Source organism: Mesocricetus auratus, unplaced genomic scaffold (genome assembly GCF_017639785.1).
Source record: "Mesocricetus auratus isolate SY011 unplaced genomic scaffold, BCM_Maur_2.0 Super-Scaffold_100009, whole genome shotgun sequence".
In the NCBI taxonomy this organism is placed as follows: Eukaryota; Metazoa; Chordata; class Mammalia; order Rodentia; family Cricetidae; genus Mesocricetus; species Mesocricetus auratus.
The window spans coordinates 36,123,133-36,224,781 of record NW_024429193.1 but is presented as its reverse complement, the minus strand read 5'-3'; the positions used below and the strand labels follow the sequence as shown (position 1 = coordinate 36,224,781).

Sequence of the window (101,649 nt, the reverse complement as noted above, 5' to 3'; positions counted from 1 at the left end):
AGCCAAAGTCTTCGCTGTACAGAAAGAAGATTCGAACAGGACGAAGATGAAGTTCTGAGTTGGCTGAACCACAGACCTGCTTTGGCCTCGCTCTGCGGGAGGCTGGGGAGTTGCCAGCGGCCCACTTAACTTGATAGGTTTTGTTTACTCAGCAACAAGCATACCCAGTCTGCCCCCACTGCAGGGGCTGAGGCTGCTCGCACCCGTGCAGCTTTTGTTAGGGCAGCAAAGGGCATGCGTGTCAGTGCAGGACGAGAAGAGCCGTGCGTGGGTTCACGTCCTCCGAGAAGGGTGCCTTTGCCCTTATCTCGAGTTCCTGCTCACATGTCTTGCCCAGGACAAAGAGCTCCATGTAGCACATGAAGGGAAAGCAGGAGCTCGTGCCTAGCCCTGAGTTTCTCTGCCAGGAATAATTATAGTGTTATGTAATTCCCTTCCTTCATAATCTAAGGAATTTGAATTATCTGCATTCTGAAAGCAGGTCTGGATATAAATAAGGTGTCTAGTTGTTCGCAGAGGGAGCTAGGCATCACAGAACTGGCAAAGCAGCAATGTAAGGATCAGACCGGTCCACTCCAAATGTTACCCACGGCACACAGTCACACTTCTCCTTATTGGGGACACTTAACAGCTGCCCCTAAATCAACACAGCCATGGGCGCTATAGCTGAAACCAGACACCAGGATTTGCTGCCCTCTAGTGGCCCGAACTGAAAACCTTCCCTGTGAGGGACCTTAGTGCTTGTTGATAAAGCCTACTACTAATTACTAAACAGAACTTGAGTGCTTTCTACAGATATCTTTTCCATCATAAACTACTGTTCTGCATATATGTAAAAAACTAGAGCCGGGCGTTGGTGGCACACGCCTTTAATCCCAGCACTCGGGAGGCAGAGGCAGGCAGATCTCTGTGAGTTCGAGGCCAGGCTGGACCGACAGCCTCCAAAGCAATACAGAGAAACCCTGTCTCGTAAAACCAAAAAAAAAAAAAAAAAAAAAAAAAAGAAGCTAGAATTTGTGAACTCTGAAGACAGTGACAGCCATCAGCTCTTAGAAGTTTGAGCACCTACCTCTTAAATAAACAATGATCTTGCTGCATCAGGAAAAGCTCGTTTCCTACATGTTCTAAGACATCTGCTTTATATTCCTCCAACTGCTGGCTTCCTTTCACTTTTCATTATTTAATCTTGGATTTAATACCATCAGATAAATCCCATTTAAGGAGAAAAGCTCTCAAATGACTATCGTGTAAATTTGTTTAACACATCCAGAACCCTTGCTAATTGTACAAACGGATTATCTAACTGGGTGGTGCACACAGATGATCTGGGTAGCAAAATGAGCAGACAGTTTTGGAACGTGACACAGACTTCTGGAATCTGGTTTACCCTACCATGGACTTTTCACTGGAACTAATGCAACTCATTATTTCCTGTTGTCTGTGATCAGGTTTTCTGTTTCTTGTAGTCAAAAAACCACCCAAATTAACACTGTATAACCACTCCTATGGAGGTTGAGCATAAAGGAAGAAGCCACCCGAGGTGCCTTAAATGAGAATGGCCCCATAACCTCATGTGTTCAAATGCCTGGGTCCCAGCTGCGGGAACCGTTTGGGAAAGATTGGGAGGTGTGGTCTTCCTGGAGTAGGGTGTCACTTGGGGTGGGCTCTGAGGCTTAAAAAGCCCTCCGAGGGTTAGTTCTCTCTGCCCCACGTTTGTGAATGAAGACATAAGCTCTCAGCTACTGTTCCAGCTCCATGCCTGCCTGCCTGCCTGCCTGCCTGCCCGCCTGCTGCCATGCTCCCCACCATGGTGTTCATACTCTCTATTCTCTGGAACTGAGCCACAGATTAAACGATGCTTAGTCACAGCAAATGAAAAGTAACTAAGACAGCGTCTATAATGAAAACTTAAGATGTAGAGAACTCCTAATGTAAATGAATTCCATTTCCATGAGTTCACGACTCTCTAAAGGCCCTGAAATCGCCCTTTTCCAACATGACATCCCTCCCTTGTTTGGTTATTCTAATCAGAATACAAACATACTATTTTCTGTCTCAAAAAACGCTCAACATTATAAAAGCCTTATTCTTGGGACACCATCCTCTACCCTCCAGCTTGTAAATGCTGAGCTGTCCTAGTGCTTGAACCTATCTCCATGAGCGGTTAGGTACAAGCCTGTGGTCTTGCATCGAGCACACGTGCTGTATACCCACAGCGTCTAACCGTGATGCCTTCCGAACCCGTTCTGCAGGTCCGCTTCCTTGAGAGCTGATGCAGTGCTCACACAACATACTTGATATCTAACAGGAAGCTTATTCAAACCATCCAAAGAGAAGCTAATCCCTACCCCCTGCAAACGTATTTCTCTCCCATCTTTCCCATTTCAGGAAATGATAGCACCAGTGGCTCTGCCCCAAACCCTGGTGTAACCATGAACTTTCCTTTACCCACGCACCCTTCAATCTAAGGGAGGTTGGCCAGCATGTTGGTTAAGCTAGATCCCAGTGACACCGTCACCTCCCCTGGCCCCACTTCAAGTCACCCTGTCTTCCTGACTCATCTCCTCACTCCCTGTCCCAGCCATGATCTTCACAATGACCACACATGGTCTCAACAGCACAGCAGGGTTACAAGGCCCAAGGACACAATGACCATAACATGCTGATTTTTTTTAAGACTTCATTTTAAATTTAAGCTCCCCCTCATTTTCTCCCCCTACTAGATGGCAGCAAGCATTCCAGGAGCCTGGAGATGCCCCACTGCTGTGTGCGTTTTCCTGGAGACTGTTGAGCAAACCTCTGTTCACTGCAGACAGGACTTCAGAGACAGACCAACGGGACAATTCCACTTTGTGAAGGCTAGTTTTGTCAACCTAACAGAGGCTGGAGAAGGCCCCCAGTTGAGAAAACACCCCCTTAAGATCAGGCTGAAGACAGACATGCCTGTATGGCATTTTCTTAACAAGTGCTTGATGGGGGAGGGCCTGGGCCTCCCCGGGATGGTGGTCCTGAGTTCTATAAGAAAGCAGGCTGCGTGAACCATAGGGAACAGCACCCTCCATGGCTTCTGCATCAGCTCCTGCCTCAGGTTCACCTGGTTTGAACTCCTGCCTTGCCTTCCTTCAGTGGACTGTAATTCAGGATTTGTGAGCCAATAAATCCTTTCCTCCCTAGCTACTTTTGGTCATGGTGTTTCCACAGCAATATTAACCCCAAGACACACCTAAATATAGTTTGCTGAACCAAAGAATTTGAGTGGGGTGACAGTGTGGGGGAGGGGTTACTCACAGAAACATGGCCAACTTGGCGGCAGTTTCACCACTGATAGAGAAAGCCCATCTAACAATGTGCCATTAGGGAGGCGGAGCCCTGTGTCCTGAGGACTGCCACTCCTCTCTGACCCCCTCTCCTCAGTCACTTCTTGGACGGCTCAGGTGATCCTTCCCTAGTCCAAGGGTGAGTGGATGGAGATAGGGCAATGTTTCTTATTTGATGCCACCCCCTTTCCAGTTCCTGTCTGTGCCCTAGTCCTGATTACCCTGACATAGGAATCTCCACTTCCAGGTGCCACATCCCTTTCTAGAACAAGGATCACAGCTGAGCTGACTGGGTGAGACGTCAGATGAGTTTCAGATCTCAAATGGTAGCTATCATTCTATTTACCAAGGGAAAGATTTAAAAATCATTCACACCAAAGCGCTCATGACTCATAAGCACTCATCTGTGTTCTTAAAATAATCTGAGTTTTAAAAGAGTAATGGCGGTACTTCGTCCCCAGCCCAAAGCCTTACAGGGAAAGGCTGGAGACTCCTTTTTCCTGCACATGACTACATGTTGCAGGCCACCTTTCTGAGAGTCCCTTTTGTCCTGTTGTCCTTTGCTCTGAGCCCAGATAGCCACTTGTCCACATTTTACCTCATTGCCCTGTATCAGATAAGCCATGCCATCTCTTTTTAAAGGAAAACGGCGTGCTGGCCACAATGAAATCTTGTGTGCATATTTGACTGTCTGGATCAATCCTGTTCAGTTTCCAGCACACGTCCAAGCCATCAGTCACCTCCTTCTAATGTCAGCCAACCCAGCTGTGCTCCAAGGTTAGTCCCCACATGATCAGCACTGGTGTCACCTGAGAAATAATTAGTGGTCTGTTTTGACGAGAAGCTCTGAAAGTGATTCTAATAGCTCAGGTTTGAGGCCACTATTAACCCACTATTCCTGATGTCATTCACAAAGGTTGGATGAGGGACATGGGATGGAAAAAGACAGAGCGACAGACTTAATGAGAGGCCATTTATTAAACCCCAAGCAAGCGGCTCGTGCATGCTCCCAGCCGAGCTGTGACCGTATCACCAACTACTTTCCCAGAGACACACTGAAGACCTCTGCCCTAACCCACAGCTGTGTGAATGGCAGGCTGCCCTGCTCCAGTCCCAGTGGTGGGTACCCTGCTTCTGCCTGTTAAATCTGGGTGCTTCCCTCTGCTGTGTCCCCATTCCCCACTCCCTACAGCCTCACTGTGCACACACTCTCACTGTTGTGAAGGTAGCTGGCCAGCTGTTGCAACCTTTTTATAGATCCTAATCCCCTGGGCAAGAGCCATGTTTGTGCATTCAGATTCACTCACTTGTTCATTGTTCTCTGACTAGCCTCTATGTACCAGAAATTATGGATTGTATTGAACTATGACAGGCATCATCTCGGTTCTTGTAGAGCTTGCATAAGTGTAGGGTAAAATGTCAAACAAGCCATCGTAATAGCTGTAAATGCCATGCTAGAGTGAAGGAGCTTGCGAGGGCCATTTAGCTCCAACTTGTAAGGGTTGAAGACAGAGTTCCCCCGGAGAAAGGGAAGAGGGCACAAGTGTTCCAGGAAGAGGGAACGCCTGACCCGAAGCATCCAAATGGCACCCTGGGCACAGATCACACACATGTAAACACGTCTCATCAAACCTGGGCTTCTGTGTTACTTTGCACATTCCCAGTCAGAATTCCAAATCCTAAGCAGCTCTATCTCAAAAACAAAACAAAACAAAACCAATGGGCCCAACTAGTATGTCAAAAATGGCAAACAGCAAAACTGGGAAAAATCTAAGTATTGATAATGCTTAAAATTTAGGATGAGTGCTGATTTTTTAGAAAGAGGTTTGTAACGAACACAGGAGACCACAGAGCAGGCTGTTCTAGTCTAAGAAGCTACACAAGCTCCCCAAGTCTGTGATGCTCTGAAGGACAGTCCAGAACCATGGCCCAATATTTGGAGTTTTCTTAAATATATGAAGCTCTAATGCTATAAAAAAGCACCAATTTATGCAAAATATGAATATAGGGACTGCCAAGTACTTCTGGCTAAAAATGGTATTTGTGCTTTCCTTTCTTTCCAAGATCCTACGAAAAGGACCCTGAGCAATACTAAAAAGCCTTGAGTCTGGTCTGGAGCTCAGAGGTTTAGAGCACTGCCTGCTCTTCCAGAGGTTCTGAGTTCAATTCCCAGTAACCACATGGTGACTCACAACCATCTATAATGAGATCTGGTGCCCTCTTCTGGTATTTAGGGATACATGGAGGCAGAATGCTGTACACATAATTAATAAATAAATCTTTAAAAAAAAAAAGTGAGGTCCATTAAAAAAAAAAAGCCCTGAGTCTACAGGGCAAACAGAGGGAGAAAGGATGTTTATCCATAGCATACATAGAAGGGAGAAAAATTTGTCACCACAGAGCTAACAAGAGGCTGAGACACCAAGACTTACCAGATGGGACAGAGAACAACCCTGGGGTGGGGTGGGGACACAGAAGATGAGAAAAAGCAGCAGTCACTGCTACATGGAAAGAAATCAGAATGTCGGCTCTTCTCCACAGCAAACTCAAGACAACAATGGCCACAGAGATTTAAAGGACGGGCTTGAGAGGGCTCAGCAGTTAGGAGTACTTGCTATCCATCAGGTGGCTCACAACCACCTGTTAACTTCAGTTCCAAGGCACCCAGAGCCCCTTTGACTGACCTCCAACGGCCCCTGCGCGAACGCACACCTGCGTGAAGGCGGTGCATACCCACACCCACATAAAAATGTATCAAGGAAAGGGCACTGGGGAGAAGGCCGTGGGTCAAGTGCTTACTGTGTAAGCATGAGGCCTGAGTTTCATATTCAACATAAAAGTAAGCAGGTGAGTGTGGTGGCATGCACATGTTAATCCCAGCATGAGAGCTGGGGTCTGAGATAGGGTACCTGGGGAGTCACGGCCAGCCAGTCTAGCCTAATTGATGAGTTCCAAGTCCCAGTGAGAGACCTGATCTCAAAAACATCAAAAAACTAAAAAACCCACAAAAACTAGGTGAGGGGATGGGTGTATTGCTCAGTCAGTGAAGTGCTTGCCTTGCAAGAACAAGGACTTGAGTCCCTAACACACATGACAATACCTGGCAGGACAGTGAGTATGTGTAACCCCACACTGGGGAGGGTGACAGAGACAGGATTTCTGTAGCTTGCCAGCCAGCAATCCAGCTTAATTAATGGTCTGCAAGCCAACGAGAGCCCGTCTCAAAGGACTTGACTGTGGATGACACCACAGGAGTCCTCTGGCTTTCAATGCACATGCATCTACCCTAAGAGCACACATATAAACGCATTGTTTAAAGGCTGGTAAGGGGTTTAACCACTCAAATAAAACTTCTACTGCAGTCTACATAGAAGTGAATGAGTGGGCCAGGGATGACCCCCCCCCAGTCTATTCCTCCACAGTGAGCTAGCACTGGTATCAAATCGAAATTCTCATATATGGAATAGACAGTCTCTATCTATACACCATCCAGATAAAACCTGTATGTCAAGCCCCTCCGGACCTAGGTCAAGGTTTTAAGAACTAAGATTAAAGGCTTAAAATCACACTAAGAAAATGGCTCCACAGTGCTGACCCCATAGTTATAAGGCAACTGCCACTCACCCAGAGACACACACTTCACACCAGTCATGCTTAGCAACATGTTCCCATCATATAAAAAGACCTTCCAGACACAAACAACATACTTGATTTGCAGAACAAAATCCATAAAGTTCCTCCATTCACTTTCTGATTTACTGTTCAGGTTAAACTAGCATTTTTCAGTGTAGTGTGTGATAATTATGAAGAAAATGACTGCCTAATCACTCATGTTTTGGAAACACTGCTATACCAGCCCTAAGAAAACCATCATAATGTTAGAATACACTGGGATTCTCCTGGAAGACTTTCCTCTCTGCCTCAAATGGTGAGGCACTCTGTTATTAGACTAAACAAGGAAGGAATCTGGAGGCAGACAAGAGGATGAATACTTCTGTTGGCAGCCTTGGGGTATCCTAGAAATCTGAAGACTTGTAATTTCCCTATGCCTTAAAGCCTTTCCCAGGACATAACATCTTTTAAGGTCTCCTGGCTAGCTGGTAGCATTTGTGAGTATAAACATTTGGTAAAGATTTTCTTTTCTAAGAAATACACATGAAAAAGTGTAATTAGCTGGGCAGGCTAATCCCAGCACTCAGGAAGCAAAGGCAAATGGATCTCTATGAGTTCAAGGCCAGCCTGCTTTACATAGTGAGCTCCAGGCCAGCCAGAGCTACATAGCGAGATCCTGTCTAAAACTAGAAAACAAAAAATTTTAAAGCTCATTTAATAAGTTTTTGTAAAAAGACCATCTGGGTGCTAAAAGCACTTTCTGAATGTCAGCATGTAGGCACAAGAGTCAAAAAGAACGCACAAAGGTTGTGTAGGTTATCCATTTTTTTTAATCTGAACAGAAAAAAGTATAAAGTTTGCTAAGAAGACATGGTAAAACTGAATAGGATGTGTTTATGGAATCAATACATCAAGGTTATTTGGGTAGTCAGTGATTCTGAGTTATGCAGAAACAAGACTATCAAATGCCCCTTTCTGAGCCCATTTGGTAAAACTAATTTCACAACCACGTACTGATCATGTCCAGACTTGGCTCTCCTTTGTGCAAACACCACATGTAGCCACTAATGGTGTTCGGCTGCCAAAGATGATTTCTCAACACAGTAATGCAGACACAAAAGCAGGTGTACAGGAGTCAGAGACAGTTCCTAGGAAATGTCATTCACCCAAGTGCATGATAATGGTTAGCATTTTAAAAACATAAAACTACAGTCAAGGACAGCATAACATTTTGTGCTCAGTGTGTTACTTCATGTAGTGCCTCTACAGTCATAAGGCATTCACCATTACACAACCACTTTTCTGATGAACCTGTCCAATTCTCATCACAAAAATCTCAATTTCTTGTAAGACCTTGAACTCGACACAAGAGGATCATGCCTAGACATCCCAAACATTGCTAAGACTGAGTGTAGTGTGTAACAACCACAATCTGTAAGTACAACTGCACACACTGTTGTACACCACCACAAAGAACCTTCAAAACAATTCAGTCTAAGAGACCGAGAGGGATACATTTATTATTCAGCTAAAGAAAATCCAAATGGCTCTCTTGGAGTCAAATGTACCTCAAGGCATGTATGAAGAATGAGTATAAATGTAGCAGCTAGAGAAATCTGCCACTGTGTAATAAATGCTATCCTGTATCGATGGTATACATTTTAATAATACATTATGATTGGTTGGTTCCCATTACCATGGGGCACACAGAAATGAAACTCAAGACTACTTTGTTAGAATAGAACAGCTAATGACCCCAGTTTTAAATAGGGTTCTTCATTAAAAGAAAAGATAGAGCCATAAAAGTCAAATTAGCTGACTTCAAATGGTTTACATCCCAGGATGAATCAGATTACACTGATTTAAGCCCAATTCAATTCAGGCAGGTTTTTTAACCACAAGAATAAGGACATTCTTAGTACATAATTAATAATTAAACCAACATATACACAATTAGCAATATCCTATACAATATTAAGTGTTTTAACATGTTTCAATTATCCTGTATCTAGTCAATTTGTTGCTTTGTTTTTTTAAAAAAACAAGCTTAACTTTATTTTACAATGCACTTTGCATTAACGAATGCATTCTTGTTTCATCAAAGCAGGTGAAGTTCTCTAGATCGTCTCTATGATCCGAACTCAACTGTATCTTCTGTGATCTTTTTGAATTCATAATTGCCTCTGCCATCCATATGCAGGTAGTACTATGGGAGAGAAGGGAAAGTCATAATTAAGAACAGGTACATTTGCACTCTTCTTACACAATGCACAGGCAACCCATAAATGATGACGCATCCACAGCTCTGGGTTGCAGCTCCGAGCTACCAGGGTGTCCTGTGCCGGAGCCTGGATGCCTCGCCAGGGCAGCACTGATTGCTTCACTGGTCAGCTACCAATCTCTAAAGTCTTTTTAGATTCAGCAGGGAGGAAAAGGAGCTATTTGTGTGCCTCTGAAGACACAGAACAAAGCCTCCTGTTTTTATTAGTGAAATTTTATATATAAAGATGTTTTTCCGTTTTCTGTATTTCTATTTCTTAGCTGTTCTTTGAGTTCCCCTCCTTCACAAACACAAGGCCTAGGGCTAGATCCCAGCTCAGAGAGGAAGAGAGACAGAAGGGGGAAAGTTAGAGGAGAAGTGGAGGGAAGGGAAAAACTCTGTTCTCAACATTACCCCACCAACCTAAGGATACTATCCAGAGTATATAGCATTTCTTTACCAATGCAAACCTTAGCACAGTATCTTTGTAAATTACTGTGACTATATAACAGATCCTATTTTACTACATTTCAAGCACAGCTGGCATTATAATCCTGACCTCTGCTGAAAATGCTCCTAAAATTTTGTCATGCAACTTAAGACTTTCTCTTCTGTCAAACCTGAGTGATAAGGACACAACTCATTAACCCATAGCTATTACACAGCTGTCACTTATAACTCTAGAGAACTAACTGCTCTCTAATCTCAGTAGAGCTGGAGTTTATATACATTATAGCTTTCAAAACTGATGACAATAATACCGAACAAAGTCCTACTGTATACTATAAAACTCAAAATCACCATGAAATCCAAAATCAGTCCAAAACTCACATTTTTATGTAAGATAAACATTCATCACCCCACACAAGGAAAGAAATACAAACCTCGTGGTGCTTCCAAAGGGATTTTCTGTGTGAAACAGTAAAGAGGGTGATGCCAACCTAATGCAAAGAAAAGGTTTATATTTATATCAGCGACAGCAAGCTACAAATTACACATACACTTAAGTTGTTAGATGATATCATGTTCAGTGGCTACAGTTAAGAATTAATGTCAAAATACACACATCCCTATATCTGATTTATTATGAAAACCAGTAAAATAAAAATAGCAAAAGGCTAAAATCAGGACAAAATGGCATAAATGGTCTGCAGCCAATTTGCTTTCAAATGCACGGTAATAATTCCCTACTGTAGACTCTTATTTTGGAACATGTCCTAGAATTCAGACACATTCTGAAGTGTGATTGTTCCATCTCTTCTAGAAGGTTCTGCATGTGTCTGCAGTAACATATACAATACTGACATTGAGACAAAGTTTAAATATCCTTTGTAAGTTTGGATCAGGTATTGCTACCCAATAAGCTTGCTATAAAATTATAAAATGTTTGTCTTGATCCAGATTTTAGGATCTCTATTGCACTTCAGATTCTCAGAGAAGCATTGACAGACAGAACTGCAGTTGTTCTCGATCAGTGAGATCAATGGTTCTCCACCAAGAGGTGGGTTCTCTCTGGTGGACATCTTGGTTATGTCCAATTTTTTTTTTGTATACTGAGAACAATACTGCCATCTAATGAGCAGACACCGGAATTGTTGCTAAACATAGTGCAATGCCCAGAACCGCTCCTGTACAACTGTCTGTGAGTTATCCAGTCAACACATATGAGGGTGAGAAACACTACTTCAAGTCAGATCCTCAACACAGACCTCTCATTGTTTTGGATATTCCACAAATTTCCACCATGATTTTTCAAACTCATTTTAATTTTAAAAAGGACTTACTCATTTTTATGTGTATTAGTGTTTAACCTGTATGTATGTAAATCTACCACCTGCACACAGTGGTCAGAACAGGATGCCATATTCTTTGAAACTAGAGTTAATGGTGGTTGTGAGCCACCAAGTGAATCCTGGGAACTGAACACAGGTCCTCTTGTAGGGCAGCAAGTGCTCTAACCACTGAATCATCGCTCCAGAGCCTGATTTTATTTTTATTTTGTATTAATTCTAAAAGGTTAACCTAAGTAAATTCTGGATAATTTCTACCATGGAATTTCATGACTAAATTCTTCTGCTGGCACCAAGTGGTGTCACTTAAAGTGTGTCATGAGCTTGGTTGCCATGTGTATTTAGTGAGGCCCTGCATTGTCAGCTCTGTCAGACACACATTCTAACTACATCAAAAGCCCACTTAGACACACTTCTCTGCTCCTGATTTTGTGATTGGATTACACCTTAGCTAGAGTAGGCATATAGTAGATTACAATCACTTAAGCCAAAACACAAAAGGCAAAGTTTAAATTCTGAGATCTGAACAACAGATGTTACTTTTCCATAATTAAATTTCATGCTCTTGGTTTTGTTTTGGCCAAGAAGCATCACTGTTCTCTTTAATGTTAAACATTCTGAAATGTTGCTTTATTTCATTTGTAAATTTACACTGTTTTGCAGTCAGAAAAAAGTTCTCTGGCTGGCAAGACCCCTTAGTGGGTAAAGACACTTGCCACCAGGGCTGAGTTTAATTCCTGGACTGTCGTGGTGGAAGAGAACTGACTCCCAGAACTGTCCTCTGACCTACACCAGGAGCATCATGGCACGCACATACACTAAATCTACAAAGCAAGGGTTTTACAAGGTTCTAAACTTCAGGACTCTCTCCCTCACTTTCTGCTTAGTTGTATTCAGTGCTACTGTGGCAATGTTGTTAACATTGAAACTGAAAACTCAAGCAACCTTTCTTCCCCTAAATGGAATGTGTTTTATAGATTTACACAATCTTAAAAACAAAATAGGCAACTACATAGAACTGACAGGGGAAAGGCTTTAAGTAAAAAACAGCCTTATGCACAAAAACATTACAAGCATCTCTAATACCTATACAACTGGAAACAACATATAAATTACTAAAGGGGCTTCAAAAAGTGAAAAACAAACAACAAAAAACCAGAAATACAATGTTAAACATTCCTATGGAAAAGACTACTGAAGACCCTTTTATTATCATAACATCCTTTTTAACATTTAATATGCATCTGGGTCACCTGGGAATTCTGTGACTATGCCGCTCTCCTGGCAAACTCAGAGACTCTGTATTTCTTATAAACTCCCAGGGACTGTTAATGCTGCTATCCTTCAAATGGTAGGAATACGGTGGGGGGGGGGGCATGTGGGCATGTGTGTATGTACAATATGACTATTTTTATTTATTGTAAACTCCCCAAATATACTAGTGTTAAAGTACTCCCATAACTCATTTACTTACAGAGGACCTCTAAAACAGAATATATATCTAACAATTATACAGAATGTTGCAACAATCCCTTTTAAACACAAAAAAAAAAACTCACAAGGACTAGTGAACAAGTACTTAAATAATGGCAGTATAGAAATTTGCTAAAATATTGTCCAGATAAAATAAACTAGATAAACTGAGAGCTCCAAAAGAACAACTGGGGAGAGGACTGAGTGCATACAGCGATTGCTGTGCATGCATAAAGACTAGAGTTGGCTCTTCAGCACCCACGGAAAAGCTGGGCAGGTGTGGTGGCCCACCTGGAATCCCAGTGTTCAGGGTGCAGACAGGGCTAACTAACTGAATCAACAAACCCAGGTGCAACAAGAACCCTTGCTTCAGTAAATGAATTGAAGTACTATTAAGGATACAAAAAAAAATCAACCTGTATTGTTCACAGGCACCCTATGCATGCACACCACACATGCAAACACACGTAACACAGGTACATATGTCACCAACACATATACACACAAATTGAAAAAATTTTAGATTGCCAAATGGTTACTATTGGTTATTCTTGATTTAAAAAGTGATATAGAGGTAAAGTTAATGGGATAAAGGGGTGACAAATTTTTTTTAAGTCTGAGTGTAAGTAATGAGACAAAAGGTGAATATATTTAAACAGTGTACTATGTCTAAGAAATTGCTAAAGAGAGTTATATTTAGAATGCATGGATAATTCCTTGTATTCTGTTCATATTATAATGTATTTAGAATACACTGACAATTTGTTGTACTCTGTTCATACCTATTAGTTACCAATTTAAAGATAGCACAGGGCATTATCTTTTGGCAGCAATGCCATTGCTTGTAATTTCCTTTTGGTATGGGTCTGTGCTTGGACATGACACACAGACGCTCCAATAAAGCACCTGTGGTGCAGCACTCACCTTCCGACAGTGGCTGTAAATGTAGTCTTCCACATCAACACTGACTGCGCTTGTGCATTCATCCAAAATGGCAAACTGGGGTTTATGATAAAACAATCTAGCCATCTACAGCACAAAAGGAAATAGTCAGTGTAAATGGAGGCAGGCCTAAAAATAAAACTAATAAGGAAAGATTATTTTACTTCAGTTAAATATGCTTTTTGGAGTCTTATAAAGCTTAAATATGAAAATCATTCTAACTAAAAGGATCATTCCAAGAGATAAAAATAATATAAATAAAAAATGTTTTACTTTCATCTTAAAGGGAGAAATATAGTATGTGGGAAATATTTGTTGCTAAGAGAAAAACAAAAACTGGTGCAAGATGTGATTGAGTTTTAAATAATCAAAGTTCACCAAGCAAACAAATTTTGTGTTTTAACTAAACCTTAAAATTCAGATTACAGATGCTTCAGATGTCGCTTAAATAACGGCACCTGTTAGAGTTCCCACCAAGCATCTCTCCATGCACCTGCCAAGTCTCCGCTGCTGGTCCTGGGTGTGCACAGCTTTTGAAAGCTTCTGCTCATCTTGTAAAAGGACTCAGGAGCACTAACCCTTACCTTTCTTTCATTAGCAGGAATGCGGAACATTCTCCCTTACTTACATTCCAAGTGTATTCCATTTTCTAGAAATGGTCTGTCCTTGTCTTGAACAGTTATTCTAGTTTGTCACTTGCCCCCAACAGAGATGGTCATGTTGCAAAAGCAACAAACATGTTCCTAAGCCCAATCAACTTTCCCTCTGTGAAGCATTCTACTGGAAGCACTCCCTTCTTCAAAGTAACAGGAAGACACGGGGAGTCCTTCCCCTCTCTGCTCTCACTCCTTTTAGTGCTTTCCCACACGTCCACTAAGTGTGTATGAGGCCTTCTCGGAACTAACTCCCAGATCCTCTTCCTTCTCCCTTAGAGCTAGAAGCTGAATGTCCCTGGCCTCTCAGCCACTCCTAACTCAGAGTGTAAAGTCCACTCACGTCTGCTGTGCCCTATCCCAGAGAACACTCACGCTCTGCCTGGGCTACACAACCTCCAGCTCCCACTCTGCTTTTCTCCACTTTTTGTGTGCCCAGGGAGAATCCATCACGTAGTAAATCCAAGAATCCACTTGACCTACACCTCCACAGCTTCCCCTGTTTCATCTCCAAGGTCCTGTAAAGTCTTCCTCTCACCTGCTCTGACTCCCACATCCCAGCCAGCACTGTCTCTTCCCAATCACTCAACTACTAGGATAAACATCTGTGTGTCACTCTTTCTTCTGAAGTAAGGCATCCTGGCCTTAGACTCCATGTCACTCTTCTGAAGTAAGGCATCCTGGCCTTAGACTCCATGTCACTCTTCTGAAGTAAGGCGCCCTAGGCCTTAGACTTGTGTGTCACTCTTTTCTTTCTTTCCTTCTGCTTTTGCTGTTCTGTTTTTGTTTCTGTTCGACAGAGGCGCTCATTCTGTGCCTCTGGTGGGCCAGAACTCACTATGTAGCCAAGGCTGGCCTAAACTCATGGCAGTTCTCCTGCCTCTGCCTCTGGAAAGCTGGAACCATCCCTGTGCTATCACATGAAGCTTTTTTTCTTAAGTCCCAATGCCTGACTCTGGTCCAGACATCTTTCAAGTGTCTGCTAACTCTCTCAGTCAAAGTGGATCCTTTATGGAATTGCAACTGTCTGTATACAGCACACTTGAGTTTCATCTTCCTTTGTGTGCTTGCCTAAGCTGTAAGATTCACTAAAATAGAAACCACGATTAAACCACTATAATATACCCAAAGAGGTCACTGCTGTGCCGTTCCAATACGTGCCAAGTGGATAAGTAAAACAAGCTGCTTTCTTGGGTTTACACCGAGGTACACGAGGTGGGGAAGAGGGAGCAGCAAACAGGTACTGTCTCATAGACAGACTGACGGCTTTTCACAGGTGTCTCTCCTTTTCCTGTGTGTGTGAGTGTGCATGTTTATGTGTGTGTGTGTGTGTGTGTAGGTGTGCTCTCATCTCCCTCCATGCTGTCAGCTACTTGTCTCCACAAAACAAGAAAGTTGTAAAGCAAACATTTAAACCAATGTACTGCCTGAGCTAAGCTTGATAAGCTACATTTCACCACTTTTTTTTTTTTGGTTTTACGAGACAGGGTTTCTCTGTATTGTTTTGGAGGCTGTCGGTCCAGCCTGGCCTTGAACTCACAGAGATCCGCCTGCCTCTGCCTCCCGAGTGCTGGGATTAAAGGCATGCGCCACCACTGCCTGGCCATTTCACCACTTCTAACATTAAGTGTCTGCTTGGCAAACCCTAACCCACTGAACTGCAGTTTCCTTGGGGAGCGGGATGGTCACAGTGATTACTTCCTAAGACCATTTTAAAGATATAATGTGTGAGCCTTTGTAATCTGATTGACATAATGACTAACATCCAAGCACTCAAAACTTAGCTGTCATTGCTCTGAATAATGCTTTTATTTTTCAAGTATAAAATGAGTTTTTCTGCTGAGAGGTAAAGTAGTATGGTAGAAAACTGAAGACTGGGGTTGGGAAGATGGCTCTGTGGGTTAAAATGCTAGTTGGGTTAGCATGAGGAGCTGAGCAAGTCCCTAGCACCTGTGTAAAAAGAAAAGAGGAAGAAAAAAAAAGCTGGGCATGGTGGCATCCACCTGTAATCCAGTGCCGGAAGGCAGAAAACTGATGCTGTGGTCTTACTGGCCAGCCAGCCTAGCCAACTGATGAACTCCAGAATCAATGACAGACCCTATCTAAAAAAGGAAATAAACAGGACATATGATGTAGACCTCTGGAGTCACTGCTAGTTGTGAGCTGCCATGTGGGTAGTAGGCATCAAATCCGTGGCCTCTACAAGTGCAAACAGTGCTCTTAACTACTAAGGCATTTCTCTGGCCCATTTTTTTTTTATTACTAATCGATGTAGGAAGGCCCAGCTCAGTGGGGCAGTACCATCCTTGGGCAAGCAGACCTGTGCTCCTACCTTGAGCTCCTGCCCTGATCCTGATGATCTGTAACATGTAAACTAAAATAAACCAATTCTCCAAACTGGTTTTGGTCCTGTTTATCACAAGAACCAAAAGCAAACTGGGATAGAAATTGGTACCAGAAAGTGGAGTTTTGATACAATGGACCTGACCATGTTGCTTTTTGGAAGGATAGTGGAAACATTTGGAACTTGGAAAATAATAAATAAGGAGGGGGTAGCATACTGGAAGAGTCAGTGCTGGAAGTAGGGGGGAAATCTGCTTTTTCAAGATAACTTTGCTATTATAAAAAAAAAATCAAACTGTCTTTGCAAGTCTTTCATACTAGGAAGATTTTACAGTTCTAAATAACTTCAGGAGGTTAGTGAGGGGAAACAAAGTTACTGTAACAATGAAGGGAAGAAGAACACGGACAAGGGGCAGAATGAAGAACTAACGCTCCTAGTGCTTCCAGCTGCTCAAGGGAAGCACTCTGGAAGAGATAAAAGCGCCATCTACAGGGAACAGCTACAGAAATATGTAATGCACAATCGTCATCCTTACAGTGGCTAGAGTATCCTCCCTAACTTCTAGAAAAAAGAACTGGAAGGATATAATAGATCTACAGCTTTCCCTTTCACAGAACAACCACATTACTAGTACCTTTTCCAGAATTCCAAATTTACATGAAGTTAAATATTTCCTAGCACTTTTATTACAATTTAAACTAATACTATAATAGCTGCTGAGCAAAAGTCAAAGTCCTGTGCTAGGATTAGCCAAACTCTGGATTCTAGCAGTGACTCTAAGCAAGCATTTGGTACCAGTCTTCTGAGGATACTGACCGCCATCCTTTGTTTCTCTCCTCCGCTGAGTACATCCATCCAGTCCTGAACACTGTCCCAGCCTCCTTCCCGTTCAAGGATATGACCCAACTGCACATTATCCAAGTACTCTTTCAGCACCTTTATGCAAAGATAAAAGACCGAAAAAGTGGTTTAGAAGCTTAGCGTTCTGTCTTACCTTATTTTTTAGACTAGTTTAGCAACTTCATGGCCAACCACTAGGATAGCTAGGTGGTCTTCAGAAAAGAAATGGCACAACGCTGACCTGACCGCCAGTCTCTAGCCATACCCTTGACAAAATGTCTGGTAGCTTAAAGACGGTAACAAAATAACCAAAGGATGAGGGCAATGATACAGCACTGTCACCATTAAAGCCAGCCATGAGTAATACTTAAGCAAGGCAGCTATCTTCTTACCACTGCCTGGAAAGTTGTTTACAGTGGCTTGGAAAGCTTACACCAGGCCACACTATCTGATGTTTAAAAAGACAGAGTCTGAAGTGGGCATGCTTGGTGAATGTAGGGTGTAATCACTCCTTACTTGGTCAGATATCCCCTTCTTCTTCTGATCCTCTTTTCCATCTGGATATATTACTTGGTCTCTCAGTGTTCCCAAGGTCATATAGGGTCGCTAGTAGTCATAATGATAGAGCAAAAGTCACTAAAAGTACATTTTAAAATATTAAACCAAAGATCTTAAATGCTACAAAATAGCTCAAACAAAGTCTTACCTGGGGAACATAAAATAACTTTCCTCTCTCAGGTTTAGTAAGTCGTCCTCCAAAAAGAGGCCATAACTATAAACATAAGGAGAGGACAGATGTGACTGAAATTCATACCCTAACAGATTACAAAATAAGATGGAAAGCTCTGGAGACCAGTATGCACATACTTCACCAAGAACTCGGAAGAGGGAACTCTTTCCACAGCCATTTGGACCACAAATGAGAACATTGGCCCCAGATCGAACCTGAAAGACAATAGTAAGTCTTTGCGTTAACCAACTAACTAAATTAGCCATGCATATTTCTTTAGAGTCAAAGGGGTCTTGGTTAATTATTATCATCTAATTTTATCTGTAAATGTGGTATCAGGTACAACTATGGAGTGATATAGGGAAAAATGTTTTACTTCTCCTTACGTTCAATTTTTATTGTTTCCTTTTTTCATTTATTAATTTAGACTGTTCAATGTAGTCTTAGTCAGAATGCAAAATTTTAAAACTTTATGTTTATGTTTATTAATATATTTTTAATTGAACTGTAGAATATGTCACAAATATCTTTCCAGGTCACTGTATTTATGTCCCTTTTGCCCATTCTTTTAATGCCTGTAGCACCTACTAAGAATGTACCATAACTTACCTAAAAATTTCCCAATGATTAGACATGTAGGTCATCTTTTCTTTTGCTCTTTTAGATAACACTGTGCATAACTTCTGTATCAGCAAGAAAGCGTATAATAAATAAGTAAATTAAATTGTATACTATAGACTAACTATGTGGAAAAAAGCCACAGAGGTCAATATACACCTCACTGCAAGTGACAACTGGGAAAACTTCCATAGATGTCTTTAGGAGCTTATCATGAGAAACCATTCCTGCTCACCCACAACAAGCAGGTATGAGGACAGGAATGAGCCTCACCTCATGGGACAGACAGACTGGTTCTGCTGGAGAAGACAGCAAAGAGAACAGTAGACTTGGCTCAGAAAGGTAAGCAGTAGAAATTGTAGGTAGCATTTGGCAAATCCTTAAACATAACGCAAGCCAACTGAAGGCTCCTACTTGGATAAAATAGACACCAGCATTATAGAAAATAGCCGAAAGGGTGGAAACAGCTGAAAAAGGAATAAACTATGCCTACACTGAGAGCTCACAAAGGATGAGGGTTACAATCTCAGCCTGAAGAAAGCTGTTTGTTTAGCTATAATATAACCCAACATGCAAGCAACCAGGAAATGTGTGCTTTATGATGGCCAAGTCTGCCTTATGACGACTTTCCAAAACAAAGGAACCCTGATTTTCAAAAGTAATCCAGGTGGGCACAACTAACAGAAAATGATAAAGAATTGAAGGATGTCTGTTCCAGAAAGAAACTTCATGTTAAGGAAAATCCTGGGAAGAAACAAGAAAAGGCCAGATCTAACCTAGAGGTAAGTCAGAAAGAGGCAGAAAAGGGTCTTAACAGCAGACCAACAAGACAGGAAGTCATACAGTTTCCAATGAAAGAGCAACAGGGACCAAAGGTAGACACCGGGGAACACAGCTATGAGGGGGAAAAAGGGAAGCCATGGCAAATATGGGAAACTAAGAACTCAGAAAGACTTGGCCAATGAAACTAAAACAAAAGAAGCAGCAATGAGCACAGACTGTCTGAGTGGAGCTCAGGGCTGGCCAGAGTTAAGGAAGAGCAGCTGCCTTACAAAGGCAGTACCCCTGTGGCTGAGGAGTGCTTCTAACCCTAGGCATGCCAATATTTGCCAATCTCGGTACAACTGCTACTTCCTGTTATAGTTACTGGCTTTAAAGGAAGTATGATGATACAATACGCACTTTGCATAATATTTTCTAGTTCTCTTAGTTACTTAAGACAGTAGATATATTGAGTAAATATAAATTAATAAGAGCAGAAAACTAAAGAATAACCTAAGACTATAAGAGTTTAAAAACAAATTATAAGCCACTGGGAAAGGTTTCAGGGAAAGCAGTTAAAAAGCAATCTTTACATTAAACACATACAAAAGCACGATGGGTACACAGACAGCAAGACTGTCCAATACATGCATGGCTATTTAAATCAGCTAAGTAAAATCAATGCACTATAGCTGAGTCATCCCTACACCTGCTAAACTTTCTGTGTTCAACACCACCTGGCACAGAACAGCAGAGCTCTCCTGGGTAGGGCTGTTACAGGACGGTATCCGGAACTTAAGAGATCATTTGTAGAATAAGAATGTGTTAAGAATTTTTAAGACTTCTAGCTCGGAAAATCTTAACAAGTAGCCTAAACAGTAGTCCTTAAAATTCAAGACACAAATCCCACAAAAGCAGTTATGGACTGACTGCCTTTCCATTCACCCATCCTATCACCAAACATGCTGAGTCAGTATTCTGTTTATTTGACTGACATCCTACTAGCCACATGAGGTACAAGTGTGCTGTCAGGCTTTCAGGGGCCAGTAAGACGGGTCAGTTGATAAAAACACTTCCTGCCAAGCCTGAGGACACGAATTTAACCCCTGGAGCTCATACAGTAGATGAAGGAAACCCACTCCCTCAAATTGTGTTCTGACCTCAACAGATTCACTATGATGTGCTCCATCCCCAACACACAAAATATGTAAATAAAATGTAAAGAGAAAGAAAGAGAATGACTCTGTATTGTTTGTATGGATATAAATCTTCCTGAACAAAAGAGAGGAGGGGGGGAGGTATTTTGATTTAGAGTTTTTATTTAAGGAGATTAAAGTTTTATTTGCATGTTTAAGCTTTCATTATACATGGAAATTCTAATTAGATGTACCTTCTTGTCATGGACTTTATTTGTAAAAACAATTTACAGATTATCTTTTCATTTGTGTACGTGCATGCCTGCATAAGTTTATGTGCGTACAGGAGCCCGCAGAGACAAGAGGAGGATGCCAGATCCCCAGACCTGGACCATGTGCACCATGTGTGTACAGGAGTCCACAGAGACAAGAGGAGGATGCCAGATCCCCAGACCTGGACCATGTGCACCATGTGTGTACAGGAGCCCACAGAGACAAGAGGAGGATGCCAGATCCCCAGACCTGGACCATGTGCACCATGTGTGTACAGGAGCCCACAGAGACAAGAGGAGGATGCCAGATCCCCAGACCTGGACCATGTGCACCATGTGTGTACAGGAGCCCACAGAGACAAGAGGAGGATGCCAGATCCCCAGAACTGGAGACACAGACAGTCATCAACTGCCATGTGGGTGCTGGGAACATAAGTTCTAACTGCTGAGCCATCTCCCCAACAGAACAAATTTGATGCAGTAGTAATCCCTGAGATTTTAAAGCCCAGCCAATTTTAAGAAAAATGACATTTCTATATGGTCAAAGAGTTAGTTTCAAATGTAATATTATGGGTTTAAATAGAGACAATTCAAACCTTAAAGCTAATTTAAATATTCATTTTTTCAGTTCATATTTTGAAGGTAATTTAAACTCTTATATTAACATTTCAAAACTTACTTCAAAACTAAGATCTCGGATCAAGATATCTCCATTTGGTGTTGCTAAAGGTACATGATCAAACCTAAAGGGCATTAATAAAAAAGAGGGAAATTAAAAAAAAGGAACTCAAATAACTCAATACCCCAAATAGAAATAAGCCAAACTAAGTGAAAGACCATCCATATAATTCATAAAAGAATACACTAAGAAAACAAAATACAACTAGGAAGGTTCTCAAGATCTCTAACAACCAGGGAAACGCAAATGAAAACTGCAATGCACATCACCAGTTAAGGACAACAATTGTTACAAAAGACAAGGTAAGTGCTGACGAGAAGCAGAGGAAAGGGAATCCTTAACCACTTGGTAAGAACATAATTAAACGGCAATGAGAGGAAACAGTATGGAGGTCCCTCAAAAACTAAAGATTTTACTGCTATAAGTTCTCTGCTTCAGAGAGACAACCCTATTCCAGGGGGATAGTCAAAGGAAACAAAATGCTTCACAGAGTGGTATCTGCACTTGAATGCTCACTGCAGTAGTTATTCAATAAACCAATGGGGAAGCTCCCTTAATGTCTTTCAAGTGATAAAAGGATAAAGAATATATCATATGTATAAGCACATACAAAGGAGCATTATTCCGCCTTAAAAAAAACAACAACAAACAAACAACAACAAAACCTGGGGCTGAAGAGATGGCTCAGTGGTTAAGAGCACTGACTGCTCCTCCAGAGGACCTGGGTTCAATTCCCAGCACCCACATGGCAGCTCACAACTGTTTGTTATTCCAGTTCCAGGGTACCAGACACACATGGCAAAACACCAATGCACATAAACTATAAAGGAAGAGATGGCTCCATGGGTAAGAACACTTGCTGCTCTTTCAAAGGGCCAAGTCTGGTTCCCAGCAATCATATCAGGCGGCTCACAACCTTTTGCAACTCTAGTTCCAGGAGATTCAATGCCTATTTCTGCACAAACATGGAACACAGACACATGGGCATGTAGGAACACATACAAGCACAACAGTAAAAATCCTTTTTAAACCTCTGAAAACCACAAACATTTTCAAAAGGACTGAATCAGTCATTTTTGATGGTAGGGAACATTATAGTAAGCAAAGTGAGACAGAAAAAGAAACATAGTTCTTATATAACTTATACACAAAATCTAAATATTTTAATTCATAGAAGAGAGAACGGTAGCAGTTGTAGGGGGCTGGGGAAAAGGGAAAATGGAAGTGGTGTCATTCTGAACATATAAAAGCTTTGATCATGAAGGAAGACGAGTAAGTTCTAGAGGTCTAACCAGCAGCACAGGGAAAACAGTTAAAAATATGTTCTACACACATACATACACACGTTTAGATGAAGAGGCAGATAAAATAATTTGTTGGAATAAGGACATTATTTTCAGTGTGTATATAATATTAAAACATCAAATTATATATGGTAAATATATGTAACTTTTATTCAGAATTTTTAAAAAGTCAATTTTGAGATGCATACATAACTACAAGCTGAAGACAAAGGCTGCCATACTATAACAAATGTAGTGCAGCACAGCCTTTTCTGTACATACTTTATAATGTTGTCTACATTGACGATTTCTCCAGCACCAGGTATCAAGGGACCAACTTGTTCTCCTTCAGTACCTTAAATGGAAAACAATTATTAAAACATCACATATTGGGAAAAACTTAACACTGTGACTGCAAACTATGACATTTATATTTACCCTTTTCTTGCTGTGACACCATCGTGCGTTCGTATTTGCCATGATTTAAATCCTTTAGTACTTGCATTAATTCTGTAATCCGTGCCGTAAAACTAAAATTTAATAGAAACCACAATCAAAAGTCCAGGCTATTGCTACATCTTTTGTACAACCTTAACTGAAGTGTCTAAAACTATAACTTAGCTTGAGGGACATAAAAGAAGTCTCATGAGCATAAAATATTAATGATATCACACATATCTTATTTTGCTACAGTAAAAGAGAAAGAACAGGAAAGTAAGGGAAGAAGTTTCACAGGATCCTCATGATGAGAGTGTTTCCCTTTGTCAAGTATTCTTGTTAGTACACTCTGCAAACACAGGGAGCTTTGGTCCTGAGCTGCTGGAGTGACCCTGTGGTCACATATAATACTTTCTATCAGAGGGAAGGATACACTAGACACATACTACTTCTCTACAAATGGGGAAACTGAGGATATTTCTGCTCTCATGTTCTGAAGAAGGGAAAAGATGAAGAATTCTTAATATATAATGGAAATAATGTGGTAATAGAAATCAATCCAGTGACAAGAAGTTGGGGAGTTGTCCCTATATCCATGAATTTCATGTGCATTAAATATACGTTCTTAATATAGCATCACTCATTAATAAAATGCTTTTATGTGGGGAAAGAAAGCCGGCATGCATGAACTTATAGAAGTCTGAGGAGGTTACTACCAAGTACAGCACACAGCAACTTCTCGAGAACAAGTCCTCACAGTGTTGATGCTGTCTTGTTATGAAGACCCTAGCAGCTATGACAGTAGAGAGAACACAGGAACAGACACGGGCCTATGAAAGATCTGAGGGTGGCAAATTCCCTTAGGCAATCAAAAGTCTGTGGCATTTTTCACACCCTGGTGTTGAGATTTCTGCCTTCTATGTCAGCTTCTGAGATGTTTAATCCCATCCTGTGACCTAAAACAACTTTGCTTCTGGGTAATACATCTACAACTACCTACAGATGCCACAAGGTAATTGGTTTATTCCATTAGCATCAACCTCTACTCATTTATTTACCTAACTTGTCAGCACAAACCCTTAGAAGGTAAATATCTATGGCTGAGAAAAAAATTGCTCAAATGTAAACCTACTCACTAACTTGAATTTCTGTAAGAATGGGCAACGTATCCAAGGCCAGTATCTGTGAAACAGAGCAAACATCATACTACTCAAGATTCAAAATAGTTGTCTTTGGGAAGCATGAAAAGTTCACTGAAAGAGAGGTCTTCCTTAATTTTCTACCAAAACCAACTTCCTAGAGTAGGAAGGGTCAGTGGCTCCCTCATCTTAATTGGGTGCCAGCATTATAAGAACAATATATGCTTAAAAACTGTTCTATGCAATTACTTATTATTACAAATCTTACCCAGCCAATCTAGTCATTTCACGCCCAGCCAAAACTATACGACCCAGAGCTTGAGACATCCTCAAAAGCATTCTTCCACTTTGGTAGTAGTCCTTAAAGAGAAACAAGTATTAGATTTTGCTTGCAGTTCTAAAATAAAAACAAAGCCTTAATTTTGAATTTTTGCTTCATTAGTATTACTGTTTTACCTCTAGGAGCTCTGAATGTGTACTATGAAGATGTCGAGGATGCGACAAATCTAGGAAAGGCCGACTGACAACCAGGTACCCGACTACAGTGGCAACATCTGTAACAAAACAATTACAATTTTAGGTGTCATTCTTTCACTTTTTCCACAAGCCATGTCACACCATCTCTTTAAAACATACTTACATTTGGCAATGATGCTATCAATGAAACCCATAGAAAACCGAAAGAAAATGAAATTATGTAGGTGTTCCACCTGACAGAAAACAAAAGAAAAATGTATTTTTTTTTACTAATTTTCGCTAAGGATAAAGCACAGTTAATTTACAAACAGGTATTGAGAAGCTATGTACATCATACAATGAGCACAACACTAAGAAGAAAGCAGGTTCCCAACACAAACACCATCAAACCATTACTTAACAATGCTGATTACTTAAAAACAATATATTACATATAATAGTATAATGCTGTTTCAAAACTGCTAGAAACATACATACCCAAACTTATCAGTCACCAAAGCTAAAAAGAAAAGATGAGAAGCCATTTCAAATAGGCTTGTCAGAGAAGGAAAAGCTGTAATTAGTTGTTAGCATCTGGGCTGAAAACTCCCAGGCTGAGAGAAGCAGTGTGAAAAGCTGGTGAGTGGGCAGCAGTCTTCTGGAAAGAGCGTAAGAACCTCTTATCAGCAAGCACTCTAAAAACTTAGGTATGGTAAATGACAAAAATCCAAGTTTTGATACAGCCTACGACAACTTTTTAGTATTTGTAAAACATGTACTTAATATCATAATTTTCCACTAAAATACTAGCTAACCGAAGGCAAGATTTCACCTATCATGCTCACCACCTAATCACATTAGCATCTAATGATGACACCCTCCAAGCACCCCATCTGGAACTTAACATCTTCTGAGTGAGTAAAGCTATTTGAATTAAAAATTTCCAAGTAGCAAATAAAGAAAAACTGTTTTTAAAAAATCTTTATATTCCAAATCAAAGATCACTTTTGCTGTAAACCAAGTTTTATTAGCACAGCCACAGCCACCTAAGCATGCATTACAATTCCAACACAGACTACATGGGCAGGAAACCTAAAGTATGTATATACTATCTTGTCTATAAGATCGTCTCCACTAGTCTGTGGGAGCCATGAACTTACTCACCCAATGAGACTACTTTAACAACTAGTGCAAAAATGCACAAGATTATTTAAGTGAATCAACCCATTTTGTAAATGGAGGATTTATTGTGGCTATATTAGTTTTTAAACTCATTTTTAGTTTAAAACACAGTATACAGACTTGCTAAAATACATATTTAACTATGTATTTATACATATATAAATGCACAGAAAAAAAAAACATGTGATCCTCAAGTGTTTTGTTTGGTTTTCGAGACAGGGTTTCTGAGTGTAATAGTCCTGGCTGTCCTGGAACTCAGAGAGTCCCCTGCCTCTGCCTCCCAAGTGCTGGATTAAAGCGGTGAGCCACCACCACCTAATGATCCTCAGGTGTTTATCTTACCAGTTTTCGGAAGACTGAGTGGATTGTCTGCTTTTCTCGTTTATTCCCATTGTAAAAGGCAATTTCTTCACTATTAAAGAAAATAATTCAGCAATTAATGTCAATATTATCTCACCCTAAAATGTAACTGAAATGCAGTGTTCAACGTATGAACATTTATATTTTCATGGACATCTTGGTCCAGTGTGATGGCTCAGGGGGTAAAATGCTTATTGTGCAAGCCTGTCAATATGAGTTCTATCCCCTAAACCTACAGGAAGGTACAAGGAGAGAACAGACTCCACAAAACTGTCCTCTCACCTCCAAGAGTACTCAGCAGCAGGCCCCCCTCAATAATAATAATATAAATAAACAAATAAATAAATAAAGATAAATGGCCATCTTGTCACTACGAGGATATTTGGCATAAGTCAAGTGAGGGACTGTGCTTGAGATCCGGTTCCTAGTAAAGTTTCAGGAGCACAAGAGCACACACCTGACTGGATCACAGACTGGACTGTAAGCTACCTGCATGTAGCCCGGCTGTTAAAGATGCAGTGAGCAAATGCTCACAAACTGTAAATGAGGCAGAAGAGGAAGACACTTTGATATAAAGAAAGATTAGGCTGGGATGCATGGTATAGACCACAAGTGAAATTGCAGACCTAAATGGGACAGAGGACAAAGAAGCAGAAAATAAAAGCAGTGAAGCTTGGCTACAGCCTTCGCAGAGCAGGAAAGAGCGAAGCCCTGACTGGCGGTGCTGCCGCACCCTCAGGGCTAGACACACCAAAGCTGTTCTTATTCTTTCACATTATTCCTCAGAGCAATTTCCTAGAGTGTGAAGGGGCTCACAAAGACCACAAGATCTTCAGCAGGAAAACCCAGTTCCATACAGATGAGAAAGGTTCGGTGTAATTAGATAAAATCTTTAGAAGCTAGCACCTTACAGATGAAGAAAGGTTCAATGTAATTAGGCACATTCTTTACAGTCATGTAAACAGCAGAGTTCAGCAGCTAAAATTGTCACTCTTGTCCAAACTAATGCTTATAGTCTTTCTATCCTGAAAGTATGATGTAAACCATCCAGGCAAAGTACTTCTGAAGTTACAGACAGTTATGAGCCACCACATGGGTGCTGGGAATCAAACCCAGGTCCTCTGCAAAAGTAACAAGTGCTCTTAAGTACAAAGTCATCTCTCCAGTCCCCACAAAGTACTTCGTAAAGCACCAAAAAGTAGGTATCTACATGGAAGCCCAAATGCCACGGCTTAGGCACACTGACAATGCCTGTGGGGGCTGGCGAGACGGCTAGGCAGCACTTGCACGAGGCTGACAACTTAAATGCCATCTCTGAACTCAAGGTGGCAGGAGAGAGCTGAGGCCTCCACATGGGTACTGCTATGAGCCTGCACACGCAATTTAATCACAGCGCACACCCCAAACCTCAACACTCAGAACACTAAGGCTGGAGAATTGGGAGTTCAAAGCCAGCCTGGATTACATAGTAAGACAAAGAAAAAAAAATAAGACCAAAGACAGTAAGATGAGGGAAAAGAGAAGAAGGAAGAGGAAGGGAATGGAGAAAGAAGAATCTCCTAAAGAAATAAGAAGCAGTTTCTCCTTTTCATTTCTGGCAGTGAAGCCTGGACCTGCTTTTGCCATTCTGTGACCACAAGAGTTAACCAGTGGAAAGGGTGTGTGGTGGTTTGAATGAAAATGGCCACCTTAGGTCCATAGAGTGGCACTATGAGGAGGTGTGGCCTTATTGGAGTAGGTGTGGCTTTGGTGGGGAAAGTGCTACACTAGGGGGTGGGCTTTGAGGTCAGAGGCTCAAACCGGCCTATGACTCGGTTCCAAAGGCAGACTTCTCAGCTATCACTCCAGCACCATGTCCGCCTGCATGCTGCCTTGTTTTCTGCCATGAGGAAATGCACTAAACTTGTGAATTATAAGCCAGCCCCAATTAAATGTTTTCCTTTAAAAGAGCTGCCCTGCTAATGGTGTCTCTTCACAGCAACAGAAACCCTACCTAAGACGGGGTGGCATACATGGCAGGACAGAGCCAAGAGAAGAGCCAGCAAGAGCCTCAACTCCAATCCTGCTGTGCCCTCAACTGCTCTGTCCTAAGGATTCTTATGTGACACAGACAGTGTCTCTACTATGGAGCACGTTTGCTTTCTAGTAAAAGCATTCCATAAACAGCTTTTCACTAATTAAACCCACTATTCCCCCGCCTCCCTAGAGCATGAAACGCCACATATAAAATTCATATGATTTTAGCAAGGAAGCAAGGGAAGAAGAAACTTCTTTCTTTCTTTCTTTCTTTCTTTCTGTTTGTTTGTTTGTTTTCAAGAAAGGATTTCTCTGTGTAATAGCTCTGGCTGTCCTGGAACTTGCTCTGTAGACCACGCTGGTCTTGAACTCATAGAGGTTTACTTGCCTCTGCCTGGGATTAAAGGCTGGCTGGAAGACAAAACTATTAAGAGCACAATCTCCTAAGTAATTCTGTAACTTTCTATAGATTACTCTATACATAGTATTACATAAATACTACAACCTTCAAAATTGACTTCAAGTTGGCAGATAGACACAAGAAAATTTACAGAGCATCCTAGCTCCTGAACAAAATGTGGGCCAGATGCATTTATGTAGAGATAATCCTCATAGTAGCTCCATTATCTATCTACAAGAAAATGAAGCTATGACTAACTTGCTAAAATCACATAATAATGAAATTGATATGATGAAAGGGTAGATTTTGAATCTATTATGGATGGCTTCAATGCCTACATCTTTCTTCCAGTTTTAGATCTCCAAACTGTCCAGAAGTCTAAGACATTACACCAGTGGAAGAGTACCTGCCTACATTCAAAAGGCCCTGAGGCTCAATTCCCAGCACCCCTACTCCCCACAAAAAATATCTGGAAAACAAAATCAATGAGCACTGCAAAACAGTTGCAACTTTAAAACTCTATGGATAAGTTAAGGCAAAAGTTTCTTTGAATAGATACAAATTTGAAGTACATCATGTCAGTATTCTGTCTTCTGTCCACTCTCACATAAATAAGACTTTCAGCCTGAAGTACATCATGACAAATTTTAAAATGAAAATTATAGAAAAATCAGTCAACAGAAGACATGAAAAGGTAAATCAAGGAAACTACAGGCTAAGAGAAAAAGTGCTTGAAACATACAGTATTTCTATTTTATAAAACTAATATTCTTCATAATGCTTATTTTCAAAACAATACTACACTATTTCAATAACTATACTGTGAGGCTTTCAAAATATAAATGACATCAATATTCACAAAAAAATTTTCATTATAGTTCTAGAATGTTTCTCCATACCTATTTGTGATAAGTCGAGAATTAACGTATCTATATTCTCCTTCATACTTCTGCTCCGTTATTGTCATCTTGCCGATGGGTCTTCTGAGTCGAGTTAGGAACAGCCCAGAAACAAGCAAGTAGGCCATCATGCTTGCTGGACCCTGTGGTTAATGAAAGAGAATGAAGCTCAAAGCTCAAGAACATGGTACTAAAACGCACATGTGGAAGGCCTATAAGTAAAAGACTCTGAGAGAAGCTGAACCTTTGCTTGCCTTTCTTTCCTTCTTTCTTTCTGTCTTCCTTTCTTTCTTTGTTGGGGGGAAGCCCTGTGCATTTGTCAATAAAGCACTGCTGGCCTATAGGGAACCAAGAGAGGTGGGACTAGGAGTCCAGGAGGACTCTGGGTAGGAGAAACACAGGAGTTCGACATGTAACCGCCATGGGGTAGGAAGCCCGGAACTATTCTCCGGTAAGAGAAATACTTAGATTAACAATTATGGGGTAAATACTTAAGTCAGAGCTAGCCAGTAAGAAATGAGTAAGGCCAACAGCTTCATAATTAATACAGCGTCTTGTGTGTTTATTTGGGGACTACAACGCGGCAGAGCCCAGGCAGCTGGCGGGGGATAAACCAAAGCGGCTAGCAAAGAAAAAGCTTCACTTAACATTTCTTTCTTTCTTCCTTTCTTTCTTTCTTTCTTTCTTTCTCTCTCTCTCTCTCTCTCTCTCTCTCTCTCTCTCTCTCTCTCTCTCTCTCTCTCTTTCTTTCTTTCTTTCTTTCTTTTCTCTGTTCACCTAAAACCTCTCACAGGACTTCTCTGCCATTTAACAGCCTTCTACTGGAACCCTCTTAATGCTCTCCAGAGTCAACAGAATTCTCAGAGCTCTCTTCTACATCCTATATGAATGAATGTTAATACTCCCCTAGGTTCCTTCCTTAGCTCTAGTCTCATCCTAAACTCATACTTCTAGTCCCATCACTTTGAGGACACAAGATGTTACTACCAAGTATGTGCCATATATCCTCACCCCACCAGTGTATAGGTACCTCAAGAAAACTCCTTAAACAAGCCATCTGCCTTTCCCTGCTCATACAGTAATCTTTTGTCTCCTATACTTTACAACTCTGTAAATGGCCTCACAGCCCACTGACGATCTTAGGAAGGTTCAAACAGTCCCCAAATCACTCTATATATCTCTCATATTCAAATCAAAACTATTTTCCTAAACATGTCATTCAGTGAGACTGTTTTTCCATCTGCTACATTTAACATATGGACATCCAAGTATCTCTTCAAAACAGTTAAACATCAGCTCCAACTCTGCCAGGAACTAAATACTTCCCTGAAACTTCCATTAGTGGGCGTTTCTCACTTCATTATAATTGCCTGAATTACTACTTCTTTAAACATTGTAATTTTCCTTCTGCAAAAACTGACTCACCTTTTATGGGTAGTACAATGTATATGGATGCATGTACCAAGATTTTTCAAAATTGTACCTGACTGATTCAACACACTTCAATAAAAACAGCAAATGAGTGGAGGTGTTGTGCTTTTAAAATTCTGATGCAGAATTGTACATATCAATATGAAAAAGTACAAGAAAATATAAATTACAGTATAGAGACTAGACACATTAGGTCTGATCACTCTTATGGGGCAGTCAGCTATAGATGATTAAAATCTGAATCACAAGACAGTAAAGAGAAAAGCAGGTAATTCAAATAACAGGAAAGCAATAAAAATCACCAGGAAAATTATTAATCAACCACAAAAATGAATTAAAAGACACATATTCATTAATCCATAAAACTAACTCAGTTACATGGTTTGCTGCAAATTCATAACAAACACTAAAATAATTATTCAAGTTAGACATCAATGAGACTAAGAAAAAAAGACTTTTGTCACCACAAATATCATAGACAAGAAGATAAGGCTCAAGGACTAGTCAATCATTTGTCATTAAAAACACTTCTGAAATGAGTATTTCATTCTGAGTATATTACTGATCTTATTCTAACTTTTTATTAAAATGATTTGCTGTCAAATCTCTCTTCAGACATTACTCTGGAACAATAAGTACGTGTGAGATCAATGTATGTAATGTGTGTTTAAATATTTCTAGCTGTTACTGCCAGAAAAAAATTAACTAATTTTAAAAATATTAAAAAGCCTAATTATGATACTTTGAAGTCTCCAGTGTAGTGTTATTTTACATAACTAGGTCATGTTAGTTATAATGTGAATATGTTCCCAAGTTTAAATTTTTTTTTCTTAGACCTTCACGATGATCACAATATAGTACTGTAGATTTTACAACATAGAACAGGGTAGCAAGATGGCTCAGTGGGCAGACACTTTCTGTCAAGGCTGAGTTCAATCCCTGGGACCCTACATGGAGAAGAAGAATAAAACTCCTACAAGTTGTCCTGTGACCTCCTCGTGTGTGTGTGTGTGTGTGTGTGTGTGTGTGTGTGTGTGTCCACATGAATACAAATGAAAGAATAAAAGTGGACTCACCTGAGCTCCAATTGCACTTGTTAACTTGAAAATATACAAAACTATATCTAAAAATGGCTGTAAAATAAACATTAGAACATACAGAATTAGATCTCTTGAAATGGAGATATCTCAGAATAATAGCTACTGACCATCAAATGGGAGAGTTATCTTCATCACTAAGATAAGCTCTATTAGGATAATTACCTATTAGTAACAGTAATATAAAGACATTAAACAAAATTGTTTGTGTTATAATTCCAAATCTGTTATGCATTTTTCTGGTTTTGGTACAATTTCATCTGTAAAATGCAAGTGTCTTTCTTCTGTCATGCTGTTTGAGACTATTACTTTATTACAACAATCATATAAATGAAATAATCAAGTGAGTCTATGGAGCTTATCTGATAACACAGTGCTCCAATTTCTATACATTAAGGTACTACTACTCCCTGAGAACTAATTCAACCAGTATTCTGACAGTAGCGTGCACTTTAATCTTTTCCAAGGAACCCAAATTGTCTTAATTAATTGAAGTCTAATACATGAGTACTAATACAAATGGCCTGTTTTATGAATTGGCTCATACAAAGATGAATCTTTCCATTTCTCTCTGTCTTGCATATTATTAAGAAACTTAAAAATTCAACTCAAATATATGTAAAGGTTACTGGCCAAAAATAATATCAAATTTAAGTCAGGAATTAAATTGATGTTTAAAACAGAGAATACACTATAACGCATAGAAACGGTATAATTAATTTCAGATACTATAAACTACAAATTTTCTCAAGTGCCAAGAAGAAAGAGTATGTAATACTCATGTATGGTCTCTACAAAATCAGTTTCACAGATCTATTTATAATACTGAAGAGAGGTGTTAGGGAAATGACTCTGGATAAATTGCTGACCATGAAAACCTGACATCTAAGTCCTGCTCCAGAACACCATAGCACAAACATCTTTAATCCCAGGATGCCCCTCTCTGGAGATGAGAAACAGACAGAAGACTCACCAGAAGCTTGTGGGCTAGCTAGCTCAAACACAACAATGAACAGCAAGAGAGACACTGTTGCAACACAGTGAAGGCAAGAACACCCAAAGTTGTCCTCTGACCCTGCACATGCACGCGTGACACCTGCACACACATGAACACACACACACACTTTCTTCACATAGGATGATATTGAAAAGGAGAAGCAGGAAGTCTTGTCTCATTTTATGCATGTATAATTTGAATATAAACTGAAAACTTAATCTGTAACAAGTGCTAGAAGTAAGCAAGGAGACCCCTTGGCTGAAATCAGCCCACGAAATTTTTATAAAACTTTTGTAAGACACTAATTTCAACTCTAAGTCAAATATGTCACAAAAATAAGATTCTTAAATTTATATAATTAAAAACAATTACAGTTATTCTAATTTTCTTTTAAAGGAATTATTTATATGCTAATCCCATCCACACAATCAATTCCATATAAATCTGCTTAGATTCAAAATCAACATACCTAACAAAAATTTTTTTAAGTAGGTAAACTTACCTTACTAAGATTTGAATACAGATCAACTACACTGTTACAAAACTTCTCTACATCTTGTGTAAGCAGCTGGTCTGGATTTGCTATTCTGTTATCCAGGTTGCCCATTTTATAATAGGTGAAAGCTCTGGAACAGCAATTAAAAAGTGATTTCAAAACAAGTGATCCCGGAAACCATGCATTTATATCATAACACCCACTGCATTCTAGACACCCTAAGAACTGTCCTAACTTATGTCAGCCATGGGGAAGCAAGCACCGAGAAGGGTGATTTGGGGAATAACAGGAGAACTGGGACTAGAACCCCATCACTGACCGGTCACTCTTCCCAGTGTGCCCCTAGTCTAAGAGACATTTTCTTGAAAAACAATCCAGTAAACAAGAGAAACGTCTGCTATCATAAATATCACTGTCCAATCTAAATATTTTAAAATATTTTCTGTTTCACTTACTGAAGATACTCCTCATAGAGGTATCTAGTGAGCCTTACTCGGAAGCACAGTTTGAGCTCATTCAATCCATACTTCAAGAAGTTATTAACCAGTGAGATCTAAAATAAGCAGGCAAGCATTAGTGGTTTTGCTTCAACTTCTACTTACTAAATTGCAATTTATTTCACTATCAGTTTCTGTATCTACAAGTTCTGATTTTCATACCTCACAGGTCATACTGTAATTCAGTTCTGTTTTGTTTAGGTTTTATAAAATGCAAAATTAAGCTAAGGTAAGCCATGTGCATTTATTTAATTACCATATGTAGATTCTTACTGGGAGCTTAATTTAAAAATACCATTATGAGATCTTCTCTGGATAATAAAGCATGCAAATCTTCCCAATTTCTACCTGATAGAAACTTTACAAGTTCAAACTTACATTTCTACTTTCTGGCCCACTAGCAACAGTACAACTTAGACAGTAGGTTTTAGTCACACTCCATGTCTTTGTTTTTAAAGTGGGAGGGTTTTGTTTTGTTTTGTTTTGTTTTTCATGATTTTCAAGACAGGGTTTCTCTGTGTAACAGTCCCGGCTGTCCTGGAACTCACTTAGTAGACCAGGCTGGCCTTGAACTCACTGAGATCCACCTGCTTCTGTCTCCCAAGTGCTGGAATTAAAGGTGTGCACTGCCGTCGCCACCACTACCACCCAGACAAAGTGTGAGTTTTATATACTACGTTCCAGATTATTCTAGAACCACTACACTAATCTATCCCACCATTAAATCAATCCTTCCACAGTTCTGTTTAAATGCACCTTATTAAAAATGGTCCCATATAGTGCTTCCAACCTTTGATAGCTGTTACCTATCTTAATTTTTTAATTGAAAAGATTTAAAAATTATGCATGCTATCCTCAAGTATTAAACTAGAATTGAATTAGATTTCACAAGCAAGCTTCTCTTTTCTCCTCCCAAATCTGGACATTAAAAGTCTTACAGGGACAAGAAAATAAAACTAAAAATCAAGGTAAGAAAATCATTTGGGCTTTAAGCTAAACAAATTTCTAAGTAAATTCAGATAATAAAATCCAGTTTAACAGTTGCAACTGTTTATAGTTTCAATCAATAGCTCCTGGATGACTGCTAATCTTACTCCCAATTTCACAAGCTAGAAATGTTTTCAGTTGTCCCAAGTGGGAGAGTGGTGCTATTGCCATTTAACAGAGTGTGGTTAAACACTGAAGAAACCCTGATCAGGAGAGAGTTGAAAAGGAAAGAGGGACAGAGAAAGGAAAGGAGGGAAAGGGGAGGGGAAGGGAACAGAGGGGAGGGGAGGGGAGAAGAGAGGAGGAGAGGGGAGAAGAGAGGAGGAGAGGGAGGGACAGGGAGGGAGAGGGAGAGAACAACCAGAAAACAGAGAAAGAAAAACAGCACACATGTATATATGTGTGTGTGTTATACACACACTAATATAAATAAAATAAAATCAAATAAAAATTTAAAAATTTCAATTAAAGTTTAAAGGCTTACACTGAAACACTAGATCATAAATTACAAAAATTTAACGCAAAATTAGAATGTAGTATCACAAATCTGTAAGTGAGAAAGTACAAATTCAAGATGTAATGAGGTGTAAAGTCCTCTCAGATAAGAGTCCTAAGGAAGTGCACTTACAAGAGGCATGGCAGCGATGAAGTTGAATAAGTATCTCTTGAAATCTTTACTGCTACGACCAATGATGCCACTGCAAACCACCACATGCAATGTATTAGTTGCAAAAGAAGCCAAATGTAACACTAGAAAACGGAGATCTCTAAAGTCATTCTTGAGAATTTCTACTGAATCATTAAGTTATAAGAAGAAAAAAAAAGAAGTCTTAGAAACATGTTTGCAAATTCTGTAACATTTTAACAGCTTGTTTGAACTTGACTCTGCAGATGATAAAATGAAGTAAAAAAACGGTAACTATGGCTACAGAAGTACTCAAGGTAAGAACCGTAGAACCTGTGCTTAGTATGTACAAGATTCTAGGTTACATCATCCTGGAATTCTGGGATATTACAGATAAACCAAAGTAGTATTTGCTTGTTTTAAATATTTTAGCATTCTTGATTCTAAATGGAATGAACTAATGACAACAGAAAGACTAAGAGGGTCTATCTCAGTCAGCTTGAAAGGGATGAGGAAAGTAGTGTAGGCTTTGTGGGTCAAAGTTCTTGTTGCTTAATGCTTCCACTAATGGGATGTAAGTAACCTAAGACTGAGGCTGAGTGTGGCAGCTCACACCTTTAATCCCAGCACTCAGAAGCAGGCAGATCTCTGAGTTTTAGGCCAGCCTGGTCTACATAAAGGAATCCAGGCCAGCAAGGGCTACATACTGAGACCCTGTCTCTTTTTTTAAAATCCCGGTACTGGCTGACACATGAGAGAAGCATTAGAATCGGTCTGTAAAAGCTTCAGGTCCCTTGACACAGTTAACAAAATCAGCTCCTCTTATGGTCTCATTTATGTATTTATCTGCTTTTAAAATACATATTAAGAACCTGAAAAAAGGGTTCTACTACATTATTTAAGAGACTGAAAGCCAGGGCTGGAGAGATGCCTCAGCCATAAAGAATATTCGTTCTTCTCGCTGAGAACCTGGGCTTCATTCCCAGCACACACACAGCAGCTCACAACTGTCTGTAACTCTTCTAGTCTCTGTGGGCACTAGGCATGCATATGGTGCACACACATTCATGCAGGAATCCCATATACATAAAATAAAAATAAATCCTAATGGAGTTTGAAAGCCATTATGATAGGGGTATACTATGCACATGTATTTACTAAAGAGATATAATGTGTGTTCACAGAACTTTCTCTTCAGAGAATTCTTATTAATATTCCCAAATGTGATTGTATAATTTTTTGAGAAACACAGCAGTAAATAATTTGCTTAGCTCTCCCAAATACATGACTGGTATATGACAAGAAAATAATTTATTTTTTATGAGGGAGTAGGTAAATAAATTTGTGAAAATCTGGATTAAACAAAGCTATCAAACATCTTTACAAAAGATCTCAAAGATTTTAATATATAAAAATCTAAAAGGGATTTGGAGCATGCTCTATTTCTTGACAAAACTTTTAGGAAATGTTACTTTATACTAATGGAAAAAATTTTTTCTATAATTCTTGAAGAGAAAGAAATATTGGTCTTTTTAAAAGATGAAGTAGAAGAAAATATGGAACAGTACCAATGCATGGTTTATAGCAATAGTTTTACTTGAAATATGAAGCAATTAGGACAGTGCAGAAAGCTTCTAAGTTTCAGTTAAATTTGATTCAAACTACAGAAAACCACAGTGCTTTAGTGCTGCCCAAGCTGTGAAGCACTTGAAACCATATCTAACATTTTGGTACAGGGCATGCCATCGTTGTTGAGCACTGTTTACCAATGGAGTAGCTGCTATAAATTTAAAAAATGGTTCCTTGAATAAAGCCACACTTCTGCTTATTATTCCACTGCAAAAGAAAAATAATTAACAACAAGTAATCTAGTCACTTTTACTTCCAAAGATGTAAGGACATTTATGAAAGACTATTTGGTACCTTTAAAATAATGCTTACAACGAAATAGATGAAAATAAATACATCTTTATGGTGGGATAAAGCAGTCACAGTGAAGAAGGATCTTCCTCCACTTTCCACCTTAAAAATGTCTGGTCTGTTACAATTTGCCCATTCTACACACTTTTTGAGCATTATTAACAAATAAGTCTTAAATATAAAAGAGAATAAAATGCAGCACATTAATAACACTAACAAAGCTCCTGGAAACTCTAAACCTACTTAGAAGAGCCAAAATGGAAAAGACAAATAAATTAGTTCACAGTGTAACTTTAATACCAAGACAAAAAAGTGCTAATTTTCAAATAAAACTGTCCTGCAATGTTTAAACTAAACAACTAATGTTTTATGTAACCACTGTCAAAGCCCCATATGTCACTGAAGCTCAGGAAGTGTGCGCAGAGGCTACTGAAACCTCAAAGCCCACTCTCAGTGAAAAGTTATTAACCTTTTCATTTTATGTTAGATAGGGTCTTGTAATAGAGTGCAAGCTGGCCCCAAATTTGCAGTCCTCCTGCCTCAGTTGCCTTAGAACTGGGATTACAGGTGTATGTCACTACACCCAACTCATAAAGAATTGTTTTCAACAAAACAAAGCTTCAAGAAAACTTGTAGAAAAGAATTTTTAGTTTTACAATTAAAATGTAAAACTTGCTACACAATAGGCTGACTAACAGACTTATAAAGTGTCTCATGTCCATCATCAGCAATTAAATTATATACTACCTACTCTCAGCAATGCATTTTCCATGTTAGTATGTTTATTTGTGAAAAATGTAATAATTGGAGAGACACTTAAAATTATCAGAGAAAAATATAAAATTTTACAAATCATATGGAAGGTTAGAAATGTCTTCTGTGTATTTATCATACTAAGGCCTCAAACTACTTGGACGTTCAGCTTATATAAACAGCATGACCAAAAATATTATTGCATGTGCAACACATGCACACCCTACAGACAACGTTCAACAGGAACCACATGACCGATAAGCCTTAATTGTTTTTTAAAGCCTTCACTCTTAACTGTGAATTCATAGCCATGAGTCAACAACTGCTTGAAAAAATTCTCTAACATAAACAAGGACCATTAAGGACAGAGAAATAATACTTGGAACTAAGTGGCAAAACAAGCAAGACAACTAAGAAAAAAAAGGTGATAGCTTCAGAATTGAAAAAATATCCTTAATTGAAAATATGACTACATAAAAATGAGGATTCCCTACAAAAGATGCTCTTGGAAATAAAATTATATCAAAGATTCTTTGGGAAATAAGTGTGGAGACATTTTCTAGCTAATATAATTAAAGTGTCAGACACGATAGGTAGTTTTCAACTCTTGCTGTAAATTAGAATCACCTGGATATCTCAAACAGTGACAGCTAGTTAAACTGGAACTCCTGAGTGAGGCCTAGCAACTCAAGATGGTACTAATGATTCTACATCTGCAGCCAAGTTGACACCTAGAAGCCACAGAGTGACACTTTCAAAGTCTGATGACAAATGATTTTCAATTTGAGTGCATAAACACAACTCAATCATCGACTGAGTGTGAGCATAGAAGACATTTTCAGAAACACAAGGTCTCAAAATTTTACTTTCCTTGGCCCTTTCTCAGAAAAATACTGTGTCTACCAAAATGAGAAAGCAAAGAGGGAAAATAACAATAAAAGATTCAGGCACACAGAAAAATACAGAGGCATGGGGTGGGGTGAAAACGGATGTAGAACTACATTGGCTAGTGTGCTGGGCAATAAATATTGTATTACATTAAGTGTACGGTGGAGATTTTACAGTACTGTGCAAACCCTTGTACTGAGTCACACAAAAACCTGTACTTAATAAATGGCAGGACAAACAAGATACTTTACAGAAAGAGCAATACCAAAGCACAGCCTGCAGCTTAGTTCCCAGCAATACACAGTATCATGTAACCAATAAATCCAGACAACCAAACACCGGAGATAAGCGAAAGTGGCTTCTCCCCTTTCAAAGAAGGGGACAAACACTCTAAATCCACACTATCTACAAAAAGAAATACGTATACGTTCAGGGAAATCCCTGTTGAATTTGAAAGTCTACATAATTTATGCATACATGTTTACAAAGGGCAAGCACACTCTTCACTTTCCTTCATAAATGAGTAGTAAAACATGGGCATAAAGCATGCTTCTTACAGATCAAGGATATAAATGAAAAACACTATTTTAAAAGATTTCAAAACTTTGGATATATTATCTAAAAAGTTACCTTAGATTATGTATTTTAATGCATATCTAATACACACTGCATACTACTAAAAAGAATTCCAATGAAAGTTTTCACATTGTCATTCATATAATAATAGAGTGCTGCAATTTGAGAGATCTCAACCGCCATTTTCAATATTAAATCCAAAATTTTCAATTGCAGTAATTAAGATATGTCTGAAATATAATAAAAACCATGGAAAAAAAGTTTAAAATCAGAAAAGTCTAAGATTTTTTTCCTATTAAAAAGAAAAGGTACACTCCATGATTCAGCAATTTGACACTTCCCTCCACATTATCTTATTAATTTTAGACACTAAATGCTTGCTTGCTCTTTTAAGCTTCAATAGCAGCACCTGCTACACTGCATTTTAAGTTTTGGCTTATTTGTCTGTCCTCCTTCACACGTTGTCAGGCTTGACACAGAATTCCCCTCTTCACTGGTACACACCCTACCATCGTGTACCACAGTGCCTGACGCACAGGAGGAACCCCAAAACTGTTTACAGTAAATGAGCAAACACACAACTAGATAGACTTAGTATATCTAGTTTTTAAATTTTGCTTATAAAGGCAATGCTTAAATACAAGGCAAACTACTATTTCACACACACAAGAAAAAACGTGAATGAACAAGTACCTTTCAATGAGTGTCCCATTTTGAATCATCCAAACATCACAGTATGTTCGAGATACCAGCATAACAGCAATAAGTATCAAGTAGCCTGTCTAAAATAAACCATGTAGAGTAAACTAAATGCATTTCAAAATGTGAAAAAATAATAACTTGGCCAAGTTTTGGTTTCAAATTTCAGAGTTTTATTCTAACATTTATATTATGTGTATTTTATCTATAATAAATTTTAAATAAAGCTTAAAAGGAACTTAAAATTATATACCACCAAAAGTCAATGGTAGAAACTAGACATGTATCACAATTATCTGACTTGGCAATTTGTGACTCTCTTATTTGCTTTTAATATACTACTTTAATAAAGAACACTGCTAATGGTTACTGTGTTAGCTAACAATTAACAGTACTGAAACTTAAAATTGTGTACAAGTTGACTAACAGGTTCAACAAAAAGTCTCTAACACTGTCAAGTTTTCTTAGGACTTTCAACTTGAGTGTTTAAGGCAAGTGTTATACACAAAAAGCAACAAATTCAGTCTGAGTTGTGTAACTAGGAGTGAGAGGGTGGGAAAGTCTAGACTATCAAAAGCAGTGGAGGCATGAGAAACACATTAAACAGGCCACAGGAAACAGGAGAGAATGAAGGCTAAGGTCAGGAAAAAAGATTAAAGCCACATGGAGCACGAAGGTGTGCTGACCCAGTAGACCATAATAATATAAAATTATCATATGCTTCTACTAGTTAAAACAGGTGTTAAAAATGATGAGCAGGGAATGGTTGCTAATTTAGAGACAAATTTAATAGTCGTCTTTACCTATACAGAAAATATCTTACCTGAATTGCTCTATGACTTACTGTTCTAAATACTTGTGAATATGAAAAGTTGAACATATAGTATTATAATTTCAGAAGACTTACCTCTTTACAAAATGTTCTAGGGACCATGATTTTCAGGATCTGTGAGAGCCTTGATAAAAACACTTTGTCCACCACAGCTCGCTCTTTCTTTCCTTCTTTCTACATTTAGAGAATAAAAAGACCATTTTAGGATGATAGCTGCCAACATAATGTACAATGAAGGCAGAACCACATTAAGATAGCTGCACCAAATGCAGTGATTACAGAACCACACTTGAGACAGCTGCAACAAATGCAAAATAATTACAGAACCACATTAAGATAGCTGCAACAAGTGCAAAATAATTACAGAACCACATTAAGATAGCTGCAACAAATGCAAAATAATTACAGAGGCACATTAAGATAGCTGCGACAAATGTGCAGCGATTACAGAAGCACATTTAAGAAAGCTGCGACAAATGTGATTACAGAGCCACACATAAGACAGTTGCATAGATGAGTATTAAGATGGACAGATGAATTCAGGGCTCACACTTGAGCAGCTCTCCATATTCAAACAGATTATAAGAAAACAGAATTACCTAAAAGGTGAAAAGAGAAATGAGGTGCGCTCTCTGAGAGAAGAGCATAACTGAATAAAATCAGTGGAAAAAAGCATGTCAAAGTCCTCCAGGGATAACGAAGTGATCGGTGTGGATGAAGCTCTGAGAGGTGCAGAGTAAGTAGTCAAGTATTTACTGACTTATTTCTTGTAGCAGTAGGTACTGAAACCAGAACCTCATGGTATGCATGTACCCTCCCACCACCATTGTCCTACAACCTAGCCTCCACTTCTTGATAAGTGAAACCTTTTTTTTAAAATCCTGTACATGATTTTCCATAATTTAAAGAAACTTCTGCTGGGCAGTGATGGTGCACAGCTTTAATCCCAGCACTTCAGGAATAGAGCTTGAGGCCAGCCTGATCTACAGACCAAGTTCCAGGACAACCATGACTATACAGAGAAACCCTGTCTAGAAAAACAAAAACAAACAACCCAACCAAACAAACAAACAAGAAAGAAAAAAGGAGGGATGGAGGGCAGAAGGGAGTTTGGGTTACCAGATTTATCACTTAATATTTCCAAAATGCAATATGCCAATTCCTAAGCTCTTTACCACATAAGAGGGATCATAAGACAAAAGTAAATTAAGAAGTAAGTAATTACAGACCAACTAGCCAGAGTCAAGAGAAAAAGAATAGTTTGGGCAGGGAGACACAGACAGATACCAGCATTTAAATTGGTAATGAGGACAAAGAAGGGTTAAAGAACAAGGGACAGTAAGCTTGAGTGTATGGACACATGGTGCTGGGAAAGATGAAGGTGGGCACTCTTAGCAGCAAGCCGCTGGAATAAAGGGAACACAAGAGAGAAGACAGGAGTGCCTACAAACAGAGCCTAAAGGACATAGAAGGATAAGAATTTGCTGTTGGGATGGAGATTTAAGATAAGATAATGGCTTTTCCCTTAGAGACTTGTTTTCAACAGTGCAAGAAAACATAAAGATAAACCATTTGTAAAGCTAAGGAGAAAATGGCATCTCCAGCTTTTGGTAGGGAGTATTTACTTTACTACCCTTAGACTGGGAGAACTGGAAAGAGAGACCCTGAAAACTACAAGCTACTCTAGAACACATCTCACTCAGCCCTTTCCAGATTTCCACAGTCACAACTCACTTGTTTAACTACTATGCTCTCAACAAACAAATGCCCATGATAGAGCAACTACTACTATTACACAAGCATCCATATAAATGTTTAAATTAAACTAATACCTAAATTACTACAAAATGAATAGCTTTAGTACTGAATTAAAACGATAAACTGTGGGCTGGAGATACTCTTCAGTAAAAAGTACTCATTGCTCTTGCAGAGGACCTAGGTTTGGTTTCTAGGATCCACACAATAGCTCACAATTATCCGTAATTCCAGTACCAGAAGATCCAATGCTCTATATTGACGTGTGTGGGCATCAAACACGCATGTGATACAAACACATGCATGAAGGCAAAACACATAAAATAAGTAAATAGACAGTAAATTAAAATTAGTTTTAAAAAAAATACACCCCTATCAGGCAGGAAGTACAGTTCAGAATTGTAGAACAGGAAAGGAAATCTCAGGCCAGCAGAGGGTAAAGGTACTTGCTATGCAAGTTAGCAACCTGAATTTGAGCCCCCAAATCCACATGAAGGTGGAAAATCAATCAACTCTAAAGCTGTCTTGGCATATACATACACAGACACACAGACACACACACCAGTTGTTATTCTAAAAGGGAAATCGGGAGACAATGTGTTTACAGGGTTAGACAGGACTAGGACTTCAGATTCAGATTTTATCTTTCAGAGGAAGCTATGGTGATCCTTAATGCTGTCAACATGATAAGGTAGGTCTAGAATCCGCTAGGAGACAAGCCTCTGGGTACATCTGCAATCAGGTTATGGGGGGGCAACGGGGGTGGACCCATCCTAACTGTGGGTGGCACCATTACATGGACTGAGTTCCTCAACTGAAGAAAAAGGAGAAAGTGAGCTGAGGCCTAGCACCTACCTGTGTGTTTCTGACTCCAGGTGCAGTGTGACTGACCAGTGCCTCAAAGTCATGCCACATGACTCTCTTTCTCTTTCTAGATAGACTGACTCACCCTCAAGACTGAGAGCCAAACCAAACTTGTACTTAAGTTGCATGTGTCTGGTATTTTGCCATAGTTCAATCTCAAACCACCTCTCGTGAATAACAGGCACAGTCTACTTCATTCGCACACAGCTGCATTCATTCATTCAACATTTTCTCCAGGCACTAATCCAAGCAATTGTGACCTATTAGTAAAAGGACAGACAAAACCCTACTCAGTCTATTAGTTGAGCTAGACCATTCTCTTGCAGCCAAACTTTGTAACTTCAACCTAAACCTTTTTTTATTTACTAAAACTAAGAAAATACAAAAAGTGAACAGAGCAGGCATTCCGTAACCACCATAAGTGAAATGACTACTTCCAAGTCATGCTTCTGTCCTCCACTTAAAGTCAATATGTACTTACAGAGCTACCTCAATATCCTCTTCCATTTCTAACTTGAACTTCAAGCAGAATTTTGAGTTAAAATGATCATCTACCTAGAGAAACTTAGAATACCTATTTCTAGCTGATCCCAAGAAATGATCTGTACAATGAAGGAGCTAAAAAAAATATGATGAGGGTAATATTGAAGCACTTGAAGAATAGTAGCTAAACTAACTAGTTTGCACAACTGAGAGAGGGAAAGACAAAGACAGGCAGACACAAGTTTAAGCCAGGTGTGGTGGTGCCTACTCCCAGCACTCAGGAAGTTTGCCGGCAATATAAATGAATAAAAAACTAAAAGCAGTGCCTAATTGGTTCTCACTGTGTAAAGTTATATAACACTGAGGCTTCACTATACACACACACACACACACACACACACACACACACACACACACACCCTTAGCCTATTTTTCAGTATTTAAAAAAATTATAACACTTTGGTGATATATTTAACATAGGAATCATAAAAAGAAAACAAAGCATTAGATAAAGATCATTTAAGAAGTAGGAGTAATACACTGCACAAAACTAGGAAAATAAAAGTAACATTCAGGAGGCAACAAAGTTAAGGAGCAATGAGAAGCTCCTAACTCATAGCCACCCAACTTAGAAGAGTGAATTATAAAACTGCAAATGATGTTTGAAACACTGAACTAAGAGGCATTTTGGTAAGGACTAAAGTATTCCTGCACATTGTTGTGAACATGTAAATGTAACAATTATACACCATTCACCAAAATATAAAATAATCCAGAAAATTTATTTTTAGGAATTTATGTTGTGGAATAATCATTTTGTACACTGTGAAGAGTTGTCACTCAGATTGGTTTAATAAAAAGCTGAATGGCCAATAGCTAGACAGGATTTTGGGAGGAGAGAGGACACTGGTGGTAAGAAGGGCAGAGACAAGGAGAAACCATCCAGGAATGAATTGGGACACACATGTAGAATGTAGATTAATAAAAATATGGGTTAATTTAATTTTAAGAGCTAATTAGAAACAAGCCTAAGCTACTGGCCATAGGAAGTCTCTATGTGATTATTTGGGAGCTGGCTGGTGGGACAGAGAAAGACTCCTACAAATTTAATTTCCAGATACCACTATGCATATATTCAGCAACATTTATGAGGAAAACAGCATAGTTTATATTGTAAAACTAAAAATAATATAAATGTACATCATTACTACTACACAAATTATAGTGACTTTACTATAAGAAGGGGAAGCAGCTCATAGTTACAACAGAACAAAAAGTTACAGAGCAGTTGCTCATAGAACAGAGAACTATCTGACAGTTGATCAAGTAGATCTTACATTGAGCATGATGATGCACACTTGTGATCCTGATACTCTGAGAGCCAAGGAGGAGGATCCCAAATTTAGGGCCAGCCTCAGCAACATAGTCAGTTTCAGATCAGCCTGGTCTACAGAGTAAGACTTTACTCAAAAACTGAACAAAAAAATTAAGTAGGTTCTATTGTTTTCAGCATGGATATATCTAAAAAGCATTACACAAGAAAAAAATGTTTTTTTCACTTCAAAAGTAAATTCATAAAACTCCTTAATATGTAAAATAATTCTTGTATATTGTTTGAAGGTATATATATATATATATATATATATACCCACACACTAATAAACATCCAGAAGAATGTTAAACACCAATCACAGCATAGTGTTAACTTCATACTGTGCATGACAGACATCAAGTTAAATGAATATTTTAAAATAAAATATACTGTACTATTTTCTAACTCCCTAATTAACAGCTTTACACATTAAATTTCATCTTATCAAAACTGTCTTAGTTATCCTCATCCTAAAGAGCTATATATAAAATTTCACTAAAAAATATTCTTAATTGTTTTCTCTCCTAAGTAACAGTCACTGTAGGAAAAATTTTAAATTCTGATCAGCAAAGTAAGAAATCTGTACCTGCCATCTGCAGTTCTCAACTGTTAATATTTGGGATGTTTCCTATCACACTTCATTCAGCACATCTGTGCACTTCCAAACAATTTGGCAATGCAGTGCTGTGGTGGTTTGAATGAAACTCGTCTAAACTAAGGGATTTGAACAGTTGGTAACTAGTTGGTGGTACTGTTTGGGGAAAGCTATTAAGTCTGCAGAGGGTGGAGCCTTGCTGGAGGAAGTAGTCATTGGAAGCAGGCTTTGAGAGTTTATAAACTCAACTCAATTCCAATTTGCTCTCTTTTGACTTCCTATTTGACAAAAACATTATCAGTTAGCTTCCTGTGCTGGCTACCTGCTGCTATGCCTTCTGGCCATTATGGACTCCCCTCTGGAACTATAAGCCTAAATAAACTTTTCCTACTATAATCATCTTGGTCATGGCTTTTTAGCACTGCAAAAAAAAAAAAAAGAAAGAAAGAAAAAGTAACTGATACAAGTATAAGTATTTCCACTACTACCAGTCACTTACCTAATTTAGATCTGCCTTGATTATACTATACAACCTACAAATAATTTACTTTATTTAATTTATGTTAACACAAAATTGTAAAACAAAAAAAAGGAGGGTGAAGGGGATGGGTGGATACAAAATAAGTGGAATCAAATTAGCTGTCCTAGAACTTAATATAATTTCAGACAGATAATTTAGATGTGAGAGATTATGAGGACAGAGTATCAGAAGACCAGACTTAGGTATATCCTGAGACCATATGAGACCATATCTCAAACAAAACCAAACAACAAAGAATTAAAAGAGGCAAGCAAGACAGTTCAGTGAGTAAAAACACTGGGTTCAGCCCACAGGTCCCATATGGTGGAAAAAGAGAACCATCTCCCTCAAGTTGTCCTCCTAACTCCATCCTTCTCTTAGAACACTTAAAAGAGAATTCTGAAATTCTGAAATTCTGACTTCATCCTAATTCAAAATTACCCAATAAAATTAACTAAATCATGCTAAGCATTGCCAAAAGTAGATTTAAAATTTTTACCTCATTGTTCTGTAATGGTGGTTTTCCACTTTTCTTACTGCAAAGAAAAAATAAAAGAACTTTACTTTATTTGCTATATGATTCCATAATTAAAATTATTCTAAGATATCAAAAATATATCAAATTCTCAAAATGGTTGTTTTATTTGTAAACTAGAGAGGCAAAATTCATTCATTAGTAATAGTTCAGCCGCCTCTTTACAAGTATCTGCTGCATGAAATGCTTGGGCCCAGAAGTATTCCAGATTTCATAGTTTTTCAAAATTTGGAATATCTGTTTCATACATTTCACTAGATACAAACACCTTGGGTGCTCTAAGTTTCATTATTTCAGATAATTTCAGGGCGGACATGTTTAGACATTGTTTAGAGAAATTAATCAAATATTAGCTTACTATTAAATACTGTGTGTGTGTGTGTGTGAACTCCCACACACTATGTATACTTCTTCCTATAAATCTTCCCACAGAAGGATGGCATTTCCCTCTCCATTGTTGAATAAAAAGCTTGGCCACATTAACTGTTTTAGCCAATGGGACTGTAACAAGTAGACACAAAGCGGCATGTGCTGAGACTTAAAACGCTGGGGGTTGGGAGGAGGCCGGAGGGAGGATGCACTCTGTTTCAGAGTCCCAGGCTTCAGTCCACCAGGGCAGAGAGGATGTATACGGCTAGTAGAGACCTGTGACAGTGAGCACCCATCTATCTACTCCTTTACCCATCTGACCTCCCAGCCTGCCTCTTACTTCAGGGCAGGGCCGCCACTTAGTGAACCTCCTCTAGAAATGCCTCATCAGAGAGAGTTCTGGATCCTGGATTCTACGAGTCTTTCTGTCCCAGTCACACTGACAACTGAGATTAGCTACAAAACCTTTCTACTTTGGTCCTCCTGCACACTGCTCAGAATCTGCATCCCTCAATCACATGAGTAACCAAATCTAAACTAGATGTGTCAAGAAAAAGAATCTGTCATGTTCGTATTACAAGTGAGGAGAGTGGCCTGGAAACAGTAGCTCAGGTTCATGATCTGATTACTAGTCCATGTTTACAAAGCATCATTAGCCTGGCTTACGACCTGTTATATCACACTATCCTTGTGCTTCGTCAATGAAACATGAACCACGTTTTAAAACCTGTTTCTTGTGTGCTTCCTTCAGGCAAGTAGTCTGAAGAGATGAGAAGCTAATACAGATTAGTTTCTCTCAAGTTAAGGGTATAGCATATTTGGCATATGAAATCTGTACCAGTGAATAAAAAGGGGAAAGCAAGTTTAGGCCAAACTCAAACAGACCCAGCGAAATTTCAGCAGGTCAGATAGATGTTCTGTGGTGCTTTGAAGGAGAAACGTCCTCTATAGTTTTGGGCATTTGAACACTTGGTCCCCAAATGTGTCACTATTGGAAAAGGCAACCTTGCTGGAGGAAGTATGGGGGGGGCAGGCTTTGAGAACTTAAGGCTTCAACCTGCTAGCAATTCACTCTCTGTAAGCTCCCAGCCCCCTGCTCCTGTGCCATCACACCTGCCACTTGCTGCCACACTCCCCTCTAGAGTCATAGGCCTAAGTAAGCTCTTCTATGTGTTGTCTTAGTCATAACATTTTATCACAGCAGTAGAGAACAAAATAAGACATGTTCTCAGTGAGTGCTGTCAAGAATGCTCTGTCATAAACTGAAACGCCTCATACCTCTGCTTTGCTCAGGCGTATCCAAATGCATGCTGCTCTTGTTAAGTCATGACCTGAGAGTCTGTGGGCTTCAAGTAGACTAGCTCTAAAGCATGGGGAGAGGGGGCTGCCTGGCTTACACACTCCTCAGAGGTAGGCTGTAAGTCATTCTCTAAAGGGGAATCTTTGTTGCACATCTCCAAGTCTTTTGCAAGGGCCATGTATACTCAACCTTCTACTGTCAATACCTCATGAGCTCAACCAATCTACAGACTTCATTTTCAGCATTAAGATACACAAGACCAAGCAAAGCTAGAAAGACAAGTCTAACGACAAGTCAAAGGATGTTTCCAGCTTGAGCTGGGGCTGGAGAGAGATCAGCAGTTAAGAGCACTGGCTACTCTTGCAGAAAACCCGGGTTTAGTTCCCACCTCCCACATGGTGGCTCAAAACTGTAACTCCAATTCCAGCGGATCTGGTGCCCTCTTCAGACCTCCATGGGCACAAGGCACACATGCAGTGCACTTATTATATACGCAAGCAAACACTTATACACATAAAACAAAGATACATAATTTTTTAAAAAGCACCTAAGGTTATTATTGTTCTTAATTTAGTATATTATAGGATTGTTTAAAACACACTACAATCTATAGAGTTGTTGCCTCAAAGTGCCTTTTAGCACAGGAAAGGTAATAACAGAAATAAATGGCAGCATAAGAATGATAAAAACATGTCTGCAAACATTAATTTAGTAAGGAGTTAGCATTCAAAACATAAAGAACTTTTCTAAAAAGCAAGAAAATGCAGGGCAGTGGTGGCGCACGCCTTTAATCCAAGCACCTGGGAGAAAAGGCATACGGATCTCTATGAGTTTGAAGTCAGCCTGGTCTACAGAGAGTTCCAGGACAGCCAGAGCGGTTACACAGAGAAACCCTGTCTCAAAAAACTTAAACAAAATTATCAACAGATATAACCCATTAGTCATACAAATGGCTAATGAGCAAACATTTCAAAAATATGTTCAAGTTTCTTTATCAACAAAAATGCAAATAAAAACCAAAATGAGGGTTGGAGAAATGGCTCAGCAGTTAAGAGCATTTACTTCTCTTTCAAGGGGCCAGGTTCATTTCTGAGAGCCCACATAAGATGGCTCACAACAACCTGTAATTTCACTTCAGGAAATCTGATGCCCTTTACTCTCCCCATTTACCTACACAGACATGGTACACATCAACTCACACAGATGCACATACATAAATAAAAACGAATCAATAAATAAACACTTTTGGGGGTTACAATGAGATCTACCTAATACCTAGTAGGATATTTCCAGAAAATCAAAAGATACTAATGATGGTAAAGATGTGCGAAAAAAGAGAACTCTTGTACATCTAGCAAGAATGTAAATAAGGTCATTAAAAAGAAAACACAGATTCCTCAAAAAATCATAAAAAGAATTATCACCATATGATCCAGCAATTCTACTTGTGGGTATTTAACCCAAGAATATGGAATCGGTATTAGTGCCTGTACTCTGGTTCCACTGCCCAATCAGCTCTCCTCATGCTTGTGCTCAAGTCCACAGCCAATCAGCTCTCCTCGGGCCTGTACGCACGTCCTCCACCAAATGACTCTCCCTACTACTTTCCTCCTCTAAGTTTCCGCAGCATTCTCTGCTTGAAGCACAATACCTTCAGGTGGCCTAAATACAATAAAAATCCATGAGCTAGTTCTTTAGAAAATAAAGCACCAGATAATCCAATACTAAAAGGAAGAACACAGGCCATGTAAGGCTGTGCCTGCCTTTTAATTGTAAAACCATGGAGACTGCAGCAGGACCAGAAGGTCAGCTGGGGGTACACAGAAACTCTCTCAAAGAAAATAAGAGGATGACTTCTTCTAGTTCCACCCATTTGCCTGCAAATTTCAAGATGTCATTGATTTTAACTGCTAATACCCCATTGTGTAAATATACCACATTTTATTTATCCATTCTTCGGTTGATGGGCATCTAGGATGCTTCCAGGTTCTGGGTCTTAGGAATAATGCTACTATGAACATAGTTGAGCAAATGTCCTTGTGGTGTGAATGTGCTTCCTTTGGGTATATGCCCAAAAGTGGTATTGCTGGATCTTGAGGTAAATTGATTTCCAATTTTCTGAGGAGCTACTATACTGATTTCCAAAGTGGCTGTACAAGTTTGCACTCCCACCAGCAATGGAGGAGTGTTCGCCTTACTCCACATCCTCTTCAGCATAAGCTGTCATCAGTGTTTTTGATCATAGCCATTCTGACAGGTATAAGATGGTATCTCAGAGTCATTCTGAGTTGCATTTCCCTGATGACGAAGGACGTTAAATGTTTTTTGGTCCAAAGAACAGATAAATTCGAAGCTACTGAGCATAAAGCATCATGAAATGTTGCTTTCTTCATGTAAGGCATCACTACTAAAACCTAACAAAATCTAGATTGTTCTTATTCCTACCAGTAGTTCTGTTTTTGTTTTTATTATTTCACACCATGAAAATGTATAATTTGAAACTAAAACTTTAAAATAAAGAGTTTTCAGAAGAAAGTTCAAAACTTATGCCATGGTACTGAAGTAGCTCAGGGATTGTCTGTCGCCCAGTCAGACTCATTTGCCACTAAGCACAGGCTCTACATACTGAAGATACTCTAACATTAGTCAGGTTAAACTGTGAAATTACAAGGATTTGACCATCTCCAACTTAAATAGTGTTAATTTCACATGTTCTCACACTGCACTGTGTCTTTACATGCTATTGCTGCTGTGTAAAAGGAGTCCTCTTAGGCCAGAGTTGTAGCACACACATATAATCCCAGGATGAAGCAGGCTACATAATGAGAACCTGTTTCAAAAAACAATCAGGGTCAGAAAGAAGGCTTGGCTGTTAAAGAGACCTTAGTGCTCTCGGGGAGGTCCTAGCACCCACATGGCCACTCACAACCATCTGTAATTTGACCTTTTGAAATAAAAAAAGGTCAGACTGGTTCTTCCTCACACCTACTATGCTGACAAAGTGATTACCCTTCAGTCTTAAACTATGCCAACCAGGACAGCAGACTATCTACTGACCAGATACGCAAATGGCATGCTCTGGAAACCCCAGGAAACATGCCAAGGCAGCAAGGCAGCAGGAACAAGTGAATGAGTGAGACGCTCCCTTCAACAAGGCATCTGCATGGACAAGGACACTGGGTCTTTAATGGCACACACAGGACATGACTGGTTTAATAAGCACCATTTCAAAATGAAGCTCAACAAACTACAGTAATTGCCACACTCACATACTCCCACTACCTAGCATTTTCCCTAGTAATTAAGCTGTTTTTTTATCTCATTGTGAAGAAGCATTCTTATAGAATGCTCAATAATGCTTACTGACTGTTATTCTTTCTTGTGGTTAAGGAATCGCTGCTCTCCACTCTTCTCAGGGACACATTGTCTCTGGAAAGGAAAAATGTTTTATTTTGCTGGACAGCAGTTAGGAGCTAATGGTTTCTATTAACTCCCCTGCCTTTACATATTTCTCTGAGTTTGTGCCCCTTCCTCCCTCTCATTTCCATATTGAATTAATTCTCAACTTTAATCAGCTCCTGCTGTCATTTCTAATAATTTTCCTGGCTTTTTTCCTATTTATATAGCAACTGCCTTTCTTACTTATTGTCTGACTTGGGATAATCACTTTATATACTCTAGCATGGTCTCCCTGAGGGCAGAGAGTTCCACAAGTAATGCCCCCACTCCTAAACACAACTACCAGTTCTTCCTCACATGGCTACTAACCTCTGCATCTTCACAAAGTGTTTGGGTCCATTATAAGCACTACATGTGTTTGAGCTCATGGTAACGGTGGTGGTATGACTTACATTTTGTAGGCAGGAAAACAGGATAGAGAGCAATTATATAAATTGCCCAAAGTCACACGGCTAACACAAGGTGTCACTGGGATTCTGATCCAGGAATTCCCTCTAGAGCTGTAACTGTGTTTATAGCTAGAATCTGGACACATTCGTCTCTAAAAATGAATGTATGTTTGTTATCGCACTAGAAAGGGCTGCTTTCTTTTCCTCAGTGTACTCGAGCCTCTTATGAAACAAACTGTTTTGCTCATGGTGTTCATCGGATTATTCACCTCCAACCCCCCTTTAAATCACCTTTACACTAAATCCTGTTCAATTTTAAGTCTCTTAGATTTTGCATGTTTCTGGAATAAAAGCATCTTTAGTTCCTCTTTGTATTTCAAAGCACTTTCATTAGATCTAACAGACATCTGACTTTATAGCTCTATCAATATTTTACTCTCCCTAGATTATAATCTCTTTTGAAGGCAAGTACTATTCCTATTAACCTATGAGCCTGTACTATGGTGTAAAGTCTTTCTCAAAGCTTATAAAATGTTCATTTTCAATTTTAAATATTGAATTAAAAATATTCAATTTTTAAATATTTTAAGTACATATTTCCTTAATTTTAAATTAGCATTTCTTCTTAAAAATAATGTTGGTTTATTTATGTCTATTGTAGCTACACTCATGCCATGTGTAGCGGTCAGAGGTCAATTTTTGGGAGTGAGTTCTGAGGATTGAACTCAAATACACTGTCCCTAAGTTAGTAATTCTTTAATTAAAATTTTTGCTCTCCCGGAGAGGGAGAGGGAGCTGGGATTGACATGTGAAACAAGCTTGTTTCTAATTTAAGTTTTAAAAATGTTAAAAATTAAAAAAAATTATTCTCCCTTTTGAAAGTGCGAAGACCTCTTTTGGCACGTATCTGCCCATTGCTGACCTTTCCTTTGTGGCCATTCTACTCTCAGTGATCTGCTGGCTTCTCTTCTTCTCCCTCTTTCACCCTGACACAATATTTAAGAACATGATTTTGATTCCAGTGGATCAAAGATCCCAAGAATCCAAATAAATGTCCATTGGGTGCAGCAAAGACAGGAGTTCCTTGGAGCAAACTGGCTAGCAAGACTAGAGAGAGAGAGACAAGCCACATCGGTGAGCTCTGGGTTTGATTGAGAGACTGTAACTCAAATAGTAAGGTCAAAGAGTGATGGAGGAAGATATAACACACACACATACACACACACAAACACACACAAACATACACACACACACCTCTCTCTCTCTCTCTCTCTCTCTCTCTCTCTCTCTCTCTCTCTCTCTCTCTCTGTCTACACATTGAAAAACAGCAAACATTCAATAGAATGTACTGGATAAATTTTCTATTTTTCCCCATACTGAACCCACTTTCTCCAAGAGGGAGCTAGCTATTATTGAACCCATGTTAATCACAAAACCAAATGCTATCATTTCTCCTAATTGGTTTCCTCAACCTCTATCTCTCTGCTAAACAGCTTATCTTTGGCAGTACTAAAAGAAAAAGTCAAAGGAACCCTACAGTTGAAAACACCTTAAATCTATTTCTTAATGCAATATAATTGTATTCAGAGGTAAACAGAGAATGGTATTCTAAATACAATTTTACTGGAGGATTATTTTAGTAGGGATGCTTGAGACTGAACTAAAAAAGCAGTACTGAAATGTTATATTGCAGAGTTCTCTTTCAATAGTCTATTTTTTTCTGCATGTGTACTTATATGTTGATATACATATGCATGTTTTAGTGTGTGAGTACAGTGAGTATGCTAGTGTATGTGGGGGCCAGAGATCAATGCCAGTGTCTTCCTTGATCACTATATTTTTATATATTAAAGTTCAAAGTTAGCCCATACTCCTTATTTCTCAAGAAGACGCCCCCATGATCATCTACAAACAGGCTAAAACCTCAGCATCCTTTGAGAAGTTGGTTTTGTATCTTCCTACTGATGATCTCAGGTAAGCTTGCTTCCTCCAAATCTTGGTCTGGCATGAGGAAAATACATGATTCTATTATAATTTCTTGTTTTCCTAAGCTTATTATATACTGAAGAACACTAATAACTGAATTTAGAGTCCTCCACATAAGCTGATATACAGTATTTTTACAAATAAGATAAAAACAGGCATAATAAAGAGGAAATGCAACAACCTAAATACTGTTCTAGTCAAAACTAAGATACATCAGTTATCTTTTGCAACTCAATTTCAGAAGTTAAAATGTGAAAAAAGTAGATTTTAGAATCAATGAAATATAATGTTGTTATTCAAAAATGTTTAGTATTTGAAATAATGAAGCATTAAAAGAATAATTTTAAAACTATTTCTTGGATATAGTGCTATTCACTACATTAAAATAAAGAATCACTTCCTTCTTCAGAGATACCATGTTGCTTACTTCACAGGTTTAAGTTTCATAAATATTTTTAAAATGAGAACATACAGTGGGTGGTATATAAACACATATACTATCTAAACTACTATATACCTAAGAGACTGCTCTGTTCCACATAGTACATCCATTTGTTAATGCCAACAGGTGTGAAATATTAAGATTGGTAGCACATGCCTACAGTCTCAGCACCTGAGAAATAAGGAGGCAGGAAACTCAATTAAGGTCATCCTTGGTTACATAGCTGAGTTAAAAGCCAGCCTGGATTCCATAAGGTCTTGTCAAAAGTGTGTGAATACATAATAAGTATATTAAATTGAGGTCTGAAAAAAAATCAACCCACCATTCTGCATTGCTTAAAAATAAAAAGAAGCTGGGCAGTGGTGGTGCACTCCTTTAATACCAGCACTCCAGAGGCAGAGGCAGGAGGATCTCTATGAGTTTGAGGCCAACCTGGTCTACATAGTGAGTTCCAGAGCTACAGAGAAACCTGTCTCAAAAAGCTATAGATAGATAGGTAAGTAGGTAGGTAGATAGGTAGGTAGATGATAGGTAGATCGGGAGGTAGGTAGATAGGTAGTTAGGTAATAAAAAGGAGTCATCGAGATGATTTACACATGGAATAAATCATACAGTCCACTTCAATGTCTGCCTTATGCTACCAGTACAATGCTGAGGTTTTAGGCATCATGATAGCTGATGTTGTTCTGGTAAGCTTCATTTCCAATTTATATTTTATGCATCTGCATTCACCCAGGTCTGCCACACTAACACAACAGTTAAGAAATGTTTTTTTAAATACAAATCCATAGTAGCACTTGCCAGTAACCCCAAAATTTAGGAAATAAACAAAAGGCTCAGGAATTCAAGGTCATCCTCAGCTACCCAGCATTAAAGGCTAGCCTAGACTACACAAGACTCTGTCTCAAAAAAATTATAGCATTAACAAAAAAAATTCATGGTTCTTCCTAACAAGACCTGTAAAAATATCCTAATATGTGTTATAGCTTCCACTAACAAACATATATATTGTGTCCTTATGCTTAACGTGACTCTAACAAGATGTCTTGCTTTTTTTTAACAAAGAGCATAATGTCCTTGTATACAGCACAAATTCCATTTTAAACAACCTCTAACAATTCTTAAAACTTTCCAAAAGAAGTAACACTTTGAATAAATTTGAATCTAATCCTTTTCTTCCCCAGTGTGTATTCTACTCCAAAGGATAGATCAGAGGTGGAGGACAATCATCAGGTCCTAGATGAGTAAACCCTGAGAAAGCAGGACAACGTACTTCTCTAAAGGTGAAGTATGGCCTGAGAACTTAGAAGTGTGCAGTAAATTCTAGAATTTAGTCGCACCAAGGCCAGTCTGGTCTCTGAAGGGATGGTGCAACTCTATGATGTTCACTATGCTACACAGCACTTAATGTCAGATTAGATCAGGGGCTTTCTCCCTCTGGCTCTATGGCATCATCCTGACAGCTCCGTGTTCAAAACAGGAAGACCCTTCCTTCTAGCTCCAATAGAAAAAAAAAAAACATGACAAGAGGATGAGACAATGGCTAGTCTGTTACCAGAGGCGCTGGTAAGTTACAAATAAAAAACCAAAACAACTCTCAAATGGTGCTTATTATCAAAAAGATTATACCTTGCACATACTTACTCTAATCTGATTCTTTTAATTTACTAGGGAAACAGGAAGAATACTAATTAAGAATAGGAGAAAAAAAAAGGCTTGGCGTTGGTGGCACACGCCTTTAATCCCAGCACTCGGGAGGCAGAGGCAGGCGGATCTCTGTGAGTTCGAGGCCAGGCTGGACCGACAGCCTCCAAAACAATACAGAGAAACCCTGTCTCGTAAAACCAAAAAAAAAAAAAAAAAAGAATAGAAAAAAAAATCAACAGTTTTAGAGACACACAAGGACCAGCAACAAGCAATACCCAAGGTTCAAAAAAAACAATAACAACAAAGGAACAATTTGAAGAGAGAAAGTCATTTAAGAATATGCGGTTGTCACTAAAAATGAATGCAATGTCATGCTATTTCAACAAAAGCTTATAGTCTACAAAGTAGGTCATAGTTCTATTCTGCACTTATGAGACCACGCTTTGAAAACTATAAGTTTAGACCACCTCTTTATCAAATGGAGAAATACAGAGTATCTATTTAGGAGATGCCAACTGAAAACATGTAATACCTGAAACTATGTCTCTGAAACCAATACTCTAATAGTAAATGGATTTTACCAACTTAAAAGTTATTTAAGAACATTTTCATTGACACATTTGACAGCATTTTCAGGAAGCCTCAATTTCTGAGAAGCTAGAAAAAGGTATTTGTTGTCTTTTTAGTTTTCTTTTGGGAGGCATAATGATGTCTTCTGAGTTGAGCACTGTATTAAGATGTTTTCCCATTCAATTTTCACATAACTGATGACTTAAATAAATTCTATTATCCTTATTCTTCTGAGGCTCACAAAGAGTGGGGAAACTGACGAGAAGCCATAGATCTAAGGCATGGCTAGCTGAATCTCTGAATCCTTACCTGACCTCAAAGACCATGTCCTTTAACTATACCAAACTACCTCAGGATCAACATGCTGCTGCTACTGAATGAAAACAAACAATCCTCAATCTTGCCAGTCTACAAAACACATACAAACTAACTTTTCAATTGTTTTGAACCTCTAGAAGAGAAAAAAAATCCCCCAATAATAGTAAATTATACTAGCACTCATTCATAGCCATTACAAATTTACATGACTCATTTTAAAAAGGGCATCTCAGTCTGCACAGTTCAGAATATTCAGTCCTTCCATGATGATAAAGACATCCATTTATTAATACTATTTCTACAATTTAGACCAAAGAAATTATCCAGCAGAGATGCATTTACTAACAAAAATATACTATCCATAAAAATTCACAGGCATGGATCTGTAGTAGAACCCCTGTTAGTACAAGCAAGGCTCTAGATTCCATTTCCAGCACTACAAGAAAAAACAAAATCTTTCACAGGCAATCAAAATACAAAACATGTAGGGTAAAATAAAATAGGATAAAGTCATGCAAACTACAAGAAAAAACAAAATCTTTCACAGGCAATCAAAATACAAAACATGTAGAGTAAAATAAAATAGGATAAAGTCATGCAAACTACAGTCATAAAGACCATAAAGAAAAACAGGATTTATGCCTCAAATGAAAACTGTAAAACCCGAAGTTACAACTGTAAAAGGCATATACATACAGAGTATGCAAAAATGAAACAATGTTTTTTATATTTATGGTCATATTAGTAATTTTTAGTTCAACTATCTTTAATATTTCTACTCCTTCAATGTCAAAAATTGGTTTTAAAAAACTGTAAATTAATGCTATCATCTATATTAAGTTTCTGAACCTACAAATAGAAGGCATAAGAAGTCTAGTTCCTAAAGAGATAACATGCTTAAAATAAAATACATTTATAACAAGAAAACTCTTATTTAAATTAGCAGTAGTCGTGACCTAATCACAGGTAAAATCACTAAACAGCATTTTCTGAGTACACTATGCCAGGTATAGTTCTACCCACTAGGGCTATGCCAAGGAACAAGACAGACAAAAGTTCTTCCTTTGTGGAGCTTAACTACATCCCAGCAGCACAAACATATACAGGGTGCAATAAACAGCACATATAAGAACAGTAAATGCTAAGGAGAAAAGCACAGCTAGGGAGGGACACAGAACATGTACCCACAACGGATGTTATTTAGATAGTACAGCAACAGGTCTAACTGCAATCTAACCTATCAATGACTGAAAGGGGAAGAAATAAACCATGTGACATCCATGAAACAACATTCCAGGCAGGGGAAGAGCACCGAAACAGAGAGGCTGCCAAGATGGCTAATGAGCCAACATGAGAACTGTAACGAACCGGACAGCCCTGATCCAGGGCTCCAGCCGACCACAGACCCACTTCTCACAACTCTGTTCCAGCCTTAACTGCCCCAGCTGGGTTCAGTACACATTTTGATGACATACATACCCTTCTGTTTAACGTGTGTTTCCTTATTTCCTTTTAGTCTAGAAACCCAAACAGGGCCAGCCATACAGTTCTACTCATCAGTTAATTCTAAGGATGTCATTCAGACCCAGTCCCTCACATGGCTCGTGCTTATACAAAACCCTCAGTGAACTTGTAAAACTGAGTAGCGTGAAACCATTCCCCAGCTTGATCTGAAATGGACAGACAGGTATAAAGAAAGGACGCATTAAGTTTGCAGAAAAGTCACCAGGGGTTAGAAAAAGGAGTGCAAGAAGTAGACAGGAGGACATCCAATGCTAAAGCAGACACAAGACTCTTAAGTTTCCAGTAGTGGGAATACACAAATATCTAAAGTAAAAGAATCTTAAGATGTTAACTAAGCTGGGATACAACCTTTGCTACTAATTCCAATTTTCTAACAGAACTCTTCATACACAGCTGCTTTGGGGACCATGCTTAGAGTGTAGAGAAGGCATGCAGAGTGTAGAGCAGAAGCAGAGATGTGAGTAAGAGGAATGAATACACAACACTTGTAACTGCAGAAATATGGGGGGGGGGTTGTGTCCCATCACTTACAGACTGACTTTAAAGAGACAAAAGATAAAGGTGTCCTTGACACACCAGCTAGATTACACCCAGTGAAGTGTAAGTACAGCAGGCAAGGTACTTGAATGACAGGTTAAAAGCAGGGTGATCATCACTGAGATCATCAAGAATAGCTCAGAGTGGCCTGTCTGTGACCCTTTACGTACGCTAAAGAACTGGAGAACAACTGAGACAGAGAAATTACAGTAAGACTGATCATGTGGATAAAGGTTCAAAGCCAGAAATGAGGGTAGCCTGCTCAGAGAATAGTGTGGAAACTGGCCTATTTGGAACACAGAGTACCAACCGGCAGGCGAGACCACAATAGATTAGCCAGGAAAGATGAGACTAGATGGAGGAAAGCTCTGAAACCTAGGATGAGAAATCTCAACTTTATGTCACAAGCACTGATGGGAAGGGAAACTGTGTTCTTCTGTTTTGACGGTCTATTTATCTGGCACAGTAAAATAGCAATGTAGACTACTCCCTTTCCCTGCGTTAGAACTAGTCTACTGATTTCTCACTATTCAGATCATATTACAGACTCTCGGGTACACTCATGACTTCTATGAAGATAAGATACTCTATTTGCTTCTCCAATGCCTGCCAACTGTTCTTAAAAGTTCTTCTACGGCTCTGCATCGCTTATTCCCTCTGTAATACTTATTGAGTGTCTATCCTGGGACATATCCAAATGAGGGATTTAAATATGACTCAAAGTCTCCCTAGCTCAGTGGTCAATCACTAACCAAGCATGCACAAGGCCTCTAGGTATGATCCCCAGCACAGCAGAAAATAAAAGTTAAGTAAATTGGAAAAATAACCATGACTCAGTCCAAAGCCAAGAAAAGAGACCAGTACAAAACCAAGTACTAGAGAAGAGGAATGTTATAGTGTCAGAAAAACAAAGGACAGATATATCACTCAGGAGTAGGAAAAACAGAAAATACCTAGCAGAAAGCTTTTTACTGAGCTACATTTTGAAGAAAAATAACTAACACAGTGGAGAGAAATGGTTGAGACTGCACAGATCACAATCAGACCCCCAAAGAAAGCCTATCCCACTAAACAGACTACAAGTTAATGGCACATGGTGGGGTAAATACAAAAAGAATGCAAGGGCCAAATCTAACTCAGGTAAGCCAGGACAGTAAAGTGGCTGAACACACCACTGTACCTACCATCTTATACTTTAACATTTCGTGGTCAAGCCTCCTTTCTGTAACAAGACTATAAACTCCTTAAGACAGCTTACTTTTATTAAATGTTACACATGCCTGTCTCCCACAACATATAGCACAGAAGCACAACATACTAAACAATCCCTTTTTGGTGATCAAGTGACTCTTGCCCATGAGTAAAAAAAAAGTCAATTGTTTAAGGAAGAATAAAGTGGGAAATGTTAGCAAAACAGTGGTAGGAAATGATTAGAAAGAAATACAAAGCAAATTTCTGGGGAGATGAAGATGTTCTAATTTGTAAGATGTAATACAAATGTGTCTATTTGTTTGTAAAAAGTGTAACTAAGAATTGCACATTTCAATGGATATAATTTTACCTAAAAATCTATAAAAAGGAACTGGAAACAAATAAATATAGATGAAACAATATGGGTAAAGTTATGGGAAATTAATTTTGCTATATGTATATGTTATAAGTATATATGTAAAACTTTCCAGGGAGAGAGAGATTTAATATAATAGGGTGATAAAAATTACATGAACAGAACTTTAAATTAACAGAATCTTATCCACTCTAATATTTAGATTAATGTTGCAACATAACTCCTGAAGTGGTTTTACTAGCTCTGTTACCTATCCAATTCCAAAAGAATATATATTCTAAGAAAAGCCTACTACTCACAAGATGAACAAAATAAGGACTAGCAACCACTTATCCCTTAGCTAAGCACCAGAGCTTAAAATAATTAGTTCTGTTACCAAACACATCTATAGGCCAGTAAAGTAAGTCAGAATTTACTAACTTCCAAACTGTGAAACCAAAGATAGGGACTGAAAGATAAACATAAGATCATGGAAGTACACAATATCTAATATATGCATTAGATACACATATATCACTAAGAATGCTATATTCATATGTATATATATCATTCTTAGTGATTTTTGTAAGTTCAATCAGTTTATCTCAGGAATTTATGTGTCACATTTATCTGCCCATAATCTGCATTCTCATCCCTCAAAATATTTAATGCCTACAACAAAGATTCCGCTACTCATCCCAATATGAAAGGTTAGCAACTATTTCGTTCATTAAATTACCTGTTGCATAATTCTATCTCCAGAAGGTTCACAAAGTTTCTCAAAAAGGCTCTTGGAATATAGGTGAACAGTTTCAATTATTTAGGAAGATGAATTATATTATGTCACTTCTATTGCTACCAATTAATACTTTCTTCCCATAAAAAAGTTTGTTTTTTAAGGCGAATCGTTAGTGTATGACGGTGATGCAGATCATTATTCTGCAAAGCTGATTTAGGAAGAGAAAGTACAATGCTGCAGGCAACAGGCAAGTCAAAGCAGACAGAAAGACAGAAAATACTTTATGGAAAGGTTATAGGAACCCCGTGCTGGTATTTCGGACCAAACTCTAGACAGTGAGGCAAATCAAAATCAGGCGACAACAGTGCCTGCCCAGAGGGTTGATGAAATAAAATGCATGGAAGCATTGTTCTAAGACTGAATATTAAATATCCAAGGACTAGCACGAACGCTGAGAAAGTAACTTTTTCTCATTCACTCGCTGAAATCAAATGCACAAGCAATAAAATCGTGCCTGTAATCCCACCACCAGAGCACAATTCCCTTCTTTCCTCATCTCCCAAAAGTCCAAAGTCAACGTTCACATTCTCTCCAGGCAGGATGCAGTGGGGTGTAAGTGACAAGTGATCTTCACCTAAAACACACTTTCACCTTTCACCTATAAAGCCAAGGGAGAAAACTTTGTCCTCCACACCGTGGAGCCAGTTCAGCTTTTCCGAATGAGATGTCAGGATGTTCGCTGACCAGTTTCGGAGAGGAGGGCACCACTTTAGAAGAAAGTCGTGCCGAGTGGACCCAGAACACCCCCACCCCACCCCCAGGAACGCCCTGACGATTCTGCACCGCCACTACTCCGGGGTCCAGCCAAAGCTGGTCTCAGGGACTTAGCCAAGAGCGTCCAGCCTGGCGGGTAAAATGTCCATCCTGAGCTCAAATGAAACGTCCACCTAACAAAATCCTCAGCGCTCTCTGTGGCAATGAGATGGCAAAACCAGAACGCACCCAGAAAAGTTGGCACGCAGGAGGGAGGTGGAGAGGGGACGCAGGGACACGGCGCGCCCTCCTCCCTCCCACGGTCCGGGGACAGCGTGTCTGCCACCGGGCCAAGGGCCTCGGGGCTTGGGGATCGCTGGCCTCGCCCCGCGGGCACCCGCGCAGCTGGGGACCGGCAGGAAAGGGCAAGGCGCGTGCCCGGAGCGCCCGCTCGGGCCCGGGAAGGCGGCGCGGCCGCGAGCCTCACCCGTGCAGGCCGAGGGCGCGGCGCCGCTTGTGGAGCAGGCAGAGCAGCAGGAACGCGGCCCCCGCCAGCGAGGAGTTCCGCGCCGTCAAGTACTTGCTGAAGGCCGCCATGGCACCGGCAGGGCGAGCGAGCCGCGGGGTAGGGGACGCGCCGGCGACTACCTCAGTGCAGGAAGCGCGGGGGAAACTGGGAGGATAGCTCGGCGCCCAGCGAGGGCGGGGCCGGCCGCGCGGGAACGCCCCCTGGCTCGCGCCGCCGCGCCGAGCCCACCGCGGACTTTGGCTTCTCCAGCGGGCGCGCGCGCGCGCGAGCGCGGGCAGGTCCAAAGGTTCCCCCCACGCGCACACGCCCCTCCCGGGGGTCTCTCTGCGCACGCGCGGACCCCCGCGGACTCCCCGGAAACGCGGCGGACTGCCGCGCCGGGTCCTCGGCGCCGGTGGCGCGCTGCCTCCGCTTCGGCCTTGTGAGCTCCGCGTGCACACACCCTAGCTTTCACAAGACCTGGAAGAGCGAGCCAGGCCTGCGCCGCGGACTCAGGGAGCCCGGCCCCTCCGCCACCCCCTGATGAGTCGGTGCCACCCTCTTAAAGAAGCCGGGGAAGGAGGGGAACGGCCCCATGACCGAGCCACTAGCGAGGCTGGAGGCACGGTCCTTTTGCATCTTAAAGAATGAAAGCAGACCTGGGAAGAAAGACTGCACACCAAATATCTTATTCCAAGTCGCCGTGGATTATGACCTCTAGAGTTCTGCAAAAATCGGTTTAGGAGAACGGGCCCATCACTCAGTTTCTAAATAAAATATGTAGTAGAAAAAGGCATGGTAAAAAAAGGGAATTTTAAGGGGAAAAATATTCTTTTTTTGTAGATATGTGCTAGGAATGGCGATATTTTAAAATGTATGTCTGAATGTTAGGTTTAGTCAAAGAAAGTTTGAGAAACGTTGTTCTTTGCAAAGGGACATTCAGGAATAACAATCGCGTGTTGTATTAATGCTGGCCTTACTCCCAGAAGCATAGGGCTGTACAGATTACAGCATTCTTCTCCTGTCCCTCCCCTATCATGCAGGAATTGTTATCCCGGGCATTTAGTCTAGCCCATACACAATATCTTAATGAATGGCTGTTTTCAATAGAGGCAACTGTGGAGAAGCAAGTGTCAGTCCGAAAGGAAGCATAGAAAACTTCTCACAATACTTACATGTTTTAAAAGTTGCCTACGTATTAAAGTAACCAATGAAACAGCGGTGCCCTAGGTGTTTTCTGTGTGTGAAAGGGTGGTTGTATAAAGGGTTATGAGAATGGCAAAGACCAGACACAGCGGCGTATGCTGTGTACAGGTGCTCAAATGAGTCAAAAGTCTAAATCACAAAAAAAGCAGAGCCTCTACCAAATTCTCCATGTGCCATTCGTGTGTTTTCTATTACCCTGGGAGTCATTTAGGTAATTCGGTATGCCTGGCACAGAGAATACAAGTATGGACAATCAATCCCTTATTCTCCAGAGACTGGTACAGAAGAAAAACAGGAAGAAAAATATGGACGAGTTAGAGAAATATGTCGTGTTAAAGAAAACTAGGTGCTATGAGAATACCAATAAGAAAATTCAGAATTTTAGTAGAACTTCTAATTAAGGCTTGACAATACGGTGATTTCAAAGCTACACCCTAAGGCCAAAGGAGTCTACTAGCAGATGGGAGGAGGGAGTGCTATTGAGTCGCAATGTAGTATAAAAGTTTTGGAAACCTGGGGAGAAAATGAGTTTGTAATAATGAAGGAAGTCTTTCTGAAACTGATTGAAAACACCATCTACAAGGAAACAGATTTCAAACATTCAGAAAAAAAAAGGTAAGAATAATCCACAGACAAGATATTCTACAAAATACCCTTGCTCAAGAAGCATAGAAGATTCTAAGGAGTAGGAGGAGAAAAGGAGGGAGGGAAGAAGAAAGGTAAGGAGAGAGGAAGGGAGGGAGAAGGAAGAGAGAGAAGGAGGGAAATTATGCAAGTTGCAATGTTTTCTAGTTGTTGATATGTCCATCTGATAAAAACCACTGAGGTTAGTCCAACAAAGTTAGCTTTTTAACCAAGATGATGCAAAAAGGGACACCACACAACAGAAGGATGGATTGTCCTGATCCCCAAAAATAGATGAAGAAATTTCTACACTTAGAGAAGTATAAAATCTAAATGAAGTAGTGCTTGGGAGGCTCAAAGCAAATCAGATCAACTTCCAATGTTATACCTGAGTTGGAAAGTAGACTCCAGGTCCTATTCCTTTGGAAACATAAATTTTAAATCAGTGCAGAGTATTGTCTATAAACCCCTTGTCTCTAAATTTTGCCCTGTCTTAGTTTGGGTTTCAATAGCTTTGATGAAATACCTGATCAAAAAGCAGGTAGAGGAGGAAAGGGTTTATTTGGCTTATATATCCATCCGAGTTGTAGTCCCTCATTGAAGGAAGTCAGGACTGGAAGTCAAACACCAGGAACCTGGAGAGGTGCTGCCTACTGACTTGCTCCTCAAGGCTTGCTCAGCCTGCTTTCTTATAGAGCCAGGGCACCATCCTAGGGATGGCACCACCCACAATGGGCTGTGCCCTCCCCGCATCAACCACTAATTAAGAAAATGCCTTACAGGACTGCCCTGTTTCTTAGAGAGGCGTTTTGATAATTGAGGTCCCTGCCTCTAGGATGACTTTAGCTTGTATCAAACGGACATAAGACTATGCAGCACAAGGTCTTATGGTCAGTCTCAGGTGGTTCACACCTCAGCACTTTTCTCATCTTACTGATACAATCTCAGAACTCAAGGTTTAGGATTTTAAAGAGGGAAAAGATTCTTTAGCACTATGTTATTTGATATGTGATTTTTTTTTAGGATTCACATTTCATCATGTCAAATATACGAAAGAGAAAACAGGATTTTATTAACCCATCTCCAGGAGACTTGGCCTTTAAAGGATTCGAGCTACTGAGAACGGGAGGGAGGGGACACATGGAGCTGGAGAGTCAAGAAAGCCTCCTGAAAAAACTGTGGCAACCAACTTTCATGCTTGTTCTCCTGGGCTTTCGTCTTGTGGTGCCATTGCCATTGTGTCTCTCCTTTACTTCAGAGCTGGTACAAAGACTAACCTGATTGTATGTGACTCTTGTCTGAGATCCCAGCAAGCATCATGACTTCTGCATTGATCTCCAGGACTACTTTCCATACAGCAATGGTTCTCAGCCTATGTGTCATGACCCCTTAGGATCCCAGATCAGATATTTACATTATGATTCATAACAGTAGCAAAATTACAGTTATGAAGTAATATTGAAATAACATGAGAAACTATATTAAAGGGTTACAACATTAGGAAAGTTGAAACCACTGTTACAGAGGGAGCTAAGTGTCATGGAGAATTCTCTGGAAGTTCCAGAGAAGCCAGCACCAGCCTGACAGTCACTTGAGAAACAGTCAAACCTTCTGTAGTCAAACCTCTGCAGTCAAACCTTCAGAAAACTACAATCTTATGAATGACCTCATCATACAACTCAATTAAGATGTTCCTAAACTCCTGCCTCACAGTGTTAAGACACTAAATATGGAGGGTGATCTTTTTACAGCTGATTGATTTGGGTCAACCTCTTTTTTAAAAAATAAGACATTTAGAAGAAATAATGGGATCAAAGTCACAGAAACAAAAAACAGGAGGACAGTGAAGGCTGAGGTTGAAGAAGGGGTGTGAAATGAGGGAAAAGACTGAAATGTTTAGTATAAACTTGTGGAAGGCATATGTGCCAAGTTAACAAGGTGTGATTTATTATGCACGGAAGGGTAAGTCTTATGAACATCTTGTGGAAGTTTAGGGCAAGTAGTGCCTTGACTTTGGATTAGGGTAGAGGACATGCTACTGAAGGAGGAAATGCCAAGCTGAGATACCAGGTTACATACTTGTGTGAAATATCTAGGTAAAAGAGTCATGAGAACTGAGTCAAGGCTGCACTGTGCAAATAGCAAGAGAAGGATTCTGTGGCTTTAATTTGAATATGGGGTAGGTGATATTGTTAATTAGTAGGAAGAAAGTGTTTTAATTGGTTGTGACATCTCCTGGTTGATAGTCTAATATTTACCCACAAAGGCACAGAAGTGGTACATACTTGTTAGGAAGGAGAATGAGATGCAAATGAGCAAATCCCTTATTGTCTTATCACCAGGATAAACTCCAGGATCTTCAGCACCCACATGAAGCATCCACAGTTGCAAGAGAAGCTCTGTCTACCTTTCCAGACATCCCACCACTGCAGGAAGTACGTGGACACTCCAGTCACTTCCTCCCAGGAATATACTATTCTTTCTGCCTTAGATACTTTCTACCGTGATGTCCCTATTTCCAACTCCACTCATCCGAAGATGACACTCTCTTTTCCAGCCTCTGGGAGGACCCTTTGAGTCATCTCAAACTTCAGGTTTTGACAAAAAGTCATGAAGCCCTCCAGTAGTGAAGGCAATCATGCATAGATAGAGCCTGTTCTCCAAACGGGAGAAAGGGAAGAAGCAAATGTTCCGTTGATATTCTCAAGAAGTTACCTTGTGAGTCACACATCCAGAACGCACCCAAAAGTAAATAAAGCAGCCCCACCTTCTTGTGATTAACAATTCGAACAAGATGACAATCCAAAAGGAAATGTAATAAAAGCTGTGCTGGGTATATAACCAAAATTATATACGATTCTGCAAGAAGAAAGCAGCCCAGGCGAGGGGCGTGTAAGGAAAGAGGCTCACGCTGCCAGACGTTTCCTGCAATCTTTGTGTTCCTCTCACTTCATGCCTGTGCCTGCTTGCCCAGTTCCTTTCGTTGTGAACTTGGTCAGGCACAGAGCAAATCGAAGTTAGTCGTCATGGTCTATCCATCTGGGTGATCCAGCCAGACACTCCTTATTGGTAGATAATGCTCAGCTTAACTAGCTGTTCAGTTCAGCATCACCATCCTCTTTTGAGGGCCCAAATTGCTACAGTGAACCCACCTATGATTGGATTCTTCCCTGAGCTATGGCAGGTCTCCTTTCTAGAAACAGAACTTGGTACCCAGTGCCCTCCTCAGGCTGAAATCCTGCTCCACCATCTTCACAAGACACCATCTGACTCCCACATTCCCCACCACTACTCCCAGAATGGAAAATCGAATAACTGAAGATACAGTCTCATATAGTCTAGGCTGGCTTTAATTCACTGTGTTGCTGGGGATGACCTTGAACTCTGAACCTCCTGCTTAGAAAAGCACTGGGGTTACAGGCTTTCACCACCATGCTCAATTTATGTCATGCTGAGGATCCAATGGTGGCTTTCTGAATGTTAGGTAAGCTCTGAGCTACATCCCCAGCCTAGACAAAATAAATAATGATGCAAGGCAGTTTTAAAGTCAAGTTCATACACAGTCCGATGGACTCTATTATTTTCACTTTTATAACTTTCTAAAAATATAAAACCATAGTTTCCTCCAATAAAATTATGCTATAGTAATACATTTGAGATAAACATACAAAGTGTCTTTCAATGAAATATGTATATACATTAACTCAAGCTGAACTTTATCTAGGTTACAAGATGTGTTAAAGATCTATGAGTGGTTATTGTCTTGAGGGAGAGAAGGCAGAGCTCCACAGCAGCTGAAGAGAGCAAGGGACATCTGAGGATGAGTGTGGTAGCAGAACTAGTAGCCGCTCAGGGTCGTGTTGTATCTTGAGTCAGGAAGAAAGTCTTTTTCCCTAGGCTTAAGTTCCTTGGGCCTGGTATTTTTCTGTAATATCCAAAACATGATCATGTCAGGCTGGCATCTAAAATCCTTCACTTACTTTCCATCAAGTTAAGACTAAACTAAGGGCTTGGAAGATGGCTCAGTGGGTACAGTACTTGCTGAACAAGCATGAGAGCCTGAGTTTGAATCCCCAGATCCAGGCAAAGCAGGACACAGAAGCATGCCTGTAATGCTGCCACTCCTACTGCAGGCTAGGAGGCAGAGACAGGAGAATATCCAGAAACTCAGGGGTCATCTAGTCTGACAAATACAGCAGAGAACAGAAAAAAATATGCCCTACCTCCAGTGAGGCAGCACATACTCACACATGGACACACACACACACACACACACACACACACACACACACACACACACACACACACAAAGGTTATGAAAAGGAAGAAGAAATATGGTTGGGTAAGGTGGCTTGTGCCTGTGGTTCTAGCTACTTGGTGACTGAGGCAGTAGGATCTCTTGAGCCCAGAAATCTGGCCAGCCTGACACGGTATGACTCTCAAAACAGGGAAGAAAATACAATCGTCTCAGCCACTGAGCAACATCTCCAGCCTTTATAGATGTTCTCTCTGGATTCTGGCTTCCTTTTTTCCTCCAGCCACAGGAGTCACTTACTCCATAGCCCAGACTCTGCCAACCTTTACATTATAACAAAATAGCTTCAAATCTTAATCTCCTGTCCCATCTCAGTACTGTTGGCTTTCCGTGTTTAACTCAGTTTCTGAATGTTTTCTGTCTGTTCTTATCCACTTGGCTCCTCTACAAAGCAATTACAGTTCTGTGCTATATTGATTTATTTACTCGAATTCTGCTCTCCTCAAATAGCAAATCCCTTCAGGGAATTCCTTCAGGAATTTCCCTTCAGGAAAAAAATCCCTGCAGAGTTTTTCTACAAAGGGGCAAATAGCTAATCTGTTGAGCTGTCTGGTACAGAACCTCTGTTATAGTTTCTTGGCTTTGTCAGTGAACAGTGAAAACAAACACGGGCAATAATATACATGAACAGGCTGTGTTACAATAAAATTTTATAACAACAAACACTTGAGTTCAATATGGTCGTGGTGTATGATGAAGTACTGTTTTCTAGCCGCTGCTCTGAATATGAAACAGCTGTCAGGAACAACTATCGACCTAGATGTCTTTTGTTTTTACCCTAGCTGTCACTTTTATGGACTGTATAATACTGGACAAGATATGAGCTATATCTTTGTATTGTTTCCTCATCAGTAAAATTCTACCTGCTTCAAAGAGTTATTAGGATTAAGTACTTTAGTTTGTATGACAGTTGACCAGTGATTAGCACATAGCAAAATCTATAATTAATAGCAATTGTCACTAATTCTTTGATAATATATTGTCCCAGGATAGACTCTCAATGTGTTTCTACATAATATAGTAGAAAGTATTGAAAGGAATTGCCCAATAAACAATACAAACATGAGGGCAAAATACTCACATGCATAAAAATAAATAAATATTTTTTTAAAATAGGTGAGATAGGTAAGAGTCAAATAAGAATACACTTAGAGTCAGGGAAAATAACTAATATTTATGGCAACTTGATTTTATATTAGTTCTCAAAATGCCAGTTTCTTCCTTTTCCTAACATTGTTTACCAATGTCATCCTGGATTTCCCATCTTTCCCAGCCCAGTGACGTCACCTGACCAGCCTTCTTACCACTGCATCTCAGTGGGTACTCTCTGTTCCTAATAGACCAGTGCTCCTAAGAGGCCAAACTCATTTATAGCTTTAATCATGTGACTAGCCATGCCTGCAAGGTCCTTCTCTCAGGCCTCTACTGTCTAAATCTTACCATTGGAGAAGGATGAGATTCTCAAAGCACAACTCAGATCACACATTTTCAGCTTAAAGCCTTTCTGTGGTCTTCCCTGCTATTAGACAAGTCCAACTCCTTGCCAGGGCTACAAGAGTTTTTCGGGTTCTGTGCCAGGTGACCATCGCTGGCTGTCTTTATTGGTGTGTGTTAACCTCCTACTTGTTCAAATGCATTACATCTGCTCGTGTTTTAGGGGCAGAATTGCTTAAAATATCTGTAAAGTGTTTAAATGAGAGCTTAACACATGGTAAATATTCCCTAATTTTGGTGAAATGAGGTAAAAGAAAATATATGTACTTTTACAGATATATACTTTCTTGATTTTATTTGTCTGGAGATTACTAACTAATATAAACCCTTTATATAAAATATTTGCTAACCTCTGTCCTAGAAAAGCAATGACAAAATTACCTGAAATAATAAAAGGTTTGTGAAAAGTAATAGGATATAAAATGAATGTGCAAAAAGCTGTATTTATATATACCAATAACAAGTTAAAATGTAACAATGATAAAGGCCCATTTTCAATAATTTTTTTTCAAAAACTGACAACAAATGTTCAAAATCTATCTGAAGAAAATTATAAAATATCCCGTGTGGTGACTGAAAGAAAACAGACCCCATAGGCCCATAGGGAGTGGCACTATTAGGTGTGGCCTTGTCAGAAGAGGTATGTCACTACCGGGTAGGCTTTTGAGGTCTTAGATGCTCAAGCCAGGCCCAGTGTGGAAGTCTCTTCCTGCTGCCTGCAGATGCATGAGTAGAACTCTCAGCTACCTCTCCAGCTCCATGTCTGCCTGCATGCCACCATGTAGCGCTGTGTTGATAGTGGACTAAACCTCTGAAACTGTCGGCCAGCCCCAGTTGAATGTTTTCTTTTATAAGAGTTGCTGTGGTCATGGTGTCTCTTCACAGCAATAAAATGGCGACACAATAGAAAGGTGTTCTTGTCCCTAGCTAGGATGCTTCTTTATCATCCACATGTCAGCCCTCCCAGTGTTGATTACAAAGTTAAAGCAATTTGTAGAAGAAATCCAGTGAGCTGCTGGATGTAGTGGCATACCTAGAATCTCAGAATATGAGAACTTCCAAACAGGAAAGTCATGAGTTCAAGGCTATCCCTTCTCTCCCTAGTGAGTCTGAGACCAGACTGGGCTACATGAGACCCTGACTCAGTTCTACCCCGGACCCCTGCGAGAACACACGCACCCAAAAAATTCAATGAGCTTTTTTTCTTATATAGGTAAGAAAGTTGATCTTAAAGTCCATATAAGAAAAGAACATTCCAGAATACTTACAAAGGAAGGATCTAGTTCTATAACAGAATAAAACACAGTGAAAAGTCTTTGTAGCTGGTATAAGAATAGATAGCCTAATGGATTAGAATAGGAAGACTGGAAATGAAGTAAAATGCATATGAAAATTTAGTGTATATAAAGATACTTTGTGGTACATCTATATAATTACAAAGCAATTTGGTGACTCTGATGTGCAAGACCTCACAAAACCAGTGCGTAATGGAAGTCAGAAAGTGTTTCTTTGGGAAGGGAGTAAAATCCTCTGAAAAGTGGCATGACAGAACATTCTGGAGTGATGAAAGTGTTTTATGTTTATGTGGACAGGATTTACAAATGCCAAAAGTCATCAAACAGAGTACCCAAGATCTATGTCTTTTATGGCATGTAAACTTTAATTCTAAGTAATGAATGAGCAAACAAGTTGACTATTCTTTCCCTCCATGGCATTCTTTTTGCTTATAATTCAAAATAATTATCTATCTGTCAAGATGCTGAGGATTAAAGTTAGGGTCTCAAGCGTGCCAGACAACTGCTCTACCAGGAAACTATATCTCCAGCTCACTACTCATGTTTCTGAGAAGGAAAAGGCCTAGAGTAAATCAAAATAGATATGTTAAGACCATTTGCTAATACGTTCATACTCTGAGAAACATCTGGAGTAATTAAAACCATGGAAGAGAAATAATTATCTTAAAACATGAGAATAAAAGCAATCTATCTCAAATGTCCTTCAAGCAACCTTTAGAATAGTTAAGAATGCCTGTGGGATACACAGTTAATGTCGAAACACTTTCTAATCCAAACAGATGCCTACAGTCAGGGATATTGCTTTATATAGAAGGAGTGAGCGGCAGTTCTGAGAACTGGGGCCTGTCGGGGCACCACTGTGTGCCAGGTGTGTTGTCTGGGCCAGCCCACACTGGGTATCAGGACTGTGACTATACCTACTAGCAAGTTCCACTCCATTCAAGTATGGCTCCTTGACAAGTACAGAAAGGGGTTTATTTCAGTCAAACAATAAAAGGATTAGTACAGAGAACAAGATTGCATAATGGTAGTATGTGTTTAAAACCTGGACTACCAGGCCTTGAGGGGTGATTTAGAAGTTAAGTGGTCTTGTGGTTTTTTTAGAGGACCCAGGTTCAGTTCCCAGCACCTACATGGTACCTCACAATCATTTTTTTTTAAAAAGTATCATCTGTGCTATATTTCAAGTACCCTAGGCCATCTCCACAGGCTAGCTTGACAGACAGCAGTAGGCCTTTCTCTAGAGGCTGTGAAGCTGAAAACTGACAAGCCCTGGCTGGTATCCTATCTAATCGTGTGGGAGCTCCACCTCTAATATCAGAATGCCACTGTTCTTCTGTCTCCCAGAGCCATCTCTTGATATCACAGTTATTAAACAAATCCAGGGTTTCCACCACCATTCAGTTTACAGACTTTCACTTTCAAGGGCGTGCATCCTACCAGTAATTTTTAAAAATATTTTTAAAAGTATTCCCTATTATTTTATGTGTATGAATGTTTTGCATGCATGTAAGTGCACCATGTGTGTGCAGTGCCAATACTCTGTCCCTGGGTTCTCTCTCTGGCCTCTTGTATTTCTTTTATGGTCTAGAATGCTGTTTTCTTGCTAGTACTCAAATCTTTGTAAAGCTAGGACCTTCATAAGAAAATCTTTGCTGTGGCTTTTTGACTGCTGGGATCCTTGTTAACCCTGTTAAATTTTTACCATGGCTTGGTTGTGAAGGGGTTTTGTTTGTTGACTTGTCTCAGGTCTGGGAACTGTTTCTGTCTGAGGGTTTTTGTTTTGTTTATGTGCTTGTCTGCTCACTGGTTTTAAAGAGCTTCCAATGGTACAACTTGAGAAGTAAAATCATCTGAACGGAGTTCTCCCCGCAACACTTAAGTCCCTTCCTTCTGTAGCTACAGGAGCTGAGGTCACCACACAGTACTTACCAGCTCATGGGTGCTTTGTAAGTTCCATACCCAGCCACAGTTGGTCTACAGATTGCTCTGAGTGCAGGCCCTGGAGCACTGATGTCTGAGGAATCAAGAGCCTGAATCCCGAGTCTAAATCCCACCTCCAGATTTGTCAAGGTGACTGTATGACTTCATTTCTTTTTGGCTCTGAACAGTACCAGGTGTGACAGAAAGGGCTCAGTATTAGTCACTTTCCAGAATCAGTCTTAGAATAATTGGCTGCTGGAAAACACTGGTGGATTGAGACGTTTAAGAACAGGCCCAAGAACTCACCAGTGGGCGTCAAGCAGATAAGCCCGAATGCAAACACCACCTGGGGAAGTTCATCTCCCATGCCATCCATTTCTCTACCATTAAACAACAACAACAAAAATGTGCATTACTTTTATATAGTTAAAAAAACGAAATTATAAAATATAAACACGTTAGTCAAGTTGACTCCTAATGCCCTTTATTGCTTGAAATAATTGTCATAAGTGTTGGGGTTATGAGCGGGAGTTCACTTCAAAGGAGCTACTCTAGTGTGCTGGTTTGAATAGGAATGACCTCCATAGCACACAGATTGAAAGCTTACTCATCAGGGAGTGGCACTACTTGAGAAAGATTAGAAGGTGTGGCCTTGTTGGAGGAGGTGTGGCCTTGTTGGAGGGGGTGTGGCCTTGTTGGAGGAGGTGTGGCCTTGTTGGAGGAGGTGTGGCCTTGTTGGAGGAAGTATATCACTGAGGGTAGGCTTTGAGGCTTCAGAAGCCCAAGCCAGGCCCCATGCTTCTCTCTGTATGTTCCTGTTGCTGCCAATCCAGATGTAGACCTCTCGGTTACTTCTCCAGCACCATGTCTGCCTGCATGTCTCCATGCTGCCTGCCATGATGATAATGGACTAAACCTCTGAAACTGTAAGCAAGTTAAATTTTTTCTCTTATAAGAGTTGCCACGGCCATGGTATTCCTTCACAGCAATAAAACAGTGACCAAGATGACTAAGGACTTTAGGAAGATGGAACGGCTCTGTTTGATACTTCAGTGATGAAAAAATGACTGCATTCTTGGCAAAATATACTGATTGTTACCGTACACTGTAAAGTTTACCATAGGCAATTAAAAAAAATTTTTCAGACTGTTGAAACTCTCAAGATGGAATGTAGACTATTCAAATTAATCTTAACTTCACACACTTCATGGGGTGAGGGAAGAGCTGACAAGTAAATTTTAGAAAACAGTATTTTGGTGGCTTTTTGTTTTGTTTTTCAATTGTAGGGTTAAAGACAAAAAGAACTGTAGAAGATATTTGTATTCTACTCATATTTCACACATGAATACAGTTAGCAATTAAGTGTCCATACCTCTTTACAATGTGTTAGGACTGAACATATTTTAAAAAAAACTCAGGCATCTCATTGCCAGAGAAAATAAATTATGAATCTGCAAGAGGGCAGGAGGAGCCTTGTAGGTGGAACTGAGTCAAGGGTTTATATCTGTCTGAACTCAGGTGGGGTGATAGCTGGCTGGATGATACAGAAATTAAAAGGGCTTTCATTAGCCACATCTGGAACAAAATTAGCAAGCTTAAATGGGATGACCCACGAAGAGTAAAATAAATATCCACTAATCCATATTGTTATGGACATACACCTAAGTAATGGTGTAACAACTGAACAAATAGAGACAAAAGAAAATTCTTTGTCACAGGAAACTTAAAAGCATCAGTTGATAAATGTAGAATTGGCTATGGCAATAGAAAACCAGAGTTTGAACATATTAGTAATCATTATTAAGGACAAGACCAGAATAAATGCTCAAATAGATAGTCTGTATTAAAAGTTTTGCTGTTTTTAACATAGTTCCACACATTCTTTTATACCCTCCCATCAGGACATAAAACGATTAATGTTTATCATGTTTTATCACTGTGAGAGAATACTTTCAAACAACAGTACAGGAAGAAAGATTTATTTTGGCTCACAGTTTTAAAGTTTACAATCCATAGTTATCAGGCTCTTAAGGAAGAAACATGGCTTGGTGGGAAAGTTGCAGACTTCATGGAACATAAAAAAGTAGTCAAAGAAAAACGGTTCAGGGGCAAAAATATGTCCTTCAGAGGTACAGCCCTGGGGACTCACTTCCCTTCTATAATCCACTTAGTTGTGAATTCATCTATGGATTAACCCATCAACGAATTAATCCAATCACCTCTTAAAGACACTACTACCTGTGGACTTTTTGTGTGGCACGTTCATATCTAAAACACAACCCAGACCTTGAATGTTAACTAAGCTTAGTAAGTCATTTCTAATGAATACAAAGTATGGAAAAGAAGGAAGTATAGTCACTTCACAGTTGAGGAATCCAGCAGGCACCACTTTAACCCTGTGATCAAGATTGGCACACCTTTAACCCAATGGACCTCTGTGAGTTTGAGGGATACAGAAAAAAGGGGAAGAGAGGGAGGGAGAGGGAGAAAGAAGATTGGTATTTCCAATAATAACTTGGTAACTACATGTTGTTTTTATGTATCACTGACACCCAACAATGAACAGGGTTCTTCCCCTCTGTGCTATTCTGAAAATTCCTTAACTCCAGTTAAATCACAAGAATATATCATATAAATAGAAACTGAGAGATTTTTAATAAAGTATCTGACTAGTGCTTATTCAACAGTGTTAAGTTGATAAAAAGACAAGCAAGCTTGAGAAATAGTCGTAGGTTGGAGGAGGATATGGCCTCATCATGACCAAATGCAAAATAGTATTCTACTGAGTTCTGGAGTCAAAGCAAAGTGCAAGTGGAAAAATTGGAAATTTAAATAGTGTGTGCTTTAGTTAACAGTCCTGTGCCAATGCTGACTTCTTGGGTTTGGCAAACCTAAGTATGTCCGGTATAATTGTAACATCATTAGAAGCCCTGTAAATGAGATGCAAGACTTCACTGTAGCATCTTTACAATTTGTCTGCATATCTAAAAATAGCTTCAAAATCAAGTTAGGAAGATGTGTTAAAATGTCTTCAGTAAGCTGGGTGTGGTGGCACACTCCTGTTGTTCCAGCATTTGGGAGGCAGAGGCAATGAGTCTGAGGCCAACCGGGTCTATATAACAAGTTCCATGCCAGCCAGGGCTATGTAGTAAGACTCCGTTACTAATAACAAGATGAAACAACTAAAAAAAATGCCTTCAGTGTCCCAGTAAAATATTATATCTGACCAAAGCCTTATCTTTGGATCCAGAAGTCAAGTAAGAAGCTAGTGCAAATAAACCCTAAAATTTAGAAGCAGAAATGGAGATCATTGTGCTCTGTTGTTGCTGTTGAACACCAGCCTTGAGCTGCCATCTCAGGTCTATCAACAAAGCCTGGGAACATAGTTTACAAATCATGAGAGATTAGAAGTTGCTATTTTGTCAGTTAGCTTGCTTTTCCAGTCTCTGGAAGAACCTCAAAAGACATGACGTTCTAGGGTGGGAAAACATTTCGTTCATATCTAGGCCCCAGCACCACAGAGAAAAAAAAATCAGCATCAGTGCAAAGTCGGTTGTTATCCTTGTCCGTCTTTCTTCTTGAGATAGAAATGTGTAGTGTTATTTTCTTTTAACTTTAGAGTCCCAAATAATTAGCATACACTTGTTCCAAAATTTAAAAAACAAAAACCACAAAACTGTTTTATTCTTCTTAGGGACTATTTATAGAAAGAAGAGGGAGGGAGGAGGAGGAGGAGGAGGAGATGCTGCAGGAGGTCATGCATGGATGAGAGCTGATGACTGATCCTCACTGATTGTCACAGCCAGGGAATGGGGGAGGGTGATGTGGCTGAGAAGCAGCCAGCCGTGAGAAGGTCCTAGGAGTCACTACTCCATGTGGCAGCGTACGATGAGTGTTAAACTCTTAGCGAGATTTTCTTGTCAGGTGCACAGTGTGAAAGGGGAGATCAGATAATCATCAGAGTTTCTATTTGCAGGGATGTGTCTCACTTTATTCTCACAAAAGTCTGACGCGGCAGGTCCTATTATCATCTCCAGTTTTATAACTGGGAAAGAGGAGCTAAGAAATACCAAGGAATTTACCCAAAGTCACACACAGGTCTTAACTAGGGAAGGAACCTAGAATCTGGTGACTGTGATGGCTAATCTTGGCTGTCAACTCGACTGCGTGTGGAATTAACCAAAAGACGAGTTTCTGAACACTCCTGAGGAATGTTCTTGATCAGATTATTTGAAGCAGGAGGACCCACCCTGAATGAGGACTACACCTTCTGGCAGCAGCCCAGATGAATGAACATGGAGGAAGGAAACAGCGTTTGTGCCTGCTTGCCCTCGTTCTCATGGGCAAGACTATCTATCCTTCACAGCTTCCAACATGGACTGAAGACCAGCAGCTCTCCAGGAGTCCAGTCCTGCAGTGCCAGGTCGGGACTGCAGAGACATCCAACCCCTTAGACTGAGCAACTGCTGGACTCTCGGGCGCTCCAGTGTGAGACAGCCGCTGTTGGACTACCCAGACTTCATCCCATACGCCAGTCTAATAACTGCCCTTTAAACATCCACCCATTCTGTCAGTTCTGTTCCTTTGAAGGACCCTGACTATGCAGTGATCTCAGAGTTCGTGTTATCGGTCATGGTATGGAGTCAAAAGCTGAACAGACTTGGGAACCAACCAGGAAAAGGTGGGCACAAATAACAAGAGAGGTTAGCGAGAGTGTCTGGAGTACCTCATATCCGTGGGCTGCCCCTTTTTGATAAAGTATCTCATTCTGAAGGCCAAGTCAGCCTGGAAACGCTAAGTATCTTAGCCTAGCCTTAACTCACAGTGATCCTCCTGCCTTGGACTCCCAAGATTACTGGTATGAACCAACGTGTTTCCTTCCTGAGATGTGCTCCTACTGGCTAAGATCGGATTCTAGGCTTAAAAGTTGGAGCAAATAAGAAACTAATAAGGAGGAGAAAGAAGTGAGGACCAAAGTTGAGTGCTCATGTACATCACTCTCACTTCCCCGCCCCAGTTCTGCTGCTGTGCCCAGAAGAAAGAGCCACGGGCACGCTAAAGGCAGAGAACCCAAAGCGAGGGGCAAGCCACCAAGAACATCCGCAAAGTTCTCTACTAAGCACACTTCTCCCACGCCTATCAAGAGTCCTGCAAAGAAGGGAGAGAAAATACCCGAAGGGCAAAAGGGAAAAACTGATATTGTCAAAGATTGGGATAACCCTAAACACATCAGGGATGCCAAAACAGCCCAGGCAGGGAAAACTGGAGATGCTAAGGGGAGGGTGTACATTTTCCATAACTGTTCAGTTTGAAATAATATGTTAATCAAGGTCTACAAAAATTGCACAGTTGTGCTTTACTTTTGTAGGCCATCTTGTTAGCCCACAGAGCCCTTCATCATTTTACAGAGAAAGGGACAGGTGACAGTCACAGAATGCATACCTTTGCCTGCTAGTTTTTAGAGACTTCCTCTTGGCTCCCAGAAGGCTCCCTAAGGCTGACACACGTAGCCACCTTGGCACAAAATGCCTTGTCGGTGGGGGAAATTCCAGATTAATTCTTATGTCCTCTTCTACTTCTACCATAAAGGTCTACTTCACTCCCTTAAAGCCAGAGTGCAGCCCGGACCTGACTCCCTGCAACTGGTTTTGTGCATGTGTCAGGCGGCCAGGAATCACAGACAGAGTAACCCTCAGAAGAACAGCAGTTCCTTTCCTCTTTCTTTCTTTCTTCCTTTCTTCCTTTCTTTCTTTCTTTCTTTCTTTCTTTCTTTCTTTCTTTCTTTCTCCCTCTCTCTCTTTCTTTCTTTTTTGTTTTTGTTTCCTTTTTAAATTTAAATTAGAAACAAGCTTGTTTTATGTGTCAATCCCAATTCCCTCTCCTTCCCCTCCTCCCCTGCCTCCCACCAATCCCCTATCTCATCTCCTTTCTGTTCCCCAGGGAGGGTGAGGCCTTCCATGGAGGATCTTCAAAGTCTGTCATATCATTTGGAGCAGGGCCTAGACCCTTCCCCATGTGTATCCCTCTATGTGGAATGGGCTCCCAAAGTCCATTAGTGTAATAGGGATAAATACTGATCCACTACCAGAGGCCCCAGAGATTAACCAGACCTCCAAACTGACATCCTCGTTCAGGGGGTCTGGAACAGTCCTATGCTGGTTTCCCAGCTATCAGTCTGGGGTCCATGTGCTCCCCCTTATTCGGGTCAGCTGTTTCTGTGGGTTTCTCCAGCATGGTCTTGACCCCTTTGCTCATCACTCCTTTCTCTCTGCAACTGGATTCCAGAGCTCAGCTCAGTTTTGAGCTGTAGGTATCTGCTTCTGCTTCCATCAGCTACTGGATGAAGGCTCAAGGATGGCATATAAGGTAGTCATCAATCTCATTATTGAAGAAGGGCATTCAAGGTAGCCTCTCCACTATTATTTGCATTGTTAATTGGGGACAAACTTGTAGATCTCTGGACATTTCCCTAGTGCCAGATTTCTCTTTAAACCTATAATGACTCCCTCTATTATGGTATCCCTTTTCGTGCTCTCTTCTATTCTTCCCCTGACTCTATCTTCCTGTTCTCTCATGTTCTCCTCTCCCTTCTTCTTCTCCCCCTTCTCTTTCTCCTAACTCCCTCTCTCCTCCTCCCATGATCCAAATTAGCTCAGGAGATCTTGTCCCCTTCCCCTTCTCTGGGGACCATGTCTGTCTCTCTTAGGGTCCTCCTTGTTTCCTAGCTTCTCTGATGGTATGGATTGTAGGATAGTAATTCTTTGCTCTATGTCTAAAATCCATATATGAGAAAGTATATACCATGTTTGTCTTTTTGTGACTGGATTGGTTCCTTTTCTTAAAGATTGTGGGTCTTCAGATTAATCCTCCTGTCCTTTTCATTTCGATTTCTGGAAGTCTAAGCCAGCTGTGGAAGGTGACTAAACAGCATAGTGAATGTGAGCGGCCAACCAGAATGCTCAGCTTTCCCTGTTAGAGCATCAGATGAAGGCGTCGTTAGATTTTATAGTGCCTTTCTGATTTGGATAGTCCACACAAGAATGGAGTTCAAAAGTTCTTGCAATACTACTGATTGTCTGCCCGTGTGCTGGCTAAAAGTGCCATGTTGTTTGTGAAAAGTATCTTGAATAAAGCCAGATACAGCTTAGCACAAAATAAAACAAAAACAAAAACACCGGGAGTCAAAAACAAATGTTTTCTTTCTGTCTCAGTCTGTCGTTGTCACGAATGCACACACACAAATCCTAGCAACCAACAGATAAAGTGGAAACGGAGCTACCACAGGCAACCACCATGCCTGCAGAAACAGATCCTGGCTCCTCTAAATGCCAGTCCTTTGGTTGGCTCTGACCTGCCCAGGCCTGGCGTCTGGCAGTCTCCTCTAATAGAGTTAGCCAGAACTCCTTCTCCTCGAAGGAGTGGTACCCCCAAGGCTCCATCCGTGACTCTCACACCTACAGACTAAAGATCCAGCGATAAGTTTGTCTCTGTGAGAAATCTTCCCCTACTAGTCTAAAACATGAGGATACCCTCTTAGAAGCTCTGCTATCACCCAACCTTCTCTACAGCGTGTTTTATTATAACACTTACCAAATCATTTGAATTCATTTATCAGACTTCTGTTTTCTCTCATCTATCTAAATTCCACAAAAATACATCTTTTTCTTTTCTTTGTTCTCTTAGCAGTGCCCCTTCTGTTTTCCGGTCAGTATTTGAGAGAGATGTACAACATCCTGACTGAAAAGGAGCTGCAGGAACATGAAGCTCTCTGCCTGTGTAGTCACGCTGGAGAAGGCCAGTCTACCTGACCTTCTGTACTATTCTCAGAAAGGATCTCAGCCCTCAACAGCAGCCGACTAGGCTGTCACGCTAACCACCTCACCTAGTTTTAACTAGGTCCTTTCTGTGGAGTTAACTCCTCCTTCCCTCCCAAGAGAGGCTAGAGCATGCTGATCAAGACTGCAGCCTGTGGAATTGGAAACATGTAGTAAAGAGAAGTTTAGATGTTCCTGGTTTGCATTAGAGGATGGGTTTTGTGCATATATTTTATAGAAGTGAGGTTCTATTCAGGGTAGAAAAGACAGCAGGAGGTACCAATGGGGAGCCAAGAGGTACTGGTGAGGTTGTACAGTCCTTACTTGCCTCTTCAGGTCTGTTCTCCATTCTCTTCTACTCTGCTCTACCCCAATATCTTCACCTTTATTTCCAGTTGGACCTGATCAACGAGAAGCATTGGCACATGAGTAGGAACTTAAAAGATGGGCTTCGGACATTTAAGCAAAAGAGATGGGAGTGAATTCCCATATAAAACCCTCTAGTACAAACATTTCCTTTATCCTGCTTAAAGGGGACCAGACTCTCACTGAATAAAAATTATTAGTACCAAATGTTTCCATTTATCTTTTTCATTTGGAGGGTGAAAAATAGCCAGACTGGTCTTGAAGAATGAAAGTGGAGTTATACAAATTCTGTTGCAGTTTGCTTCCTGTTGCCATACCAAAAAGCACTTTGGGCAAGGAGAGTATTTATTTCAGCTTATACTTTCAGGTACCAAACATTCCATCACTGAAGGAAGTCAGGGCAGGAACCATGGAGAAAGGTTGTTATATGTAGCACAAGTAATAAGAACCCAGAGATAGATTTTGGGATTCAAGCTGAAGATAGAAAAGCAAAGCAGCCAGTCACTAGAGACTTCTTGCTTCTACCAAGGCTAAGACCAAAGCGGGGATCCTGTCCTCAGAGTGACTGCAGACTGCAGTGCTTTCTTCCCAGGTAACTCCAGTTAAGTTGTGTCAAGTTGACAATAAAAACTCATTAGGACAACATCATTTTCAGTCTAGAACCTGGTATGCAGTCATTGACTGAAAGGATTTATTTTCCTATTATAAGTGTGATTGAAAGTAATTTCCCTATACACTTTAGGGAGCATAGTATACCCACATGGTCTTGTTTCACAGCTATGTCAGCTCTATTTTCTGTCATAATGTAATTCATAGAGCATGCGTTGGTGGTCCATAACTTTAATCCCAGCACTCGGGAGACAGGCAGATGGATCTCTGAATTTGAGGATAGCCTGGTCTACAGAGCAAGTTCCAGGACAGTCAGGGCTATACAGAGAAACCCTGTCTCAAACAACAACAACAAAAAAGAATTCGTAAAGAAATAATTATTCTAGCATTCTGTTGGGTGTCACACTGGTTCATAGCGTTGGTTACATGATACTAATTGTACTTGTTGAGCAGGAAGAAACAGTACCCTAAATGTCTTAGTAAAACACAGACACACTAAAGGCTGGAAAGTGAGCTCTGGGGAAAGTTAGTGGGCTGATACACCAGTGACACTTGTGGGCATGATGGTCAAAACTTGTTAATATGTCTTCTCTAAGGTTGGAAACTAGTTGCTGTACCCAGAAACTTCTTTCTCACTCTCTGTGTGTCTGTGTCTCTGTGTGTCTGTGTCTGTCTGTCTGTCTGTCTGTCTTTCTGTCTGTCTGTCTGTCTCTCTCTCACACACACACACACACACACACACACACCTTTAGATTTTGGAGGCAACCTATAATGTCTTAAGACTCATTCCTCAGTTCTTTAAACAATTAGTGCAGAACACATTCGGTTTTGAGAAGTGTGCAGAACAAAAAAACTTCTGCCTCAAGTACAGGCTTCAGGCAAACAAACTGTGCTGCTACTTGGGCCTCATAATTTTATAGGCCCAATTGTGTGGGATATTCCTTTTCACTGTGTAAATTATACTGTGAATGGTTAATAAGAAGCTAACTGGCCAATAGCGGGACAGGATAAGGCTAGGTGGAAGAGCCAGACCAAGGACACTGGGAAGAAGACAGAGTCAGAGGAGTTCCCAGCAAGACACAGAAAGGAAACAGGAGGTGAAAGATGAAAGCGGGGTGATGCCATGTGGCAGAACGTGGATTAATATAAATGGGCTAATTTAAGTTGTAAGAGTTAGATGGTCACAAGCCTAAGCTATCAGCTGAGCATTTATAATTATTATTGAGTCTCCATGTCATCTGTTTGGGAACTGGCAGGAGGGAAAGAAAAGTCTAGGTACACAGTTGCACTTCTGTCAGACATAGATGCTGTCTTGGTTGGTTTTTAGGAATTTGGTATGAACTACAGTGATCTTGATAGAGGAACCTCAGTTGAAACTATTCCTCCATCAGATTGCCTGTAAGCAAGGATGTGGGGAGATTCTCTTGATTACTAATTGATGTTAGATGTCCAGGTCACTGTGGACCCCTGGGGAAGACGGTTGTAGGTTGTGTAAGAAATCAGTCTGTGTAAGCCATGAGTTTCAAACCAGATAACACTATTTCTCTGTTGGGGAAATCCTGTATATATGTCAATAAAGCACTGTTGGCCAATAGGAAACAAAGATAGGTGGGACTAGGAATCCAGGAGGACTCTGGGAAGGAGAAACACAGAGAGTCAAGATGTAACGCCATGGGGTAGGAAGCCCGGAAAGTTCTCCGGTAAGAGAAATACTTAGATTAACAATTATGGGGTAATTACTTAAGTCAGAGCTAGCCAGTAAGAAACAAGCAAGGCCAACAGCTTAATAATTAATATAGCCTCCTGCGTGTTTATTTGGGACTGATGCAGCTCTGGAACCAGGCTGCCGGGAAGGCTTCCCTTTACATTTCTCCATTGCTTCAGTTCTTGCCTCCGGGTTCTAACCATTTTCTCCCAGTGAGGGAGTGTGACCTGAGAGCTGTAAGTCAAAATGAACCCTTTTGTCCTCAAGTTGCTTTGGTAGTGGTAATTAATCACAGCAGTCAAAACCCTAATTAACTCACACCCCTATGGAGCCTCCTAGTTAGTAACTAAGATGATACCATTCTGGACTTTTCTTTCTGTGAATTGAATGGTTCTGGTTGAATATACATATTTCAGTGAATTTGATTGATTGCGTGTTTTCAGCTCTTTCTCCCTTTTCTCTACCTCTTCATTACTCTTCCCTATTCTGGGTAAGTATATGTTACACATTTTAGGGTTTGTGTCAGCCTATTATTGAGTCCTTTTTGTGTGCATGTATATGTATGCATGTATATGTGCACATCCATGTGTGTGCATGGAGGTATATATACATGTATATGTGAAAACCAGAGGAAAACCTCATGTCATCCCTTGGGATCTCTCTACATTGACTTATTTGAAGCAAGGTCTCTCTCGTTGGCCTGGACCTTACTGAGTAAACTAGATTGGCTGTCCAGCAAACTCCCGGAGAGCCTCTTGTCTGTGCTTCCCCAGCTATAGGATTACAAGAATATACCTAGATGCCCAGACACCCAGATTTTGCATGGTTTCTAGGGGTTGCCCTCAGTTCCTCAAGCCTACACAGCAAGCACTTCACCAACTGCGCTCTCTCTCCACCTCACAGACTGCAACATTCTCGGCAGTCTGCTGAATTATGAAAGACATTTATTCACTCAAAAGATTGTTTTGTAAAATAGATAACACAGTAATAACAATACTGTGGTTAATTTACAAAAAGAAATAGGACCTTGGCACTTCCCTTCACGATACTTACAGATTAGCTGACAAACAAGTTGTGAGTGTCCATACACTGAAAACACACACAAGGTGAATTATAAGAGCAGGCAAGACTTCATGGCATGTGCTAATTGTCATCCCTAAACTCTGCACTGTCTGCTGCAGTGATAACATGCTGTGATTGTCTCCTGCTACAGTCTTTTAAATGTAGAAGACACGCAGCACTTCTGTTCCAATCAGCCTGCTTCACCTATAGGCACCATTGTTTCCCATAGTCAAGATTGCTCCAGCCCACAGTGCTAAGGCCTTCTCTTGCTTACTAAACCTACCTAATACTACCTTGGAACCCTACTCTGCTCCAAATTCCATAATATAAAGCTGTCTTCACCCCAGTCCTCAGTGATCTGGGGAAACACATCCATTCCAATGTCACTTACGGAGGACTCAATTCCCTGTCATCAGGCAAATGTTCAAGATGGTATTGCAATGCTAGATTCCTTTCCATGGATGCTATAAACAGCCCTAACATATAATAAGCCCAGAAAGCTTTTCTTAAACTGCTTACAGAACAACTAAACTGCTGGAAAGAATGTTTTGGGGCAAATTCAGCAAATTCCTCAGTCTTGAATGTTTTTAACTAAAATATTATGCTTTTCTTCCTTTAGCTAGACTCAAAATAAAAAGACTTGGATCCAATAAATCACCAAGGGCACATAATTCTAAATTTGTTTTATTCCCCCCTCCATCTGCTCACCTATTTGCACACATAAGCACCCAACATCGCTTCAGGATGGGGAGCCATCACAGCTGAGGGTTCTTTCAAGGGTGAGCTTCCAGGAGTGACCCCAGAGAAATCACCTAACTAATTTCAATGAAAAGTGTGTTTGTTTTCTCCTTTAGTCAAAATCTAAAAAAGCGAAAATCCTCCTGCTCTGTTTGTTTGCTTGGGGTTTTGAGTTGTGTCCTGACTTCAGGCTTTCTTAGGCATGAATAATATGTGTCCAGCATGAGTGCTGGGATATCTAAGGGATAATCCTCCCGTTCGGCATCCTTCTTATGGAATATTTAGGAAGCTTGCCTGTATATATTCATTTTTCTCTATTAAAAAGTTGCCTTAACTTCCTAGGCCTCAACTCATCTGGAGCTATCTGACAGATTGCAGCAGACGTCACGCCTCTGAAAGCTTTCCTTACCATTTTCAAGATTAGATTGATTCCAAACTGATGACCTTGATAAGATCTCAGCATTGCTGCAAAAGAAAATAGTCCTGTTCCAGGAAAAACAAATAAGCCAAGGTATTGCAGAGTTTGTTGATGTGCGTTTCAGAGATCAGTGTGTGAGTATACCGAGATATTGGATTGGAGATAGAGGCGGGAGGAAGGAAAGTGGAGGCATGAGGTCCTTGTGTGCAGATAAACACTGGGGAAACCAGGGATGTTAAACTCATAGGGTTGTCTCTTTACAGAAGGGATGTAAACCTGTTTTCTGCCCAGAAGGCTGGGAATGGATGTAGTTAATAGCCTGGTGACCTGTGCTATCTGTAAGGCCAGGCTACACCTTAATCTCCCAGACTATTATGTTTATCCCAGATTCTTCCTCCCTAGACATTTATCTTGAGCACTGTTTCTCAGTCTTAGAACCCATCTTTAGAGGAGGTGTCACATGCTCTTTATAGCTTGATGGCTTCTACCACATCTACAGGACCCAAGACCACACCAGATCCTAGGCCTTAAGCTGTAGAACTCATCTTTATGGTAGAGGTCACGTGTACTTTGCAAAAGAGTTTCCACATAGTCATGCTTTAAGCTTCATTGTGCATATGGATTGAGATCATTGTTATCAGGAAACTTTTATCTAAAATTATACTGTGCTTAAATATGTCTAAAACAAACTACCTAGTGTCAGACTCTAGAAGTTTGAACCAACATCAGCCACCAAGTTGTGTTGAACGGGATTTCTTTCTTGCCTCATGCAGCAGGTCAACACTCTGCTGGCCATGTTTTCAGAGACTCCCCACAAGTAGACATAAAGCTGATGGGATATAGTTTATTGATGGGGGAGTCTGCTCCTAGACGGTAGCACACTAGCATATGTCTTTGTAGCATGTGTGTAATAAGTGTGGTGCAGGAGCCGAAACGGCCTTGGCACGGAGCTCAAAAAAGATTCACAGTGAATGTACTATGTGTGGTCAGAGAAAATGACATCCAACAACTTACCTTAGGGGGACATCTCTTTCACTAAAACTGAAGAATGACAAAGGCAGTTTAAGGGGGAAAGGGTTTACTTTGACTCACAACAGTTTACATGAAGGCGAGGAAGTACTGGTGACATCCATAGTCAGGATGTCTATGGCTTGGATGCTTTGAACTAAAATACACATGGTGCAGAAAATGGGGAGAACTCCTGATCAGCCAGCTTCTTCCTTTTTTATGCAGGACCCAAGCTCAGAGAACGTGGCATCTGCAGGCTGAGTCTTTCCACCTCAGCAAATCTAATCAAGACAATCCCTCACAGGCATGCCAAATGCTAAATCCAAAGAATCCCTCAGGTGTGTCCAGAGGCTTGCCTTCTAACTGACTCCAGGTCCCGTCACATGGTGCTGAGGAACACTTGTTAGCTGAGAGCCTCTGTGAGAATTCTCTTACAAGGCCGAGGCCATTGGGGAAGGATGCTGTGGGACTGATGACAGGAGAGAAGAGGTTTCCGGAATGACAGGGGTTAACCGTTAGAAAAAGGGGATGTGGTTGTTGTAACAAAGCTAGAAGAGAGACTGATACATCTTTCACCCTGGTCAATCATGGAGTTCCGAAGGGTGATGAAGCATGAACTAGAAGGTTCTTTGACTTGTCAAGAACTTGTGAGCAGAAACCCTCACTGGTTCTCACTGTGTAGAAGAACATGCCCCACTCAGTTTCCAAGTAAATCAATTCACAGGCTCGAAGTCCGCTTACTGAACAAGAGATGAACCTCTTCAAGGAAGGACATATACTGCAAAACATATTTGACAAATACCTCCAGGGTCATCGTCTATCAGGTAAATACACACTGGCAAAAGGAAAATCCTCAGACTTTTCAAGAACCATTACTTGTAGTGTCCATGGCTCTGTGTCAATACCGAGATAAGAAACATGAAAAACTCCCATTTTTTCTGTTTGGAGAACACAGAGAAGCCAAGCAACAAATGAAATTTTAGTGCAGACTCCCAACAGTGAGTTCAGTATATCCAGTAGACCCACCTTTGGTGATTTCTCTAGTTTATGACTATACAACTAGAATATAGCCATAGTCAGCAGACCTTCTTCTGCCTGTGGTCATGTGGTAATATATTATTTATGATTTATTAAAGTTTGCCTGGGGATTCAGAGAGCAAAGCCAGCCACAAGCTATAGAGGTCAAGGAGTGGTGACACACTCCTTAAATCCCAGGACTCAGGATTAAGAGATAGAGGGATCTCTGTTGTTTCAAGGCCACAATGACTACATGAAATTGATCCAGTCCTAAAAGAAACACCTTACACAAAGGTGATCTCAGCACCTGGAATCACACGCCTTTAATCCCAGCACTCGGGAGGTAGAGACAGGAGTGATATGGTTGGGCAGGGAAAAGAATAAAAGGAGGAGACAGGAACTGAGACTTTCTTGACTGTGAGGATTCATGGGAACAGGATTGCCATTTCAGATGGATAGAGATAAGATCTACTGGTTTGGCTGCTTTGCTTCTCTGATCTTGAGCTTGAAGCTTAAACCACAATATCTGTCTTGAGTTCTTTTATTTATCATGCTAAAAGGTCACTGTGGTAAAGTTGAAACTCATTCTTCTCAGTGATGTTAATATGTAAACGGAATAATATGTACCAGGAAGGTCTGCAGAGGTTAGCAACACCATTGCAGACTCTACAAGTGCAGAAGTAGGCTGAGGGAACACTAGTCAGTAAAGTGTTCACCACTCAAGCATGAAGATCTTACACCAACCTGTAATGCCAGCCCTGAGGAAGTAGAGATAAAGTGTGCCCCTTGAGCTTGCCTACCACCAGATTAGGTGAATTGGGTGGACTCCGGGTTTAGTGAGAGCCCTTGTCCCAAAAGATAAAATGGAGAGTGACTGAGGATGACGCCAGACCTTGGCCTCTGTCCCCCATGTGTATGTGTACACATGTGGACGGATGCACAATGTACAGGAGCATTATATCCATGATGTTTCCAAGCAATCACTAATGCAGACTCTATATAAACTAAGAACTGTGCACCATGCCAGTTATGAGGGGGAGATTAAATAAATGATAGTTTATGCCACATCAGCTATTTCAGATATGGTGTCTCCCAGAAAAGAACAAGACATGCTTTGTACTAAGTGTGCTGTTATTATTGATCCAGCAAGTTTGTTTCTTCTCACCTTCCATCAGTAAGGAGAATCAAAGCAGCTCACTTTTACATGGGAAGGACAGCAGTGCATACATACCTGGCTCCAGGAACACTCTTTCTTAGAATCTGCTAGGACTTCGACCATCTTAACATTCTGTAAGAATGTAACTCTTAAATTAATGACATCATGCCAATGAGACCTGGTAAACAGACAACAGAGAAACCTGGAGATGCACTCGAAAGACGTGTGACTGGAACCTAGGATGACTAAGAAACGGATGCATAGCTAAGTAACAGTGAGTGAGAGCTGTAGCCCTACAAGCTGTCAAAGTGAAAGTGGGGGAATCTACTAGACTGTTTTCTATGTGTGACTTTACATTATCGATGGCTGTCTTAGTAGGGGCTTCTATTGCTGGAATAAAACTCCACAAGCAAAAGCAGCTTGGGGAGGAAAGGGTTTATTTCATCTTAGAGTTCTACAGCACAGTCCATCCTTGAGGAAAGTTGGGGCAGTAACTCAAACAGACAGGAACATGAAGGCAAGAGCTGATGCAGAGAGACAGAGAGAGAGAGAGAGAGAGAGAGAGAGAGAGAGAGAGAGAGAGAGAGAGAGAGAGAGAGAGAGAGAGGCGAGAGAGCTGGAGAGCTGCTTACTGACTTGCTCCTCCTGGCTTGATCAGTTTGTTTTCTGATCTACCTCAGGACCACCCACAATAAGCTAGGTCTTCAAACATCAGCCCTCAATCAAGAAAATACCTTATAGACTTACCTACAGGCCGATCCCATGGAGGTACTTCCTGGATTAAGATTCCTTTTCCCCTGATGCCCCTAGCTTGTGTCAAGTGGACATAGAACTACCCAGCACACCAGCACACCTAGCCATTATTGCATCAACCAGTTCTGCACAAAGCTAAGCTGCTAGCCCTTCATTGGATCAGGGGAGTGCCAGCCTACAGTCCCACTGCCGGACAGTTTGGGAAACAGAACCTTCAACCAATGACTCATGGAAGCAGAGGCAGATACCCACAGCTAAACACTGAGCTGAACTCAAGGAACCCAGACACAGAGAGGGAGGACTGATGAGCATAGGGGTCAAGACTGGGCTTGTTTAACCCCCAGAAACAGCTGACCTGAACAAGGGATAGCTCTTGAACCCCAGACTAATGGCTGGGAATCCAGCATGGGACTGATCAAGACCCCCTGAATGTGGGTGTCAGTGAGGAGGCCTAGGCAATCTATGGGGCCTTGGGTAGTAGATCAGTATTTACCCCTGGCACACAAATGGACTTTGGGTGCCCATCCCACAATGAGGAATGCTCTCTCAGCCTGGACTCTTGGTGGAGGGCCTAGCCCTGCCCTGAATGAAATGACAGACTCTGGACACCCCCCATGGAGGGCCTCACCCTCTCTGGGGAAAGGAGTGGGGATTGGGGGAGGGGGAAGGTGTGGGTTGGTGTGAGGGAGGAGGGAAGGGAGAGGGACCTGGGATTGACATGTGAAGCAGCCTTGTTTCAATTTAAATTTAAAAATAAAGAAGACATAAAAAACAAACAAAAAACAGATTTAAAGGGCTGACAACACTAGACTGGGTTTGACCTTTATCCCATGTGTAATAAGAAGCCAACTGAAAATCACTAAAAACACTCATATCACTACGAAAACATGTTCCTACTCAGCCATGTGTAGGGGACACTGGCGGCCATTTGTGGAAGCCACACATCTGCATAGACTTCAGGTGGAATATGCTATTGAAACCAGAAACATAGCAAATGGAAAGCCAGGTTACCAAATGAGTTAATACAATCTGGTCATACCTGAAATCAAATTCTGGCTCGTCTCTATGTAGTAATTTGAAAAGAATGTTGTAAGCTGTAGGAGGTAAAGTTAGGTAACTCACCAATATCTAGAGAAAGTTTTGTAAAGGAAAAAAAATTCAGACTTGTGTATACTCAATGAGCAAGGGATCAACTAGCAATTGGTTTCCCATTCAATTATTTTAATAATGAGATTTCTTTTTAAAATTTTTTCTTTTCTTTTTTGAGACAGGGCTTCTCTGTGTAGCCCTTACTGTCCTGGATCTCACTCTGAAGACCAAGCTGACCTTAAACTTATAGAGATCCACTTGCTACTGCCTCTTGAGTGCTGGAATTAAAGGCGTGCACCACCACCATCCGGCTTCCTTTTAAAAAATCTTGAGGCTATCTAGAACAAGTAGCTTACAAATAAGTTTTGATAATGGCCTTATGGAAATACAGACTATATATGTAGGGAACTAAATATTATGTAACTTTTAATGACAGAGAATAAAAGTTGCTGTATCTTTTTTCCTGAAAATATACATTACAGGGCTGTCTCCGTATGTGACTAGTGTTCTTCTGTTAAGAAAGATTTTTTTTTGTGCAGATTCTGGCTTTCGATTTCTTCTGAGGGTTGCTTTTGTGATGTAAACCCATACCTAAGCTTGTGAACAGGGTTCAGGAAGTGAAATTGATGTCCACAACAGAAGAGATGGGCCTCTCTAGACCATCCAGCGGAATAGGGTCCAGTGAGGAAGAGAAACAGTGGGAGTAGGGGAAGAGACAGAAGAGGAGGAGCCTGGTGCTGTGTGCGGCAGGTCAAAGGGCTGTATGAACTTGCAGAAATAGATGTGCATCGCTTCTGGTGTCTTTAAAATAAAATGTGTCAGTGAAGTCATCACCTAAACAGCAGGGACTCAAGGTCCAGCTGCTCAGCAGAAGCTCAAGAAGTAACCTATCCCAGACCACAGCGAGTCGGTGGCAGTCAGAACACTCTCCCCTCACCTGGACTGACCTTATCTGGCACTGGAAACAATCACAGTGATGTCAGTCAGCATTGTGGCTCACATCAGCAAGTCCAGCACTTGAGCTAGCTTAGGATTGACTGAAACTGGGCTGGAAGGAGGCAGAAGGGAGGGGGAGAGAAAGAACAGGGAAAGGAGGACGGAGTACTTAAATTGTGAAATGGAGATGCAGGCATGCTAGCAGGATGTTTCACATAGAAAGAAGGCTCACAAATCCAGAAGTAATGGCAAATGGTCTACGATGTCTACTGGAAGAAAAAACCAAACTAAGGAGCCAGTTAAACATTTCAGAGAGGCTCTGGACCATCCCTATAGAGTCAGGCAAAACTGAAAACGAAATAAAACTAAATAGAAACAAAGTAACACGGCTCATTGAACATCTCAAACCATCCCTTAAATGTCTTTAGCCATCAAATGTTCAATTGACTGCTTTCAAAATCCAAACTTTTTATTTAGAAATCGTCATATTAACCCCTAGAAATTCAGAATGTAGGAAAAATCCATATGGGCATTTTATAGCCTCTTGAAGGTCTTTTGCTGAGCATGTAACTAGATATGATTTCTAATAGTATTTATGTACTTATAGTACCCTTTCTAATAGATAAAAGCTCAGTTTTACATGATTTCAATCCAGTCTGTAAATACCAGTGTGTAGTGACTATGTACTGACTTGAATCAATAGTCTTCGTGGAGCTAAAAGCATACAGTAACAATCTTTACCTTTAAGGAAGGAAGTGTATTTATGAAACTCTGACTTATTACTTCCATAATGAATTTTAATTATAAACCATGACAACCTGAATTGATATAATGGCAGGAACCTGTTGCTCACCATGACCTTCAAGGACATTTTTTAGGTAATAGGTAGTCATGAACAATGACCTTTTACCCTGTGTTATATAGAGGTGCTTTGACTGTTCGTCTTTCTTACACAGAAGGAGCTCCTGAAGCTCTGGGATTTGAATCCTTTAAAAACCATAGGAAAGTCAGGCATGATGGCCCACACCTTTAACCTCAGCACTCAGAGGCATAGGCAGGCAGATCTCTCTGAGTTCAAGATCAGCCTGGTCTACATGGTGAGTTCCTGCCCAGCCAAGGCTACATATTGAGAGCTTGTTTCAAAAACAAAACAACAACAAAAACCTGTGTATAAGTGGGTAATGGTGCATGCATATAATCCCAACACTTGAGTGGTGGATGCAGCAAGGTCAGAAGTTCAAGACCAGCCTCGGCTATAACTAGCTCAAGATAAACCTGGACCACAGAAGACTCTATTTAAAAATAACTTTTAATTTACATAAAAATACAATAGAGAACATAGACAGATCAATTTTATAAAATTAGAAGTCATCAACTTCTAAAAATGCTAGAAACCACAAATAGATATATTTAAATATAAAAAGATAACAAAACATAATCCCTAGGAGAAAATGGTGAACCCAAGTTTCAAAATTAAGATCACACACTGATGTTCTATTTGATGCCCTATTATGTAAACACAATCATGTGCATTTTTCTATCACACTCACAAACCCAGGGAAAGTCCTTCTAGTGTCTGATAAGCATTCCCTGAAGTCCTGTTAGAGTGGCATTTCCAAGTTTGGAGTGATGATTAATAGTGGAGTCATATGTTAGACACAAGAACTTTGAAGCATCAAGTTCCTTGGAAGTTAATTACACATATCTTCTAGTTAGGAAAATATAATTCATCTATGTTTGAAACACTGACTGATAAACATGGGATATTTTTGTGCCACCAGGGGCAGGACATCCCCAAAAATGACAATGAGAGGCAGGGAGCAGGTAACAATGGCTGCCCGTCGGGTAAGAAGTTCTGTGTGCAACAGCCTGTGGACAGTTTGTGGTCCTTATTTTTCCTTTAAACATTTTTATTTATTTATCTGTGTGCGTGCGTGTGTGCATGTGTGTGTGTGCGCGCGCGCGTGTGCATGTACACTCACACTCATACATGTGTCACATGCTGCCCATATGGATATCAGAGGACTTTTGGGAGTTGGCTCTCTCCTTCCACCACGTGGGTCGCAGGACAGAACTGGAGTCGTCAGGATTGGCACAAGCACCCTCACGCACTGAGCCGTCTGAGCACTGGCCCTCTGTCAAGGACTGCTTCATGCCAAGTGTTCTCTTCCTATGTTTGCTCTCTCCTGCTCAGTTCCTTCCTCACCCCACCAGGCGTTGGGACATCACAGGTCTTATTCCAGTACATGACTGTATTGTATTTTTCCAAGATCATTTCTAGACTTCTTGTGACACTCACATCCACTTTGAAATATGGCCACATACGCTTCCCCTAGGCTAGCAGGATGCCCATTGCTCCATTCTCTAACAAGCCTCCGGAGAGTTCAGAGACACAAAGATTTCATTTCTGGTTTCTGCCACAGAAAAAACTGGCCTCTCACTACTTCATCTCCATGACTAGTGCTCTTCTTTCTGTTCTAACTGCTATCAAAACCATCTGCTGCCACCATTTTTATTTTAATTTTCGAGACAGCATCTTGTGTATCTTGGGGCTGGCTGGAACTCATTTGTAGCTAAGAATAACCTTAAGCTTCTGATCCTCTTGCCTCTACCTCCCGAGCACTGGGATCCCAAGTGTGAGCCTGGAGCCTTATGAACCCAGGATTCATGCATGCCAGGCAAATACAACTGACTGAACTACATCAACAGTCCACCAACAATGTTTAAAACAAGTCCAACCTCTAAGTACATTGTTAGGGGTTCATTTTCTTTATGGGTATGGCCAGGAGTCCCTCAGTTCTGTAAATATATTGAGATCTTGGTCTGATTTTACCGAGCCCAGTTTTCCTGGAGGACTCTGAGCAGCCATTTACATCTAAGGTTGGCTGATGTATTGAGTGGGAACTCCCCGTGACTTGAGAAAGCCTCTTTTCACTCTGCCAGAACACTTAGCTTCTCCATGCTGTATCTGGGACTGCAAACAGGGCCTAGGCAGCAGCAGGTTTTATGATCCTCTTAATCTTCCTTATGGTTCTCAAGCATTTCTTCCTGTGTGTGCTGTGGGTTTGGAGAGGTTGTGCTCATGTGTACACCTGCATGTAGATGTCGGTATCAAGTGTTTTTCTCAATCATTCTCCACCTTATTTTGACAGAAGGTCTCTCACTGAGCCCAGAGTCTACTGACTCAGCTATACTGGCTATCCAGCCTTCCCTAGAGACCCCCCCCATACCTGCCTCCTCTAGGATTAGAGATGTGGCTGCTATACCTGGCTTATTTTTTATGTGAGTGGGTTCTGAAAGATCTAAACCCAGGTCCTTGGGTTTGCACAGCAGACAGCCATCTCCCAGTCCATGACATTGTCATTTGCTGCAGAAATATCTCCTGTGATATGAATATTGGCATCTGCTTTAAGCAAATTGCCAGACTTTCAGAGCAATGCATTTAAGTTGACAAATTAAATCACTTGGTATTAAACAAATGTTGATATTAACTATTGTTTTCTGAGCCCTGGAGGCCATGTTCTCAGCATACATTATTTCATTGTACTCATTATAGAAATCAGAGGGAATAGAAGACAAACAGATAGAGTGCCTTCCCCAAAGACACATGGTTGGTAAATGCAATTCAAACTGCTAGGTTCTAAACCCTTGCTCCCCACCACCATCCTAGAAGCCTCCCACAGAAAACATTGAGACCTGCTCCGCTACTTTGCAAGTGTGGACCACATTGTTACAAAACAGGTTATTTGGAATCTGCACTTAGCAGTCAATGATTTACAGAGTCCAGCTGACTGCAAGGTCCACAGGCAGGTCAGTGAAGGACAAGACAGATTATGATATGGCCCTCGCCTTGAAGGTGGAGAGAGGACATCAACTGAATACTGAACGAAAAATGCAATTGTGAAAGAACAGAAGCAGGCAACAGAGATGGAAAAAAACTATACATCAGACTCAGATCCGCGCACTTTAAATATAGTTTTCATTAAGTAGAAATACATAACATGAAATTTACTGAGTTTAAATATACAGTTCAATGGCTTAAGTTACATTCACATTGTGCATCCATGACCACTGTTCCTCTATAAAAGCAGCTTGATTCAGTTCAGTTTAGTTTAGTTTTGATTTGAGATAAGGTTTCCCCATGGCCTAGAATTCACCCTGTAGCCTAGGGTGGCCTCACATGGACAATGATGTCACCACCCTTCTGAGTGCTGAGGATACAGACTTGTGCCACCACACCTGACTTAGATTTTTTGAAAGTCATCCCACCCTGAATCCCTGTACTCACTCTACAGTGATGCCCAGTGTCCTCTCTCTTAAATTCTGCAGTGACTACACCATTATGCTTTCTGTCTCTATGTATTTGTCTGTTCTAGACACCTAAGGATTTGGTCTCCTTTTGTGTTTGGGTTCTTTCATTTATCGTGTTTTTAAGGTTCATTTGCACAGGATCATGTGTCAGAATTTCCTTCCTTTTTACCAGAGAACCCCTTTTTTAGAAGGTGGGGCTGTGAATGTGTCAGTTGGAGGCGCCTGCCTTGCAAGTATCAGACTTCAAAGATGGAATTCATGAATGGATGAGGAGCTAGACAAACATCATATACATCTAGCTTTTGTCTATTCGTTCATGGACATTTGGGTTATTCCAATCACTTGGATAAGAATTAACTGGTGCCGGGCGTTGGTGGCGCACGTCTTTAATCCCAGCACTCGGGAGGCAGAGGCAGGCGGATCTCTGAGTTCGAGGCCAGCCTGGTCTACAAAGCGAGTTCCAGGACAGTCTCCAAAACAATACAGAGAAACCCTGTCTCGAAAAACCAAAAAAAAAAAAAAGAATTAACTGTTAATGTGGCTGGAGAGATGGCTAGGTGGTTAGGATCACTGACTGCACTTGCGGAGGAGCAGGGTTCAATTTCCTGTAACCACATGGCAGCCCACAACCATCAGTAGCTCCAGTTCCAAAATATATGGAGCCTTCTCCTGGCCTTCAAGGGCACCAGGCACACAACTGATTTATATGCAGGCAATCCATTCATATACATTAGAAAAAAAAGTATTTTTTAAAAGAACCTGTGAGGTTATTATTATTCCCATTTTCAGATGGAAAATCTAAAGCTAAGATAGATTAAATCCGCTATTTTTAAGTGAGAACTCTGGAAAACTAAATTCATTATGCTACAAGAATGTGAAAATCCCTACAAGTTGGACTGGGGTCAGGGATTCTAAGATGCACTGTGCATCTTAGGGGCATGAGAGATTTAAGTAGATTGTGGACTTTAAGAAGCTTGATGTGAGAGGGTAGAGATAAGATTTGTTGGAGACAAACAATTATGTAAGGGCTGGTAGGACCAGCCTTTCCCATAAGAGAGCTCTCATGCCAAGCAAAACACTACTTCAAAACACCCAGACAACTATCCAAGCCCTTCCCACAGCCTACTTGGCAGGAAACAGCCCTAGAGATGGGATGGGTATTTCCCTGTCCGAAATCTGTGTGCTCACTTCACTTTTTAATCAAACGGAATGGAAAGTGCTTGAAAGAGCTGGCTGTCTAAAGAAATATGCCATTTCTTTTTAGGTGATAGGAATTCCAGGGTGACCCCTGTTTCCTCACTTCATGTTTCCCTGAATCATTGATTGGTGCCAGGTGAACACAACCCATGTTTTCATTGGAAATCACACATTTCCTAGTGTGATTCTGTTGAGGTCTGAGTAGGTAAGGACAAGAACAGTTGTGAATTTACCCGTGAAAATTAAATGCAGATGACAACATAGGGTGCCTACGGGGCCTGAGGTTCATGAATTCAAGACCTTTCTCGTGTTTTAAACCTTGGGTCCTGGAAGTCTAGCACCCAGTATATGAAAACATGGTCTCCAGAATGGCATGGAACTAAAACGCAGGAGCTGCTGGGATATGAATTTAAAAACAGTTCCTTTATTTGGGTGTCACCATTCTAGCTGCATGACAAACAGCAAGTTTTTAAAATAAAGACAACACTGCCTGTTCATTTGTCTTTGGTTTTTCAACCCAGGACTCTTCAGTTTAGATGCTTATTGCATGTAAGGGCAACCTACTCTCCCAAGAGAAACTCAATCCAGCACATCTAGTGGTATTCCCTATGTTCCTGGGTTTTAGCTATAGAAGGTAGAACTCTCAGGTAACTACACCAAGAAGGTTAATGACTGATCATTTGATAAACTCAGCAAAGTTGGAAAATACACTATGGAAGTCATTGCTGACCAGGTACAGCGTTTCTGTTTGGGGTCGTAAGAAGCTCTGAGTATGAATAGTGGCTATATGGTTGCAGAAGAATATAAAGGAACTCACTGTCACTGAACTGTACATTTAAAAATTGTTAAAAGGGTAACTTTTATATGTTACCATGATAACAAAAATGCTATAGTATACTCATAGTAGCTTTATGTATTTTCTAAATTATGTGGGTTCAAAATAAGGACCCCCAATTAAACAGCTTGGGTTTCGAAGCTTTCCCAGCATGTGTTGTTTATGGGATGATTGGCAATTAATGACATGGCTCAGCATGGAAGGGCCATAGGAACAGAGAGGTGAAGCACATTTTTATTTTCTGTCACGCCATCCTCCCCTCCCCCTCAACCTCTCTCTGAAACCTGACTAGGAAACACTGAACTAAGTTTTGTGCACTGCAAAAGTGGAAGCTAGAATAGCCAGCAGAGCAGTCGCAGCAACTGTAGTGTGGCCAAGATGGGCAGAGGACTTAAGGAAACTAAGCACAAACAGACACTGAACATAGAAGACAGGAGAGACAGAAAGGTTGGAGGAATGAGTTCTAATTTCCTACTGCACTGTAGGGTGACAATTAGTATATACTTACAATAATTCTAAACTTTATAAAGAACTAGGAGTTTGAAGGCTTCACACACACACACACACACACACAAGATCATAAATATTTAAAGAGAAAGAACTTGGGATGATGGCACACCCCTTTAAAAGCAGCACTTGAAAGGCAGAGGAAGGGGAAGGGAGGCAGGGAAAGGAGGAAGGAAGGCAGGAGTGAAGGAAGACGGGAAAGAAGGAAGGAAGGAGGGGTGTTCTATCTGTAGAAGCAGTTTACTGTGAGGAGAGCAACCAAGCAGAGATCAGCTGATAAAGGACAGCAGAGGAGTGAGTCTCTAAGGCTCTGGAGGTCTCAGGGCTCACCAGCCAATAGAAACATGAATAACTCCTAGTACGAGGGAACAAGGAACAAGCCTGAGGGTCCATTACAACCACAACTTCACAGAAAGGATTTCTGAAGGCCTGCTGCTCCCAGTATGATCCCCAGAGACAGACTGTCAACTCTAATGCCATGGTCCTGATTGGACATTCGTGGAATTCCATGCATAATGTCCTCATTCTTTAGCTTCAGCTTTATAGAAAACACAGTATAGAGAAGTACAAGAAAAATCCACTATGGCTGTGAAGATTGCTGTCTTAACCCACTTCCTGTGAGTGTAGTCGGAGATGGGGTTGCATGTGGTTGGTTATCTGATGCAGTAGTGTACGATCTAGAAGACTGGAAATGAGGGATGAGGGTCAAAAGGGAAGTACAATAAAACAATCCCAGAAAGCATCACTCCTACAGAAGCCAATTCTTTAAAAATAATATTTTGAGGATCACTATGAAATATGCCTCAGACCACTCAAAGAAAGAGGGAAGCATTTCTCTTTAAGATGTGTCCACTTTGTTTGGTAAGAGTTGCCACTAGGAGCAGGGAGCTGTCTCCCGGACAGTCCCGTGGCAACATGAGAGGAGCCCTGGCAGAGCTTCGTGGAGTAGAAGACTCTAATCAAGGCAGTCCACTGGAATAGCCAGCCAAGGGAACTTGAGCTACTTGCTTGCGACATAGCATTGATCCCTTCCACTCCACTCAGGCTCTCACTGAGATGACTGGCACTTTTGTTGGACCTCATAGCCAGAGTTAATAATACACCTTGAGGTCGAGTAAGACCACTATCCTACTGTGTACTCAGCCTGATACTTTCCTAGTCCGCTTTTAAGAGAATCATGTAACAATCAATCTTACTTGCCTTGGATTTCCCATCTCATCAACTCTGTTACCTAAACTAATGCATAGATACAATTTGAAATTGTGTACTCTTTCAAGGCCTGGCCAGAAAATGTATGTGTATACTTTTTGGAAAGCAGCAAATCCAGAGGTTGTAAGCAATCTTTTAAAATGAATATCAACCCTAAATGTTGAATGTAACTTTTAGATACTGGTGGATAAACAATGATATTTGTAGTACTGGTTTTTTGTTGTTGTTTGTTTTGTTTTGTCTGGGTCAGTTGGGGCCAGTTGAAGCCTGTGAGTTAATCCCTTGTCTCTGTAAGAGATTTCTGTGAAGGATTCCGTTCCTTTCCCATGATATACTTTCTGTGCAGTTCAATAAAGGAGAGAGCAGAAGTTCTTTCTCAGGCAGTCAGAAGACACAGGGAACATGAAGGAGAGAGAAGTTAAATCCAGACTCACCCTTGGTTAAGTGACTTC

The 101,649-nt window shown here is 40.4% G+C and overlaps 1 protein-coding gene across 1 annotated transcript; it reads right to left on the bottom strand.

The window, feature by feature from the left end:
• Window positions 1-7,741: 7,741 nt before the first annotated feature.
• On the bottom strand, window positions 7,742-63,839 carry Abcd3 (ATP binding cassette subfamily D member 3). Its single transcript, XM_005077128.4, has 23 exons — window positions 63,590-63,839; window positions 47,488-47,524; window positions 41,475-41,573; window positions 40,562-40,650; window positions 35,735-35,804; window positions 34,078-34,175; window positions 33,629-33,752; window positions 32,109-32,165; window positions 29,602-29,744; window positions 26,269-26,338; window positions 24,929-24,998; window positions 24,745-24,842; window positions 24,557-24,648; window positions 23,150-23,241; window positions 22,994-23,066; window positions 21,429-21,492; window positions 18,099-18,176; window positions 17,938-18,003; window positions 17,748-17,837; window positions 17,208-17,327; window positions 13,377-13,481; window positions 10,074-10,130; window positions 7,742-9,135 (listed from the first exon to the last, which is right to left on the bottom strand). Exons 1-23 carry the CDS (start codon window positions 63,697-63,699, stop codon window positions 9,058-9,060), a joined length of 1,980 nt encoding a protein of 659 aa, XP_005077185.1. The 5' UTR covers window positions 63,700-63,839; the 3' UTR covers window positions 7,742-9,057.
• Window positions 63,840-101,649: the final 37,810 nt, after the last annotated feature.

Bases quoted from the DNA above. Each gene is read 5' to 3' on its own strand.
- Abcd3 (XM_005077128.4), bottom strand. From the start codon at position 63,699: ATGGCGGCCTTCAGCAAGTACTTGACGGCGCGGAACTCCTCGCTGGCG. The intron at 23,242-24,556 runs GTAAGATTTGTA...ATTAAATTTTAG, and splicing joins GAAATGACTAGATTGGCTGG to TTTTACGGCACGGATTACAG. The intron at 17,838-17,937 runs GTAAGACTTTGT...TATGACTACTAG, and splicing joins AGTTATTTTATGTTCCCCAG to CGACCCTATATGACCTTGGG.